This window comes from Leptidea sinapis, chromosome 37, assembly GCF_905404315.1.
Source record: "Leptidea sinapis chromosome 37, ilLepSina1.1, whole genome shotgun sequence".
Classification (NCBI taxonomy): domain Eukaryota; kingdom Metazoa; phylum Arthropoda; class Insecta; order Lepidoptera; family Pieridae; genus Leptidea; species Leptidea sinapis.
The window spans coordinates 3,552,189-3,696,367 of NC_066301.1; positions in this window are offsets into that span (position 1 = coordinate 3,552,189).

Here is a 144,179-nt window from a genome sequence, read left to right on the forward strand (position 1 = left end):
AGGGCTGTATATTACTATTAGAGTCACGCATCTTTCATCATTGTAAAGTGCTGTTCATCTTTAGTTACTAAGCAAATATGGTAATGGTAAAAATGGCCACTTTGAATCTTGTTTCAGTAAAATAATACATATCCCTACTAATATTATAACGGTGACTGTAAGTTTCTTTGCTACGCTTTTACGCTAGAGCTACTGAACCGATTTAGGTGAAATTTGGTACAGCGATTTATCCCGGAAAATTAATGTTTCCCGCGGGATTTTTGAAAAACTTAATTTCACGTCGATGAGCAATAACTATTCCAATAGTAGGTTTAGTTTGCCATAGCAATCTTCCTCGAAATAAGTTTCATATAAAATGTTGGGAACGGGAGCGAAAACGGAAACCGGAACTCGAATAGATCATGAGATAGTTTCCAATTCCAAACTTAATAATAATAATTTAAAAAGTATTTTACAGATATTGGAGTGGTCTTTAATAAAATATCCTATGATATGGGATAAGGTTTAATGCAGAGGTATGAATAATATGGTTTGATTTTTGTCGGCACTAATATCAACTTTTTAAATGTAAGAAAGTTGTAAGTCGCATAATTACAATAGTTGGACATATGGGTATCGGGGATTTTATTGTAGATATTGATACGATCTATAACACTGCGTTCTATAACATTTTTTTTGTTCTATCATGAATAGTTTCCGCCGCACACGTGATAACAGATATTTATGACAATTTTTTTCACACCTTGGGTTATATTATTAAATTTAATTTTGGATACCATTTTTTTTTAAATGTAAGATAGCCTATGTCATTCAATGAAGATGCAGCTTTCTAATGGAAATATAATTTTTGAAATTGGTCCAGTAGTTTTTGTGTGAAAACACTACAAACATACATACAAAAACACAAATGTTTCCTCTTTATATTATTAGTTTAAGTTTATACTGAGGTATGTGGTGAACTTGGTAATATAGAAATACCTAGCAACAACACTGCGAAGGAGGTTTATTAGTCGCATTGATCAAATTCAAATACTTTTATTAAAAATAGGATGTGACATCACTTCTTGAAAGTCAGAAACTACTTACTACCCATTCTAAAGAGAATGCCTCAGACCTGAGAAGAATGGGCGCAATAAACTGAGCGGGCTTTTTTTTTCATCAAAAAATATGTTTACAAAGTAATATTGTACAATCAAACTTATTATATAATATCCTGAGGGTGGTCGCTCCATTCCCAATCTGTGGAATCATTAAGAAGGTCATTTATGCTATTACCTTACCTTACCACACAAACGTCTTTTAACAATTCTTTTGAATATCGTAATACTTTTGTTTTGAATATTTTCTGGGATCTTGTTGTAATAGCATATACATCGCCCTACAAAAGTATTAAAATTATCAACACATAGAACATTATCAATAATATGTTGAGAAGCAACAGTCAAAATGTTTATTTCTTTGAATCAATCACGCCACAAGATCAACGCCATATATCGAGACGGTGACGATATTATTGGAGTAAGTATCGTTTGATATATGGCATAGATCTGGAAAAATATGTCATGAAAACATTCCCATAATAAATGCGATAAAAGACGCACAATAAAGCAACGTGAAGAAGCCGCAATTAAAATACACGAAAGTACAGCAACAGTAATTAATGCACAAAATCTCCGACCACATCAAATTAAATCTCCATTTACGGTGCTATTTGTCTTTGAAAATTCACGAGCATTTACTCGAGGGCTTTCAAAATCATGAACAGACTTGCCAGCTCTTTCACCGGTAAACCATTTTTCAAGCTCGCCCTCAAAGCGATGCGTCAAAATCAGTGTTCGCGTAAATTTTGCCTGCCACCGCACACTATTTGTCAGAGGTCTAAAACATAAGAGCAGAGCGATAATACTTTTTTATGATTCCCTCTTACATACACAAACACACCCACTCTCCCTATCATGCATACACACACACACATTTACCTCTATCCTTTGATTTTTAGAGCTTTTTAGTCACTGTGTAAAAGTGGAATCCTGGTGACTAGGAATACAGGTATTTTATTACCTACCACAGGCATCAGCGATCCACGAACAAAACTTTTGTACCTGTACTTTTTAAGCTTTCGTTGCATTGCAATTTTGGTTGTTGATGAGAAATAAAATTATAATGAATGAATGAATGAATATGCCAATACGGGACAAAACGAGCTGGATGTTCAATTGATGGTAATTGATACATCCTGTCCATTACAATGCAGTACCGCTCAGGATTCTTGAAAAATTCAAAAACTCTGAGTGGTACTACAATTGCGCTCGTCACCCTGAGACAAATAAAATGAAATTTTGAATAAAATTTATTTATTGCGTCGAATACAGTGTACATTATAGATCTTAAGTTTATTAAAGTGTCTTCTATTCAGCTAATTTAAATAAATAAGAAAAGGTGTCAAGTCTCATTTGCCCAGTCATTTTACTAGCTGTAGCGCCCTTCAGACCGATACACAGTAATGCCTACACATTATTGCTTCACGGCAGAAATAGACGCTGTTTTAGTACTCATAATCTAACCGGTATCCTGTGTACAGGAGCCTGCCACTGGTAATCTGGTACTGTAATATTTATTAGCAAATATTTCGACGGCGTTCAAATTTAATGGTATCCCAGCTAATAGTTTCAGTTGAACATCATTACTTACGGTGTTACAGTTAAGTGCAATTAATAGTCAGCGAGAAAAAACTGAATTTTTAGTATGACTTGCAATCATTAAAGTCTTTTATGGGCTAGCAGCCTAGTAGATGGTTAATGAAAACTGATTTCCATGACAATAACACAAATTGAGATTTCCATCAGAGACGCGTTGACGGTCTGTATACTATATATTTATATATTAATTAAATAAGTTATTTACTTTTTCACGGAAATGGACGACAAGCGAGCATACGGGTCACCTGATATTAAGTGATCAAAGCCGCCCACATTCTCTTACAATACCAGAGGAGTCACAGGAGCGTAGCTGGTCTTGAAGGAAGGTGTACGCGTAAGTTATCGCTGCATTCATAATTTAAAATAACGTTTTAACATACTTTCAAAGTCTTACTAATGAAAAACTAAATTCTTATTCTTTTTAATAAGTACCCTGAGAATAGGTGCGTTTTAATTATCAGATTATACATAAAAAAGCCGCCAAGTGCGGGTCGGACTCGCTCTTGAAGGGTTCCGTAGCAGCAAGTAACAGAATATAATAGTTCTCACAGTTCGTTGTAAAGTTTGCGGTACGAGTGATGACGTTTTAAAAAAACTACTTACTAGATCTCGTTTAAACCAATATTTGGTGAAAGTTTGCATAGTAATGTACATCATATTTTTTTTAGTTTTATCATTCTCTTATTTTAGAAGTTACAGGAGGGGGGAGAAGTGTGTGTGCAAGAGAGAAAAAAATGTATTAGAAAACCTCAATATCATTTTGAAGACCTATCCATATATATTTCACACGTATGGGTTTCTAGAAAAAAATATTATGAGTTTCAGTTCTAAGTTTATTGTGTTTTTCTGATTTTGTATGAAAATCTTAATGCGGTTCAGAGAATACATCTACTTACCAAGTTTCAACAGTACCTATAGTTTCGGAAAAAGGTGTCAGACATGACGAATCCAGAAGGGTTCCGTTTTTTGCCTTTTGGCTACAGAACCCAAAAAACGATAGCTGACTAAAGTTTTGCTTAGCGTAATTATTACTTTAAAACGCTTTTCCTATGAACTTTGGACTCGCTGTTAATTTTCACAGCGGTACAGTAAGCTTGATAAATGAGTGTCGGAATTTCAAAGCGCCACAATAGAGACCTGACCCGGAGAATAGATCGTTAATCAAAAACGTCTATGATTCAACATAATTGTGAACCTACAAGATTATTGTTGCATTGAGATGTTTGAACAATATTGTCGTACGTCTAGTAGACGATTATAAATAACGATCATTGCCATGTCTATCACAAAAAGTCATATAATAAAATACTTCAACTTAAATTAAGATCTTAATTATTATTATCTGATTAGGTGAAGGTTCACTTCAATCCAAGTCTTAAAAATAACCTTTGGTTCAAAAATGATGATTAAGTTGCTAGAAATTAAAAATATTGCCTATGGACGATTTATGAATCATTCAAGCAACTGAAGATACCCGGTAACAATGAAACTGGTTTGGAATGTAAGTGTTTATCGTCTTCTATAGAACCTGATTACAAAATAATAGCAAAGAAAAGTGATATTGCGATGACGATAAAAGTAGAATTGCAAGTTTTATCTTAGGTACAAGTAATAAACCTTTTGAAAGAGTGATAAGACAATTAGCCCATGCCTCTTTCTTATGTTCATAGCCTAGGATTTGTTTTTTCTTAGTATAATTAGGGTTCTTTCAGAGTTTTTGGCCAATACAGTACCATTTATGGCATCTAATAGTGGACACGTTTTAGTGGCATTGATAAATTATTTTTCTGTAAGCCTGAAACAGTAATAGGAAAATTTGTGAAATCACAATTAAATTAACTGCTCCTATATCAGACAAATAAAAAGAGCTATTTCTAAGAGCGTTAAGGAACACATCAGCGCAGTCAAAATTAACGAGCCTAAAAAACTCGAATTAGCCGAACACTTGCTTTAAAGCCGGTACCAACCACTTGATCTGCATAACACACGAGTGATTTCTGCTGAACTCCAATACATCCCACTGTTTATAAGAGAAGCTATCAAAATTAAATCTTTACAATTTTAATTGGGAGGATCGTTTTAGACTAGCTCAAACATTGAATCACGTGGTTTCTCTATGCAGTACAATTGTATATACAACAAAAAGATCCGAAAGTATTGACGTTGTCAGTAGTTTGAGAATCAAAGACCAAAACTAATTTGGCGCTACGTGGACAGATAAAACTCTGAGAGAGAAGAAGCGGAGCAAGAAACTCTCCCAGCATTCTTTTTTTGCGCGCTTTTCAATAAAAATATAGGTACAATATTGTACAGTCATTTCTATCGGTATAAAATAATCATAATCTAGTCAGAGGCTGTCCGATCACTTAGATATTCAGCTGTGGAGTAATAGGATTTACGACAGAGCCATTTTTCTATAAAACATTTAAATTTATTTATAGATTATGCCTGAACAGTGGCTGGGACTTTATTACAAAAGTGAATACATTTACCCTTAAAGCTATTATGTATCTTATGAAGCCTACTAGAATAAGTTATAAGATTGATGTACTATTAATGTCAAGTGTCAATGTGTCAAGAGTTTGTCGCCGCCTCCGCAGTTCCGCCGCGACTTTTCATGCAATTTGATTGAAATATCGGCATCAAAACAGAAATTACTACATAATATATTAATAGTTAATAAGCATCTATGTTAATTATAGTTATATATACAATAATATCTTTAATCCTATTCATGCTCTGTTGGGTACAGAGCAAAATCATGATTGCTTTAAATGTGACATCTGGTTTTTTATCAACTGACAAAGCCCTGATACCATTCAAGTGTTTATTACTATAAGGGTCCGTGCACTGCTAATAGATAAAATCCCCGGGCATTACAACGTATGGTCCGTCAATATTATTACCTAATAGGATTATCTCCCTATGACCGTGACGAGGCTAGTTCGGGTTTGAGAACTTACAATAATTGTCAAGTCATGACAAATGGCTATAATTCGATAAAATATTATGTAATATTGTACATTAATGGTTCTTAGCGGGAAGTTAAAAAGGCATAGTTTTCCTTGAAACAATTATTGAACGTGATTGTGATTCTAGTTGTTAATTGTACGTCAATGAAGATAAATAAATATGCTTGCACCATTCCCTAAAAATTTAAAAAAATATTTTATATTTTAGCTAAATAGTTGGCTTTATTATAAATCTACAATGACTTCAGTCTATTTTCAATATTACATGTTTCTGCCGTGAAGCAGTAATGTGTAAGCATTACTGAGTTTCGGTCTGGAGGACGCCGTAGTCAGTGAAATTACTGGGCAAATGAGACTTATAATCTTATGTCTCACGGTGACGAGCGCAGTTGTAGTACCACTTAGAATTTTTAGGTTTTTCAAGAATCCTGAGTGGCACTGCATTGTGATGGGCATGGCGTATCAATTACAATCAGCTGAACGTCCTGCTCGTCTCGTCCCTTATCTTATTTAAAAAAATATTTATTTTACAATACCTCACTCTTGGGAGGTAATCACTTGCCTTCCTTAAACCCAAACTAGAGGAAGTACTTTTACATCTTTGGGCATCTTTGAAATATAATACATTTACCTAAAATTTACATGTAAAATAACATCAAAGGAGCTCCCGTCGACCATAAAACCTGCATCGTAAATCTGGTGCAATGAGTGAGGCGGTGACATCAAACGGTTCATTTACGGAGTAATTTACAGCGTGATTTGACTTATCGTTAAAATTGATATTTCCTTTATAAAATTCTAATTTTGATTAATGATGGGATGTCATAATAATGATGAAGAATTAAGCATATTATTATGATGTCAGAATAATGATTTATTTTAAGCTTATCTTTAAGCATACGGCCATGATATTTGCCAAATATATCGAGGATTAAGTTTAGTACAAGTATTAATGTGATTTATTATTATCTCCCTAACTAACAATTTATTAATGATAAGTTACTACATCGTGCAATTTAATACAATTTTAATTTAAATAATTTTATTTACTATTTATTCTATTGATTATTTCAATTTAAAAATGATAGAATGATCGAAAGTTGTAACATATTTAATACGTTCTTTCCTGCCGCCGAATTACAACTTAGCACGACACGCCACAAACTAGGATATCATCCCCACTATCTGGATTTGTGGTGGTCCTCCACAGTGTGGTTTTCAAGGAAATTTCTTCCATTTACAAAGCTGTGGAATGAGCTTCCTTGTGCGGGTGGATCCGGGATGATACGACATGGGTACCTCCTAAAAAATAGTACACTACATACCATCGTACAACGTCATTAATGCCCAGCAACGATCCTTTGATTCCTCTGGTGTTGCAAGAGACTGTGGGCGGCAGTAATTACTTAACACCTACTCATTAAAAAACTTTCCTAATTCAAATTAGAAAATCAGCAATTTTCGTATGTTGTACCTAATATAAGAAATATTATATCATCGGCTTTTTTAAATAAATATCTCTTGTGTCTATATGATTGCTGTTTTTATTGATGTGTATTATTAGATTTTTTTTTATTTAAATTCTCCAGTTTTTGTTATAAATTTATAACGCCAGAGGTCGTGGGTTCGAGTCCCGCATCGTACATTAAATTTTGTTTTTCAAATTTGTGCAATGTAGAAGAATTTATTTGCCTGCACAGCACTTTCACAACCTTAATGTAGCAATTATTTATAAATGAATTAAAATAATATATAAAACAAACTACATTTAAATCTTGTTAAATTTAAGTAACCTTGTCTGCCGTATAAGGCTTGACATCCCAAAACGGAAATGTCAATTACAAAAAAATTTAAACAGCCGGAAACTTGTTGTTTCTTAAAATATTGATATCTTTTAAATTATTAATTGACAACATTAAAACATACAAACAATACTACAATTTGAGGTGTGGTGCTATTGCCAGCGACAGCTGAAATATAATTAACAGCTTCGTATAAAAAATTAGGAATTACTCTCTTGTTTTAATAATATTGAATATAATTATTATTAATATATTAAAGATGAATAAACAATTATGAACGGTCATGCTGACACGTCTTGGTTTCCTCCTTGATAGTTATTTGTACGCTATAACTGTGTCTGAACGCTATCTCACAATATAGGTATTGCATCTTTGTAGATATACATTCAGTTACCCGCGAAATTGCTCCAAAGTGTCATGGTGACCGCTCATGATGTCAAATCTATAAAATTAATGCGTATTATACAATAACAATCAAAACTTAAAGCGATATGGCGATGCTAACTGCAGTGCATCATTCTATCTGATTGGTGTTATTGTTATTTGAAACTTTTACATTACTGTCCTATAAATCTTATTGATAATGTTTATATCAAAACTTGGTCATTTTTATGACTACTTTCATCATATTGTATTTTAATTATTTGTCTTTTAACACAAACGCATTATTGGACTTACATAGTTAAATATATGTGTGTATTGATTTACATAAGATTTATTTAAGCTATCAATATTTATAAAAATACTTAATTGAAAGATTTATACTTTAAGTAAGCTGTATACTTTTAAGTATAGATTGCTCGAAGCACCCTTGCTAAAAAAATTTTTGCAGAGAATATGAGGCAGTCACTACAAACAACCAAGGAATAAACCGCTTGTGCAAGGAATAGATCGCTAATAGTAACACCATACTGTAATTGGTCAATACAGAGTAAATACATTAATACAATCCACCTCAATATACTCGTACCACTCAATTATCATACTCTTTAATTAATGTTGCCATTTTTATATAAAATAACAGTTAATTGCAGCTATATTTCACTGTGAAATGGAGTAATATTCTTTTTATATTTACTTTCGAGACCTCGTTTGTTGAGTAGATAATATATATAATTTATAATATTTAATTACATGTACGTTTTTTGTTTAAAGAGACAAGTATATTAGTCGAAATACCTGACTATATGTCAGATAGGTTTCCGAGTTAATGTCCTCCGAGATCTAATTCTAACGATAGATTACGATATCTATCTAGAATTTTAATCACAATATAAGCATACAATTTTTAACACAAATATTATAAACATTAATAAGTAACTGTAAAAGCCATGATGCTGTAAGTAGCATAACGCACAATTAAAAAAGGTATGTGATATTTACTTTCGCTCTTCACGCCTCATGTGTTTAACTTTGACATTCAGTCTATGACATTACTCAAAACTTTATTGTGCTTAAGTGGTGATTTAATGTTGTAAATATCTGCAATGATTTACGTAACAATAACCGGCACAAAAGCCAGCTGTTGTGGTAATCTTTACTTACTCTCACAATTGCCTATAAGAGTATCATAAATGACGTAAAATTCATGGTATTTTTATCATCAGTTCTCGTTAGTTATACAGTCAATTAACAACTATTGCTATTCTCGCTAAAAGTAGTAAAATAATAAAACTACATAGGTTTTTATTGGTCAAACAATAAAGTTTTATGAGTATATTTAATTAGTGGGCATGTGGTCACTCTACATACAGTATACATAGTAACATAATAACAGCATATGCAAATGGTGGATAGAAATTATTTCTATAGCATTTATCGTACTAAATATCATTGTTTTCTATCTATCTTTCACACTGCAACCAGCAACGAAGCCTTCCAACACCAAAGGGGTGATTTAATTGTTCACTTTCCATACGGACTCTTTGAATATCAGTAATATATTTAAATAGAAGTTTTCTATGTCAATTTTACACACATATATTTTCTACTAGTTGACCCGACAGACGTTGTTCTGTTTATCTATACTAATATTATAAAGAGAAAAGATTTGATTGTTTGTTTGTTTGCATTGAATAGGCTCCGCAACTACTGAACCGATTTGAATAATTTTTTCACTGTTGGGAAGCGACATTATCCCCGAGTGTCATAGGCTATATAAAACTTTCAAAAAAATTAGGAACCTCTACTAAAAGTCCAGTAATGTAACCCAAGGTGTAAAAATACGTACGCGAACGACGTCGGGGGGTATCAGCTAGTAATAAATAAAATAATGTTTTTTTATGAATTTGTCAATATTATATCATAATATCAAGAATTATTTCGTAAAATATGCTCCCTGTTGTTGTAATGAAATTGTTTTGCAGCAGTTCTGTCAAACCATTCGTCAATAAATTCTCTCATAGAAAATATGCCCATACAAAACAAATATCGGACGACGGGGGACACATCAAAGGAAAACAAAATTGTTGTTTTTATTTAATTCCGAACACTTCACCTTTTAAACCTTCCCTGGACTTCCACTAATAATTCAAGACCAAAATTAGCCAAATCGGTCCAGCCGTTCTCGAGTTTTAGCGAGACTAACGAACAGCAATTCATTTTTATATATATATAGATATATATTGGTTTGGGCATGGGGAAGGGCGCTTACGCGAGACGCGACTTGCGTCAACACTCTGGCTACTTCTCATGTCCAAGTTACTTCAAATGGTGCTGGGGCTGCTGCTTGGACTGCCAAAGACAGCTAGCTTCGCAATTAAGTCGGTCTCAGTGAGTCTTAAATCTTGTGCCGTACAAAGCACTCTGTACGCCTCAAGGCTACTGGAAACCCAAGCACTGGCAGCTATTTCGGTCAACGGATCAAATTCAAATTTAAATATTTTTATTCAAAATAGGATGCGACATCACTTATTGAAAGTCAAAAACTACCACCAATTCCAAAACGAATGCTTCATACCTGAGAAGAATGGGCGCAACAAACTCAGCGGGCTAAAAAAATATGTTTACAAAGTAATATTGTACAATTAAACTTATTATTTAATAGCCTGATGGCGGTCGCTCCTTTCCCAATCTGTGGTATCATTAGGAAAGTTATCAATGTTATAGTAACCTTTACCACACAAACGTTTTTTAACAATTCTTTCGAATAACGTAATACTTTTATTTTGAACATTTTCTGGGATCTTTTTGTAAAAGCATATAACATCGCCCCACAAACGACTTACTAACTTGACTTAGCCGAGTGGTCTTCAACCTGGGTATTCAAGGCGAAATGCTGCCAGTGATCTTGATACACTTCCCCGAAATAATATTAATTCGTATTTAATGCTAGAGAGTTGAGTTATGATAACCTTTTTTTTTGAAGTTAGTCTACTTAACAGTCAATACGCTCATGACAAAGTGGACGTGGCTGTCATGATTTTTTGTTCTTTCTTCTCTTGGGAAATATAAATGAAGCGGTTTCCTGTTATGGTTATGGCTTGTAAAGTGGCTTTAGTACAGTTCAGTGCAGCCCTGTTTCACTGCGACCAATGTAATCTATTGTGATAGCCACTGCTAACGATATCTTATTATATATTTTGCAGTGAGCTGACGTACTTCAAGTGGTTTCCCGTTGCATTGTACTACAATGTTCTGGCGACACTTAAGTCCAGAAGTTGCGCATCAGGACTGTGTGTGTTTTTTATGACATTAAGGGACGAGACGAGAAGGATGTTGAGCTGATGGTAATTGATACCCAAAAATTCTGACTGACACTTCAACTACGCTTGTCACCTTGAAACATAAGATGTTAAGTATCATTTGCCCAGTAATTTCACTAGCTACGGCGCCCTTTAGACCGAAATACAGTAATGCTTCCACATTACTGCTTCATGGCACAAATAGGCCCCGTTGTGGTATCCATTATCCAGCAGGCATCCTGTGTAAAGGAGCCTCCCACTGGTGAAGTACTTTTGTGGTTTGGTAGTTTACCGCCACTACTTGGTCGTCATTACCTCGTTTTTATCTAGCTGGGGGGTTGTGCTATACTATTTCTCTTACGTCTTTTAAAAACTTTAAGAATAAAACTCTCCATTTTTCATCTCAATTTATATTCGCATGTCGAAATTTAATGTCAATCACAATAAAATTTTAAGGCGTTCTTGAATATTAGCCCCAGAGACATAGCATTAAAGTTAATTTTCGATTAAAACATAAACGATCTTTCGTAATTAAGGTTAAGCCACCTATTCTCGAGAGATAACTTAATTACAGTTACGCCACAACTTGTGAAGCCAATCTTTAATTGTCATTCAACATGAGTTATCTGACAAAAGCGTAAATTTGTTTTGTTTTATGTTCTTTTAAATAAATTTTGTGTTGACGAGCTTGTTAGTAATTTACAGTTAGTTATTTGACTGGTGACGTTTAGAATCGAATATAATATCGTATCCATTTCCATTTTGTTCCATCGTTGGATAATCGATGAAATATTATAAAATCATAAAATAAACTGCGAAATAGTCACACAAATGAATGGTTGATTTTTTTATGAAAACAAGGGATGAGACGAGCAGGACGTTCAGCTGATGGTAATTGATACTTGCCCATTAAAATGCGGTGCAAAAATTTTATGCATATCTCAGTTGAAAGTTCTGAGTTAACAAATATAAAAAAATAACGACGAACTGACAACCTCCTCCTTTTTTGAAGTCGGTTTTAAAGTGTACTTACGCGAAAAAAATTCAAGAGTCAAATTGTTATTTTCTATAACATAACGATCATAAATATTATTTTCGCGTGCTTTCAATAAGAACCTTGCAACATCGTCTGTTTTTGTTTAATAAATTTTTTTTATAAGCATATCTATTATACCCGATCAGAATTTCAATAAAACATTAAAAATGATTGTAGCAATATATTTTATGGCCGTGCCATTTAAGTTTGATTGCAATTTTCGATTCTAATTTGGCGTTTATTTCGTTATTTATTGTTATTTAAAGCTCATTTAAATTTACGATCGTAGTGCAGACACCTGATTTTACGACTCTCGATTTAGCATCCCGCAATCAATCTCAGTCATGGTAACAGCTGTAAATGTCTATTAAATCATTCTTTTCTATTAACTTTTGAAACGGTTGCGTAAATCATTAGAGGAATAATTGGAGTCGAAAAAAAAACAATTACTCGTGTCGGTTTACAGTCTTCGTAGGTAGTGGTAAACTTTCATTTGATTCAAGATGACGATCTATTAAAAAAGATATTTGTTTAGCACGTTTGATGTTGCATATTACATAAACAAACTCCTCCGCCGACTCAGTCTGTTCTCGGTAAACTCAAAAACTGCTGCACCGATTTTCATGCTGTTCTCACCAATGGATAGCGTAGTTCTTGAGAAAGGTTTAAGTACATATATATATATATATATATTCGTTGGAAAAGTCGGAAAAAATAAGCCTTTTGGGACCTTTCAATGAAAACAGTCTAAACCCTATCAGATGTAACAAAATAATGTATGATGGAACTTTGTATCTTATATAGGTCTACAGAAAAGTTAACAGTAGCATATGTCTATCTCTTAAAAATAATATAGTATATCCATTTAATTACTTTGAAAAATTGGCAATCGTAAAGCGATTATGAGAGAGCTGTTACAAATAAACATACTACAAATACGATATTAATCCTTATCACTTTATAACTAGATATCATAAAATCATTCGAAATACGTTTTTGTTTCATTTTATATCTTAACTTTGATTACACATTTCCGATGGCTTTGGACTACATTATCCCCGAATTCTTACATCTTTTTTTTCTATTGACAGAACAGCGTCTGTCAATTGGATCAATTGGAATATTTATAATATTAACTATCTGACATATGCAATGCATGCTTTTTTAAATCTTAATTTTTTTGTCGATATCGATAGTTCAATATAATCATGTCACAGCACAACTGTCAAAATGCGCGTTAAAAATTTATCTCATAGAATTATTCATTCGGAAATAAAAGTTGAAAATATAAATAATATAGGTCACTAATCGAAATAAAAACTATACTCTCTCACAAGTTGGAAGAAACTGCATACAGTGTGCAAAATTTGATTTAAATCGGTTCAGTATTTTAGGAGTTCATTGCGGAAACTCAACGTCACACGAAATTCTAATAATATATAAAGATGATTAAGCAAAACTTTAGTTTTTCTAACTCAATTTAAGTTTTTTTTATAATAAGTCTCATATGATACAGCCCCCTGTCATACACATGTATGGACAGCGGAGGCCTAGAACTAGGTTGATCTGAAAATACCTCAGCTCGCAAATCGCTCAACCAACGGACTCGTAAAAGTATCGAATCGAATTCCGCTTTATTCAGTATCGTTAGCAGATCTGAGTCCGGTTTAAAAAGTGATTTGTGGTCAGTGAAGGTAAAAAATCTTTTAAAGTGTGTACGTGACGAGTGACGAAACACAGTGAGAAGTAAAAACAGGCGGCTCCGGCGCCCGAGTCCCGGCAGCCGAGCATACTCCTGATTATTGAGATGATTCGATGCTGACGACTGAATCAATTTATTAGCTTTTATTTGCGAGGCTTTTTATGACAAAAAGGGACGAGACGAGCAGGACGTTCAGCTGATGGTAATGATATGCCCATTACAATGTAGTGCCGCTCAGGATTCTCGAAAAATCCAAACATTCTGAGCACCACTACTTGCGCTCGACACCTTGAGACATAAGATGTTTAGTCTCATTTGTTCCCAGTAATTTCACTAGCTTCGGCACTCCTTAGACCGAAACACAATAATGCTTACATATAACTGCTTCATGGCAGAAATAGGTGCCGTTGTGGTACCCATAACCTAGCCGGTATCCTGTGCAAAGGAGCCTCCCACTGGTAATTAAGGTAATAAATATTATATACAGTATCGTCTTAGTCTTACATTGTCTAGTATTGTGAAATCTGCATTCTTGCTCAATCTTAACCAACACGCATGACGTATAAATTTTCCACGGGCTTTTGTTACTTTTTACCCGAGGAAAAATTGGATTTCTTTCATTCCAGGCTGGAAGATCACAAACAAAAAAGTTATATTGATTGATTTAATACATCGGAAACTCTAGCCGGCGCCCAAACCTTATTCATTAGTAAAAAAAAGTCTTCTTTGGGCACAACCTGGAAAAAACTCAACAGCTCCCGGATTCATTAATCAAATCCAAAAACAGCTGATTAAATGGGTTCATCAAACATTAACCTAGATAAAGAAATGAATAATTTGATTTATCTTAGAGCTGTAGACCAAACTCAGAAGATCTATATATATAATCTTATGACTAAGCCAAAACTAAAACTATCGAGATCAAAGTGTAGGTCGTCACTCGATATCTGTCAGTGGCACCTGTAGTGAAGCCCGCGCGACTGATGCGGAATGTTTTCATATGAGTACATCACTCCTCAAGTAATTTATGACTCTGTCTAGTGATGGGAAGTAGTTACTATCGATGTTATTATATTATTATAATATTTCTTGCAGCTTACAGTTTTAATGTACGCTTTTAGTTTTGTATTACTTAATAGCCTGAGATCTGGGTAGCACAATTGACATAGAACAAAAACCACACGTGGAGATAGTTTCGATTCCCGCTTTTGACTTTTATATTATCACCTTATTTCAGCTAATAAATGCTGAAAAATATAATAATATTTATTTAGACGCATAAGTTTCACTTACAATATATTGTTATGTCTACCTAATCTGTCTCTCTGTCTTAAAGTGACGAGCATAATAATTGTGATGCCGTTTAGAATTTTAGGGTTCAATCAAACATTCTCAGTGGCATTCCATTGAGGGAGTCAGTCAGGGAGTACTAAATACCATCAGGTCGTCACTTTGTCTCAAAAATTAAATCTATAACGGGGCTTGGTGTGTTTAGTGTCATTTAATTATATAGTTTAATACTATATTCAAAACCCTATGTAGATTTTATTTTTGTCAACTGTCATACCTACTCAAAGTACTCAAGTTCCTAATTTAAAAAATCTTTTAAGTGTTTAAATCGCATCACCTTATAAAGAATATGTTTACTAAAATAATAAAGCTGTTGATTTGGCAAATTAAAAGGGACCGGAATTAAATATTAACAGCTATACTATAGATATATTATGGTGATAGAAATGTAGTCTCGTTTAGTTCCTAGATGAAAAATAAGATTATTGACTTTGACGTGACGTTTGACGAAGATTATCTTCATATGTCAGATTATCTTAACTTAATCTTCCAAGTAACCAAATATCCAATAAAAGCCAATAAATCAGACAACATGTACATCAACTGTAAAGCATTCCTCCGTTATTTTCGTCATTGATCAATACGTTAAATATAATTAAATAAACATGCATCTTTAATGTCAGTGCTAAAATTCTTCCAATTAATTATTTGAGATGATTATATAAGAAGGAAATGAAAGTTTTGTCTCACCACAGCAACAACCAGAGAGTCTTTAGAGAATGATTGTACATATTTCCGAAAGCCATCTCTCGTCGTTCTTGAATAAGTTAGCGTGTTACACAATTAAAGATTAAATAATATTATTTATTAATTTAATTAGAAGCCTTTAGCGTATGTAAATCTTCAATGATATAACAATAATAATAATAATCATAATAATATTGACACACTTTTTACACAAATTATCGTGCCCCAAGTTAAGCATAAATAGCCTGTGTTATGGGTTACAAGACAACGATATATTTAATACAATATACTTACTTAAACATACATAAATTCATATAAACATACATAAATACATTTAAACATCCATGACTCGGAAACAAACATCCATATTCATCATATAAATGCTTACACCTACCGGGATTCGATCCCGGGACCTCTAGCTTAGTAGGTAGGATCGCTAACCACTCGGCTATACAATATTAATCCATGAATATAATAAATTAGCAGAATGCTAAAAACAGACGAAATTGATTATTATGGTGAGTGTCGACATAATTTATAAAATCTATCGCCATTTTGTAGCTTAAGCCCCATCCCTGCTATTTGACCGTACATCAAGCTCTGCACGACACGTCCTGCGTCCACAAAAACAGTCACAAATCGTCAGGAGTGACTGTGGGGTAATCAGCCACTATTTATCATAGAGCGTCACGTTGACAGCGGCCTGACAACTGACCGCTTTTATGTGTCGTGTGGGGCGCTAATGAGGGAATCAAACAAAGACCTATTTAACATAGATAGACCGGCGAAAAAATTATGATGAATTATTTGATAGTAACTAATGTTTTGTAACCCTAAATTTCTTCGCAATGAGCTATTAACTTACTTTGGAGATTTTACGTTTTACGGCGAAACGCGTAGGAGGTGAGCTAATATAAAATCCAAAACTATTTTCGGTGATGATTAAAAATAATTCTTAACTTGGTTTAATGTAATGTTTAAAAGTTATGGTTGCATAAATTAAAAATTCTTTTATATCACAAAACTAAGCAGTTAAATTTTACTGTATTTTGTTCATCTACGGATCCACTTCTTTTACTGGCTGCTTGTAGACTCTGTTTATTGTAATATTTAAGTCTATGGGATCAAAAGAGCCGCAATGGTCGCGTCATGACGTCACAACGGAACAGACATTGACGAGTGATGTGCCGTTCAAATTATTTTGACATTTGCAGCTGAGTTGCGTTAAGCGGAACTTAAGTGTCACTTTGGATTCTGCCTGATGATTAGGTAATACTGACAATAAAAATAAAAAGGATTGTGTGGTTTCATGAAACCACGGTAAAAGTGAAACTAACTAATTAAACATTATTGTTTGCTTTTTCCTCGTTGATCAGTTTTTTGCAAATAAAAGTTTCACTTTAATAAATAACAACATTTACACTAAACACTGACAAAAACAAATAAAATAGCGTGGATCACTGGCACAAATGAGTAATAGTCTATACACTACACGGTCAGCTGCTGCGAACTATAGGCGCCGCCCGACCGTCACGCGACATGCAACTGACGAAAAAGTTTGAGACGATGAAATAAAAGTTTCACTTTTAAATTCGATAGTGTTGGTTATTTCGATACCAAGGTAGAAAATTTCATCATATTTTCATGATTTTTGTGTACCATTCTATATATACGCAGTGTAAATATTATAAGTAATAAAATGAAAAAAAAAATTTAAAAGATTATTTTTCTGCAAGATACCATTGTAATAAGATATTTTGCATGCAGTGAGGTAAATATTTGAATAAATCACACTTATCATGATAATCAACTGACATGGGAAGTGAAAATATAATTTTCTGGGAATACAAACCAAAAAGAAATCAACCAGTCATTGACGTCTGGTTGATTTGATTTTTTTTTACATTCTTTTTGGTTGAGGTCCTGGGGCATGGCTTTTCATTGTCGCTTGAATGGAGTGCCGTGCCATGAGGAGTGGATCGTGGTGGCTTCGAGGGCGGGTTGATTCCATCAAACGGATGATGATGATGAACGGGTGTTGCTTGTGGTACCAGATTAATCACTTCTTTTTCTTTTTTTTAACTCACACAAATCAAATCTTTTGAGTAAATTTGGTGCATCACTATACATTTTATAAAATATAATGTACAATGAAATAAAATGTAATATAAAAGAGTGGCAATGAGTTTCTTGGCACTTCTTCTCATTTAGGCTCAACTTGTCCAAAGTGGTGGTAAAAAATTAACATTTTTAAGTGTCCTTTTGACCTAAGTGAAAAAATGTTTTATATTTCTACTACTCTACTTCTACTTACCTACTTTTAGTTATTGGAAAACTATTTACACAAATTTGATTGAATTTCCATCAAAATCGTGGTTACTTATTTATATATGTTGTAAACAATTAGATTTCAAACGTAATAATAACATCAAATATCTGCTGGTTAGTAAGTATTCAACAAATTACTCAATTTTATTAAAATGTAATGGTTAACCTAATTAAACCTGAAAAATACAGACCTAATAATATAAAGATATTTAAGCTATTTAGATTATGTAAAGAAAATCATGAGCAACTAAATTACCTGATCTCGAAAATAATTAGAGAATTAAAAATAGAAGCTGTTCAAACCCAGTTGAATGGAAACAATTTCAGCAAACACATCAAATTTATGACCCTCAGCAAATCTGTATTCTTTGCGCGCAATAAAATTAAAATGCGCATGCGTTGGACCGCGAAGCCCATATGCAGTAAAGCGGACGAAACGCGATGATTCTATTATTGTTTCACTTTTAGGGTTGCGTAGCTTATCGACAATATTAATATTTTATTTTACTCTATCTGCAGAGAAGTTTTTTCATCTCAAAGGAATCGCGTCTTACATAAAACAATCTCTTCTTCAACTATGGTCGCCTGGTACCAAAACTCTATATTTTTTATTAATTTTAATTTAAAGTGTTATGTATTTCTATCTCATTCTATCGCCAGCTGAATCCTATATACCTATTTGTGTCTCCATCGTCTCGCTTTTTCGTTTCATCGAGTTTCAAATAACTACTATTCTAAAGAAGTTTCACTTCAATAGTAAATAACATATTAATTTATTTTATCATCTTTATATTATTATGAAAAATCCGAAAATATTAGTAGTAACTTTTTGCAAAATTATTACGACTTAGCGTCTTTTATGTCCTTAAGTTACTATTTGTATGTTCTGACACTTAAATAGCTTGTCAAAGTGTTTGTCCCATGTAATGTTTTTCTTGTCGAACAGAAATTCTGTACTTTACTTTTTTTGTGATGTTAATTTGTATATTAATGTCTTAAGTTAAAATTTTCTTATTACAATCATATTATGTTATATCAACTTATTTTCTTTCGTTTAAAAAGTGATATTAGTTATTTAAATGAAAAGTAGTGCACTTAGGAAAAGATTTAGGTGGTAATTAAGATTAATAAATTTATTTATATAGAAGTTACACTAGTCTTTTACAATTATTGTTAAATTATTAATTCTGATATCATCTGATTAATTTTTTAAATCATTACATAGAGCTAGATACATTAATTTATTGAGGCAAAAATGTACGGAACCAACATAGGAAAGGGTGAGCCGTTCTTGTATATTTTTTTGGTTATTGTGTGTTTGATTTATGCACCGTCACGTAAATATCGAATGGTCTGCGTCTGAGCGGCTTGTGAAAAACATGTTCAATAGGGTGACCATTATTTTACGTTTACTCTGAATAATTTTATAGAAGGAAAAAAGTTGGCCTTGGAGAGAATTTTCTCATTGTCTGAACGTCTTTTATCGTTTCAGTTCGGATATACTGCGGGATAAATAGCTATGATGTATAAAGAAGCTTATTTTCATTTGCGAGACACATGCAGATGCTTAAAATATAACTCATCAAAGAGTAAAGCTATGATATTTCAAGCTCCAAAACAGCAGTCACAAAATTATTCTTTCTTATTTCTAGCAAATAAAAAGCTGAAGGTCGTTGATAAGTTCAAACATTTAGGTCACTTCCTTTTGAATGACTTAAGATCACTATGAAATAGAGCAGAAGCGTATGACGCTGTCAGTGAGGAGTAATATGCTGTCCCGCAGGTTTGCACGAAGCACAAATAATGTTAAAATGCTATTATTCAAAGCATTCTGTCGGTCTTTTTACTCGAGAGGCTTTTGGGTTCGCGCTGGGCTTATAGTGTTCTATGTGTCACATATAATAATGCATTTAGGAGGCTGACAGTTGGGACTACCATGGCGTCGTATTGCTTCTGGATTGTTTGCGGCATGCATTTGTGGATGGTTTCCATGCTATAATGTATAAAAAAGCGATCTCCATATTGCAGCATCTTCTTGTTAGCAACATCAGCATCCTAAACATGATTGCTGCTAAAGCTGACTGCTTCTTCCACAGAAACACTGGATACAGTTAGTTCTATATTTATTATTAAATATATTTGGTTTATCATACTAATATAGTTTATAAGAATTATTGTTACTGATACATTTACTGATATATATGGGGATCTATTTGAATTCAATACAAGTAATAAACAATGAATAGCTTCAGCGAAGTAGTTGCTTCAATAATAAACAAACCTCTAGAATAGATTAATTGTGCTAAGTGGGCGATGAACATTAGAATTAAATGAAATAGGGCCTTTTGAAATAAAGTAAAACCAGATAGAGTTGATACATCTGTTTTTATTTAAAAAAAATTGTAATTATGTGTTTAGTTTTAATTAATCACATGTGATAATTTTTATTGTTACATCTTATACTATTATTATAATATTCCTTATAAAGTAATATTTCCTCCACTTTTTTTTTCAATAAATATTGAACCATAGTTTACCGAAACCTGTCTTAAACTTACATTTGAGTAACGTCAAAATATTAGCAGGAAGAAACAAGAATAAATTAGTTACTATCTTTGCAGGTTATATATATATATATGTATATATATATATAAGAGATTTCGCCGTATATAGTCACTCATCACGATATCTCTGGAACCATTAGAGATAAAGACTTGAAATTTGGTAGGAATATTTTTTTCACCGAGTAGAGGTCCAAGATTTCCAAAATTCCACCCGCAATAGTTTTTTTTTTTATAATGAATAGAACAACGTCTGTCGGTTCAGCTAGTATTGAAATACAACACTTGTTAAAGGATTAAAACGCGTGTAATTGTAACTTTGTTGCTGCATTAGATTTTTGCGTAAAAAAACTCATGTTAATCAAAGAAAATACTAAATTATTAATAATATTCCAAAATATAATTGAAATATGGAGTTCATAGTTTATTATCAATACATGGCCATTACATATTACACACGATGGCAGTTAAGATATCCTTCCAGTGAAATTGACTTCTTATTATATCTGTGTATGGCTAAAGTGTTCCATTACAACACTCTTAGAAAAAGTGTTTTACAATCAATGATATATTAATGTTTTGAAGTGGCATTTGAAATGATAATGTACAAGTAATGTTTATGTATATAGATGGAGATGATAATATGTAAAGACGAATATTTATCATGATAGTAGATAAGTTTTACTAGTTTTTATTTTATTATATACAATGAAAGCATTGTATAAATTATTATAGTTTTTGTTACTGCTCACGGTTATATTTTTCAAACAATGGAGAATTTCTTAAATTCGTAGGACATAACTTAGAATATAGAGAACTTCAACAATTTGGCCAAGAAAAATTGGTGGAGATAAGAAAATGAGTGCCTCATAGGACTTTTTTTTAAATTCTTAATATCTTTATCTAACACGCAAGCTGTATTACCGAGTTCCTGTACGTCATCTCTCTAGGGCTACACGCGCTCATCAACTTTTTGCCTTAAAAAGTGTCGTACAAATGCTGGCATGCGCTCTCCAATTCATAGGATGGTCTCATCTTATAACCAAAACTTCCTTGACATTGACAAACTAGAAACAAGAGTGGGTACCTTTAAGAAACTGATATTTAACAAGTTGCATAAAATAACTTCGTAATCTTTGTGACTAATATTGTTATATAATGTGGATAAGTTTTAATATATATATTTGTATGATTCTATGTATGTGTATATGTATTTTAAAACCTTTGGGATAAGGTGAGTTTAGTGAATTTGTTTCTCCAACACAAATAAGTAATCTGTGGATAACGTAGTTGATTATACATGTATTTATATTGTAAGAATTGTAATTATTAAGTAAGATGTCATGTATAGTTGTTTGTTGTTCCCAATAAATAAAAAAAAAAAATCTTAAAACTTGGTTGTTTTCTAAAATTTCAGTTGATAATCAATATTGATATAATATTGCTTGATTATAATAATAAATATATTTAGCAATATAATAGCATTCTACTTTTCTTTAACATAATCATATTAAAGATGATATATAAGGAAAACAATATTACTAAAACTAAAAGTGGCTTAACTCGTAGTTCTGTTTTTTTCAGTTAATGAGTTCTTGTAGTACAAATTATTATGTTAATCGATGTAAAAGAATTAATATTGGTATGTTTATAATATATTTATTGGTGTTGAAGAAATATTCATAATATGTATTTATCTTATATACTATTTATATGTTTATTGCGTCTATAACCGTAGAAGAAAAGTACTAAAAGATTTTAATGATATGTATCAAGGTAGCGTGTACATTGTATTTGCTAAGGAGTCCTCGAAACGGTATGAATTCGCACAAGGTTTGAATATTTTATGATATTTATCGAAGTGAAAACTTCTGTGATCGCACTGAGCCTTTTATTTTGTGGGTACACTTTAAACTGATTCAAATGGTACTCTGAGGTGTTACGCTCAGGTCTGTTACGCTCGTTCGTGTAAGCCATCTCGAGTCGACTAAAGGAGTGTAATCAGTCAGATCTATTTAAAGTTGCTTTTCTTTGCTAAAATATAACTTTTCTTATATATATTCATACAATGCTCAATGAAATTAATTACAAGTAAGAAGGAACGACATAGTCCAAATGATTGCGAAACTGAAGTTGGCAGGGCACATAGGTCAACGGACAGATGGCCGTTGGGGGGAAAGTCCTCGAATGGCGACCACGTACCTGAAGATGCAGTGTTGGTAGGCCCCCCACAAGATGGACCGACGATCTGGTCAAGATTGCCGGAATACATTGGATGAGCGCAGCGCAGGACCGATCGTCGTGGAATGCTTTTGGGGAGGCCTTTGTCCAGCAGTGGACGTCTTCCGGCTGATGATGATGATGATGACGAAGAAGGAAAAACTATCACTAGGAGGAAGTGTACCAAGAACACTGGCTGATATTCCGAGATGAACACTGGATAGCTAGGGCGTAAAAAATAATATAAGCTCACCCAAACAGAATCGCCATGATCCTCTTTATATTCCGTATTTTTTAAAGGCTACAAACTGTGTATTATTTAGATTTAACGGTAAGAAGTCTTCGAATGACCTTCTGACTAAAGACGGAGACCAGTGGAAGGCTCCAATCATTGGGAGGCTTTGCACAGGATGCCGGCTAGATTATGGTTGTGGAACCCATTTTTCTGCATTTAAGCAGTAATGTGTAAACATTATTGTGTTACGGTTAAAAGGGCGCCGCAGCTAGGGAAATTACTGGGCAGACGAGACTTAACATCTTATGACTCAAGGAGACGAGAGCAATTCAAAGTCCTTCTCATCTTGCCTCTTAAGTTTTAAGTTATTTTATCCCTGCGGTATAAGCTTTAGTACCTACATCCAAACATAGTACCAAACAGTTCTCTTAAAAGTATAAACAAAATAATTAATAGACTCTTAATTATAAATTGAATGTTGACTTAAATCAGCGGATGCAATATTTCTCATTAACAAATTACAAAAACTTAATAACGCTTCGCCCTCGGTCATTCATCATGTTAAATAATAGTTTATTACGAGATATTGTAATTAATTTCTGTAGCGGACAGTGGCTGAACATTGTGTAATGGAGATTAAAATACACAGATCTTAGCAAGGTTAGTCATCTAATTTCAATATAATGGAGTGTTAATTTATGGAAAATGCCTTTCAGTAAACTATTAGTCTAATTCGTTAAGATAACTCACGGTATATTTTGACCGGATTAAAAAATTCAGAGGGCCAGGAAGCTATATAGTATACAAAGCACAAAGATGTCGTTGGAAATTTTATTCCTCAGTAACCACAAGAGGTATAGACTCCCATAATATATCGTTGGAAAAGTCTTGATGAGAAAAGAAGGAAGGTGTACGCGCTTTTTTTGAAGGTACCCATGTCGTATCGTCCCGGAAACTCCGCACAGGGAAGTTCATTCCACAGCTTTGTAGTACGTGGAAGAAAGCTCCTTGAATACCGCACTGTGGAGAGCCGCCACACATCTATATGGTGAGGATGATAACGTAACTTGTGGCGTGTCGTGCGAAGGTGAAATTCGGCGGCAGTCTGATACACCAAAACCGAAAGTGCCATACGGCACCCTACTCCTTCACCAATTTCTGACCCTTATATTGTTTATAATATGGTTTATTTTGCATGGTCTTATAGCTTGTTTCAATATCTTTCTGATAAATTCACTCAAATCATCCTAATTATAAGCAATCTATTGCTATACGTAAAATAATACGCAGTATCAAAACGCTGCGTGAACGCCAAAATCAGAGCTTCCTGGAACGTAAAGGTTAACTTTGCATATGCTTAACCAGGCATGCATACACGGGTAGGAGACCCGAGAGACGAGGGGCTTGTCACTAGTTAAGTATACACCTAATTCTAAATTGGTTAGATAGACTGATGAAGGTAATAAATATTTTACAGATTAACATTCGTCTGGGAACGTGCAAAGGACATTTTGAGAAGACTGATTTCAAACTTTCGATGAAGATCTGTAAGAAAATATACGTCTAGCTGTTTTCTGGCTTCTTTACACAGGATGCCGGCTAAGTGAAGACCACATCGGCTCCATTTTCTGCCAAGTAATATCCAAGCATTATTGTAATTCGTTTTGATGGACGCCGTAGGTGGTGAAATTACTGGCCTTAATAAATGAGACAAAAGATATTCTGCGTGATCAGATACATATTTTTTAAACATGTGTTGAATACTTGTTTTAAAAAAGTTCTATTACCAATCGGTGTAATTCTGTTGTTTAGCGTTCAATATTCATTAGACAGTGCTTACACTGCGTCTTCCGGTAAGTGTTCGCCATTCGAGGAATTTTCTGCCCCACCGGCCATCTGTCCGTTGAACTATGTGCCCTGCCCACTGCCACTTAAGTTTCGCAATCATTATGGGCTATATCCGTAACTTTGGTTCTCCTACGGGTCTCCACATTTCTGATTCGATCTCGCTATACTCGACGACCTGTATAGCCGAGTGGTTAGCGATCCTACTTACTAAGCTAGAGGTCCCGGGTTCGAATCCTGGTAGGTGCAAGCATTTATATGATGAATATGGATGTTTGTTTTCGAGTCATAGATGTTTAAATGTATTTATGTATGTTTAGGTATGTATATTGTATTAAATAAATCATTGTCTTGTAACCCATAACATAGGCTATATATGCTTAACTTGGGGCAAGATAATTTGTGTAAAAAGTGTGTCAATATTATTATTATATAATTATACTATATCTAGATATACACTAGTATATGTATTTGAAGTTTAAGGCTAAGACTATGAACTTATATGAGTTTCTATAATATAATATACCTACGCCTTTATTAAAATTAATGATTTTAATGAGGCGCTGTGTGTTTGACAGTCATTGCGCCCGCTTGTCAATTTACAAACGTTCCCATGTCTAACTAAATAGATTTATGACTACGAATTAAGTAAGTAGCAACACATCAATTATTTTAATTACAACATCCAATTAAAAACCTCCATCATGACTAATGACGTCATAAATTACACGGAGTCCCGAAACTTAGGGTCTGATGTCCGATAACGGTCTCTTAATAATTTTATTATATTCGACCATTTGAATTCTCAATTATGTCGACTGCGATATCTTGATTGATGTTATAATTGATAGTATCTATAAGGAGTATCTTTTCATAAAATTTATTAGATTATGTATGCGTTAGTTCGTAGTTATGTTAGTCCAAAACGTGATTAAACTTTTTTTGTTGCGAAATAATTTTTATTAAGTGAATTGAAAAGATTACTTTTTTATGAAAATAAGGGACGAGTCGAGCAGGACGTTCAACTGATGGTAATTGATATGCCCTGCTTATAACAATGCAGTGCCGCTCAGGATTCTTGAGAAATTCAAAACTTCTGAGGAGCACTACGATTGCGCTCGTCACCTTGAGACATACGATGTTAAGTCTAATTTGACAGGTAATTTCACTAGCTACAGCACCCTTCAGACCGAAAGACAATAATGCTTACACATTACTGCTTCACGGCAGAAATAGGCGCCGTTGTAGTACCCATACGCTAGCTGCCATCTGTGCAAAGGAGCAGTCCTGGTAGATTAACATTCAATAACTGCAATTTGGCTATTTTAGACCTAATAAGGCAGTATTTAAGTTTTCAGATAGAGCTAATCTCTAAGATAATTTTTTAAATGTAACTTTTAACCACCATAATACATAATATATTATGTTACACACACAAAATATATCACACCATTTGATCAACATCTAGGTATCTGACTAAAGTTCCCAAATAGTTTAATTTATAATTTAATTTTTATTCAACTACACCCCTTGCGGTAATAATTATGTTATATGTAATACCTACTTTATGTTTAAGACCAATAGCATTGCAGTTAGGATTTATAACAATAAATTCCTTGGCAGTGACCCTATACCCTATTAATATTATTATAACTTATAACATACAATTATTTAACAATTCCTCAAAATTTTCGATGATGTATTTTTAAATGTTCTACGATCCTGTTGTAATGACCTTGTGGGAACCTAATATCTTCTCTAAGATCAAATCATTTTGTTATGAGATCATTAGGTATCTTATATTACAAGCATTATTGAACTTTATCAGCAATGCTAAAAAATAATATTACACCCTTAGATTAAGGATTGGTCAACGCTGCGGTCCAACTAAATACTGCAATACCTAAGAACAATAGCTTTTTTATTACGGCAACTATTATATGCTTGCGTGTGTGCATCTTTGCATGCATCTTTCAACATTGAAATTAATAAAATACAAAATTCTTACTGATGATAATATGTGATCCTAATGTCTTTCTTATTTCTTTGAGATTTTTAAATTTTTTTATCACGCAACACGTCATTTTAGTGTCAATTATAAGCAAAGTTTAACAGAACATGTGGCACGTCAACGTCACACATTGCTCTAGACTGGCTAGAGTACGCCCGGGGCCTGCGGTATCTAGTTGGAGCGCAGCAGAGACCAATCTAAGATTACGCCCAGTTTCTTTACTTATGGCATATGATTACATAGCTTTATTATCAATATAAAATCATGTTACGTAACCGGCATTCACAGAATAATAAAAATTATAACACAATAAATAGTGTAATTACGAACAATAAAAAGTGATGTACTCGTATCCTACAAACGATAATTAAGCAGTAAATTGTTTATGTTCGTGATCGCGCAACGTGAAGGTTTTATGTTAAAGTAATAGCAGTGATTCATGTCATGATTTATACGTTAATACTGTATTCACTAATAGTCTCCTCTAATAGATAGATCGATAGATAGATCTCTAGATAGGGCAGGGTGTATCAATTACTATCATCTGAACGTCCTGCTCGTCTCGTCCCTAATTGCCATAAAAAAGTGTGCATTATTGATTTAAGTTTTTTAAATTTTACTTACCAGCCGTTTTCGACCGCTTTTTTTCAAATTTTAATAGGAAATAAATTAATGAAGGAACGTTAGAATTCTAAAGATATATTAGCCTCTAGGATAAATTTCGCATCGAATGGTGGTAGTTTCATGTCGATACGATCAGTGGTTTAGGCTTGAAAGAGCCTCAAACAAAGACCATTTTCATTATAAATAATAAATATATTATAATTATTCCTGAAATGCATCCGTTACCAGATAAATATCTTTGAATTGTCCGAAGTGAAAATAATTTAATGTTTTCATTTAATTATGAGCATAAACTAAGATAATTTATACGTCTAGATAGTCTCCTGCTGTAAGACAACCGATGAAAACAGGCGAAGTTAATTATTTTAGTGTGCGTGACAAGCTACGCCTTACACTCGCGATTTGTATGTCACTTTGTGTTAGTGTGTGTGCATTGCCCAAAATAGAGGTTAACTGTTAATTTCAATTTTTTTCTACATTTCCACAGCTGTCACATCAGCTGTCTATCTAAACGTATAAGCAATCTAAGAGGATAAATATTACAAAATCATAAATTTTCCTATTGTTGTTTTTGTTTCATAATATAGCTTCAAATATATAGTGACGTGTCTGACAGATGTCACAGCCACGACATGACGGGCGAATTGAGTTGTCGCTCTATAGCTGTGATCTGTCACTTTCGAGGGGGCTTGAAATAGTGTTCTATTTTCGAATGTTGTTCATTTATTCAAGCCAACAGTTTTTTTAAACACAATATTGTAACGGTCTTTTTAAAGATATTACATTGAAATAGTAATTTACAAACATAATATTAATTCTACCGTCATTTAAAGTTGCTTGAATAATAAAAAAACAATAAAAATCTTATAAATGCAGTAAACTTATAAATACGCAGAATTTGCTAAGAGTTATGAATAAGATAGATGGATGGCTAAATTCAGTGAGTTTAATAACTACCACGGCCAGCCTAGCGAATCTCTCTAAGAAAAAGCGATTGTATGAAACGTGCAGTGATTGGTAGATTGACAGATGACAGACGGCTATGATCTTGTAAATAACGGAGATAACCGAAATTGGCTACGTTTTAAGGAAATGTTCGATTTCAAACTTAAGGCTACTATCCCAAGATATCGTCAAAATAGCGCATAGATGAAACCATTTCTTGACGGTTAATATAAAGCTTATATTCTTACAAAAATAAATTTTATATCTACAGAATATGTAAAGAAAATTCATTTATTCATTACATTTCTATTTTTTATAGACAGTGCGAACACCAAAATACCCCACCCCCTAACTTTAACAGTTGGAGCCATACTTCAATCTAGTTATAAATTGTACATAAATTTATTAATTGTACACCAATACTAATCATAATGCCATAGTTTTGTTAGTTTTGTAAAGAAAACTGTATTATGTTTGTAATCAATGAATAAAACTTCTAATTCCGAATAAAAACTAACCGCTCGATTCTTCAAGGCCGTTGGCTCGGTCCCCAGCCTTAACCGGATTATACTTCGTCGCATTACAGTATGTGTAATTACTATTTAAAACTCATGTCAAATCTAACTGCACGTTTCATACTAAGCTAAATTTCAACTTTTTACTTAGTTTTTACTTAGGCAGCCTCTTCTTACGTAGTATTAACATCCCCTTTGACGGCATAATAAAACTTCTTTAACAATTTACCCATCACTTGTAACATTCATTACTTGATATCAAATTACGTACATAGATTAAAAATATCGATATGAATTTTTCTTTTAATCAATTCAAATACATAAATGAGGATCTAAGATTAAATTCTAAAACTGCAAAAAGCGATATCCTCATTATATCCAAAAAATATGACTCCACGTCATTCCTGTGCTGTGTTATGACATTTCAAACAAACTTATTGTGCAAAAAAGTATCTAGGTTCTAATAAAAAATGAACACAACATATTCATGCATGCTTTCGCCAAATTTAAATCGTCATCAGCCTGAAGACGTCCACTGCTGGTTAAAGGCCTCCTCCAAAGATCTCCACGACGATCGGTCCTGCGCTGCCCTCATCTTAAGTATTCTGGCGATCTTGACTAGATCGTCGGTCCATCTTGTTGGGGGCCTACCAAGACTGCGTCTTCTGGTACGTGGTCGCCATTCGAGTACTTTTCTGCCAAACTGGCCATCTGTCCATCAAACTATGTGCTTCCATTGGGCCTCTCAGTCGAATAACTTAAATCTTAAAGATCGGTGTGGAAAGGTACTATAACATAATAGAAGCATCCTTCCCCAAAAATTTACATTCACGCCACCACAGACGGAGCATGAGCGACGGTGGTAAATGTGCCTGTTTCTAAATGTCTTTTTATACTATTTTCTTTGACTAACGCGAGTGTTATACATATAAATAAAACAATATTTTAAGGGATTAAAAGGCGTGTAATTGAAAAACGTAAAATTGTAAAGGAAAACGTGATCTGGAAAGACTTGGAGACGTCAAACGTCAAAATAATAATAAAAATGTAACTTACGCAAAAATCTTATGTAAAACATATAATTAAATACCAGTCAATCCTTCAAAAACTCTGTCTACTCACTAACATTCCCAACTCTTCACAATATCAACATTGTATTTCAATCGTAATACCCACACTTTATTCTCGCAATGAATAGCTAATAATAAAATGATATTGCAGGAGCTAACAGGTTTATTTCGTATAATAATACATTTATCACGGCTACATCGATATGAATGTCGCTAATTACCATTACTTGAACTGGTTATTATGAGCCGATACTGGATTACCGACAGTTATCGATACATTATTTACTATCCGTTGTACTGCATTTCCATTAGCGTATTTTGATGTTAATTGAAGTTATTGGAGACACTTACTATACGTTACTGTTAACAAAATGTTATAATTCAGTTTAATGGTAAGTGATTCCATAGCAATGCAGCGCCGCTCATGTTTCTAGGAAAATCCATAATTCTAAGCGACTCTACAATTTTAAGACCAAATAGAATCTTACATCTTACATACAGTATTGCTCAGTGATTTGGTATCCAATTTATAATCTTCACCGTAATAGAATAGAGTCTATTCAGCGGCACGCGGTTTTAAAATTCCCGAATACTCTGAGCGCTTACGTAAATTTAACTTGCATCTATTGTTGCATCATTTACATTTTACATATTATATTGTAATTAAAATGATTTGTAAATCGATGTAAATGTAAATCTTGATATAAAAGAGTGGCAATGAGTTTCTTGCTACTTTTTCTCATTAGCCCTTTACGGAGTAGCGGTAGATTCAATAAGAAAAATTTTTTTTGTCATTCATAAGTGTCATTTCCGTGACCTACGTGAAGAAACTGATTTTGATTTGATTTGAATAGTCTTGATAAGCGAAGATGGGTATTTGATATGTGTGTCTTAAATATTCAAATTCAAATTCAAATATTTTTTTATTCAAAATAGGATTTAAAATCACTTATTGAACGTCAAAAACTACCACTCAACTACACTCAAAAGAGACTGCCTCAGACCTGAGAACAATGGGCGCAAGAAACTCAGCGGGCTTTTTTTTTTAAATATAAAATATGGATTACAATGTAATATCGTACAATAAACATTTATAATTAAAGATCCTGAGGGTGTTCGCATTATTCCCAGTCCGTGGTGTCATTAAGAAAATCGTTTATGCTATAATAACCTTTCCCACACAAACGTTTTTTAACAATTCTTTTAAATTTCGTAACATATTTGTTTTGTACATTTTCTGGGATCATATTGTAGAAGCATATACATCGCCCAACAAAAGACTTACTAACTCGACCCAACCGAGTAGTAGGCATAACAAGTTTATGTTTGTTCCTCGTGTTAACATTATGAATGTCACAGTTTCTAGAAAATTCCTCAATGTGCTTATGAACATACAGAACATTATCAAAAACGTATTAAGAAGCAACAGTCAAAATGTTTATTTCTTTAAATTTTTCTCTTAATGATTCTTTAGGACCTAGGTTATATTATATAATATACATTTGTTTAAAAACAACTCTATATAAAACAAGCTAGTCTACATTAAATAATTTCATGTTAAACCTAAATTTCATTATTAATGTAATTTCTGTTGTGTCCATTTTTTTTTACTGTATTTGGTGAATGATGTGTACAATTATAATTGTAATAAGGTATCCTGTACTTGTTATTAGATGATAGTTTTATCCTGTTATCTTAAATAAATCTCATTAACCCAAAATTTCAAACTGAAACACTTTATAGTGCTTGCACATAACTACATAGTATCAGATAATACGCCACTGTTGACCATCTAGCCGGCTTCGGCCGCCTCCTCCTATGGGAGGTGGCGAGTGGAAATGGCGAGGAGGAATAAGATATCAGCTCTGTATAATTACTTTAAAGATTTCACATGTTGCATCAGTTGAATGAATAAATATAATATTGAAAAAATAAAATATTGATAACAAACAATTTATCTGAAACAGGCGGTAGAAAATAAAATGTTATGCTGACAATTTTGGATTACTCGTTAAAGTGTACTTAAATGAATATTAAAAGAGCATACTTCATCCACTTTATAGGGCAATTCGCGTCGGACGGAGAGATAAAATTTTAGCGTTTTAATCTCACGTATAAAAAGGTTTACGAATCCTAAGTGTCTTAAGACGTATAAGATGAGACACACACAGGCGACGCTACGTTTTTAAAACGCACATTAATATTACAATATTTATAACTATTAAATAAATAACAATAATATAATAATTTTCTTTAATTAACGCGAGTGTTATCAGGAGGTGCGATCTGGAAAAGTCTCGAAACGATGGGTTAATTACTAATAACTAATAATAATAATAATAAAGGCACTTTTATCTAAAAATCTATTGTAAACACACAGTTACAATTACACGCGTTTTAATCCTGTAATAAAAGTTTTATTTAAATAATATAATTAACATTATTATAATAAAGCAGGCAGCTGTTTATGTTATTCCTCGTATTCTGTGATTCCTCGTATGTTACAACAAGCCCATAGCTTAGGTGATTACTTACAATCAGGTTCAATTCAATCGTTTGCCCTCCTATTGTATAAACAATCATTATTCATATAAATACAACACAAGTAATTCGAAATGCAAATACAATTTACGTAGGCAATGTAAAAGAAATTTAGGTAGAAATTTGAGACTTTCGAAGGCTATGTCCAATATTTTTGCAGTAATAATAACATGGAAATTAAAAAAATATCTCATTGATTTAATAGCCATCAGGCAACTTTTTTATTATTCATCAGATTTATTAATATAATATACATGATAATAATTACATAGCATACAAATACATGGTTCAAAACGAAATTTTAGAGAACATTCCAATCTTTTAAGTAACTAAATAACAAAATATTTTCCAAAGTAAAATCTCAATTAATGAGAATAATCGATAAAATTGTTTTATTATGACCAACAATCCTTTAAAACGCATATTTTTATGAGATAGTTATATCGCGTTCTGTGTGGAGTTAGCTTTATATCGCTTTATTGTAAAAAGCAGACGGTAGCCGTTTATCGCGCCGATCGCGACTTCGCGGTGACGTCGGCGTTCCTGTGTAACATTATCATTGAGTTAACAAACATTAACTTTAGATGTGGCATAAATTATATTCACTTAATTTTGGAAAAGCCAGCGAATTGATACAACAATCAAGTTGTTGTGTAAATGTTGAGTTGTGGTCCTTGGAATTATTGACACTGAAATATTTGGATGATGACAATGAAAATTTTAGATACATACATTTAATGTAAGCTATACGTAAAATCATAATAATATAGTTTTGATGTATTTCAACCAGATATTTAGCCACGCCTGGAACCCAACATAGATTATCTCCGAAATCACCTCAGTTACACAAGTAGATTAATATAATATTTTAATGAGTGAATGAATTGATATATTATCTTGTTAATTTTTAATTAGACTTCTGCTAAAAGGTAAAACTGCAATTTCGTAATAAATAAAGTACCACATCCAACGATATTATTTCGTACATCAACGACAAGTCACATAAATCAAGATGGTCGCGATAGTGGCGAACACTCATAAAGGCAACAAGGAGAACGGTTTACGACTCGTAATTGTACTTTATTTAATAACTGGTAACGTTTTGATACCTTGGAACATTGGCCGGAAGTTACTGTCAGGTCAGAACTGTAAATATTTTTGTATACTTGGTTAATTTTATCTTGGCACCAACATTTATGATAATAATCATTATAAATAATTATTTTGGTACAAAATATGAATGTTATTTTAATTAATTTTAATCGCTAAATTTTATAGTAGGTAAGATACTAACTGCGCACAGGTTTTCATATATTACGTCATGCTGCCTTGTCAATCTATAGGTATAGATAGGAATCTATCTTACTGTAGTGATAGTTTTTTTATGACAGTAAGGGACGAGGTGAGCAGGATGTTCAGCTGATGGTAATTGATACGCCTTGCCGATTTCAATGCAGTGCCGCTCAGGATTATTGAAAAACCCAAAAATTCTGAGCCGCACTACGATTGCACTTGTCACAAAAGATATTTAGTCTCGTTTGCCCAAACTTCCTAGCTACGTCACCCTTCGGACCGAAACGCAATAATGCTTACACATTACTGCTTCACGGCAGAAATAGGCGCCGTTGTAGTACCCATAATCTAGCCGGCATCCTGTGCAAAGGAACCTACCACTGGTGAAGTACTAGTAAAGTTTCTAAGAAATTCATTATTCTAATGTAATATGTTCAATCAACTATAGTGTATCATGAAGTTCGTATTAAACTGCTTTAGAATGAATTCAAAATGGGTTCCAGATTTGAAATATATTTCGACACATCAACTATTTAAAGTTCATTCAAAGAATGAAAAGTCCCTGTGAGTCCATCTTCCATTGCGTTTCACGTGGTGTGTACTCCCAGAATATCTGTTGTTATATTTAAATATTAAATTATATTTTATTGTTGACAGTGACAGGTGGACAGGGTGAAGATGTCTATAAAATGCAATGTCTCCCTGCCGTTGACGAGTCAGGGCGTTACTCGGCACAATTTTTGTTCATGTTATTCCTCTGGTGCTGCCAAAGATATCTTACCATCATTGATGTCTTCTTCTGCTGTGAAGAAGTGATCCGCAAGCATTATTGTGTAAAGGGTACCGTAGATAGAACAGTAACTGGCCTAATGTAACTTAAAATCTTATGTGTCAAAGTGATGAGCTGCAATTGCGAAGTTGCTCACAATTTTGGGTTCAATCAAGGACCCTAAGCGGCACTCGATAGGCACTAACAGTTACTGCTAGGTAACCGTCTTGCTCGCTATGTCACTTTTTCTCTCTCACTCATAAAAAAATGATGACACCAATCTTTTAGCATATTAGTCATATTATATACTTTTTTCTAGTTGCATACCATGGTTTCACGCATCCATTGTAAAAGAAGAGGCCAAACAAGCGAATGTGCGAGCCAATTCATTGACAAAAATATTTATACTATACAGAGCTACTGGATCTGATGGAGGGCCTGATAAGAAAGCTCATGCTCTCGCAATGAAACATCGAATCCAACTCGAACGGGCAACGTTCGGGAATCACCGTAAAATCTTGCCGTCCCAAATACCGTAGTGTCTGAAGACGAAGATTTCCAACCAACACTGATTGGAAACACACAGACACGTGTTGCCAGTGATGACTTACGATACCCAGACGTGGTCGCTAACTATGGGCCTTATGAGAAAGGTCATGGTCGCTCAGAGGGTAATGCTCGCAGTTTCGAGATCGAATCAGAAATGAGGAGATCTAGAGACATAGCCCAAAAGATTACGAGACTGAAGTATATGTGGGCAGGGCACGGATACGAAGAATAGTTCGACGGACAGATGGCCGGTGGGGCAGAAAATTCTTCGAGTGGCGGCCACGTACCGGAAGACGCAGTGTTGGTACGTTCACAAGATGGACCGGTGATCTGGTCAAGACCGCCGGAATACGTTGGATGAGGGCAACCGGTCGTCATGGAGATCTTTGGAAGAAGCCCTTGTCCAGCAGTCCAGCTTCTTCCGTCTAATGATGATGACAGAAATACTAGCCATAATATTACAAACAAAATTATTAACTGTATCCAACTTTAAATGAAGTTGCGCATAATATGCAAAGTTGGCAATTATAAAATCACAAATACACGTTAATATCTACAATGAAACCGTGAGCTGCTTATTTTAATCGCATACTTTACATACATGCATATTAACGTTTCCGCCATTCCGAATATCAAATTGTTATTGCTACATTTTATTCACAATTTATAAAATAAACATTTTGAAAGTTTCCGATGGTAATAAATGCTAATTGCACGTTCGCGAATTTTAATCATTTATACGGATTTCTTTCTTTTAAAATTGTGTTTTAATTACGATTCTTAATTTTATGCAGTTACGTTATTATGAATGTTGTTGTAATGCGAATGCATTCTATATATAGCATATATACTGATATTCTTAGCTCCCTACAGTTAATTCAGGAATCATCAACATATTATGAATTATTGTAAGGGCTAATTCCACTAAGAGTTGTTATAATAGTTGTCTTTATACAGAATGCACTTAAAGCCCAACCCCAAAGTTTAGGCTGGGATCTATAGAGCATGCTTATCCAATGTTCAGACTTTACTAACTTAAAACTAAGCTGAGTATGTTCACATTGTCTTTGATATCGTTTTTATAGTATATGACAGTTGAAATTAAGCTAAGATAGCCGAATGCATAACGGCCGTTCCCAATATTCAGTCTATCTCGTACTTGAGATAAAAATCGTAACTATCGTTGACTTTTCTGTCCCAATAATCTTATCGACGGCAACTCACCTTATCCGTGCACGCTCTGTCAATGGTACGACGTATAGCTTACCAGCGATAGAAGTTCGTATGGAAATTGCAATTCACGCGTCCCAATATAAGGCAATAAGAATGACTTATCGGGTATTTTGGGACAGCTTCAGATTATTGAGAGAAAACTGACAGTAGAAGGTAGTAATTTATCTCTATGTGTAGATAGTTTATTGGGAACGGCCGTAAGTCAAGTTTGCGTTTTATCACAGTCAGATAAGGCACACATCTGAAAGTCTGAGATAGATCTCAGCATAAGAGTTATGTAACGTGTTCTCCAAGGAAAAATAGGACCACACTGAGACCTACAATCGGGTTAATCGGCAACGTAAGACTATGCAACCAAATTGACACGCGTTGAATCAAAAAGGAATCAAATCAAGAGTAACTGAAATGAAAGAGCATGAATGAAAGGTTTGATGCTATTGGAACAAGACTTAGATCATAGACTTAGCATATACTAGCGAATAGACAGTCTGATAACTCGATAATACGTGACCAATTATATTTATTGCTTACGTTATTAATGTATGAATGCTGAATAAAAAATATTTTCGTATTACTAACCTGCATTGATGACATTATCACTTTTGTTGTGTTTTTTTTTTTATGGAATAGGAGGACAAACGAGCGTACGGGTCACCTGGTGTTAAGTGATCACCGCCGCCCACATTCTCTTGCAACACCAGAGGAATCACAAGAGCGTTGCCGGCCTTTAAGGAAGGTGTACGCGCTTTTTTTGAAGGTACCCATGTCGTATCGTCCCGGAAACACCGCACAAGGAAGCTCATTCCACAGCTTTGTAGTACGTTGAAGAAAGCTCCTTGAAAACCGCACTGTGGAGGACCGCCACGCATCCAGATGGTGGGGATGATATCCTAATTTGTGGCGTGTCGTGGAAGGTGTGTGGGCTAAAGGACTCAATGTTTTTTATTTGCATAAAGGTCGTTTTCGAATACGTAATCGTAAAGAGAACTTTATGTTGTTCGTAATGGCAATCGTAAACGCTCTGTTTAAATGTCAGCTGCCCAGCTGTTGAGGTTTATGATATGCTGTATATCACTCTTGCTGACAGAAATATGTATAGAATTAAAAGAGTTCCCCTGAGTTACAGTTTGGGTACGAGGAGATGAAAATAAAATTCTTACTCATTCTAAAGAAGTGGCTATTTATTTTATTGTTATAACTATTGACCTAGATTTGAACTTTTAACGAGAAGGTATTAAGATAACAAGGTAAAGATAAAAAAAAAATCGTGAACTGATACTTTTTTCTTTGAAAATTCATGAAACTTTGTTATGCAGCTTTTCGCACTATTGTAAATGTTGTTTACACCTGTAAAGATATGTCGTATTGTACTATCCCTTGTGTATAATGATTTTGTTGTTGTTGGTGTAACTACCTAAATAAATAAACTGTTATACATATTATAATTATAGGAATTCAACCCAAACCCTAAAGAATTGCTTACTTTGCTTAACTACATCTTGTGTAAAATGTTCTTTTTATTTAAGTTATTCTTCTTATTTATACAGTCCTGCCACTAAATTCAACCTTCGCTTGACACACCTAAATAAGGATATCATCCGCACCATCTGGATGTGTGGCGTTCCTCCACAGTGCGGTTTTCAAGGATCTTTTTTCCACGTACCTACTACATAGCTGTGGAATTAGCTTCCTTGTGCGCGGTGTTTCGGACGATACGATATGGATACCTTCCACAAAACCGCAAATACCTACCTTAAAGGCAGGAAACGCTCCTGTGATGCCTCTGGTGTTGCAAGAGAATTTGACTCGTACGCTCGTTTGTCCTCCTTTTCCATAAAAAGAAGTCCTTAATACGTGAATCATACTCGCACTAATTGTACAAATATAAAAATACAGCACATTCCAAAATATAACAACATTATTTATCAAGTTATAGTATCTAAAGTATCTGACTTAATTAACAAAATCCGCATATATTCGCTATAAATGCTTAAAATAATAAAAAGTAAAAACATATTTTATCGGCACTATAATGACTGTCCCAAATTCGTGTTATGTGGATATTTTAAACGACTACAATATTTATAGCCGATATAAAAACAACGTTTTATGCATTCCATTCGCAATAATAGTAAATTATATTGAATGATGATTTGAAGAAAATAAATTTAACATTCATACATTTGTATGTACCACAGATAATCTAAACTATATCTCTATGGTATGTACGTTGAAAAAGATCTTTTAACTAAATAGATACAAAATCGTATCTGCTTTAATAATTAAAAGAATTTCTAGAGAAATAATTTTGTTTCAACCTTTTTACTCTTAGCAGTGATTTTCATTATTATATAACACTAGAAATAAGGGATTGCTTGTAACTAATTCTAGTACGCTTCATAAGATACACAATAGCTTTAAAGGTAATTGTATAATACTTTTAGAATAAAGTCCCAGCCGCTGTTCAGGCATTATCTATAATATATATATATATAAGAGATTTCCACGTATATAGTCACTCATCACGATATCTCTGGAACCATAAGGCGTAGAGACTTGAAATTTGCTAGGAATACTCCTTTCGTCGAGTAGAGGTAAGCTATAGATTTTACGATAATCTACCCACAAGATTTTTTTTTATTATGAACAGAACAACGTCTGTCGGGTCAGCTACTCTATAAATAAAATATTTAATTTCTTTATTAAAAACGTCTCAAGTCTTACTACTCCACAGCTGAATATCTAAGTGATCCGACAGCCAACTAAATAATCATAATATAGTCCATATTATGATTATTTTATAGCAATAGCAGTAAAATATTGTATCCTTCATTAAAAAGAGCGCGAAAAAAGAATGCTGGGAGAGTTTCTTGCGTCGCTTCTTCTCTCTCAGAGCGCCATTTGTTTCCGAAGCGGTAGTAGTGTCTAGTATATTAGAAATGATATCAAAAATAATTCTAAAGAAATCAATTTTGAGAAAATAAATGCCCTAATAAATACCAGAACTTATTTTGATAAAAGAAGTATTTCCATACCCCACAAAATCGTCTTAGTTATTCCTGGAATAAAAACATAAAATTAAACATGATTTTTGAAATTTTAATGAACAAACACATCGTTGCCTGTTTTAGCTTCAGTTTGAAGAATTATTTATTCGACGTGTGAAGTATAAAATTGGCAAATGGCGTTATTGGTAGTGGTGACTATACTGACAAGAAAGGCTTAATACGTTCTACTGTTTTCTCCTTTTTTTTTCTTTTTTTATGGAATAGGAGGACAAACGAGCGTATGAGTCACTTGGTGTTAAACGATCACCGCCGCCCACAATCCGCCCACAACACCAGAGGAATCACAGGAGCGTTGCCGGCCTTTAAGGAAGGAGTATGCGCTTTTTTTGAAGGTACCCATGTCGTATTGTCGCGGAAACACCGCAGTAGGAAGCTTATTCCACAGCTTTGTAGTACTTGGAAGAAAGCTCCTTGAAAACCGCACTGTGGAGGACCGCCACACATCCAGATGGTGGGGATGATATTCTTACTTGTGGGCTTGCGTGTCGTGCGAAGGTGGAATTCGGCGGCAGGAATCAGGTTAAAAAGCTCTTACAAAAGCTCTTCAGGAATATAAGGCCCAATGAATTTTAAATTATTTAATTACCATGGATTGCAAAACTGAAGTGGCAGTGGGCAAGGCGCATAGTTCGACGAACAGATGGCTGGTGGGGCAGAAAAGTCCTCGAACGGCAACCACGTACCGGAAGACGCAGTGTTGGTAGGCCCCCGACAAGATGGAGCAACGATCTGGTTAATATCAACGGAATACGTTGGATGAGCGCTGCGCAGGACCGATCACCGTGGAGATCTTTGGGGGAGGCCTTTGTCCAGAAGTAGACGTCTTCCGGTTGATGATGATGATGATGAATTTGGCTTGCCTCATATTTTCTTACAGCACCAGAGGATCACAAAAACGTTGTTGGTCGTTAAAATGGGAGTAGGAACACCCACCTCCTATGCTTCCCCGGGATGTAAATATAGTTAGGAAGTCTAAGGGCTTGCTACTTAGAACTTTGTCATTGCGAGGGGGTAAGCTGCAAATTAAGACAATTGCAGACTTGCCAGACTCGATCGTTTAAGTACCTCACCCCCATAGAAAATCGATATGAAGTATCGTCATGTTTATATTTTAGACGAGACGAGCAGGCCGTTCAACTGATGGTTATTGATACGTCCTGCCCATTACAAATGACAAATGTTAAATCTCATTTACCCAGTGATTTAACTAGCTACGGCGCTATTGAGAACTGGTGCTCATCCCACCATCCTTTCATCACAATACAACAGAGCTTCCTAAAAGAAATTTTCCCTGGAGGGTACTCTGCATCAGTTGAAAAATACCTCCTCCAGCATTCTCAATCGGGCTCTCCGTCGTAGAAATTTTGTCACTATCTCGGTATTTTTTAAAGTTACAACTTGTCTAGTAGTAGTGGTGACGCTGAAAAAGAATTTCTCCAGAGCTGTCGACGACGTACTTGCTCACTCTCCTCCGCTGAAATTATAATCTTTGGATAACTTCAAAGAACATAATGACGAATGATTTGAGCCGCGCACCACTGCAAACCTCGCAGGGTGAATTGTGCATAATTTTGCATGCTTATTGGAAGGCTTTAGAAGGCTGCCGACTTTAGATCTCCATAGTTACTAGTTATATGCCCCTCTACGGATGTCCAACCATTACTTGGCCAGTTACTTCTAGGTACTATACTTAGTACGTATCGGACACCAGCTGGCGGCGACCCACCGTGTTTGGCACGATAAGTCAGCAGATTGGGATACGATGCGTTCCTTTTTTTATTTTCATGGTGGGAATAAGTTCAAATAATTTGCAATAATTAGTTCATAAAGCGTAGGCGGTTTGTTTACTACATTTACTGTGGTAGGTATAAAAATATTTTTTAATTCTTTCAGTCATATAGAATGTTACAATTTGCATGTGACTGTACTTCTCCAGAGGCGCATAACTCGGGTACATTCGCGTGACACGGGATATTATTTTTTAAATTATTAAACGTGTAATGAAATAATTCCCATATGCTAATACCGAAACGAATGGCGGACGGTCACGACATGTTTAATTACTCGCTCCAAAGGTCAACTCGGTTAACAATGTTGCTGGAAAACTAACGATAAATATGATTTATGATGCTTTGTGTGAATGTTTCATTCCATAGGTTTTGAGGTTCCGTATCAATGTTGATGTTTCAAGAACCATAATAGTATATATATATATGTATATAGTATATATATTGTGGTTTGTGTTTTTTTATGGAAATGTAACCTGGTGTCAAGTCATCACTGCCGCCCACATTCTCTTGCAACACCAGAGGAAGCACAGGAGCGTTGCCGGCCTTCAAGGAACGTACGCACTTTTTTTGAAGGTACCATACAAGGAATCTCAATCCGCACTGTGGAGGAGGTATCGTGAGGTAATGTAAGGGAAGGTTTCAACAAATTCCTGTTCCTTATATTAAATTTGTGGGTTTAACAGTCACCGAAGTTTCAGTAGAGTAAGAAAATCTATAATATTTTTGCTTAGAGTTATGTGATATCCAATGAATCTGACGCCCTAATCGCAAGTCGTCACCCAAGATTTACGTATCACGCACGCTATCAGAAACAAAATGGCATACAAATAGCAACACTTCATCATCAGTATCGCAATCGCATGGCCCCAAGACGGCACATAATCACTGCTTCGGCTCATAAATCCGTGTAAGTGGGTGGTTGAATACATTACGGCTTGTTATCGCCTGTATATATCACGTTCATAGCACAAGATAAACATTTTTAATTTCTACATTAAGTGTCATAATAAATAATGTTGAGTCGACCGTGCCCACGCAACGCGTATGTATAGACCGTGCCATGTTTTTGTGGATTTTTTTAAAATATAATTTTATTATTTGATATTAAGTTAATAATAATAATACTAATTTATTTCCAATCTCCTATTAAATTATATCCTTACAGTTATATCATAATTATCATCTATTACATCCATAATAATACATAAATAAATATTAAGTTACTCCTGGATATTTCTTGTTTATCATCCGTGATTTAGTTTAAATATATTGTGTGAGGTTGAAAGTTGTTTTTGTTACGATAAAAAATTTATATAGCAATGTGAATGAATTTAATAAATTAATATAATAATAACTTTTGTCTTATTAAGAACCAAACTTGATAAATTTTGATAAATCAATGCTGTTGATGCACAGATATTATATAATAAACTAATTTTATTACAATCACAGCAACGAGCAATTCGAACGTGAACGATAACAAAAATTCATATATAATATTCTATAAGGACCTTGAAGACCAGAGATAAAATTCATACAGAACATATTATATTATTATGTTAACAATTCAATAAATATTTAAAATTTCGTTTTTCTTAAACTAAATAATTTACAAATGTATTATGATAATTAAAATAACATAATGTAGACCTTGCACCATGCAAGGTTGCTCTTGGCAAATCATTGACGATAACAATTAGCATCGACATGATCTTGTCTCATACTTAAAGGTGTCACTTGAGTTTATCACTGTATGGGGTAAAATGAGTTATGTTTAGGTTAACGTACGACTTAGCCTGTGTGGCTGAGTCGTACGTGAACCACCAAACACCACATTAATCTTTCACTGCATTTAGTAATACTCTGTAAATTTGTAAGCAAATTATGTGATTACTAGGACTCGAAATTTTCAGTACTGCAGTCATCTGGAAGGAAACACAAAATTAGTTTGTAAATAAGGTAGGTATCATTTAGTCTAGCTCCATGAAGTATTCCTGTCATCTCTGGTCTGGTGGTGATATTGTTCGTAAAATACTGAATGTATAGTGATATCGAACTTAAGATTAACTGATTTAGAACTAGGAGAATCAACTGCAAATAAAAAATGAGATGATGAGGAGCATAAAATTTTAGAGTTGCTGGTAATGTTCATATAATAACATGCATTAATTTTATAAAATTTAAGTATCCCTTATGGGTAAGAGCCTCCTTTATATCCTTCCATATTTCCTCTTTTTTTTAATATCATCAGCCTAACTTTTTTTTGATCATCCAAGATTTATTTTTCCATTTGGTCCATCTCTGATGTGTATGTTTTGCCACATGACCTGCCATCAGTTTTAATGCTTTTATCAGGGCCTTTCATTTGTCAGTTTTGTTCAGTATATTTGTCAGAATAATTTCATTTTTTGAATTTAGAATTTTCCTTACGTTACGCGAAGATTTATTGGAAAACTTTTTATTTGATAGTTTGCCAAATTGAGTAGACTGAGTTGAGCCAAAAACATGCATAATTGCAATGATTATATTATTTATTAATATTTTTATGTTCAAGGAAAATATTTATGGATGTCATTTTAATGCTCTCGATTCATTTGATTTAATCAAACACTGTTTGAAGACTTTAAAAAAAGAAAAGCAAATACTATACGTACACCTACCCAGAAGTCCTCCAACTCTCCTGTGTTTTCTTTCGTGTTGCCGGAGTGTGGGCAGCGGTGATCACTTAACATCAGATGATCATTGCGGAACTTTAACATTGTGAATTAGGTAATCAAAGACCAAAATCAGACGCCATTAGACGCCATAGACAGATTGATTGTCTATAAGTGTCAAGTGTTTCTCGCCGCCTCCGCAGTTGACCCGACTAACTAGCTGACCCGGCAAACATTGTTTTGACATATAAAGTATTTTTGTGTTAGACCGTTTAACTTATGATTATTAACTTACGATTTAATGTTAGAGTAAAATTATTAATATTTTTAATTTCATTTTTATAATATGTGTGTTGTAGTATTTGAGCCGATATACATTATATGTATTTTTGTAACTCCTGCGGGCTTTGCGGAGCAAACTTGATCAGCTCGCAAGTTGCAGCTTTTTTTTCCTACTTCTTGATACTTATCGTTATATTTTGGATAATACACAGTATACCTTTATAAATTGTAACCTATGTGTTATTCTAATGTGTAAGCTATATTACTGTAAAGTTTCATTAAAATCCATTCTGTGGTTTTTCGTGAAGACGTATCAAACATACACACGCACTCACAAATTTTCGCATTTATAATATTAGTAGGATAGGATATATCGTTAGCAACCGTGACAATAATTAAAATAAAGATATGTTATCTTTCATCATGAATTCAGAGTGTATGTTTTCTCCAAAAAAATTAAAGCGATAAAAGCACAGAGCGGCTATAAATACATGCCCCATCTAGCAGTGAGTCGCATCCAGCTTGCTCACGTCTATTTAAATATTTGTTTTGACTCCTAATGTGGGCTTCACAAACAATTATTATCATTTCTAATAAGAGAACTTTCGAAATGTTTGTCATTACATTCAGTAGGCTAAATATCTACATAACCAGCTATACTATAGTTATGTACCGTGTCGCGTGCTTTTAAAAGTATTGAATATTGTTTAATACACTATTATTCAAAACCCTTTAGAGTGTATCAAATAATTACAAAGTGAAAGGAACATACCGAGAAATAATTTAAAAATTATAATTTTTTTAAATAAAAAAAATTTATTTTAATCGTAAGTGGTATTTTTAAGGTGTTCTTTAATAATCCACAGGGTTCACTAAGCAAACTGTGGAAGGCAGTCTTGCAATAACACAAGTATAATTAAAATAGCAGATAAAAGTGAACACAACTCGAGTACTTTGAGCTGACCCAAAGGTGGGTTAGGTAGTCGTTATATTTGTTGTTAGAGATGAGATGGAGAGTTAATAATTAATTAATTAATACAAGTAACAAACTTGTTATGTAGCAACTAAAATATGGACGAGACGTTTACTATTAACCTTAGTAGTCTTAGGTGGAATTGAAGCAGTAAATTACGAATTAAACATACGCGCAATTTTTATCCGACAAAACATATTAAACGAAGCAAGTGCAGCGCCTTATAAGAACACATACTCACAAAAGGCGATAGATTAATATTTACAACTTTATTTTCATTACATTACATACAAGATATGGGTTATTAATTTTAGAAAATAGCAGTTAAATTTTATGACAGCGATGCTGGTCTTTATAACACACTTTATGCTTTAATAATGTTCTTGAAACGACTTTGGTCTGATTCTCTTAATGTGTTTGTGTCTTAATGTGTTACATTAGGTTGAATGTGCACATATATTTTCATTATATTAACATTTTAATGAATTGAATTAATTGTTTCGACTGTTGTTTGTAGACTGATATAATTGTACCTAGAGATATACAATGATTGATATAGTCACTATCGCTGTTTTGTGAATTATATCTTGACGACATGGCACAACTTATTAGCAGTCAGTCTATTTATTATAAGTCGTATTTCCGACTTCATGTTGATGATAAACATAGTTCACTGTTCATTTCATCTGAACATATTGAGCCATAACTTTGACACCAATGGTACGTAAGCCTTTATCGTAAGGCAATTTTATTGTAAAACTATTGCCAAAAAGTTGAAAAAATAATAATTTGTAATTTCAAAAAAATATTACACGAAAAAGAAAGTATCGATGGAGACTTGAATTGAGGTTGAACAATTATCCCACAGTCTATTATTAAACATAATAAATGAATATATAGTATAAATGTTGTATTGTAAATATAGTTACGTGCATAATATATTATGTGATCCATAATAGTAGTTAAATAAATTCTGAGAAGAAAGAAGATTTATGTTTCATTTTACGATCCTATCTGTGGTAATGATTAAAAATAATGATAATCAAAAATCCACGGCTTGCACGTAACAGTACTACATATTAGTTTTCATGATCGGATTGTTTTTAAACCTTGTTCGTAGGTATATTTATTTGATACAAAAGTGACAACTGCAACGCAAAAGTCGTAGCTAACTATGGGTCTTATGACGAAGCTATGTTCGGAGTTTCCCTGCGAGATCAAATCAGAAATGAGGAGATCCGTAGGAGAACCAAAGTTACCGACAGATGACAGTTGGGGCAGTAAATTCCTCGAATGGCGACCACGTACCGGAAGACGCAGTGTTGGTCGGCCTCCTACAAGATGGACCGACGATCTGGTCAAGATCACCAGAACAGGTTGGATGAAGGTAGCGCAGGACCGATCGTCATGGCGATCTTTGGGGGAGGCCTTTATCGAGAAGTGGACGTCTTCCGTCTGAAATGATGATGATGATGACAAAAGTGACACTTAATCTCTCATCAATCAAATAATATTTTTTTTACAATTGCCATCTATCATTACTTCGGAGATATTTGCTTCGGCGACTGCGGTACTGTAGTGTTTAAGCAATGTAGAGGAATGGGCATTGAGCAAGAGAGACTCACCGCCAAAGGAGATAGCTGCAAGTACGATCTAGCCTTCCACAATCGGCAAGTGCCCTCGCGATGCGGGATGGCAAAGATCGGCGTCTATTTTAGCGCATTTATTTTACGTGCATTAATAGATTGCTTATAGTTAAGATAATTTGAGAGAATGTATAAGAAAACTATTGGAACAAGCTATAAGATAATGCAAAATAAACTATCTTTTAAACAATATGAGAGTGAGAACTTGTTCAGTGCGAAGTATGTCAAAAGGTACTTCCGATTTTGGTGTATATGAAAGATCCAGTGCCAAATGGCACTGGTCAATTTTGACTAGCTAGTGCTAGAGATGGGTTGCCAGTTTTTACAATATGTTAAAAAATATCATAAAGAATAAAAATAGATACTTTACAAATTAATGATTTATTAGTACCTATGTGTGAAAATAAAATTTATGGTACGCACACGGTGGACGTTTCGCAACCGTAAAAATAATAATGACAGCCTGTAAGTCTGCGAACGTAGGTTGTTCACCTCAAGGTGACTATAAAACGCAAATGTCTCCATATAAAATATTAATAATATACCCACTCAGCTGCGCAATTTAAATAAACAATTATGATAGGATATGGTTATGTCCACTCATTAATATCAAACAACATTATATTATCATTCGTACACTTATAGACAGAGCGTGTCGAATTGTTTGCACATGCTGCATGTTTAGTAACCCTGGTCATTCAAATTGTGATGATGGGTAATTAAACTGTTTGAAAAGAATAATTGAGAGAAGGAAATGAGGGCAGTTATGACATTATGTAAAAAAGCGGCCAAATGCTAGTCGGACTCACCAATGAAAGGTTCCGCAGCAGCAAGTAACATAATATTAAAGTTGTATATAGAAAGGAAAATGATATTAAATTATGTAAATGGAAAAGGCAAAAAATCTTTGCTCAAAATCTTACAGCGCAATTGAGCTCTCATCATTTATACGTATTAAAAAACTACTTACTACATCTTGTTCAAACCAATTTTCGGTGGAAGTTTGCATGGTAATATACATTTAAGAAAAAAAATAATATTAGAAACCTCAATATTATTTTTGAGACCTATCCATACATATCCCACAGTTTGATGAAAAAAAATTTTTGAGCTTCAGTTCTAAGTATGGGGAACCACAAAAATTTATAGTTTTTCTTTTATCTTTGTGTGAAAATGTAAATGCGGTTCGCAGAATACATCTACTTACCAAGTTTCAACAGTATAATACTTATAGTATACAGACATGACGAATCTATAAGGGTTCCGTTTATTGCCATTTGGCTACGAAACCCTAAAAAGTGGACGTAATAAACGATAATTTCAAGGCAACTATTAAGTTACTTGCCGGTAATCTCTACAGCAAATTTAAAAGCACTTAGTTTTACTAGTTATTTAAACAAAATATGTATTTTTTTGTGTTTAATCGCATTTACGTGAACCACGTAACTATGGGTTGCTAATTATAAATTTCCATATTTAATGGTTTGTAATTACTTTCTTTAGTTACTAGTCCTATTGACTGTTTGTGTCACGCTTGGCTTCAAATAGTTTTTGCTGTAGATATTTACAATGTAAGGCAGCGCTCTATCTGCATGTTATAGGATCAAGGTGTTGTACTATTGGCAAGAAACTGAGGTTGCGCAACAAATTTGCAAACATTTTAGCTGCAATGCTTTATGGATCAGCGTTAATTGCGAATGAATTATGATTATTTACTGATGTCGTTTATGACTATGGTATGAAGTATAGGAAATAGCGTTTTAAAAAAATATATTGCTATACATTTACATCAACTTTTATGAAATTTTACCAAGTGCAAACTTCTTATAGCGCAATAAATGAATATTGTATTTAACCGCATAAATGCTAGTACTTTTATAGCGATAAATAAAGCAATTGATGTGAAATTATTCGGAAACCATTGCAAAATATTCAAAAATACACCACATTGATGTTTGAGTTTTCACTTTTGTCGGTACTAGCGTTATTTTTTTTTTGACAATGCTGTTGTTAATAATATGGTTGTCTATGGAAAAACATAACGTGAAAAATGAAATTTGTTCAAAACCCACACGACAATATGGTGAAAGGTATTTGAGTAGGTATGTGACATGTTATTTGTAGATAGAGTTCAGCAGAAGAAATAAGATTAAATTAAAGAGAAGATAGACAGTGAACCGTTGTCCATAAGTTTAAACAATGAATTGAGCAATTTACAGAATAGTTGAGTCAAATGGTTCAAGGGGATCCTATTGTCTGTGGTGCTTCATACTCCTTGTATAGCTGGCGATTCATAAGTATATATATATGATGACCTGTATAGCCGAGTGTTTAGCGATCCTACCTACTAAGCTAGAGGTCCCGGGTTCGAATCCTGGTAGGTGCAAGCATTTATATAATGAATATGGATGGTTACAGATAAATTACATATTGCCGCGCCGGCTCCAGTGGTTATCGGTTAAGGGGACTGTACACTCAACAGCAACTTATCTATCTTTAAATATTTTTTTATTTGCTGTATTAAATTTAATGTGATACATATACTTGCATTGCAATACTAATCAAGATATAAAATAGAGAAGTTACAAATAAACGTAACACCAACCTTAACAACCGGCATCACTAATTTCAATTCCCACGAAAGGAACTTTTAGATAATATTACCTAAGAGACCGGTATGTTTGTTTGTCATTGTATTTAATAAAATGGCACGATTCCTGCAGATGGAGCCCAATTTCCGGTTCATGGACGTTTATTAGTATTTATGTATGTTTAAGTATGTATATTGTATTAAATATATCATTGTCTTGTAACCCATAACACAGGCTATATATGCTTAACTTCGGGCTAGATAATTTGTGTAAAAAGTGTGTCAATATTATTATTATTATATTATAAGTCGTAGAAACACAGTAATGTTTACACAGTACTGCTTCACGGCACAAATAGGCGCCGTTCTGGTACCCATAATCTAGCCGGCATCTTGTGCAAAGAAGCCTCCTACTGGTATAATTATAGTCCACATCAAAAGCTATAGTAAAGACTAGTATAGAAAGTAGTATAGTATAGAAAAATAAAATACATCCACTTGATCTCGTTTATGTTAAGTATCAACAAATAGGAGAAAATCTGTTTAAATCGTGTTCAAATATTATATTTATATAATAATTCGTAATATCGCTTCATCGTCTAGATTGTACCTTGCCAATAAATTTTGCGTTCACCTCGATCTGTCGCAGTCATAAAACGTTCAAATTTATAGAATCAACAGCCAACGTACAGCCGTCAATTACAACCCGCTACTTATAAATTTATTTTGACATATTTATAGCGTACGAATCGCGTCATATAATAAGTATCCCATAATAACTTCCTGAAGTGTTAATTACTCATGTTTATTATGGTCTTCGAAATGTAGAACTTTTAGCCAAGAAACACCATAAAACAACTATAAATAGTTACAATAGGTCACAATTCAATTGATGGTCGCCCGTATACCGCTGTCAACAATAAGAACATCGATGATGTGCGCGGTATCACTGTAGCAGACAGGCATGTGAACTTCCAAGTAATTCTTTAAGTTAAAAGTTAAATCCTACACAAATACTTCGATGGTTCCCTCACAATATGACAACAGCCCAAAAACTGGACTTGCTGACCAGATTCAACCATGACGCTTAAAATTTTCATGTGAGAAATATTAACAGGTGACGTAATATAGATTTATAGCATAAAATACCCAAAAAAGCAGCAGTCAAGCGCATAGGTCTTTCAAAATTAACTTAACCGACGTACTGACACGTGCAAGGTGCCTCTAAGCAGAAGACTGCTTTATTTTTTATAGAACTGGACACTGATAAGTCTGTCATATAGACGAAGATCACAATATTGATATACGAGCACTGCCGGAAGCTATTGACGAACTTCAAGATGGTACTAGTCCTCGAGCCACAATAATGCCAATCCTCGCACTGCTAATCATTAGATCATGAATAAATATTTGTACGTGATAAATAAAGACCCTATCAGTCAACCTGCATACAGTTCCAACCTGGCAGCTAACGAATTTCTTTGTTCCAAGATACGCGGTCAATAATTTTCATCACTACAAAAGGCTGTCTAAGACTATAGAAAACATTTCCGAGGTCACTGCGACAGAGTGGTATAACCATTTTCAAAATTATTTTATTAGCATGAAAAAGTGTAGTATTGCTAGAATTATTTTATTCAGGAAATTAAGTGCGTTTTACATTACGAACTCCATTTTCTTTTTAATAATTATTAACGATTATAATTAGAGTCATATTAAGTAATGATATAATCTTCGTCATCTGTCATCTGTTTTGACAATATTTCTTTAAGAGAGTTGGGAAATCTTCTTTCATGAATATTATGTTATTGACTTCATTATCCTATAGGTCTTGAACCAAGATTCGATGCAAATATCATAAATTATTTATGGTTTTGTCGCTTGCAACAACCTAGTGTTTCACCTGGTATGCTATTAATATAAGCTTACTCTAACAATATATTGAAAGAAAAAAGAAAGAAAAAAAATGATAAATAAAACTCATTAAGGTAAGAAATACATGCCTACTCTAAACAACCAATAGTAAAGGAAAGTCTTAAATTATAAGCCAAACTACCCGTTTCCAACTAAATTAGGGATTTATTAGAGGTATAATGCAAATCCTACTTACTTGAACAATAGGTATTATTCCATTTTTTGTACGCAAATCAAGGTCTATTATCAATGAAGTAAGAAGAGGAGGTAGACTTCAAATGATTTATGTATATACAATACGTAATTTGTATTCCAAGAAAAGTTAAATATTTCCCGTAATAAATAGCATTCAACATAATTATAGCTATCTGCTTGATTTATAGCGCAACGCAACGGTGTAATTGCAAATTAATTATATTTAATGGTAAAGAACGTGTACCGCGAATGTTAGCTCAATATTACTATGATTAATATTATACGCTTGTATATTTTGTTGTGTAATCTAGACAGACAGGTTAATCATAATTGACAAAGATTATAACTGCTATTCAAACTCAAACATGACCCTTTTTAGTTTGAGAAGAGGACAGGCAATGACGCATTCAATTAATTCTTCCAAATTTCATTTTGACTACGACGTTTTTATCATAAACAGAAGATCTATAATAGTGATGTTAGTTTTTTTACTTAAATTGCGTTACATGTGACTTAGTTACTAAACAAAATTGAAATACTAAATTATCTATAAATAAATTTAAATGTTTTATTAAAAAATGGCTCTGTCATAAATCCTACTAATCAATAGCTGAATATCTAAGTGATCCGACAGCCTGGGCTAGTCCTATTATGATTATTTTATAGCAATTGTAATGACAATAAAATATTGCATTAAAAAGAGCGCAAAAAAAGAATGCTGGGATAGTACCTTGCGTGTTTCTTCTCTCTTAGATCTTCATTTGTTTCTGAAGCAGTAGTAGAATCTAGTTTATAAGAAATGTCACCAAAAAGAATTCTAAAGGAATAAATTTGGAGTAAATAAATGCCTTTTATGCCTTTATTATACGCACCTCGTAAGGCATAGCGATGAACAACACAGCATCAGCTCGATCCATTTGACCGCGTGCAACGCAGAGCAGCGCGAATTGTCGGGGACCCAGTACTCTGTGAACGGCTGGATCACTTGGCGTTGCGTAGAGACGTCGCTTCATTGTGTGTCTTCTACCGCATTTATCACGGGGAGTGTTCCGAAGAGCTGTTTTACCTAATTCCTGCCGCCGAATTCCACCTTCGCACGACACGCCACAAGTTAGGATATCATCCTCACCATCTGGATGTGTGGCGGTCCTCCACAGTGCGGTTTACAAGGAGCTTTCTTCGACGTACTACAAAGCTGTGGAATGAACTTCCTTGTGCGGTGTTTCCGGGACGATACGACATGGGTACCTTCAAAAAAAGCGCGTACACCTTCCTTAAAGGCCGGCAACGCTCCTGTGATTCCTCTGGTGTTGCAAGAGAGTATGGGCGGCGGTGATCACTTAACAACAGGTGACCCGTACGCTCGTTTGTCCTCCTATTCCATAAAAAAAAAAAGGGACAGACGTTCAAAAATATTTTTCCTTTATGTATTCATTAATTAATAGAAACTTGTTTCCAAAAGTAACTTTTTCAAAGAGCTTATGAATTTTTTGATATTCGTTGCAGTTTTTTAGTGTTCTGGTAACTTATTATTAATTTTGATTGACATTGGTATTTTGCAGAAGATTATTTTCATAGCGAGGTGTGTTGTGGGGCGCGTTTATGATATTAGTGGAAAGATTTACCCCCTTATTCATAAGGGTCCGTTAACTTTCAAAAGCCGCTAAGGAGTGTTTTTTCTCATTCTGATTTAGGTCAATAGAAGAAGACAGAGTGAGAATTAGCAATGCTATAAGTTAGCAGACTATTATGAATAAGGGGGTTAGGTGTTATCTTACAAACTTGTGCACGGTAATATTAGGATATTTAGTTTTTGAAAATGAGGTTTGCAGCGGGAGGCTCCTTTGCACCGGATGCTGGCTAGATTATGGGAACCACAACGGCGCCTATTTCTGCCGTGAAGCAGTAATGTGTAAGCATTACTGTGTTTCGGTCTGAAGGGCGCCGTAGCTAGTGAAATTACTGGGCAAATGAGACTTAACATCTTAGTCTCAAGGTGACGAGCGCAAATGTGGTGCTGCTCAGAATTTTTGAGTTTTTCAAGAATCCTGAGTGGCACTGCTTTGTAATGGGCAGGGCGTATCAATTACCATCAGCTGAAAGCCCTGCTCGTCTCGTCCCTTATTATCATAAAAAAAGCTAATTCTTTGTTTAATATTTGCAAGCACACGTATACAAAACTGTAAAATTAAGAGTTCGTGTCCATCTACGATATTGAACAACAACAGAACTCGTTGAAGAACATACAATCCATTTATTGCTTTTTTAATATTTAATGTCAACATTACAGCAATTACAATTAAATGCGTGTATGCCATACTATGGACCGACGATCTAGTCAAAATCGCCGGAATTTATTGGTTGAGGGCAGCGCAGGACCAATCGTCATGGAGATCTTTGGAAGAGGCCTTTGACGAGCTGTGGTCGTCTTCCAGGTGATGATGATGAAGATGTCATCGTGGTAAGAGTGCGATACAAAAAATATCAGTAAATATATGAAATAATAAATATTTAATAAAAATTATGATACAAGGAAAAATAGCATCAAAAAATGGACATAATTTAAGTAACATTATTCTTATATAGTACGTAAAAAAATATTTTATATTACCTCTACAACTGTTCTCTTGAAAACAGTACATACATCGCATCAGATAAACTTAATTAACAAACTACATAAAATTAAATTATGTAATCCGATTTGAATAAAATAATAATTAATTAATAAATTTTTGTACGACCGCAATTTTTCTACATTAAAAGTAATTTATTATACAAAGATACAAGATGTGTGTGGCATTAAATTAATATGGAGGTTATATTCGTTGTGGAAAATAACCCGCAATTTTGTATAATTTTCCGATTTTATTTACTAATCCTTTACCTAGGTGCGCCAAAATACTTACATAATTAGTCGCGTGGGGTCCATAAGAACCCCAAAAAAATTTTTTAATATTTATTTTATTACTTGAACTGGAGAACAACATCTTCATCACCATCATCATCAGCCGAAAGACGTCCACTGCTAGACAAAGACTTCCTGCAAAGATCTCCACGATGATCTGTCTTGACAAGATCATCGGTACATTTTGAGTGGCGCCTACCGAATAACATCTTATTTTAACAGATAATATAGTCAAAAAAGTTAACTTCTGGAAGATAACAAAATTCTGTGTTAAAACAGTCTGAACGACAATTAGTATTTACTTACAGTACAGGAATCACAAACTTTGTTTTGGTGTACATAAGAAAATCAAAAGGGAGCGGACTCATTAAAAGATTGGCGATTTGCGTAAGACAGGAGGGATCACATTTTGAGAAATTAATTAATTAATTTACAAAAAAATACCCACTTAATTAACTTCTTTCTCACAACTACACTTAATAAAAGTAGGGGTGTTTTTTTTTACATTTATTCGGTTCGAGGCAAGTAATTTTTAGAAAATCTTTGAATGCAGAATTACTAACTTTTAAAAATAATATATTAAGACTTTAATTACTTAATTACTTCTTTCAGTAAAATACCCTATTTACGATATTTAAGGTATTTTCCCTTCATAACTTTGGAACATCCTGTATATTATGCCTATTCCTGTTCTTTTCAAACAGTACACAAATCGCATAAAACAAACTTTTTTAAAACACCACAAAAAATTAATCTTGTTATCCGACTCGAATAAGATAGGTAATACTATTTAATTCATAAATAAATTTTGTAGTACCACTATTTTACTTCATTAAAAATAATTTATTATGCCAAGAGACAAGTTACAACATTAAATTATAACGGAGGTTATATTCAGTGTTAATGTATCGCTACTGTAAATTTTTCGTGATAAATATCGGAGAACTGTTACGGAAGAAAAAATAGCCGTTACAATAAAGTGTAAGAACAGAACTTTATACTTTGAAGCAGCTTGACATAAGAAATATTTTGAATATTGCGACTGAACCTACAACATATTTCTAATGAAATCTAAATAATTACTAATCAAGTTATTGACTATTTGGTATTAAGTTAATGCTGCCTTTAATATTTATTTTTTTTAATATTAATTATATGAATACCTAATTAGAAATTTGGAAATACTTTAAAAATTTGTAACTGGAAACCCAAACGCTGACGTCAAACGGATCAGCCTAGCTATTCAATGCGGAAATGCTACCAGTAAAATTGGTATATTTCCTCACAGTGAAAGTTTTTACATCATGTAATCAATCATTATTACAGTCTATGTTTTTTTGTAAATAGTTAATGTACTCGTATAAGCATGTCTTTTTATGGATTCAATAAAAAAGTTAGCTGACGTAAGCATTTAAATATCGTGATGGAAAAATCATGAAATAAACAGCGAATCATCAATTAAATTAACAATTTACGATTGTTAATTAAAACGGACACGTCGGTTGCAATGGCCAGCAAACAAATCAATGATTTATTAACATAAAAACGCGCAATCGCGTGCACACCGCGTGTTAACGTATTCGATATAATTGTTAACGTAGAGACGCACGCATCTCTCATACACACGACTTACTTCTAATTGGACCCAATCGAATTAGAACATTAAACCGCTTGTAGGAGCTATTGAAATTATGGTACTCTACCTTTCACGTTGACTCTACTGAAAAATTTAAATTCATAATTGATTATTTAGATTATAGTTTTAATTTAAAGTATTCAACATATTATCAATTAAGTTAATTAAATTTTAAGTCACTTTTTTTTGTCACTAAGCAAGAGATGCGGAATACACGAGACTGATCCATTCGATAAATCATAATTTAAACAAATTAAATTTGTAACCAACATTTATTAACGACGATATATAACGAGACTCGAACCCGTGCCTCTTGGGTTCTATCCGAGCGCTCTTACCACAGAGTCAACCGTTCGAGTGACGCATGGATCGTAAATCTTGGTAGGTCTTTTTCACGTTCCTTGGCGCTTGTCACTTGGCGCGGGTTCAAGTCCCGCATCGTTCATAAGTTTTGGTTACAAATAAATATTGCTACATAACAGACTGCTTCGAGAATGGCTCAGATAATCTGACACAAGAAATGAAAAAAGAGCATGATTTGGTATAGCGATAAGAAATTTAAAAGGACAAAGCATTTCACATCAATTTAATAATTTATGGACACAGTATCTAATTCTAAATGTTATTTCAAAAGAGGCAACAAATATACATATATTTGCAGAGAGAATTATGAGTGTGCCAGCCATTTGTAATTCGATACATCTATAAAACATACGAGCTAGCATCGAAATTTATCGATAAGTAAATCACTTTAATTGGCGCCTGAGGACATTTTAGTGCACGTAATTGGCAGGACGCAATTTTTCATTTGCCAATGTTGCCTCAAATTTATTTCAGTGGAATAAAAACTGATGAAGCGGTAGATCAAATTAATTGTACATTTATGGTTGCTACGACACCTTTCTCAATAAGCTCTCAAGACTTATTAAATAATCCATTGTGTGACCAGAAGACTATTGAATTGATTGCTAACATCACATCAAATATCATAAACTAATATTTATTGAAGTAGGCGTTCATCACCATAATCAGCCGGAAGACTGCTGGTCCACTGCTGGAGAAAGACCTCCCCCAAATATTTCCACGACGATCGGTCCTGCGCTGCCCTCATCCAACGTATTCCAGCGATCTTGACCAGATCGTCGGTCCATATTGTGGCCTACCAACACTGCGTCTTCCGGCACGTGGTCGCCATTCGAGGACTTTACTGCCCCAACGGCCATCAGTCCGTCGAACTATGTGCCCCGCCCACTGCCACTTCAGTTTTGCAATCGTTTGGACTATGTCGGTTACTTTGGTACTCCTGCGGATCTTCTCAAGCCTGATTCGATCTCGCAGGGAAACTCCGAGCATAGCCCTCTCCATTGCCCTCTGAGCGACCATGAGCTTTCTCAAAATACGCGTTATTTTGCGGAAATCCATAATCATCCAAATGTTTTGAGTTTTCTATAGCGTTAATTCCGCGAAAATTTGTCTTCAAACAATTCGACACGTGTTTCTCTTCTACACGAGGCATGCTCAGGTGATATTGACTCGCCAAACTACAAACATTTGGACAAATGAATATTATTATTAACCGTATTTAAATTTATAAATCGCCAAAATATTTCAGTAAAAATACGTTTATTCTATTCACGCTTTGCCAATCTCTGAATTATAAATGAAAGCTGCAACAATTTTATCCAATTAGGTTCCAGATATATGGCTGGCAATTCTTACAAGTAGGTCTCAGTGATTTATATGGCTTTTACGACTATATTGCGTGTTAAGCGAACATAAAATTCTTTAAAAAATGTTTTATTTGACATTCCTCCGCAGTATGTCTAATTGCTGTTATGTTGGTTATGTATGAGCTTGATTTGTTGGGTATAAAATGCAACGCTGGGCCTATTACGGTTTGATGGAATTAGTGATTGCTGAAACTTACGAGTGAGATATTTTAATGTATGCAGTTCTAAATGCTATATCAATAATGTATGTAGCTATTTCTCGAATACAGAAATTGGTATAGCAGAAGATTCCTATTATTTGAGGTTATACTAATTTAGGCGCGTTTTGGAAAAATGATGAGAGTAAAATTTTAAGATGCGCGCGCATCACTGTAACACAAAAGTAACAGGGTGAAGTTGTTCCTAAAATTTTCTGATGTTTGTGACATTTGTTATTTTTTTTTTGGTTTCTTCGTCCATTGTTAGGACAGGCAAAGGGTTCAAGCCCGTACAGCCGTATTCGTTATTTAATAATTGATTGTCAAGCCATCTTTGCAAGATTTTTACAATATTGTTCATTATACAAACGTACAATAGCAGGAGGAATAAATAATTTAAAGGATTTTTGCTTTGTTACGCCAAAAAAGTATAACTTCTAACACACACACTTTTTTCTTTTGTCAAAGAAATGCTTCCTTTAATACCTTCCTGATTCTAGACAATGGAAGGGGAGAGGCGTTGTTGTTGATGAAGAGAGAAAATGACAAGAGGAAAATTAGCTCATAAAGTTTCACTTATATAATATTAATAAATAAATATGACGCAACCACTAGCTAATTATTCAATATACGAGCTGTATAATAAAATTCCGATCAATATCTAATAATGCATAGGACTTCTAGAACATTGCATGTTAGTAACTCTTTTGTGGGGCGATGTATATGCTAATACAACATGATCCCAGAAAATATACAAAACAAGTGTGTTACGAAATTTAGAAGAATTGTTAAAAAACGCTTCTGTGGGAAAGGTTACTATAACATAAATAATTTTCTTAGTGATGCCACAAACTAGGAATGAAGCGGACACCCTCAGGCTTTTTAATTATAAATATTTACTGTACGATATTACATTGTAAAAGATTTAATTATTTTTCATCAAAAACGATCCAAAAAATTATAAACATATGACTTAATTATTAATAACGCTATTTATATAAATAATAATAAAATAAAACTTAAGTAATCTAACAAAATTAATTAATTACGAACAGAAAATATCATTAAGATCGCTATCGGCAGGTAAGGTGCCCATGAAGCTGGCAACGTTACCTCTTTGTATAGCCAAACTTATCCTTTGACAGAGGTACCAGATCTTGGGTCACGTGTTAAATCGGTTAGACGCCTGGATAGCTCTTTTACGAGTTTTTGTGCCGATGAACCCCAAGGACTCATTGTCTCCACCCCAAAGGGAACAAATATGTATCCATCACCGAGTGATGCATATTTCCTCCGCTTTAGGTTTTCGGCAGATTCCGCCGCTGCACCTTCCGCTCTCGATGAATGTTCAATATGAGAGGGGGCTAACGTGTCCACACAAGTCGCATCCCACACCAGAGGCTTTCCACGACTCCAAGGAATCAACGTCATGCCATCAGGCCTATTACCATCATCACGTGAAATTCCATTCGGCTCTAGGATAGCCGGCACGTTGACGGTAGTAAAGGCCCGACGCAAGACGTCGTTTAAGGCGGCATGGCGTGAGAGACGGCCCGCACTGCGGCGGCAAGATAAGCCATTGTGACCAAGGCTGTCTACATTGCCTCCGCAGCGGCACATATGGGGAACTGTTCTAGGGATACCCAGGCGTAAACCAACTGCGATTGAGAAGCTGGAATTATCAAGAAGTGTCCCTATGTTACTCAAAGGAGTGGCCTGAAGCCAGTACCCTGAATCTCGTGCGCTAACAGCAATAAAACGAGACTGATCCGAAAAATTGTGATTTGATAATAATATCCTTTTGTGAATGATTTTGCACTGTGGCTCATCCCAATGCTTTTGTGATCGCATGTTTAAAGGGATATTTTCACTTGAACAGGCAACTTTCCAAACATTTTTAGCAGTTTCCGCATACAGTGGCAGGGACCCTAACATTGTAATATATATTTTTATTTTAAAAGAAGCCCGCTGAGTTTCTTGCGGCCGTTCTTTTCAGGTCTGAGGCAGTCTATTTTGAATGGGTGGTAGTTTGTGACGTGCAATAAGTGAATTTAAATAAAAATATTTGAATTGCATAATTATTGTAATATACACATTTCATTCACAGGCATGCTCGCTTAAATAGCATTGTGGGCAAAACTAGTTTTTACTCTCTCTGTGATTGTAAATAATTTATTAGATATGCGACTTAAAATTTCTTACTCAAATTTGACTGACTCAAATTTTTATAAACTTGTATTATATAATAATTTATTAATCATAATTATATTAAAATAAAATATAAAAATTTGTTGTTTGTAATAATTAACACAGTAAGGTTTTGATAGGCAATTATATGATATATTTATAACGTTAAAGATATTATTATTGCCTTATTATTAGGCTTAGTAATTCCAGATTACTTTTACACTAATTATTTTGTAGCAAACACATAGCCTGTACTATGGGTGCAAGACAATAAAACCAATACGCTTGTGGCGGCGACATAGCACAGGTCGTTCCCGTAAATATGGTTAAGGGAGGCGATGGCTGGCTCATGCGTCAAGCTCGTGAACGGGCGCTGCTTGAGGTGGAAGGATGATCCTGATGCCAGTGGCTCGGCTTCAGATATTTTTTTTTATTATCTGTGATAAAATGTTCACAAGATAAGTTTATTTATTTAAGGTGTGAGTGGATGATGCAGCTACTGTACTCAATAACTTTTGTTTTGTGTTAATTTTCATTTAATTTTTTGACTTACACGTGTAAGGCATTGACTATTTGACGTTTGAACATTTTTGTTGCATCACTTTATATATTAAATTGTAATTAAAATGATTTGTAAAACGATGAAAATGGAAATCTTGATTTAAAAGTGTTACAATGAGTTTTTGCCAACTCTTCTTATTAGCTCAACAGTTTACGAAGTAGCAGTAGATTCAATAAGAAAAAAAAAATTAACATTCATAAGTGTTATTTCCGTGACCTACATGAATAAAATGATTTTGATTTGATTTGATATATTTAATAAAATAATCATACAGAAACATGTACAACAAGTAAATCCATGACTTGGAACCACAAATTCATCATATAAATGTTTGCACCTAGCAGGTGTTGAACCCGGGACCTCTATCTCAGTAAGCAGGGTCGCTAACAACAACCACTGGGTTATACAATGGGTTATATGTAACAAATTGTTTGTTTTCATTAACACCAAAATTTATGTATTGGTGTACTTTTAAAACATTAACTTAACCTTTACATTAGGTTAACCTTGACTAACCTTTTCAAAATTTATTACACGATCATAAAACAATCATGCTTTATCCCTAATAAAGATCATATCGGATTAAAACATCTAAATAAAATTTAAAGCATAAAGTATTTGTGTGGCACACGAGTTTCTTGGCTTGGCTTTCATTAATCATCTTTATCTCTTCAATCGGTAACCGCCACTTAAATAATCGACGCGAACGAATTTAACATAAATTAAGTTTTCCACGACACCTTTGATACCTCCTGTGTTGAAGCATGACAGCCTGCAGTTAATTTAAGGAACTTTCAACTTTATTTCTATATATATAAGGGATTAAGGTTTGTATATTTGTTTTATTATCAAAGTAATAATGAGGTGTATTCGAGAGATGTATATCTCGAAGAGAAAGGTTAAGTGTGAACATTTGTTTCTTAATGCTTTACTGTAATGGATTTCTGTTTTTTGTCGGAACAATGATAAATTGTTGCTGGACTGAGCGAGATGCATGGTATGTTTATTTTACATTATAATTAAAGAGTTTTTAGGTCATGGCAATCGATCAGAGATAGCTGAGTGACTTGCTTTTAATAATATAAAATTGACATTGCAAGAAGTAAATATCGTGATTGACTCACGGCTATTAACTGTCATTTATAAATTTCAATATTTTACCTAAAATCATGTTAAAATATTCTATACCTATACTGCCGTTTGATTACTCCCTTGGATTATTTATACCTCTTTGCAGTCTCTTGCTGTGAGACAACCAATAAAAACAGGCCAGTAATATTAGTTAAGTTATGAAAATAAGGGATGAGACGACCATGACGTTCAGTTGATGATAATTGATACGCCCTACAAATTACAATGCAGTGCCGCTCAGGATTCTTGAAAAACCCAAACATTCTGAGCGGCACTACAATTGCGCTCGTCACCTTGAGACATAAGATGTTAAGTCTCATTTACCAGTAATTTCACTAGCTAGTGCACCCTTCAGACCGAAACACAGTAATATATACACATTACTGCCTCACGGCAGAAAAAGGCGCCATGGTGGTACCCATAATCTAGCCGGCTTCCTGTGCAAACGAGACTCCCATTGGTGTGCGTGAAAAGCTACGTCTTACAGACGCGATTTGTATGACACTTTGTGTGCGTGAATTGCTCAAAATAGAGGTTAGTTCTAAACTAATTTTTTTTTGACGTTTTCACAGCTGTCATAGTCTATCTAGACGCATAAGTGATCTAAGATCTAACCTAAATAAATCAATGAGTTCATTACGCTATGATATAAATATCTATAACCGTAACCTTCAAAATATAACTTAGATAGTACACCAATAGCGGTTATTGGCGTACTATTTATTTATTGTTCTAAAACAATATGTTAATAATAAGGCCTGATGATGTAAATAGCTGAAGTATTATTATTGTATGCTAAGCCTGCGGTTACGTCGGAGGTCAGCAAAGCGCTCTTTGAACTGCTAATCTTAAAGTCAACTTAAACGCCGCATAAATCTTCACAAAGACTAACAAAGCGATGGAGCTATATATTTGTTTTTTTTTTTAAAAAAAAGGCATAAAAAGGCATTTATTTTCTCAAAATTGATTCCTTTAGTATTCTTTTGATGTCATTTCTTATACTACTAGATACTACTACCGCTTTGGAGAAAATGGAGCTCTGAGAGAGAAGAAGCGGTGCAAGAAACTCTCCTAGCATTCTTTTTTTTTGCGCTCTTTTCAATAAAAATATACAATATTGTACAGCCATTTCTATCGCTATAAAATAATCACAATCTAGTCCCAGGCTGTCCGATCATTTAGATATTCAGCAGTGGAGTAATATGATTTACGACAGAACCATTTTTTTATAAAACATTTAAATTTATTTATAGATAATGCCTGAACAGTGGCTGGATCTTTATTGTAGAAGTGTATACATTTACCCTTAAAGCTATTATGTATCTTATGAAGCCTACTAGAATTAGTTACAAGCAATCGCTTATTTCTAGTGTTATAATAATGAAAATCACTATTAAGAGCAAAAAGGTGACGATTTTTGTTAACATTATTAAATTTTCATAAATGTACTGACAATGAACAGTCATAATGTTTAATTCTTTAAATTTTTCTTTGAGAGACTGCCTATAACCAAGCTGATATATAGCACGAACAGCTCTCTTTTGCAGTGCAAACACTATATCAAATCAAATCAAATCCCCTTAGTAATATACCGTACGTCATGATGCTGTGAAAATAACTAAAGTACACTAATCTAGCGCTCGCAACATTCGTATACTCTCTAATCTTTCTAACTGCATATGCCGCAGAGCTGATTCTATCTGCTAGATGGGTAATATGTGGACCCCATTGAAGCTTTTTATCTAACGTGATACCCAAGAAGACCATAGTGTCCACAAGTTCCAATCTCTGGTCATTTATAAGTACGTTGGTTTGTACCTCCGATGTGTTTGGTGTAATGAATCGTAAACACTTTGTTTTTTTACTGCTTAAGTGCAGATTATTCGTCTCAAACCAACGCACCATCTTTGAGAGTGCATTGTTTACCTCGTCATCAATATCCGCACGTCGCTTTACTTTAAAAGTAAGTGAAGTATCATCAGCAAACAATACAATCTCATGGCTATCATCTACCACAAACGGTAGATCGTTAATATATATAAGAAACAAGAAAGGACCCAAAAAAAAAACCCTGTGGAACACCTATTCCCACAGGTTTACCCGAAGACCGTTTATATTAGGTATTTGACTTATTTTTATTTGATATATGTTTAAGTTTGGAGACGATAATATTATGTAATACAGTTATATGTTCTAAATTCCTATATATAAAATATAAAGAGGAAATGAATTTATGTGTATTCAAAGAAGCTATACTTCATTATCTTTATTATATAGTATAAAAATTACTGTAACGTACACGTTAATGTGTGTTTAGATAACTACAAGTATTATTGGTACAGATAGTATTTGGTAATTCAAAACATGATTAATTTGAACTCATTTAAATTGTTAACAAATTATTAAAATTAATCTTCTCCACGCATGTCGTCGTTTCATTTCATTAAGTTTTCGTTCACAGGTCGAGTGAAAGCAAAACGCCACAGGCGATGTAAAATACCTTACATCTGGCTATTAAAACACCGCTCAATAAATTATTTAATATTAATTATAACTTTACAACTCTCTCTGGGTACTTGCATATGGATTGCATAAATAGTAAGATGTATCTTACTATTTGTGCAATCTCTATGCAAAATAAATGACGTACTTTGTAAAGCTTATCTTAGATCTTGTGGCCTTTAACCTTAAAATTGTTTTATTTGAAAGATAACATTTATTATGACATTTATATAGTAAATATACTCAATTTAGTTGTGGTCTTGTGAATTAAATATATATATAAAAATTAATTGCTGTTCGTTAGTCTCGCTAAAACTCGGGAACGGCTGGACCGATTTGGCTAATTTTGGTCTTGAATTATTTGTGGAAGTCGGAAGTTGAATAAATATGAAAATACCCGGAATTAAATAAAAACAACAATTTTGATTTTCCTTTGATGTGTCCCCAGTCGTTCAGAAATCAAATTAAAATAATAGTAAACTATTATTATTTTTAAAAGAATAACTAATTAGAATTATTATATTTTTCTGACTTTCTCAGGAGGTAAAAATTAAACTTCACGGGTAAATAACACTTAAAAAGGGTTCCTTTTGTTTGTTTTAAGATTATTTTGTATAAAAGTTTACTTCTTTTATATATCGATTGAGGCAATACGAATGCTGCCGGGTCAGCTAGTTATTAAAAATTATGTTTGCATAATTTAAGTATAGTAAAGGATCACTACATGTTTTACGCAGACAAAATGTAAGTTATTTTTTTTTAAGAAAATTATTTATAGATAATAATAATTCTACTGTATTTTGGGGACATTTACATATCAGCCTCGTAGAGCGTAAAAATTACACACAGAGGCTACAGATTTATATAGTTGTATAAGATACACATGTTGTAAATAAAATCAATCATTGCTTCAGATACAAACAATTGAAGATATTATACTATATTACCAGTGGGATGCTCCTTTGTACAGGATGCCGGCTAGATTATGGGTACCACAACGGCACCTATTTCTGCCAAGAAGCAGTTATGTGTTCGCATTACTGTGTATTGATCTGAAGGGCACCGTACCTAGTGAAATAACTGGGAAAATGAGACTCAAAATCTTACGTCTCAAGGTGACGAGCGCAATTGTAGAGGTGCTCAGAATTTTTGGGCATTTGAATCCTGACCGGCACTGCATTGTATTATATGCAGGGCGTACCAATTACCATGAGGTTTTTCAGCTTTTTGTCATAAAAAAAAATAAGATTTAGACTTAATATGTGAATTTAATACATAACAAATTGAATTATGAAAACAAAGCAGACATCTTTTCTCCTTTAAATGCGTTTAACATCCTGCTTTCACTTAACACAAGAATCGGATGTTAAATGATATTAACACCTAATCAAACGTTCTTGAAACGGACCACACGGGCTATAAAGTGAAAATATAATTTCAAAACCCGACACAACCGTTCATGTTTAACAAACATCACATTGCTATGCTAATGCGGTTGTATTGAAACTGCTATTCACTTGTATCTCAAACAATTTGCCATCAATAATGATTTGGGACGTACTATATTTTATGGTTACTTAGAGGCCCCAATATAGCAGGCAAGCCCTACACTATTGAGATTTTTTTGATGAAGAAATTCTTCTTCTGTAACACAAATCTCTCTTGAACTCAGGAGAAATTTGTCGCCCTCTGGTCATTCATTTTTTGGAGTTTACTCTTTAAGAATCGATTATCATATAAGGCGCCCGGTATGAAAAAAATATGGAGAGTAAAACCTACTCATCAAATGGGATAGTAACGTTTTTGGTGCGCATCATTTCTCGCTCACCTTTCACTTTTCAGTTGGCGTGACAGTCTAGACGGTGATATGGATAGTAAACACCATTTTTCTTTTCTAGTACTTTAAAGCTTTATTATATTATTGAAATTGATTTATTATTATACTTTCATAAATTTAAGTGTAAATTCTATAAATTATGGAAGAAAGTGGTGTAAATAATAGTGCCGAAAAATCTGATAAGCATGTGGGTACTAAGTAAGTTACAATTCATAAATAAATATGACATGTATTGTATATATAAACATGTGTGCTTTGTATTTATTAAATATTGAATTATCAATATAGTTCATACAAATTATGCACATAATTAAATGTTTAATTTAATATGGAAAGTATATGTAGCGCATTTCACGCCAAATATACAATTTTAACTTAACCTATTTTTTTTTTTAATATTTATATATTTTTTTAATTAATACGCTTTTATTGCTGTATGTCTGTTTGTAACCGACTCCATTGGACTTGATTTTGTTTAGTAATAGTTCAAAGACAATCGCTATTGAGGAGTAAACTCCAGTCGTGCGCCGGAGCTGACACACATTCTTTTTTTTATCTTTGACTTTTTGTTAATGTTTCTTTCAAAACTTTACGAATAAAAGTAAAAATTTTATTTTTTTATACAACAGACATACAAAGCTGTGGATTGAGCTTTGTGTGGTGTTTCCGGGACGATACGACATGGGCACAATTATAGGCCGGGGTGGTTTGGTGCATAAATCCATCTCCTTCGCCATTTTCCAAAATATTTAGTTCTGTAAAAACAAAAAAGTTTAGAAGGTTTTGGGATGAAATGAAAACCATTAAATTGAGAGTAGTACTAGGTTTGTGTCTAGACTAGACACGAAGGGTTCCGTACCAGTATAAAACTTCTTTAAATAATTCGTTATTTTTAAATACTTCTGTAAAATAGACAAGAGACGGTGCAGAAGCAATGTGTTATATTTTTTAATTTGAAATTCACCAACGATTTTATTTACTATAAAAGTTTTGAACTTTTCAATCTACTGCGACTACACGAACATAATAATGATATCTAAATCCGTCCCTGGCATATCAACGAATACATGGGTGGTTAACCATACTAATTATTTAGTCAAATTTTCATAACAGTTTCTTCATACTAACGTAACTATGTGGTCACGCTCACTAACACATACAATTAATATCAATTCAACTGATATTAATTAAATACTCTTTAACGTGAAGCTGAAGTTAGATTTTATAATATCATTTATCATTTTATTTAAATTTGAATGTTACATAGAACCGAAATAGTTTTGACTCATTAAATAGCAGCTATTTTTTTATTGTTCTATTTAATGTGAGTAATTGAAATGCTGACGTTAAAAGTAAATTTTGCATTAATTTCTTAGCACTTACAACTAATTACTGGTTTTTTTCTTATATAAAAGAAAAAAACAGAAAAAAGGTGTCAAGAGATGCTTTGCCGGCCTTTAAGGTGTATGATCTTTTTTGTGAACTCAGGCTCTCCTCGCGATTGTCTTCCGAATGTCTGCTTTCGTGGACGTAGTCCGACCAGATCCGCTCCGCCCTCGACTCTACGGTTCACAATGCCATTCACACCGCCAGAGTCAGGAATAGATGGAGAGTGATCATACGAGAGAAAGTGATACAGAAGGGTGGTCACGACCCTCAGTACTGAGGATTACGACGCAGGGAGGAGGATGCTCTTTTCATGCAGGTCCCTAAGTCATATCGGGAAAACAGTAGCCGATGATTGATTCCAAATATTGGCTATGCGTAGCAAGAAATATATATATAAATTTATTAAAATATGGGTCTCCCTACTACGGTCTGCTGTTCAGACCAAATTGCGACACCCAAACTGGGTATCCATAATATACTGCCTTGTATAATATATATAGTATTAACTTCGAATGTTATATTTAAGGACTATTATTATGGAATTGCAATAAATTGAAATTGAATTTTCTTGCAAAACACTCGGTTGTGGATTACGCGACGTCAACGTGATGCGGGTGGTATTTTGCATATTGACGTAAAGTCCGGTGGTGGAATTCGGCTGCTGGAATCTCTCAGCTCCTCTGAGCACTTCCCGTGATAAATGCGGTAGAAGATGCAGAAAGAGCCATCTAGGGATGACTTGATCGTCGATTGTTCAAGCCGCTCTTCGTTGTATGCGGTCAAGTGGAAGAAGCTGGGGGAGAGTAAGGAAGCACGATGTAGCAGGCGGTGGCTTATGGTGAAGTACTGTCTCACCTTACTGAGTACACCAAGTTTATTAGAGAGCAGTTTGGCCTTCTCTTTCAATAGACCACAGAACTGAACGTCACTCGATTTATGACGCCAAGTTTGCTGATACAGGCTGTGGCATTTAGAAGAGTGATCTCGAATCGAGGGAATACGACAAAAGGAGTCTTTTTTTAATGAAAATAAGGAACGAGACCAGCAAGACGTTCAGCTGTTCGTAATTGGTACGCCTTGCCCTTTACAATGCAGTACCGCAGTAATAGGCACCGTTGTGGTACCCATAATCTATACGGCATCCGGTGCAAAGGAGCCTGCCACTGGTATTAAGCAGTAAACGCACAAACTTGTGTCTTATTGTGGTTGAATTAGACTAAATTTTGTCGGCCCCATTCCGAGACTTCGCTAAGTCACTGTTACTACTGCACTATTCCACTGACCATAATGGTAAAATAAAATCAAATCAAATTTGCTCTCTTAATTGATATACTATAAATGCTTAAGAATGCAGTTAATTCTTTCTATATTTCTTATTATCTGGTTCACTGAAAATTTGTTTTTTTAACATAAATTCCTTCATGGTTTGTTACAAATTCTTCACAAAATATTATTTCGCGTTGCGGCAACGTGAATTAGTGTGCACATACGAACAAACGTGACGGGCCGACACAAAACCTTCGTTTACAAACAACAAAAATATCGGACAAATATAGAATATCTATATTGACTATGAGTCCTTCTGGGAATGTGTGTAAAGGTTTTAGTATTCAGGCCACTGAATAATTAGATGGAGCGAGGTGTTGACGACGCCTAGGTACATTAAAAAAATTTAACAAAAAAACAACCGACGTCAAAAACACTATTCCAAAACAATAGATATAATGTGCACTAAAAAGTATAAAAATAATTATGTATTTTTATATAATTTTTATATAATTTAATTAATTTATCTAATTCTACTTACGATTATTGTTATTTTTGGAATCGGTGCTCTTCCGCCGCGACCCGCTCTCGCCTCACGCCCCCGCACGACTCAAGCACATCTCACCTACAGTTGTATGTAGTTACAAACCTATCTTGGATGACACCGACTCCAAAAATTACAAAAATCGTATCTAGAATTTTAATACTTTTTAGTGCATATTATATCTTTTATTTTGGAATAGAGTTTTTGAAGTCGGTTGTTTTTTTGTTAATATTTTTTTTAATTTTTAATTTTTAGTGAATTTGAAGTACACTTACTAACAATTTGTCTAAATATGTGTAGATTAACTAAATTTTCAAGGCAGCAATGAACGTAAGCGCTTTGAAATTTGATTACAGACTGTTAGAAATTCTGCCACAGATCGCACCGTTACTGTAAGTCGTTTAGGAGCCCCGCCCCATTGATCATCATATTCGACTACGACAATTACTTGACCATAACTATGTTATGGTAGATGATTTAAATATCCGGATAGCATAAAAAAGATTCGGCCGAGTATCGTTAATTTGCTCCTAAGAGTTGAAGAGTTCCGTTACTTTGTCATGGATCTCGTTATCAGAACCTAACCAAACTCTCACCAAACTATCTTTGAAGTATATCCTTTCCAATAAAAAAAGAATAATCGAAATCGGTTGGCGTGCTATTGAGTTATTCGTTAATTTATCGTCCACAAATTTAAGACTTTAATGGTTTTCTCATGGAAACCACTGTCAGATCTGGACCAAATTACAATGGGACCACATGGGAAGCACCAGCTTTCAAAAAAAAAAATCGAATTCGGTTCACCCAGTCAAAAGTTTTGAGGTAACAAATATAAAAAAAAGAACATACCGACGAATTGGGAAAGTCGTTTAAAAATTAAACGACTTCAGAAAAGGAGGAGGTTCTATTTAAGTGTTAATTTGTGTAATAATTTGTAAAATCAAGCAACAGAGATATTATTATACAGATAAAATTTATTAACGATGTGGGAATCGAACCCGCGACATTTCGTATTTCTTGCGAGTGCTCTTCCAACTGAGCCAACCGTTCGAGTAACGTATTATTGATAAATCTTATATGCTTTGTTCAACACTCAGGTTGCGGCCTCATCTACAGGATCTAGTTAACAGTTGTAAATAATAATATTACAATAAACTTTGACATTATACAGGAGTTAATTAATTTAAACTTTAAGCATTCTAAGCAGTGCTTAAAGAAATAGTTTTACGAGTGATTTCGTTACAAATGTTTATTTTGATTTCTACGACAATAATTTTTCTTTTAAATTCCATGTAATAGAAATATGATGTAACGTAATAAGCTATTAAGGAAAGTCAAAGTCAATATTTTTTTCAAATTGGTTCATTATTAATTGCTTACATCTTTTTTAAAACAACCATCGATTTTTAAAGCTGCTTATGTTAAGAAGAATTGGTACGAAACAAAACAATTGCTCTTTTTTAAGTACCATTATATTTATTTATTTATTTATAGGACAACCAGTAGTTGTTACATTCTAACACGCTTAAAATATATCAAATATTAACAAATAATGAGTTGAATGTACAACAAATTAAGGTGTCACAACATGCACAGAAAACAATTATATAAAATAAAGCAAAAATTATAAAATCAAGATATGAATTTGAAAAGAAGGAAAAAAAAGAAGAAGAAGAATATTAATCATATTTTGGCGCCTAACAATCTCGTAATATTTTTTTTAAAAGCAGGTAAAGAATCTTTAAAAATATCTACTTCACCACAGATGGAGTTATAAGTTCTTGATAGACGTGGTATGGGAGAAAATTGCTTAAGGTTAGTTTTGGCAAATGGCTGATGGAACAGGCCAGCTCCGACCTGCGCACGCCTTGGTACTCGGCGGGGAACTCGTAAGCTGATGGAGTGCACGAGTGATGGACTGTCGAACTGATTTCTAATTATTTTGTATAAAAATATTAGATCTAGCATTTATCGTCGAACAGAAAGACTTTTCAAGTTAAAGTGTCTCAACTTATCGCAGTACGATGGCAATTGCTTATGTACCCCACAAGAAAAAGCAAGGTGCCATAAGAACCGTTTTTGAATGCGTTCAACTCTTAATTGGTGAATGTTGTATTGAGGAGACCAAACGATGCTACAGTATTCTAGATTACTGCGCACATAAGCATTATACAGGGTTATTTTAGTTGTTGGATTGCGGAATTTTTTACAGTTACGGATGATGAAGCCTAGCATTTTGGAAGATTTATTAATAACATTATCAATATGAGGCAGAAACGTTAATTTGTTATCAAAAAAAACCCCTGTCTCTAATATCAGTTTTATCCTCTAGAATTAAACCATTAATGCTATATTGAGTTCTGAGTATATCGCGGTTGCGAGTGAATGTGATAGAGTAACATTTACTTGTGTTCAATATCATTTTATTACTAGTACACCATTTGTATATTGCATTAAGATCTTCTTGTAATAAATCGCAATCTAAAGGGCTTGTTATAGTTCTGCATAACTTCAGGTCATCTGCAAAGAGATAAGTGCTACTGTGTTGGATGTGAGATACAATATCGTTAATAAATAAATTGAACAGCCATGGCCCCAAATGAGAACCCTGAGGTACTCCTGAGATCACTGCGTAATTGTCGGATTTGAAGCCCTTCACCGCTACGTATTGAGTTCTGTTCGATAAGTAGGAATTAAACCATTCCAAAAGCGTCCCGCCTATTCCATATAACTTTATTTTTTGCAATAAAATAATATGGCTAACTCTATCGAAGGCTTTTGCAAAGTCCATGTAAATAGCGCTTACTTGTACACCAGCATCAACTGCATTTACTATTTCATTATGGTATACAACCAAGTTAGTGCTCGTTGAACGGGATTGAGTTGCTCATGTACGAGAAGTTGTTTTGTATGGCTCTTTAAATACGGATAGAGCAATACTTCGAATAACTTCGCAAATACGGACAGAATTGAGATGGCCTATAATTCGAAATAATGTCTTTATCTCCGTTTTTATGGATAGGAGCTACTTTGGCAGTTTTCCATATATCAGGGAATATACCAGTAGAAAGAGACCTATTTATTATAAGAAAAAGTGGAAAACTTAAAGCTAGGCTGCACCTAGACACGAAATACGGTGGAATGCCATCTGGTCCAGCCCCTTTGTGAACATCAAGTTCATTTAACTGTTTTAGGATGCTTTTTCGACCAATATTAATTTTGCCAATAAAGTTAGTATTATGAACAGTTGTACTAATTTGTGTGGTTGGTTGAGCTGAAGTATTATCAAACGTTGAAGAAAAGTAGTTGGCAAACAAGTTACATATGCTCTGCCCATCGGATGCAGTTGTATCATTGAGAGTCATATTTTGAGGTATCTGAACTAAATTACTGCGTTTATTTTTTAGATACGAATAAAAATATTTGGGATTAATTCTAATACTATCTTCAGCCCTTTGTATATAATTATTATAGCATGATGTAGCTAGTTGCTTACATCTCTTATTTAAGATTTGAAGCGAAATTTTATCTAACGGGTTTAGATATACCCTGTATTTATGTAAAAGTTTATTTTTCTCTTTTGTTAACTTAGTTAATTGCTTATTGAACCACGGTGGATACTTGTCTTTAGCGACTCTAGTTTTAGGTACAAATTTTTCTATTAGACTGTGTAATGAAGTGTAAAAATGCAATGACATTTCATTTACACTTTCACACTGAGAAAATTTCTTAGTCCATTCTATTTTATTTAGTTCTATATTAATATTATCATAGTCAGCTCTGTAAAAGTTGTAGCGCAAAATATTATTGGTTTTTAGACAAGTACCATTGAAATAATGTATTGTTATTTCTAAAGGAGGGTGGTGTGTGTCAATGTTGATTAGGGCGTCATCACAAGCTCTGATAACTGTACCAGATGTATTGCTCAGAACCAAATCTAATACCTTCTGTGTGTTGTTAGTAACATTGTTAAACTGTACGAGATTATTAAGCGCCAAGAAATCCACAAACATTTGACCTAATAAGGAACCTAATAAGGACTAAATATTCACAATGATAATCGTGTCATTCGTATTATTAATTAGGTTAGGTAAAAAAAAAAACAAACACGAAAATTACATAAATGAAAAAAAAAAGCGCAAATATAGATAGATGATAGATAAATGAAGGAGTGGTTGACTTGAATGTTTATTGTTTTTTTAATGTGCTAATGCAAAACCAAAGCAATAATAAAATTATGTAAGTGTATGGCGGGTCATTTTATTCTGTGCGTTCCGTCTATTTCCACGTAGTCTATGATGTTAACGTGTTATCGCTAAAGATGTGGCTCGTCAAAGGAGCTTCAATATTGAATCACGATGACTCTAATGATATTAGTAATTCTATGGAAATATCTTTTGGCGGCTCGTAGCTACCCGTATTAGCAAAATTTTTGTTGAAACTGAATATTATACTTTGATAAAAAATATACTGTTGAAGTTTTACTTAGTGTTAACAATTTTATTAGGTTCTTGTTTGAAGTAAATCCATCGAACAGAATTATATTACAAATATTGCTTAGTAGATAAAATTAATTGTAATAAAACCATGTGTTGCCTTTAGTAAGGCAGTACGCGGGTGACCATTGATCGGGCCGGTCCTGGTTACCATTGACCATTACAGGACCGGCCCGAGTAACCATTTTAACCATTATTACCAATGCATAGTAGAGATGCAGTACGCGAGTAACCATTGATCGGTCCGGTCCTAGTTACCATTTGTCTATAACCATTACAGGACTGGTCCGAGTAACCATTTTAACCAATTAATAGTAGAAATCCGCGTACTCACAAATAGAACCATCAATTATAGTTATTTACCAAGTGTCATAGATTAATTTAGTATCTTAAGTAAGTAAATACATTTACCACTAAACCAATATACATATATCTACCCTTAAGTGCACCCCTTTACATGAAGTTGAAGTTATTATATTAAGGTATTATTAAGTTTTTTTTAACATTGTCCAATGCCACTTATTTTTAATTTCACAACCTTACAATGTAATTGAATTCAGTAATCGAAGCATTAATCTAGGAAAATTATTTTAAGTAGAAACAAAAAAATCTTTAGCATTGAAAATATGATAAATTACACTATAACATAAACGAGAAGATTAATCAAAAATTTAATATTTTGTAAGTTATATAATATTTCTAATATAATTCTTTAGAAGATCTCAAACAATATAAGGTGTTCAATATTTAAGAGTTATTTCCAAAGTACTATGTACCTGTCATAACATTTTTTGATAAGTGGGCACATTTATTTAGGACACAACTATTGGTTGTACAAACACCTGAGTAGGTCTTGTTTGCCAACTACTTACCGCCGCGTTACCGGCAAGTCCCACTTCTGGTTAGCACACGGACACTAAAACATACGAACAAATATTATTTGTATGTTAATTTATTAACATTGAGTGTTTGTACTGTATATTATCTACCCAACTATATAATCACTTTGGCATGTTATGTATTATACAAACTACGTCACCAGTGGGAGATTTTTCAGAGTCCTTTGCACAGGATCCCGGAGGAGGACCGGCTAGATTATGGGTACCACGACGGCGTCTATTTCTGCCGTGAAGCATTGTGTAAGCATTATTGCGGTCAGAAGTTCACCGTAGCTAGTGAAATTACTGGCCAAATGAGACTTAACATCTTATGTCTCAAGGTGACGAGCGCAATTGTAGTGCCGCTCAGAATTGTGTGTATGTATGTAATATATTTAATAATGAAAGTTACAATTTATTTTTTACCATGCCCCGCAAAACTGCTTACGCAGTTTGACTGCAGGTAATTCGCTTTACATAAACATAGCTTATAAATTATTAAGTAAGTTATTGATACAATTAATTTACATAATTAATGATTATAACGTATTTAACAAATATTTTTTTAGTAAACTTTTAAATTTAACAAGTGTAGGCTCAAGTCTTATGTCCTCGGGTAAACTGTTGAGTAAGTATGGAACTCGTTTTTTTATTGTTCTATCTCCCTAGTAATTTTGTACCATGGGTATTTCAAATTTATCTTTGGACAATGACCTTGTGCCAGTCTTATGTTGCACCAAATTAGTGAAACGATCCTGTTTACTATAATTGTTTACAAGTAGAAGATATTTATGTTTCAGGCTAGCCGGTAAAATTTTACATATTTTATATAGTTTAGAGTAATCTCCTTTACATTGATTCTTTGTCTTTTTATTTACGAGTAGTTTTAAAAATCTTGTTTGCAATGATTCTATTATTGGGTTTTTCACGAATTCTGAGCGGCACTGCATTGTAGACGAGACAAGCAGGGTGTATCAAGTACCATCAGCTGAACGTCCAGCTCGTCTCGTCCCTTATTGTCATAAAAAATATTACTACTGCCATGATATGAGTAAAGAACTCTTTTATCGTTACTTTTTACGTTATTTTTAACGTAAGCGCTTTTGAAGTACCTACTTGTCTACATTAAGATATACTTTAGTATCTTGACAGTTTCCTAACTGAGTCAGGAAATTGTCGTTGATCATCGTCATCATTCATCGTCACTTCAACATGACTGTACAATAAGTGATGTACACATTAGAATTTTGATAATATTGAAGAAGATCGTTGATAAATATAGATATAATTTACTCAAACAAAACAAATCTAATAATTATATTTACAATACCATGATTACGTTAAATTAAAACTATCATTACAGGGAAGCGTACCAAGAATACTGATAGCATTTCCACGTTGGATAGCTAGGCTGATCCGTTGACCGAAATAGCTGCCAGCCACTGTTAGCCGTATTGAGGCGAGACGATAGTACTTTATACTTTTGCTCTTAATAGTGATTTTCATTATAATAACACTAGAAATAAGGGATTGCTTGTAACTAGTTCTAGTAGGCTTCATAAGATACATAATAGCTTTAAGAGTAAATGTATACAGTTCTATAATAGTCCCAGCCACTGTTCAGATATTATCTATAAATAAATTTATTTTTTTTATAAAAAAATGGCTCTGTCGTAAATCCTATTACTCCACTGCTGAATATCTAAATGATCGGACAGACTGGGACTAGATTGTGATTATTTTATAGCGATAGAAATGACTGTACAATATTGTATATTTTCATTGAAAAGAGCGCAAAAAAAGAATGCTGGGAGAATTTCTTGCGCCGCTTCTTCTCTCTCAGAGCGCCATTTGTTTCCGAAGCAGTAGTAGTATCTAGTAGTTATTGGAAATGACATCAAAAAGAATTCAAAAAGAATCAAATTTGAGAATATAAATGCCTTTTATACATTCTCCACGCTTCAGGGGCCCCACCGTCCAAGTGACCCTTCCCCAATAATCGGTGTCATTCCATCAGGACGCTTGCCATCGCGGCGGGTAATAAAATAATTTTAATATAATATAGATATTAAATATTTGTTATATGGTCTGATTAGCATATTATCACTGCCCACTATTTTGCATGAATAATATTTTTTTTTGAAACAAACTAAATCTTTTTGTTTTCATACTTACTGGTCTTTATTTACTAAGGTGAAAGGTAGAAATGGGTCTTATGTTTCAAGGACACTTTACAGATTGGTTTTCATCTAATCACATCCCATATTTCAACAACCGCGTCAGCTATGGACAACGTGACTTAAAGGACTGGGTACAATAAAAAGTCCACATACGTAAAGTGTACTCTGGAGACCTATACAGCCTTCGGAAACAGCTTTAGTTTTATTACACAGTGAGGATTTTCCTCATTTTATTTCGGTTCATGCGGAATTGTACTTTTTATGGGTTTTATTTAGTGTTTCGTTTATAATGTCAAAGTTTAGTGATTATCCAAATGTTTTGAGTTTTCCTCTACACGAGGCATCCTCTGGCACAAACCTGGCACGAGACCTGTCTCGTGCCAGATTTTGGCGCGTCAACATCTCCTAAGGATGCCTCGTGTAGAGGCGAAACACGTGTCTAATTATTTAAAAGACAAATATTGTCGGAATTAACACTAAAGAAAACTCAAAACAATTAGATAATTATAGATTTTCGCAATGTGTGACAAAGAACAAATACGATGTAATTATAGAAATTTAAATAAGTAGGAAATATAATATTTGCATACATTGAGTGATGGTGTGCAAAATAACGGCAATAGGAATAAATTACTAATATATAGTTATACTTTTTTCATCTAGTGTTTTCACCGTTTCACCAGAGGAATCACAGGAGCGTTGCCGGTATTTAAGGAAGATGTACGCGCTTTTTTTAAGGTACCCATGTCGTATCGTCCCCGAAACACTGCACAAGAAAGCTCATTCCACAGCTTTGTAGTACATGGGAAAACCGCACTGTTGAAAACCGCCACACATGCAGATGGTGGGGATGATATCCTAATTTGTGGCGTGTTGCGCGAAGGTGAATTCCGGCGGCAGGTATCAGATGAAACAGCTCTTCGGAACACTCCCCGTGATAAATGCTGCAGAAGACACAACGTGAAGCGTCTCTACGCAACGCCAAGTGATCCTGCCGGTCACAGAGCCATGTGAATTACGTATATATACTGTTATGATTATACAATATTTCCGCCTCCGATATCAATTCTTACCAGTGTTGGTGGTGGTGTCACATGTGAGACTATGTTACCGACGTATCTAGGAAACTACTTCTTTTTGAAGGCTGATTATGAGGGCGCGTTGGTGTGTTGAATCAGCAGACCGCGGAGCCATGTACTTGATCGCTTGTTGCTCACAGCAAACCTCTTCTTAATTGAACTGAGATACCTGGGACTAGATTATGATTATTTTATAGCAACAGCAATGCCAGTATGTACAATATAGTATATTTTATTAAAAAAAGCGCAAAATGAGAGAGAATGCTGGGAGAGTTTCTTGCGCCGCTTCTTCCCTCTCAGAGTGCCATTTGTTTCCGAAGCGGTGATACCTAGTGTTAGATATTACATCAATCAAGAATTCTAAAGCATTCAATAATGAGAAAATAAATGATTTTTATGCCTTTTTTATAGGACGATGTCATGCCAGACTTAAACTTACTTCAGAGTGTCAAATTCTGCAGCGCACAGAGTAAACCTGTCCTCTTTACACGAAAATGCTCATCTAGAATCTGAAGTATAAGCTCATTTTTATAATTATAAAAATAAATAATAAATATTGACACACTTTTATACAAATTAACATGCCCCAAACTAGGCATAGCCTGTACTATGGCTACAAGACCAAGATCCATTTAATACCATATACTTAAACAATACTTATAAAATTCCATGACTCGGAAACAAACAACCATATTCATCATAGAAATGATTGCACCTGCCGGGATTCGAAGTCGGGACCTCTAGCTTAGTAGTCAGGGTCACTAACCATTCGGTAATATGAGTCGTCAAAATAATAAGTAAGTTAACAAAATTTTTCATTGCGATGGCGTTTGCATCCGTAAAAGCCGTCAAAGGGTTACCACTTGATTCTTCATCCATCAAAGTAAGTCAACCGCTGCTTCAAGTGACCTTTGAAATCATAAATAACTTATCGTGCTTAAAAGTTACAAATACACTAGATAATTTAAAAAAGGTCGTTAAAATTTAGGAGGTGCATTTATTTCCCTAATTGTTTGAGTATCTCTACGTTGCACGAATGATTCTAGAAGATATTGGATTGCACCAGACCGGCAATGAGAACTTTCACTCTCAGTCTTATTAATAAACGTAATGTTAAGTTACTCCGAGTTTAAAATTACTTCTTCCTGTCATGTAATTCTGTAGTGACAAAGGTAAGAAAAAGACAAAAAGTTTTAAATCTGGAATAACTTTAACACACTAGTGTTGTGACCGCGGAATCGGCAATTGAAACTAGACGAGTCATTAAGAAATCTGCTGTTCCACCTTAGCACGACACGCCACAATTTAGGATATCATCCTCACCATCTGGATGTGTGGCGGTCCTCCACAGTTCGGTTTTCAAGGAGCTTTCTTCCACGTACTACAAAGCTGTGGAATGAGCTTCCTTGTGCGGTGTTTCCGGGACGATACGACATGGTACCTTCAAAAAAAGCACGTACACCTTCCTTAAAGGCCGGCAACGCTCCTGTTATTCCTCTTGTGTTGCAAGAGATTGTGGGCGGCGGTGATCACTTAACAACAGGTGACCCGTACGCTCGTTTGTCCTCCTATTCCACAAAAAAAAAGAAGCACTGCTGTCAATATGACAAATAATGTTCAGTCATGTTAATGTCAGCAACTATTATAAGAAAAAAGTTGAACGGAAAAAGCCGTGTACGTCGAGCTGAGCTGCAACAAAATGCCTCAACCACAACATAACAGTGGCATGTTACAAAGCGCCCATACACACAGAAAGGGCTTGCAATTTGGTGAAACGCCGCAGGTGTCAGTTTTTAATAAAACCCCAATCACTTGGTCGCCGGACGCGATGCAATGCTCCCTTCCGAACAGGAAATGGAACTCGGTGAGTGTTGGCAGCACAAAAATATATCGATAAATTTAATTCATAGTTAATTAAAAATTATGATTGATTGTTGTTGAAAATTTTGAGTAATAAAAGTAAGTCAAAGTTATTTTTATAACTAATGTTACATTATTACTTGTGTTAATATTTAATCACAAAAAATGAAGAAAAGTGACCCGTATCAAGAACTTTTTGTGTTTCGGCTTAGATGGCGCTACAGCTAGTGAAATCATATCGCTACAGAGACAACATTTTATGTCTTATGGTAACGAGCGTGATCAAACCGCCATCGCTAATAAAGAAATATCTAAACATAATTTCTATCTTTATAGTTTCAATCTTTAAAATAGTTTATTATTTATTTTAACAACAGTTATAATAATCAACTGTTACGCATTTGTTTTACTGTTGTAATTTATTTTGATATAAAATGGTTGTATAGGTATTGCCTTAAATGAGATTTATATTTTTATGTAGTTAAAATTCAATAGAGTTTTTTTCTACCCTCAAAACTTTTTTGAATGTTTACTATTTTAAGAAAAACACTGCATATTTCTGTTGCATATAATAAATTTAGGAAGAATTTTTATAACTAAATTATTAACACAATTTTCATGTTTCATGTACTGATAATAATCATTATTTTGCCTTAACTTTAATTACAAGAATAGTTATTTATTTATTAATTTTACTGGTATACCAACTATCTTCGAAGCTAATTAAAATAAATCAACAACTGCATAACATCTTGGAATTGATGTAACAGCAACTACGCCCATTGACAATAAAAATAACAGGGACCAGTGGTCTTTACTTATATCGCATCATAATATATCTCATAATAATTTATCACATCGTATTAATTATTAAGTATTAAGTAAAAATTATTAAGTAAAAATATATTAATACATCACTTACGACTTTTATATTTTTAATAAAACATTGTGCGTTTTATCGATATTCACACAAATACTTAGTACATCCCTAACCGTGTCGGAAACGACTACGCCTCGGGCCGCAAGGAGGCCTGCAAATGAACTTTCCTGTGTTTTTCTCTTTACAGCTCAATCGCAAGCAATGAATACAACTCAATTGTTCTTTGTAAAGGCCACAGTATTCTGCGACCAGATTGAAAGTGATTCAAATTTCCGCTTCATTACACAGCTTAGTACCAAGTTAAAATAAAAATATCTATATTTCACACTTTATACAATCTAATAAAAAGCAAGACTTTTTAATCAGTTCGTATTTCTAAAATTGTGATATTCAGCAAACAGAAAAAAAATTGTTTTTAATTCATACTTTGTACAATTACTTCATTATGTAGTTCTCGTTAATGTAAAAGACAATAATATTGATAAAATTAACATTATTTAGGCTTTAAACATTTAAATTGAAATAGTAGAAGTAGCCAACTGCACATAGATAGTATGTGATAATGAGATCACGACACATTGACATAAAATTATACGAAATAATAAAAATTCAAATGAGCCCATAAAAACGTACAGCCTTTATCAACATAATTGCACGCTTTATAATTTATATCGCAAACATATCCACAACGTCTCGCCATAATTGCTTTTTTTCTGAATAACTTAATAAATTATCGATAAAATTAGTCGAGAACGTTAACAGTAAACGATGTATCGAGATATAAAATATCAATTTGAGAATCGATTCTTTCACGACACGATCGTAATGTTTATGGCACATTAAATGCAAATAGACGAGAAACGATAATTATTATTCGTATGTAATCGAATACTTATATTCGTTATGAGTTGAAAGCCTGCATTATTATAATATGCACATGTTGCATGAATATTTATTATTCATGCAACTCAAAAAATCATTTGAAAATGTTATATATATATATATGTTAGTGGGGAAGTAAATATCTCTACACACATAATTTTAGTGTAGAATTATAAAATAAAGTACGTAATAAAGGAAATATCGCAATTAGCATCTTGCCGATGTAAAAAAGGTGTGTCAATATATAGAAATATAGATATATTATATATAGATAGATAGATTATGATAGCTGTGAATACGTCGAAATTTACTTTAGAGTTAAACTCTATTTTGAGCAAATCACCCACACTAACACAGTGTTACAAAAATCGCGAGTGTAAGACGTAGCTTGTCAAACACACTAAAGTATTATTCCTGGCCTGTTTTTATCGGTTATCTTTATTTTTATTTATCGAAATACATTTATTTTACGAAATGTGAACAAATAAGATACATTGTAAAAACCACAGAGTTTTGACCTCAATGCATTATCTTAGTTTACGCCTTATTTCAGTTTTTTACAAAACAAATATAATCTTTACATTAAATTCTATACCTACATACAATTATTAATATCTATAGAAAGTACCAATTGGCAACCAGTACATTAATTACATACTAATACCTACAAGAAATCAACTACAGATAATATGTACCTTACAAATATTTAGTTCAATACGAAGCAACCAAAAAACAGATATTTCAAACATTTCCCGGGCATCCCATGACCATCTTATTAATTACAAATGCGATCAAAGATTACCTAGGAAATATTCCTTTAGTTTTTGTTTAATATTTTTGTGGGTCATTGGATTGGGCATTGATCTCACAGCAAGAGATTCTATTTAAACGTATAAATTATCTAAGGATATCCTTAAATATATTTCTTCTGTGCGTGTGTTTGTCACTGAACTCCTCTCCTTTTTGTGTGTTTCAGTGAATTTGCGAATGGCTTAGATTCTCAATTCAGTCTATCCTGCCCATGTGTATGTAAGTGAACCTACGCCTATGTAAGTGAACGACTCCTAACGTCTGTCGGGTCCGCAAGTATTATATAAGTCTTTCATAAGTTAATTTTTTTACGTAATTATATTTGTAGATTTAAAATATTTTCATCAAATGTAATAACAAAAATAAATAAAATGATATTATCTTTTATGTTTTCTATTACAATTTGTAACAATTTCGATATTATAGTTCTTAAGATATTAAACCTTAATATATTATCATATTGTATAGATCTATATTATGCCATGGCCACTAAACTAAATTGGAGATAAATATAAGACATCTGTCAAAACTAACATTTTTACATCCAATTAATAAAGTAAGCATTTTAAATAGATTTTCATTTGTATTATCTATGATAATATAGTGGTTGGCATAAATAACCTCTTTCTTACAACAAATTCGATTCATGTATTATAAAGTTGTTACACACACATTGGTTGCGATCTGGAACTTCACAGATTATGTATAGCTTATTTATTTGTAAAATTATTTGATTATTTTAATAAGTAGGCGTTACTTTGCGGAAATCCATAATTATATAAATGATTGAGTTTTCCTTAGTGTTAATGCCGCCAATATTAGATTTTAATTTTAAGACATCGACAACGAGTCTTGTGCCAGATTTTGGCGAGACAACACGTCCTGAGGATCCCACGTGTAGAGGTGAAATACGTGTTTAGAGACAAATATTGGCGGAATTAGCAGTAAAGAAAACTCAATCATTTATATATTTTAATAAAATAAGTCAATAAGCCATAAGATATAATAATCAATAGATAATAATCAAATAAAGACTAGTAAAACCAAATGCATGCCCTAAGCGCTAATATTATATTATAGGGGAAAATGAAATTGCCGATTTGTACTAAAAAATTGAAATTCGTTTTATTGCAAATAGCAATTAATCGATTTTTTTTTTATAAGTTAATAATTATTTATTTTTCTTCTTAAAATTGTTATATTGATTTTATATGATTTTTTGCGACAAGACGTGGGAGTTTTGATTTTTAGGGCCTAGTAGAACATATCTATGCAATAAATATTACAATATATTTTTATAACAATACTAGCTGACCCAGCAAACTTTTAATTGCCGATATTAAAATTGCGATACAAAAGTAACTGTTGATCGTAGATGGGTGAAAATTTGAAGTTGTATGTATTTTTTAATGTTGACTCGTAATCAAATTTAAAAAAAAATGTCAGAAAAATTTAAAAAAAAATCGTGTGGACCAACCTTAACATTTAGGGAGATGAAAAATAGATGTTGTCCGATTCTCAGACCTACCCAATACGCATTCAAAATTTCATGAGAATCGGTCAAGCCGTTTCGGAGGAGTTCAAAGTTTAACACCATGACACGAGAATTTTATATATTAGATTATTACATAAAGTTAAAACTATCACTAAGACGAACAGTACCAAGGATAATGGCAACATTTCGTTTGTTCGTTTTTGAGTATCCAGTAGCTCTATTGATACTTTGTACATTTTCCACGCTATTGGGGTGTCACTGGTGGGGGTGCTCACAGGCCATGTATCTCGACATCCAACGGCGCATAGATCAAAACATTTTGTAAGATATATTCTTTTGTAAGCTTTTATACTGTAAGCCATGCAAAGATAGCCTTTTTTGTCTTATGGCCTTTGCTTTACTGAAATGCTAGTGCCTAATCATACGTTGTATCGAGAGTACCTGCAAAATAGGGCTTAAAAATGTTCTCAAAAGGTATAAAAGGCATTTATTTTCTCAAAATTGATACCTTTAGAATTCTTTTTGATGTCATTTCTAATAACTACTATCTACTACTAGTATCTACTACTACCGCTTCGGAAACAAATGGAGAGAAGAAGCGGCGCAAGAAACTCTCCCAGCATTCATTTTTTGCGCTCTTTTCAATGAAAATATACAATATTGTACAGTCATTTCTATCGCTAACAAATAATCACAATCTAGTCCCAGGCTGTTCGATCATTAAGATATTCAGCAGTGGAGTAGTAGGATTTACGACAGAGCCATTTTTTTTATAAAACATTTAAATTTATTTATAGGTAATGCCTGAACAGTGGCTGGGACTTTATTATAGAAGTGTATACATTTACCCTTAAAGCTATTAAGAATTAGTTACAAGCAATCCCTTATTTCTAGTGTTAAAATATGATTTATAACAAATACTCTAATTTTCCACTCTGCAACAAATTACAATAAAGATGAAAATATTATCCACTTACATTTTGGGTACTTGCTTATGATAATTGACGTCTCAATAAATTATATTTTTCATATAACATTTAAAACTTGCATAGTTATTTTATTCTAACTAAAAATACAAACATTTTAAAACTGTACTTGTGGTTAAAATATCATTTGTCTTGGTTTATAAATATAAAAAAAATAAAATAAAAAACGCAACGTTTATCGCATCTCCTGTATGGAAATACCTTTGACTGTATAATATTAAGGCCTTATAATTTATAGGTATGTATTTAATTTGCATAAGGCTTCAATAACATATAACTAAATAATTTATCTCTGTCACTTGTAAATATTAATAAAAATTTATGGCAAGATTATTTGAATTAATGATGTTTTAATGTTATATTTAATGAAAATTTTAATAATGTGTCTATTTTTATGAACAGTAAGTTGTAAGCTTATTAAGTAGTGGTAATTAATTGATAAAATACGTTTGATTTAATATTACGCAAGTGGCATCGATAATTTTTGTTTAAATCTTTTATTGGTGATAAAGTGAGATATTTAAAGGTAGTTAATGAAATAATATTCAATTAATAGTAAGTAATCAACGTGGTATTAACGCTTTCATTAAATTATCTCTTAATCTTATATTAATAATCTCATATAAATGCATCTATGAATTATAATGTTCTTTTAGTACCTAACTCTCAATGTTTTAAGCGCTGCTTTGATCTCTTATGAAATAGATAGATGTTAATTATTTAAAATAATACATTTTGCATAGAATCGTGTATTTAGTTTATCTTATTACTATAATTTAATAACATTACATTTATAACAAAATCCGCTTTGATTGATTGAACGCCTTTAGCAGGCTTAAATAAATTTTGTTTAATTACAATGTACAGACCGCATCATTATTATTTTTGTATATAGCATCAGCATTCTGATTAAGTTCACAATTATATATAGTTAACAATTAGCAGCATAACAGTTTACGTACTTTTTAGCAGAATTCTCTGGGCTTACGAACAGTATAAATATACTTTATCTTCATAATCAGTAAAATAGAAAAAAATAAAACTTGAAAGGATTGCAACAGCGCTTTAATATCGGTAGGTCATCATAAGTGTGTGGGTAAGTTCCTTAGAGCTGTTTAACCTGATTCCTGCCGCCGAATTCCACCTTCGCATGACACGCCACAAGTTAGGATATCATCCCCACCTTCTGGATGTGTGGCGGTCCTCTACAGTGCGGTTTTTAAGGAGCTTTCTTCCACGTACTACAAAGCTGTTGAATGAGCTTCCTTTTACGGTGTTTCCGGGACGATACGACATCGGTATCTTCAAAAAAAGCGCGTACACCTTCCTTAAAGGCCTGCAACGCTCCTGTGATTCCTCTGGTGTTGCAAGAGATTGTGGGCGGCGGTGATCACTTAACACCAGGTGACCCGTACGCTCGTTTGTCCTCCTATTCCATAAAAAAAAAGTAATTGTAACATAGTATATTCTATAGGTGTAGTAGAGTTAGAAAAGCTACTCCAAAGTTTCTGCTAATCATTTTGTTGAAAAAACACTACTATCTCCAGAGTCTTAACCCTACGATGGTAAAATGATTTAAATGGTCACGAATAGTAACTGGGGTGCCACGTCACCCCATGATAATGAAATGAATAAAAACTTTTGTTTATTGAAAAATAAAACACAAACATTTTAAATCAAATAATACTCAAAATCCTAGAGAGAGACAGCAATTAATTTTCAATAAATCGGCGCTTGATTACCCGCGTGGGGTGTTGGGGTACCCCTGTTAGCATCCTAAGGTTAATTTTAATATTTTACACTATTTAGAGTTAGTCATGCTATACCTTAGTAATAGCTGGTCTATTAGCTATTTATACATGTATTAATATTTTTTTATTAATAATAATTTTAAAAATTAATAAATTTAGTTGGAGAGACAACTTAAATTTTGTGATACCTTCATGACAGAAAGACTGAAGGACGGACGAGTCTTAGCAGCGGAGTCTTATAAGCTTCCCGTTCCCTTTGGAACCCTTAAAATTACCCCTATTTTCAGTAGTACGTATAAATATCGAATTAAAAATAATATCACACCACCACCACGAAAAAGCTACATAAAAATCAGCTAAAACTAAATAAATTCAATTCAAACTAACGACCGTATAAGCAACTTATTTGATTTGTGTCATAAAAATTTGATTTAGCGAATAATGTGGCAATTTTCCCGCATTACATGTCAATCTACTTATCGAGTTTTTTCTATGATGTGTTGTTTATAGTTTGAAGTCTGGATGCGCTGCAATTATTGTTTTTAATGTTATTTGGTTGTGGCTAATGTATGGTCGACGATTCCTGTAGACAAAGAAATACCATAGACAACCGACGCATTGTAATCTGTGATGTTAACATAATGACAGTTGTCTATTTCCTTCAGAAGACTTAAACACTGGTCAAATATATAATCAAGAAGTTCTCTGTGTAACGCATCGCAAAAACCCGTTTTCTACGCACCTCGAAGAAAGTCGCACGCACATTACCACCAGGAGTTCCTATAGGACTAGCGGGGGCCACCAGCTGCAGAAAGTCGCGTCTAGGAATACCAGGAACATCGGCATATTGTTTTAGCTATAAATGATTTCATAATATATATACACACAACACATATAATACATATATTCATATATTAACCACGCACATGGGCATACAAAGTCTTTGTTATCGGTAATTTATCCCAAAAACAGTATCTATGCTAGCCAGTGTGTCTACTACAACAGACATTCGGCGTTGGAAGTCAATATCATTTGTCAGTGATAAGTGGTCGACTGGTCGCGTATTATATTCACTCAGACATGCTGATCGGCTTCTGCATGACACATTTGAATTAAACATTGACATTTTCGTTATTCTATTTGGGACACTGGTTAAATAAATTTTTATGGGTTTGTAAGTTTTAGGTGCGTCATAATCAAATCAATAATCATTACATATTTTATTTAGGCTAAGGTGCATCATATTAGATGTAATATTTACGATTTAAGTCAAATTTAACGTTAACATTAACGCTGACCTTAACATAGACTGCGGAATGTGTTGCACCATAATATTACTTGGCATAGTTATAATTAACGTTGAAATATCAAGTCAATATCGAATATTTTTTTGAAACTTTTGACAGGTAACTGTTTAGCTGTTTAACGTTAACAATGCCTTTAACTGGCGAAGATTGGACGGTTTTTTAAATGGCAATAAGGGTCGAGACGAGCTGGACGTTCAGCTCATGATAATTGATACAACCTGCCCATAACAGCGCAGTGACGCTCAGAATTCTTAAAAAACCCAAATATTCTGAGAGGCACTACTATTGCACTCGTCCTGAGACGTCTCATTTGCCCCGTAATTTCACTAGTTACGGCGCTCTTCAGATCAAAACAAAGTAATACTTACACATTACTGATTCACGGCAGAAATAGGGCCGTTGTGGTACCCATACTCTAGCCGGCATCCTGTGCATATAATTTTAATCTGACAGTTCGGCATCGGCATCTGAAGAGCCGTCAAGCCTGCCAACTTTTTCATGAAGCTTACTGCAATAATTTAGTTCATTGTCAAAGTCGAATGAACTTTATTTGAATAGGTTTAAAGTAGGCGCTTTTGAATCGTCACTATAAATAATTCATTTAAAATTACTGAATTTACCATATGTTTTGGATCTCGCGCCGGGAGACGTGTCCGAAGAACTTAAGTATGCGACTCTGTACTAACAACGAAAGGCGTTGTTTTATGCCAAGTTCTTGAAGAATGGAGACGTTGGTGCGATACTCGGTCCATGAAACTCCTAGTATTCTCCTCCAGCACCACATCTCCAGAGCATCAGTTATATTTTTCTCGACGTCTCTAGATATCTTAATATACATAAATTACGTGTCACGTTGTTTGTCCGCGATGGACTCCTAAACTAATGAACGGATTTGAATGGGGATTACTTCAATGAGTGCAGTTTGAATTTGAATTTACGAAATAATTCTTGATGTTTTGAAATATTATTGGCAAATTCCTATAAATCAGTTTTTTTTATTATCTATAGAACAACGTATGTCAGGTCAGCTAGTATAATATATATTATTATGTAATAGTACTTACGTTAGTTACAAGCATTATCTAATCATATAAGCATTATATATATATTATATATATCTTCGAAACCATCATAAACGGACTCCTTTTAATAATATATTTTAGTTATTTAAGATTTTTTGTTTTAGTTTCATTGTTCTAATATATATTTTTTTATTTCTGTATACATAAATGCATTAGTAAAGATGTTATATTTAAAGCACGTTTTTATAGTTATTTATGCAACTGTTGTGTAATAACCCCTTATTAAAACACGAATGTGGGTTTGTTGATGGTGAGTGATAATAGTATCACATGAGTGTTTTCATACCTAATTATCAACTGTTGCATACAAGACTTTATTTACACCCATAATATGAATCCTTTATAAAAGATTCTGAAACAGTTAGCTTACTGCTAACATTAAAAAAGCCAGTCCTAGTAACCATAATATCATGTACCATAATATGATGTAATGTTGTACTGAATTTCATTACAACAGTCGTTTGGATGATGTAATGGTTATTAGTACAATGGTGGCGATAAGCTAACTTGTTTAGAATCATTAATAGAGGATTTAAAGCATAGATGTTGATGAAATAATATATTCAATGTTATTACAACCATATCAAGTCGCATAGCGATAATATGACTAAACTTTATTAAGGTATCTCTTTGCAAGTAAAATCAGCATAAAATGACACGTTAGCAACAGATCAAGGTCAAAAAATTCAAGAACATTATATTTAAGTTTGGCCCGGACAGCCAAATGTTAGAATTATACCGAATCGTGCTGCAAACAACTGCATATAATGTCAGTGATATATCAAACTTGTCCTCGCAAAGTTTTCGGCAGACTTATGAATCATTGAACTGTTTTTTATGTGTCTCCTCTGTTATGCTTATTTCATAGTGATGTACTGCAGCGATGTGTGCACGAGTTTTTTATCGGTATTGTGTAAGTCCCGGGACAGATAAAAAATTAATTTCTGATTTAAAATAGTTTATGCTTCTTTAAAATGCTTTCAAGAATCATACAATGCAAATGTTCATAAATATTTTTATCCCGGGGAAGGCTCCTTTGTACAGGATGCCGGCTAGATTTTGGGTACCACAACGGCGCCTATTTCTGCCGTGAAGCAGTAATGTGTAAGCATTACTGAGTTTCGGTCTGAAGGGCGCCGTAGTACGTGAAATTACTGGGCAAATGAGACTTAACATCTTATGTCTCAAGGAGACGAGCGCAACTGTAGTGCCGATCGGGATTTTTGGGAGTTTCAATAATCCTGAGCGGCACTACATCGTAATGGGCAGTGCTTATCAATTATTATCTGCTGAAACGTTCTGCTCGTCTCATCCCTTACTGTCATAAAGAAATATATGTCAAGTTTTGAAGTGAAACCAGACCATGTAAGACAAGATTTAAAACTTCCGGTTAAACTGTTAATGTAAATGCGAATATATAACTTGAACGAAGTTTGCGAAGCTTGACTTTTAAGTCTTAAGCATTTTTTTCAATGCTTTGTTTACCATAAAATATTATGCAGTCATTATATTATTATAATTTTAAACTAAATATAAACATATTCATATCATTTTTACTTGCAATGATGAGAGATGTAAAAACCTATGATTTATATAAATAACTCGTTCGGAAACTTCAACATTTCATACTACTATTCGTTTGAATAAAGATTGCGCTTTCGTTACATTCTGTACATAATTAAATAAATATATAAGGAGTAAGTTATTTCAATGTATTTCAATAAAGTATTTAAACATTGCCCTTATTTTTCCCATAGTAAAGAGTTTACCACTTTACTGAAAATTAAAAAGTCATTTTATTAAAAAAAAGTAACCTTAAAGTAGTAGGTAATAAATCAATTATTATATTATGAGAGAAATTACTTGGGTATTCAGGCCCATTACGAAATATTGAAATATAAATTTTAATTGGACAAATATTTGGTACAAACTTAACTCAGTTATCAGTTATGTTGCATATTTTTAATTAACCATATATTATTTTTTTTCTGTTAGAACGTAAGAGAATGTACTCTAAAAAGTATTAAAACGCGTAAATTGTAGTATATAGTAATACATATCGGATAACAGTAATATATTAGAGTTTTCCGCGGTATATCACCAAATATTATGCATAGGTAATATATATAATTATCCTGCCCGTAACACTATCCCCACCTTCGTGGAGCGAGTCAAAGTTTTACGAAACTCTTCATAAAAAAAACACATAAAATTGAACAAAATTTTAACAACACTATCATTGCATCGTGTGAATAATTCATCAGTCTCGCCTTCCATAAATCTATTACCATTTCGACGTTTTTGTCAAATATTTTAATAAAATTAACACATATTCTACGTTTATTGATGCGATTGCTCCGAGACAGTTCTCGCTGATTTAAATAACAATTTTGGTGTTTAATAATTTTAGCTGTAAGTGATTCTTATAATTCATTATAACGGTCGGTCGGTGACGTTATACAGAAATAGATTTGATTGAGTATTATAAGTATAAGCTGCCTTGCATATTATTCATTCTACTTTTTTTTTTTTATGGAATAGGAGGACAAAGGTGTACGCGCTTTTTTTGAAGGTACCCATGTCGTATTGTCCCGGAAGCACCGGACAAGGAAGCTCATTCCACAGCTTTGTAGTAAGTGGAAGAAAGCTTCTTGAAAACCGCACTATGGAGAACAGCCACACATCCAGATGGTGGGGATGATATCCTAACTTGTGGCGTGTCGTGTGAAGGTGGAATTCGGCGGCAGGAATCAGGAACTTAAGCTTCCAATCGCTTTGGAAAAATGAAGGCTAAAAATATTTCTATAATAGATTTGCCTATCAGCTGTAACTAATATTATGACTTTTAAATGTTCTATTATGTCGCTTCATTTAAAGAGTTCTGTATATTTTGATGAATATGAGCATTTAAAATTACTTCACTATTTTTATTCTTGATCAAGTAAGTAAAACACATTAGGCTCAGACGAGGCTAGTTTATATTCATAATAATTTTTTCCCGCAGTAAGTTCAATATAGTATGATAATTTTCATTACATCGATAATATAATAGAATATAATAAATCAAATCAAAATCACTTTATTCATGTAGGTCGCGGAAATGACACTTATGAATCAGTGGTTTAGAGCACCGGCACGGAACGCCGGAGGTCGTGGGTGCGAATCCCGCATCGTTCATAAAATTTTGTTTTTCAAATTTTATTTGTGTATTTATCCTAGAAGTGAGGGTTATCACTTTAAAAACATAACAAATTGTTTACACTTATGAATGTCAAAAAATTTTTTTTCTTATTGAATCTACCGCTACTTCGTAAAGGGTTGAGCTAATGAGAAGAAGTAGCAAGAAACTCATTGCAACGCTTTTAATCAATATTTACATTTTAATCATTTTACAAATGATTTCAATTACAATATAATATGTAAAGTGATGCAACAAAGATACTCATACTCATAATACACTACAAAATACTATTTTGTGAAAATTTAGATTGTCATAGAAATACAAGTAAATTCTAAACGAAATTTGCAAAATTTTGTTTCAATTTTATTACTCAAAGCAATGACCGGAATGCATTACAAAAATATTCTGGCAAGGCGATTTCCTGTAAAGATCAGACGAAGACAAGAGTAATATACAATCTACATTTATATAAACTTTACCAGGCTATTAAACAACTAGTGGATAACCGACAGTGGATTTCAGTGATCTGTGACCGGCATTACGTAGAGGCGTTGTTTCATTGTGGGCCTTCTATTGCCTTTACCCCGGGGTTCAGAATCTCTTTTTGATCTGATTCATGCCGCTGAATTTTAACTTCGCACGACTCTCACTTCAATATCACCCTCAGCATCTGGATGTGTTTGGTGTCCCAGAACTCTGACACTTAACCTGGAAAGTCTCATGTCACAGTAATTTTACTAACACTTTCACATTAAGACAGTAACACTTACCTACATAACTACTCATAATTTTTGAAGTAAAACTACTTTAGCGGCGTTGAGCACTTATCTTGGGATGGGTATAAAATGTTAAACTCGCGTCAGGCCAGGTCGCGTCGTGACCTGATCGAAAATTCGTAAGACAGTCGTTGAAATTAACGATGAATGATTTTTCTGAGTGATAAATTTTTCAATGTAAAATAATTTTAAAAGTTCTGAAGTGTTAAATTTTTTTGTACTATCAATTGTCATTTTTGTGTACGATAGCGCAATAAATGAATATTGTATTTAACCACGTAAATGCTAGTACTTTTATACTGATAAATATAGCAATTCGTGCGAAATGATACCCTAACCATTCCAAAATATTCAAAGATCGTTACAACGTTAATGTTTAAGCTTTCACTTCTGCCGGCACTCCCGGAGTGCAACCCGTATTTTTCTAGCATTAACTCTACATCTTCACATAAAAACAGAGAACTATACATTCCCAATCAAAATAATAATTATTTAGACGATCCTTTAAAACGATGTAAATAATTTTTATTATGCAAAGAAAAGGGTCGAGACCAGCAGGACGTTCAGCTGATGGTAATCAATACGCCCTGTCCAATGCAGTGCCGCTCAGGATTATTGAAAAACCCAAAAATTCTGAGTGGAACTACAATTGCGCTCGTCACCTTGAGACACAAGATGTTAAGTCTCATTTGACCAGTAATTTCACTAGCTACGCCCTTCAGACCGAAACACAATAATGCTTACACAATACTGCTTCACAGCAGAAATAGGCACCGTTGTGATACCCATAATCTAGCCGGCATCCTGTGCAAAGGAGCCTCCCACTCGAAAAAAGAAAGTAATGTATTAACGGTGCAATAATTCTGCAACCCTTGTCAATCGATTTGTCATTTTTCAAAATAAATTATTGTACTGTCGTACATATATAAGGTCGCCACAACAATTACAATTAAACATTATTATATAAAAATGCAACAGGTTCGAGGAGAACGTGTATGGTTTTCTTATTATCAGACATTCAGACCGAAACACAATAATGCTTACACAATACTGCTTCACAGCAGAAATAGGCACCGTTGTGATACCCATAATCTAGCCGGCATCCTGTGCAAAGGAGCCTCCCACTCGAAAAAAGAAAGTAATGTATTAACGGTGCAATAATTCTGCAACCCTTGTCAATCGATTTGTCATTTTTCAAAATAAATTATTGTACTGTCGTACATATATAAGGTCGCCACAACAATTACAATTAAACATTATTATATAAAAATGCAACAGGTTCGAGGAGAACGTGTATGGTTTACTTATTATCAGACAAATTAATGAACACATTGCCTTCGTCGATGAAATTCTTCGGACGTAAAAACGTCGAAACAACTCAAATATATTGTTGTTATAGTTTGATATTATGTTTTATAACGGCAAATACTAGTTACAATCATACGAAGCAATTTAAAAAAAATCCACCTTACTTAAAATGTTTATAATAATTATGTTATTAGTTAATCTTAATATATATATAAATTACGTGACACGTTGTTTGTCCGCGATAGACTCCTTAACTAATGAACGGATTTTAATGGGGATTACTTCGTGGAGTGCAGTTTAGTCCAACTTGAGAGATAGGATTGTTTTTATATCGACTTGGGACCCATGATTATTTTTATTTTGAATATTTGTTTTGTATGGACATACTTTCTATGAGCGAATTTCGTGACGCACGGTTTGACAGTTTCAATGTCAAAACAATTTGATTATAACAACAGGGAGTTTTTTTATGATATAATTCTTGATGTTTTGAAATATTATTGGCAAATTCCTGTAAAACAGTATTTTTTTTATTATCTACAGAACAAAGTCTGTCGGGTCAGCTAGTAGTTAATAATAATAAGTTTGTAAGTAGTAAGTAGTTAATTGTCACAGCAGCAACTATGAATGTTGTGTACATCTGTTATTTGTACTCACATCAGTAATTTAATTTCTAGTAATAATATATTATTTAATAGTAATATGTGTGTACTGTTGATGTATCATTAAGAATAACTTAAATAAATTGTTAAAACCGTTCTCACTCCAGTTTTATTCCAGGAATCAATCACTTAAATAGATCCAAATAATAATAGTTGTTCAGGCATTTAAATGTTAAGGATTGGTCTCCGCTGTGCTTTGATTAGATACCGCACTATCTAAGAACAATAGCTTTTTTATTATGGCAACTATTAGATGCCTGTGTGCGTGGCATCTTGACACTCAATGGCATCTTTCAAATTTTGTAACATAGTTTGATATTATGTTTTATATCGGCAAATACTAGGTACGACCATACAAATCAATTTAATAAATTCCATCTTACTTAACATTTTATAACTGTTATAACCGTCTCCTAGTCAGTAGGCTCAATCTCACCACAGCTCTTTGGCTTAAGACCCAAGAAGTCGAGGGTAGCGAAGCAAGGGGCACAATAGATCCTAGGATTTAAGTTCAGATTATTCACTACTCATAATAATCAATACAATAAGCGTTATAACTTCAGTTTTATTCCAGAAATATATAATGTAAAGAGTTGCAATCATATATTATTAAGAATATACAAAAGATAATAAATGCCTAAGTCTTAAATTAAGGATTGGTCTCCAACTAGGAAACGCAGGCGTAGTCACAAAGTGCGGCAACTGGTACTACGCCCAAGTGGGTGTACTCGAGCCAGTCTCGATCAACGTTGACGTGCCACAAGTTCTGATAAAAACTTTGACAATTGACACTAAAATGCCGGGTTGCGTAGTTTAACTTTGTAATAATAATAATAGAGCTAACTGGGATTACATAACATCAGTAAGTATTTTGTATTTTATTAATTTCAATGTAAAATAACACGAAGCGCATACATAACATACAAACATAACATATTACAAAATTTGAAAGATGTCATTGAGTGTCAAGATGTCACGCACAGAAGTATCTAATAGTTGCCGTAATTAAAAAGCTACTGTTCTTAGGTAGTGCGATATCTAGTTGGAGCACAGCGGAGACCAAGCCGTAATCGAAAGGGCACAACAATGTTTAATATAAAATAAAAAAGATAATACAAATATTGTTATTAATATATCTATTTATTTCTTTATAACATTCGGGTAAATTATAAGACCATTGTGTAACTAAACATTTTTAAGGTCTCTTTGAAATAAAGAAGGCTTCTCGATGTCACTAGTGTCATAGTGGATTTGAGGGTATAGACAAAGAATTATTAAAATCAAATAAATTATTAAAAAAAAAATCATTACATATTATAAAACAAAGTCTGTCTATCTCTCTGTTCGCGATAACCTCTAAAACTACTGCACCGAACTCATACTGTATTCACCAATGGATAGCGTAGTTCTCGAGGAAGGTTTTATTTTATAATTATGTGTTAAGTTTTGTATACATTTTTATATACATTAAAGATATTTGTTGGAGGTGTTAAAAAATAAGCCGACTGGGAGCTTTCAACAAAGACGATGTCTAAACCCTGTGAGATATGACAAAATAATGTATGGTGGAAATGTGTATCTTATATAGATCTAAAAAGTCCCCAAGAACACACGTCTACCTCTTAAGTACAAGATACTATATCCATTTTAATACTTTAAAAATTGGCAATTATAATGCGCTAATTTAAAAGCTGTTTACACAAAATAAAAATATTAATTTTAAATAAGTTACAAAATACATCTCTCCCCCCCCCGCACCGTCTTGCCTACCAAAAACAGGGAACGGAAATGAAAGAAGGGTATGATCATTCAAAAGTACGTTTATGTTTCATTTTTAACTAATAACATTTAGTCAAACAAACCAAATCTTATAACTATATTTACAATACTATGACTACATAAAATCAAAACTATCATAACTAATTAAATTAAGATTACTTATGTAAATCATATTGTTTTTCTATTGACAGAACAGGGTCTGTTGGGTTGTAACTATAAAATAAAAAAAGCAATTGTGTGGTTTTATGAAACCTCTATGCAAGTGAAACTTTTTTTCATAAAATAACATAGCATATAAAAAAAAACAATTTTATGTATTATGCTTTATATTTTCATAAAATAAAACCTTTATCAAGTGTGTGGGGTTCGAAGCTACTCTTCCACCCGAACGCAATTGCATCCAATATGAGAATTTAGGCGCCGCCCGACCGTCACGCGACATGCAACACACAGACGAAAAAGTTTGAGACGATGTAATAACAGTTTAAAAAGAACTAACTACTTTGCACTTGCGATAAGTAAAACAGATCCGTACTAGTTAATTAATAGATTAATCACCATCTTGTTCCAACAAGTTAAGTAACAGATTTGTACATCACAGTAGCGATTGCGATGCAATTATGTAGCGATCCAGAAGTAAGTAGATAAAAAGTCGACGCTGAGTTGTGCGCTGATTAGCATTTCATTTAAGCCTGTCTTAGATGTGGAGTGAGTTAGACAGTCGGACATTTTAATTGGCACGCTAGCGATACTTGTCGGGTGGGGTTTAGTTAAAAGGTAATAAATTTTATGCTACATTCATGTTATTGAAGAACAATTTTTTTTGTGCCCAGACAAAGGATTACCCTCTGGGATAGCGACGGGAGGGAGTTGGTGAATAACATAATTGCGTTGGTTATGTGGGACTCATGTAAAAAACCTAAGTGCCTACCCACTAAATACCACCTGAGGTTGGCTTTGGGCAAGTGCCGTCTAAGCATTCACCTAACAGCCGTTTTCAATAACGTATCTCTAGTTACGGATACATTGCTATCAACGTATAGTAATAAGATCTATCTATCCATAGTTATGTCGAATATAGTTATAGTCTAACCCCCCTATTTATAATAGTCTACAAACTTAAAACATTGCTAATTCTCACTCTGTCTTCTATTGACCTAAGTCAGAATGAGAAAAAACACTCCTTAGCGGCTGTTTTAAGTTACGGACCATTATGAATAAGGGGGTAATGCTTTAAGTCGATAGGTTATTGAAATGTAAGTAAGCGTAAATGGAAAGATTTGTCTACCTCTAGTAAGTTAAACTAAGGACAGATAGGTTTTTAAAAACCGCCGTTAACTGGCACGCTAGCGATACTTATCGGGTGGGGTTTAGTTAAAAGGTAATAAATTTTATGCTACATTCATGTTATTGAAAAACATTTATTTAGATAAAGGGAAAGGGCTACCCTTCAGTATAACGACGGGAAGGAGGTGGTGAATAACATAACCAACACAACCTATGTCTGCGGTGGCTATGTGGGACTCAAGTAAAAACAACCTGAGGTTGGCTTTGGGTAAGTGCCCTCTAAGCCTTCATCTTAGACGACCTTCTCTTGGGGAGAGGGAGGCGCAAGTGGCACTCCCTTGGGAGTATCCGCTAGGATATAGAAGAACAGAAGAAGCCACTGTTCTCGAGAAAAGAGTATTCTACATTTTAAGCATTTTGAAAGATTATCACAGATGTAATTGTATATGTAGGTACTTTGCAGAATATCTTAAGAACTCCTTTAAAATTATAATTTTATCAATACTAACTCTTATCGAGACTACAAGAAACATGTGAGTATAATAAATTTAATAGTTTTAGTTTGTAGTTATTAGTGAATTATTTTAACAAACTAAAAGAATGAAACACCAAATGTTATGAAGAGCTGCGCCGACACTTGGAGATGAGCATACAGAAACCGACAAAGTTTCTAAAATCTATTTTATACGGCATCGGTATCTCGAGTCAACGCATATTCAATTTTTTTACTAGAATAAATGTACGAACACGGCACGCATGTGTTTTTTATTATATTTAAATAATTTTTGTGTTGCATGTATATTGTTACAGATAAGCTGACAGTTACAAATTTTTCTTTACTTAAGTTGAAATTTTTGTATTAGATTTTTCGTTCGTGCGAACTTGTCCTTCAAATATCGTTAAAAAATAAGGGACGAGACGAGCAGGACGTTCAGCTGATGTTAATTTATACGGCCTGCACATTACAATGCAGTGCCGCTCAGGATTCTTGAAAAACCCAAAAATTCTGTGCGGCACTAGAATCGCGCTCGTCACCTTGAGACGTAAGATGTTAAGTCAAATTTGCCCAGTAATTTCACTAGCTACGGCGCCCTCAGACTGACACAGTAGTGTTAAACATTATAGCTTCACGGCAGAAAACGGCGCCGTTGTGGTACCCATAATCTAGCCGGCATCCTGCGCAAAGTAGCCTCCCACTGGTAAAGGTAACGTTCTAGGGAAATGATAGGAGAATACGAACCTAGAACAAAACGTGGATAAGATTAGAATGTAACCGTAACCTATTTTGAAATATTGGAAACATATTTAAAATTCCTTATAGTAAACATATTTATCTAAACCCATGCTTTAAATCCTCTATTAAATATTCTAAAACAGTGAGCTTATTGCCAATATTAAAACTCCCAATGTCCCAATAACCATTACATCAACCAAACGAGTGTTGTAATGAAATTCAGTACAACATTACATCATATTTTTCCATTACAACACTCTTTTTGATAATATTATGGTTACTAGGACTGGCTTTTTTAATGTTAGCAGTGAGCTCACTATTTCAGAATCTTTTATAGATGATTCATATTATGGGTGTAGATAAAGTCTTGTATGCAACTGTTGATAATTAGGTATTAAACCACTCGTGTGATACTATTACTCTTATTACATAATAGTTGCTTAAATAACTTTTCAAATTCGCTACGTCTTAAAACGTTGATCCGCATCACGTAGACGTCTGGCATTCCACAACCGCGCGTTTTGTTCGAAATTTCTTGCCTCGCACAGCCACTTTGTGGAATCAACTACCGGCAGCGGTCTTCCCGAACAGATACGACTTAGGGACCTTCAAGAAAATAAAAAAGCATACAGGCCACCCACCTTAAAGGCCGGCAACGCATTTCTTGACACACCTGTTGTTGCGGATGTCCATGGGCGGTTGCCTCACCTCTCCCCATCCCGTGAGCCTCTTGCCCGTTTGTTCCCTCTCATATAAAAAAAAATGATGTACCGAGTGTGTATAGCCTTAACATATGAAGACTTACACTTCCAGCTCAGTTTAAAACTCATCACGTTTTGTTTGTGTCTTGTTTCAGCGTAATCGATAACAGACGTCGTGTTTCGATTAAATTGTCGCGTTCGTGATATTGTAAATTATCTCGAGACACTGCAATGAGCGCATGAATAATGCAAGTACATGAGCTCGATGCAATAAATAACGATTATTATACGAGTCGATAATAAATCGATGTTTAGCTGAGGTGAGCGAGGCTTAGTGTCAGTGTGTTATGCAGTAATGCCTGTGATTTTCCCTGATGAGACATACTGCTGATGGGGATGTCAAGCTTTGAATAATCTGTTGACAACTCCGTGCGCTACCGTCCCGGTGAAAATGCTTGCCGGTGCACGAAACGGAAACACACGAGTTATCACTTGTCTTGGAACTTTATTAACGTCAGTTCAACCAAACGTATCTTCGAATGGAGGAAAAAATTGAGGATCAATAGATAATTAATAGATAAAGCAATCTAGGAGACCAAAAAACAATTTCTAGTAAACAATTTCCCCTGATATTAATAATTATTAAGATAACTATTAGATGCTTGTGTGCGTGGCATCTTGACACTCAATGGCATCTTTCAAATTTTGTAACATACGCTTCGTGCTATTTCACATTGAAATTTAATAAAATATAAAATACTGATGATATGTGATCCCAGTGTCTTTCTTATTTCTTGTAGTACTATTTTTACAAAGTATTATTACGCAACCCGGAATTTTAGTTTCAATTATGAGCAAGATATAACAGAAAATGTGGCACGCCAACTTCACACATTGTTCGAGACTGGCTCGAGTCCGTGACTTGGGCTTAGTATTAGTTGCCGCACTTTGCATCTACGCCTGCGGTATCTAATTGGAGCACTGCAGAGACCCATCCTTAATCTAAGCTGACAAATTTCCTTTATGACAAGTAAGGAATTTTCATACCACATATTATTTCCATCTTACACATTATTGTTCGTGTTTGTTTAGAACTGTGTGTCCCATAAGAGTTATATCAGAAATCAGTAGTTTTTGCACAATTCTCTATAGGATTTATGGCGTCAAGTAATAGATTTATGAGTGACAGTTCTGACAACATAAGTTAATGGCTCCGATATCGTAATAATACCTTCATATTTATACATAATGTATTTAGTTTGCGTTTCCATTTAAATCAATTGATTTGAAAATTACTCTCAAGAAAAATCGTATAAATTTGTAATTATTTACACCATATTCAGTCATGAGTTACAGTCTTATTTAGTTAGTAAGTCGTATCATAAATATGTGTTAAAAGGGATTAATTTATGAAATTGTCACACTTGACATGGCATTTCCGTAGAGATTTCTAATTAACACGTTGGGTGAGTATTTGTTCAATGTAGTAATATGTCAAGTAGAATGTGGAAACATTTATTTAGAATAATAATAAAATATGGAATCATGGTAAGCAATAATAATTATCTCAAATTATGTTTAAAAACAGTGGGAGGCGTCTTTGCACAGCATGCCGGATGGTTCTCAGAATTTTTGGTTCCAAAAGGTTCCTGCATTGCATTTTGGTGGCCACGGCTTATCACTTACAGACAGGTGCACGTTTTGCTCGTTTCGACTCTTTTTTTGGAAGAGGACGACAGACGAGCATGCAAGCATGGTGCAAGGTCAAAGCTATACACGGCGGATGCATTAACAGCCTATTTCAGTGCTGCCTATTTTTAGTAAAATTTTTGAAAAACTTTTGCTTCAACAGCACAAATGCATTTTTGTAAATTAATGAACAAAAATCAGTTTGGTTTTACTAGGGGCTTATCAACAATTAATGTGGGTACTAGACTCATTGAGCACATCTTTGACGCCTGGTAAGAGTCACAGGATGCATTGGGCATTTTTTGGAGATTTGTCCAAAGCATTTGACTGCGTCCACCATGAACTCCTAAAACTAAAACATTATGGAGTGAAAAATATAGCCCTAAATCTGTTTAAATCATATTTAAGCGAAAGAGTTCAGATAGTCGATGTAAATGGCAAACGGTCTTCGGGTAAACCTGTGGGAATAGGTGTTCCACAGGGTTTTTTTTGGGTCCTTTCTTGTTTCTTATATATATTAACGATCTACCGTTTGTGGTAGATGATAGCCATGAGATTGTATTGTTTGCTGATGATACTTCACTTAATTTTAAAGTGAAGCGACGTCCGGATATTGATGACGAGGTAAACAATGCACTCTCAAAGATAGTGCGTTGGTTTGAGACGAATAATCTGCACTTAAACAGTAAAAAAACAAAGTGTTTACGATTCATTACACGAAACACATCGGAGGTACAAACCAACGTACTAAAAAAGTATAAATGACCAGAGATTGGAACTTGTGGACACTACGGTCTTCTTGGGTATCACGTTTAATAAAAAGCTTCAGTGGTTTCCACATATTGCCCATCTAGTAGATAGACTCAGCTTTGCGGCATATGCAGTAAGAAAGATTAGAGAGTACACGAATGTTGCGATCGCTAGATTAGTGTACTTCAGTTATTTTCACAGCATCATGACGTACGGTATATTACTATGGGGTCATGCTGCTGACATTGATATAGTGTTTGCTCTGCAAAAGAGAGCTGTTCGTGCTATATATCAGCTTGGTTATAGACAGTCTCTCAAAGAAAAATTTAAAGAAATAAATATTATGACTATTCATTGTCAGTACATTTATGAAAATTTTATATATGTTCACAAAAATCGTCAGCTTTTTGCTCTTAATATCGTTTTTGATTATTATAACACTAGAAATAAGGGATTGCTTGTAACTAATTCTAGTAGGCTTCATAAGATACATAATAGCTTTAAGGGTAAATGTATGCACTTCTATAATAAAGTCCCAGCCACTGTTCAGGCATTATCTATAAATAAATTTAAATATTTTATAAAAAAAATGGCTCTGTCGTAAATTCTATTACTCCACTGCTCAGTATCTAAATGATCGGACAGCTTGGAACTAGATTGTGATTATTTTATAGCGATAGAAATGACTATACAATATTGTATATTTTTATTGAAAAGAGCGAAAAAAAAGAATGCTGGGAGAGTTTCTTGCGCCGCTTCTTTTCTCTCAGAGCGCCATTTGTTTCCGAAGCGGTAGTAGTATCTAGTAGTATAAGAAATGACATCAAAAAGAATTCTAAAGGAATCAATTTTGAGAAAATAAATGCCTTTTAACACCTCCCAGCAAAAATCTTTTAATTTTTTATAGGCTAAAGTTGTGTGTGGTCTAGCGTGATGAAAGACTAGACCCAACGTTTTGCTTTCAACTCATTTGTTGTTAGCAGTAGGGAACCGCATTAATGGTTCTGCCCGGAAGTAAAAGCTCATAATGAACAATGCCCTTCCAATTCCATCAAATGCACAGCATCAAATTCAAATTCAAATATTTTTATTCAAAATAGGATGTGAAATCACTTATTGAAAGTCAAAAAACTACCACCCATTCCAAAATGAATGCCTCAGGCCTGAGAAGAATGGGCGCAACAAACTCAGCGGGCCTTTTTTTTCATCAAAAATATGTTTTACAATTAAAGTAACATTTACAAAGTAACAAAGTAACATTGTACAATTAAACTTATTATTTAATAGCCTGAGGGCGGTCGCTCCATTCCCAATCTATGGTATCATTAAGAAAGTCATTTATGTTATAGTAACATTTACCACACAAACATTTCTTAACAATTCTTTTGAATAACTTAATACTTTTGTTTTGAACATTTTCTGGGATCCTGTTGTAAAAGCATATACATCGCCCCACAAAAGACTTGTTAACTCGACTTAGTCGAGTAGTAGGCATTATAAGCTTATGTCTGTTCCTGGTGTTAACATTATAGTTATGACAGTTTCTGGCAAATTCACTTATGTGCCTTTGAACATACATTACATTATCAAGAATATATTGAGAAGCAACAGTCAAGATGTTAATTTCTTTGATTCTTGCTCTCAATGATTCCTTTGGGCCTAGGTTATAAATAGCGCGAATAGCCCTCTTCTGCAGCACAAATATTGTATTAATCATCATCATCACCTTATTGCTAGTTTTACCTTGTTGTTGCCATAGTTTGTCAAGCCTGACTAACCTTTGACTATGATTTTTAAAGTGAAAATTTCTTCATCATCGTTGTTATTTTAGTCGAACGAAAAAACGACAATAAAAGAAAGGTCAGAGACATAAATTCGTAAAATTTAAAGTGGGAGAAAATGAGATAGGAAGCATTATACAGTGTTGTCGTACCAGGCGATCATAGTTGAAGAAGAGATTGTCTTATGTATGACGCGGGTATAACTAAATATATTCTGATGTGCGTTATTCATTGTGCGCATGACTGTAATGTCTTTCATAGCGGTTGAAATCATGTGTCATCCTAGTTTCCTGTGTAATCCTGATTCTCTTTGTGCTCTGCTTCATACCCCCTCCACTTGTGTAGTTTGCTTGGGCCTCAACGTGTGTTCATACGTGCTTGTGCGGGCATGCGTAGTACAAAGCTTGAGAAAAGGCATCACAACAACCGTGGTGTTTAGTTTACGTGTACGTTTTATACGTATATAGAGATATTTTCATCATTTTTATAATATATCTAAAATCTTCATTATTTTTTAAGGTTTCAGGTATGCACTGCAACCACGTGTGAATGTTTTTTTGTTTGAAAACACATGATTTATGTTACGGGCATCAATCTCTTCAAAAACTTTCTCTATGATATCAGAATCTTCTTCTTCTTCTTCTTTAGCCGTTCTTAACCTCTAAGGTGTAGGCCTCCTTCAGTTTATGCTATCTTTTCCGGTCTTCAGCAGTTTCCAACCACTTTGTTCCCGCCAGTCTTTTGTTATCGTCGTACCAACGCATGTCCGGTCTTCCTCTCGGGTGTTTCTCACCCCACGGTCTCCATTCAATCACTGCCTTGCACCACGAGCCATGGTTGCGGGCGACATGGCCAGCCCACTCCCATTAAAATTTCGCAACACGTTTGGTTACATCGCTCACATTGATACAGAATCTACTACGTCTCAATACAGAATCGCAAATAAGTACGCGGTTCCTTAAGTGTCCCTCAGCACATGTTGCACCCATCTATCGAGCTTTTATGTGTACTTTGCATTTTTCAGATGAGTTAAATCTGTTTTGTGGTCAGTTCCCTGTTTATCAGATGTGTCGTAACTACTGATATGCCAATCTTGCTTACTGATATGTAACAGGACGACAAGAGCGAGGCAAATCTTTGGCATTAAAATTCCCGGATTGAAACCGCTGAAACCAACTTTGTTCTACTATTATTGACGCTTCTTTAGATAAACGTCACAATTTTTTGAGGCATATTCTTTTTCTCTTCTTTGTAAATAAAAATAAATGCGGATTTCCTGTTTAGACTACACATTTTACAGAGAGAAAAACAAATGAAATATTGCTGGAAACAACATTACACTTACTTTGAAATATCACCTTTTTAATGTCATCCAAACCAGCCAGATACATACAACAGCCAAAGATATTTTATAACTAGTTAAATTACAGAATTCACTACATTAAATCTCTCGAACGGCTCGACCAATTCGGCTAATTTCTATATTGGAAGTTCCTTAGGGTACATGGAAGGTATAAGTAAAAAAATATCTACATAAATAAAAATACAACCACACCGCTCACGTTTCTTGGCCCTTCTTATGTTACATAAAATCCATTTTCATACAGAAACACATGGAGATACGGAACTCTAGAACTCAAGAACGCAATTGATTATAAGTACTCAATAAGAATTCTCCACGCAAACGTTTCTATCGCGTCAAGCATTTATAAATGCACATTAAATAAGCCGATATGGCGTTGAATGTAATTTAACTTAATTGCTACTTACCCTTTCCACATATAAGAGCAGTAAAAACAATACAATTATTTTAATAACGATTGTATTCGCATCGACTTCTTGTTTTTAATGTAATATAAAATACAGGACTGTTAAATTATTTAAATTCCGAACCGATACTTCTTGCGAACCGATATTTGCTTCGAGAGTAAACAATATAAAAATACTAGCTGACCCAGCAAACGTTGTATTGCCGATATTAAAATCGCGAAAGTAACTGTTGATCGTAGATGGGTGAAAATTTGAAGTTGTATGTATTTTTAATGCTGACTCATAATCAAACAAATTTAAAATAATTTAAAAAAAAATTTAAAAAAAAATCCTGTGGACCACCCTTAACATTTAGGGGGATGAAAAATAGATGTTGTCCGATTCTTAGACCTACCCAATATGCACTCAAAATTTCATGAGAATCGGTCAAGCCGTTTCGGAGGAGTTCGGTCCCGCAAACCGTGACACGAGAATTGTATATATTAGATACCTATAATAAATAATTTTGTACAAATGAAGAGTAATATAATTTATCTATAATCGACAAGGCAATAAATAATATAATTTTATCAAGCCGTTTCTTTGGAAAAGAAGTAGAGGAAATTGAAGAAGAGTCACGTAATGGTTAGCTACTATTCTCAAGTAATGCGATAACTATTGAATAATGGAGAAAAAAGTAGTTGTGGTTTACGCTTTAAGTTCGCATTTACCGCAGATTACAATCCTAGTATGCAATTGCATTCAAAGTGATAGTGATATGCAATATAAAACGAACAAACACATAAACACCTTTATTTACCTATAGATTTATTTATTTACCACACATAGCAACTATCATTACAGGTATTACGTACCTAATGCGACAGTCACAAACAAACACAGCAAACAACAAACAAATCAATCTAAAAACTAATCATACAATCAAACATTACATTACAAATAATATATCACACCAAAAAATACAAAAAACTTGAACATACAACTATTTGCCATAACATATACCAATACCCTTGCGAGTTCACTCCACGTACACTCAAAAATGTCCACTTTGTTGTGGAGTTCATTTTTATCGCGAAGGGCTCTATAGGCCGACCGTTTATCTGAGTCCTCAGAGAGTCCTGAGAGCGCTTAGCGAAATGAGCGATTTCAAAAATTCCCCCGCCGCCCGCACCTGTCCCAGTCCCCTTTGTCGTCATACCCCCGCGCCCCTGTACCCCGCAGGCGAGGACTCAGATAAACGGTCGGTCTATAGTTAAACATGCAAACTTATAAACACAATAAGTGATGATAACATAACATAATATTACATTTGTATTCATACGCATAATATGGTTCTTTGTTTTTAAGCTACATATATTATTATGTTCATGTATGTTAAGTTGAATATTTATTAGTTGATTTTTGTTTATATAGAGAGACCTGTAAGTTTATGTTACATCTACACTAATTTTTATGACTTTTTTGAAACATTTATGATGTTAGTATTTTTAATAAATAAATAAACATATTAAGAAATGCTAATTTTAAATGGTTGTTTTTTTTTTGGAGAGGATGAAAATACGTTTACGTATTTAGGCCCCGAAACGGGGCCCATAAGTAGGACTCGACACCCCCTGCCGACTAAAAACCTACTCTATGCTGTTAGCCTTGAAGGCTTTTACAACGACATAGGACCTGGGCCGTGGAGGCCGCAAAGACTAAGCAACAACAGTCGCAGGACGTCTCCTAAGGAGACTCGAACCTCGAACCGGCTGTGTGCTTGTGGGAAGGAGAGAGAATGAAAATGAAGATAATTTTAAATGAAGCGGTCCCTGAGAACTATTATTTTTCCATAAGAATTTATACTAAAGACTTATTCTTTATACCAGTACCTACCAGCAACAACACAAAATCAGTTAATTTACGGTTTATTTTATTAACAGATCAAAATAATTGTAAAAATGTACTTATTGTTTGATTTAATCTGAGATTTTTTTACTATGCGGTTTTCAAGGAGCTTTCTTCCACGTACTACAAAGCTGTGCAATGAGCTTCCTCGTGCGGTGTTTCCGGGATGTGTTTGCGGTGTTTCACCTTCCTTAAAGGCCGGCAACGCTCCTGTGATTCCTCTGGTGTTGTCCTCCTATTCCATAAAAAATTTTTTTTTTTATCCGCGTACTTATTATCCACGTACGTAATTATCCACGTACAGCCAAGCTGTGTAATGAGCTTCCTTGTGCGATGGTTGTAGGTACAATACAATAAATTATTGAAATACCGTATTGACATTTCGTAAATATCATATTAAAATGATTTTTATTTTTCTTGTTGATAACAGTCATATCAATGACGTCATGATGCCACACAAGCAACCGTTTCGGAGCAATTTTATGTGACATCATATAAAAATAAAACAGAACCTTTATTTTCTACATTATTTGGGTTATTTTTTGTAATCCATCCGAATATTAATGAATAGTTTTTCAAAATTATCATCAATTATACAGACACTGTAACTCGAATTAAAATGCCATATTTTGTAATAATTAAATGTGTTTATAGAATGAGTGTAAACTTAGATAATTTATGCGTCTAGATAGAGTCTCTTGCTGTTAGACAACCGAACAAAATAGGCCAGGATTAATACTTTAGTGTGCGTGACAAGCTACGTCTTACACTCGCGATTTGTATGACACTTAGTTTTATTGTGCGTGCATTACTTAAAATACAGTTAACTCTAAACTCATTTTTCTTCGTCGTTTTTACAGCTGTCATAGTCTATCTAGACGTATTTAAATGAGCTAAGAGTGTTAATTTGAAGCTAGGGGAGATTTACAAATAAGTAGCATGTTTGAGAGTTTCTTGTGCCGCCTCTTCTCTCTCAGAGCGCCATTTGTTTCCGAAGCGGTAGTAGTATCTAGTATATTAGAAATGACTTCAAAAAGAATTCTAAGCGAATCAATTTTGAGAAAATATATGCCTTTTATGACTTTTTAATTTATTTAATAAACATTCAATAAATTCGTTGGACGCAATTCGCGCTTTCAGAGTTCAAAAAAAATGTATCCGTGCAATATGCAATGCACACTGTACGGATAGCTGCAAGCTGTCTTTGTATATTCAGGATATCGGAGGATATAGGAGGGCGATGTATATGCTTCTACAATATGATCCCAGAAAATGTACAAAACAAATGTGTTACGAAATTTAAAAGAATTGTTAAAAAACGTTTGTGTGGGAAAGGTTACTATAGCATTAACGATTTTCTTAATGACACCACGGACTGGAAATAAAGCGAACACCCTCAGGCTCTTTAAATATAAATGTTTATTGTACGATATCACATTGTAATCTATATTTTATATTGAAAAAAAAAAAGCCCGTTGAGTTTCTTGCGCCCATTCTTCTCAGGTCTGAGGCAGTCGCTTTTGAATGGGTGGTAGTTTTTGACGTTCAATAAGTGATTTGAAATCCTATTTTGAATAAAAATATTTGAATTTGAATTTATGTGTGTAAGATCACTCTTCTAGGAACACTCGATACCCAAACAAATTACTTGTACCCAAATGTCAATGGCGATAAAAATATATGATAAGTTACCCGACCATTTAAAGACATGCCATGTAATCAACTTAAGAATAGATTAACAACATGGCTAATAAAAAATTGTTTTTATTCAATAAATGACTATTTAAATTTAAGGAAAATTGACATATATTTTTTTTTAAATCTTAATGGTTAGGTTCAATTTTGTGTAAAATACAATTTTATACTACATATATTTGCATGCTTTGTAGGTAGAATAAGAGAAACGAAATTCAAATAAAATAAGACCGATTGTAAAACTGATCTTATACAAATGCAATTAAAGATTATCATTATACGGTCTATGACATGTTAGCTAGTCTAATACCATTACAAAATGCCGCTGTTTTTCTGATATCAGACCGATCGACCAGCAGGTTGATTACGAACAAAAAAATAGCAATTGTATGCAAACTATTGACATTAAACGAATGTTAACCTTGATGGCTGTAATTCCTCAGCAAACAACCCGGCAGTCCCACTAATTACCTCAATTATATTGACATAAAAATGACAAATTAAACACTGTTGGCATTTCTGCAATTTGAATGATAGCTACGTAAACATTTCAACGATTTACGAGCTTGTTCTGATAGGAATTCATCCAATTATGAATGTATTTCGTTTTAATACTGATCATTAATTAATGTACCAATAAAACTTTATTTGACTACCTTTTTTCGTGTTTAAATGGCTTATATTTTTTTTATACACTATGTTAATTACGTTTACAAAACAAATAAGAATTGTAACAATAAAATATTTAAATAGAATACATTTTAAAGGAATAGAAAGCGAGTACAAGTACCACAGTTGTATTTTTTTAATAAGTTTTTTCGTTAAAGTAACATTTTTGTTTTTATTTTATTTGCCCAATATTTCGTGACTTTTGCAGTCTCACATTTTTAAGGGGAGTAAAATGCAGCAATAATTACACGCGTATTAATCTTTTAAAAAATAACTTCATTTCAATAAACAATAAAATTAAACAAGAAAAAGGTAGTATATCTACTTAATTATTTCCTGTTTCGGATATTTCCGTGCTTTGTAAATCACAATAGCATACAAGTCAATGATTGAAAAGTTTTCCAGTAAATTCTGTCAATACAATTCGGCACATACGGTCAAATGTATGTGCAGTACAAATGCAACAAAAAGACGCGAAAGTATGGATGTCGTTAGTAGTGTGTGTCGTGAATTAGGGAATCAAAGACCAAAACTAATAAGACGCCACGCGAACAGATTGATGTACTATTAGTGTCAAGTGTCAATGTGCCAAGAGTTTCTCGCCGCCTCCGCAGTTCCGTCGTACCACGATTTATGCAATTGGATTGAAATATCGGCATCAAATTAATAAAATATATATCGTGAGTACCCGTCATAATAATAACTACATACTCAATACAATTCGATACTTACCGTTACTTCTCCCTATACTGTGTTGTAATGCGACAGCGGTATACGTGCCCAGAGGTGTGTATTTATGGATCAATTAGAACATCATATAATCATTAATTACTCATCTAATGCTCAACGGCCTCAATACAGATAGGTTTCAAAATGAACGCATGAACAAGACAAAGATCGTGTCAAATGTGCATGTAGCACCTACATCAGTAACAGTTGGGAACTGAGGGCCTACCATCAACTTTTAATAAGCGATGCGATTCTAATGCAGTTTAGTTTAGGTACCTAAACTGAATCGCTAAAATTCGTACCATGAATGGTGTTTGGATCGCTTATGAAGAATGAATGCAATAAATTTGTCTGTGGTCCGCGGTGTGAGAAAGAGAAGACGCTTTACAGTCGTTGCATAAGTTTGTCTCTCTTACTCGAACCATATGCGTTGCGTTTCGAAACCCAAAATGGTATGATTTTAGCGGTTTCTTTGCGTAGAAAATACTAAAAACACATATTGAAATTGCGCTAAATAGCATCAAATTATAAACTATTAGGCCCTTTTTGTACTTATTAAATAATATACCCAATAGTACCCAAGAGATGGCAAAAGAACAAGAGGAAGACAACACACGAGGTTGGAAGATGTAATAAAATTGACAGCAGGACCTAAATGGATAAGAGTTGCCCAAAACAGAAAAGAGTGGAAATCGTTGAAGGAGGCCTTTGCCAGAGAAGCTAGCCTAAGAGACATTTTATAGTTTATTCTTGGTTTTTCAAATTGTAAGTGTTTTTTAGTACGGAATAAATGGCTATATTATTATAATAATTATTACCATATTATTACCTTATGCAATTATTGTGGTTGTGCAGGTTATCCACTACAAAGTTTATCCTGTAGATGAAACCACAGACTGAGAGTTGAACACGACATACCAAAATTTACAAACCATGTGGCACTCGAACGGTTGACTCAGTGGTAGAACCCGAGGGGTTGCGGGTCCAGTCCCGCATTGTTAATAAATTTTGGCTACAAATTTAATATAATTGATCCCAGAAGTGAGGGAGACTTTAAACATAACAAATTGTTTGGATTTGCGTGGTTCATCATCATCAGCCGGAAGACGTTCACTGCTGGGCAAAGGCCGCCCCCAAAGATTTCCACGACGATCGGTCGTGTGCTGCCCTCATCCAACGTATTCCGGCGATCTTAACCAGATCGTCGGTCCATCGGTTGTGGGGGATCTACCAACACTGCGTCTTCCGGTAGGTACGTCGATGACTTTGGTTCTCCTACGGATCTCCTCATATCTGATTTAATTTTTAATTCCTTATTCATAAAAATATCAATCTATAAAATTATAATTGTGTATAAATTACACTTGTAAGTTTTGCTCTGATTAATCAAGCACCTTTCATCAATTCCAGCTGACTTAACCCAAACTAGCATTTCAACGCCGAGCATGATAGCTCAGTCTCATCAAATACCCACAAGATAATTTTAGCATATATTTCCGACCATCTTTGGAGAACTGCAATAATGCTTGAAATTATATGTCTTCGAAAAATAAAATATAATGTATACTTTACTCCTTTGAAAAAATAAAAAACTACATTTAAAAAAACCGAATTCAAAAACTCAAAAGTATGAAATAACTTAATAGAGATTTAATTTATAATACACCTCTTATGGAAATCTTATTCCTTTAATTTTTATAAAATACTAGCTGACCCGACAGACGTTGTTCTGTAGATAATAAAAAAATACTGTTTTATAGGAATTTGCCAATAATATTTCAAAACATCAAGGATTATAAATCTCTGCTTAATCGATGTACATACATAAAAAAATACCAATCGAATTGAGAACCGAAGTTTTCGAAGTCGATTAAAAATTCAAATGATTTGGCGTAATACCGTTAATGTAGTCGGTTAAGGTAATGAAAAACAGTATAGTTATTCGAAATCTTACCCAAAAAAGATTCCGAGACCCTCAACCATGTCGTTTTTATCACATAAATGCCCCAAGTATAGCATACTTAGACCACAAACGGAGTTAATGATGAAGCATTCTGCGTAATTAACTTCTTCCATCATTGTCGTGGACGGAATACTTCTCGTCGCGCTCGGCCACAGATAATAAATGCCATTATTTTTCATTGCGATTTTTGTTTTTATTTGGGTTCAGCAATAAATATTTTGTGAGTGGATCAAAATAATTAACGCTTGTCATATTCATTGGTGCAAATCATTAAGTTACATTTTTAATGGAAGATATTGACAACCTTTGGTTAGGGGTAAACTTGACAGGACCTTAATAAAATCATATGTGTTTAAATAATCGTCGTACTGTAGGTACTAGCAGCCTAGCGAAACACTCTAAGAAAAAAAGCGATTCACTCGATTGTATGAAACGTGTAGTCACTGATAGATTGACAGATGACGGCTATAATATGGTAAAAAAAAGGAGACAGCCGAAATCCACTACGTTTCAAGCAACTGTTCGCTTTCAAACTTAGTTTTCGGATATCCAGTCCGAATATTCGTCGCAAATAATTTTTTTTATGAAAATAAGGGACGAGACGAGCCAGACGTTCAGCTGATGGTAATTGATACGCCCTGCCCATTACAATGCAGTGCCGCTCAGGATTCTTCAAAGACTCAAAAATTCTGAGCGGCACTACAACTGCGCTCGTCACCTTGAGACATAACATGTTAAGTCTCATTTGCCCAGTAATTTCACTAGCTACGGCGCCCTTCAGACCAAAATAATGCTTACACATTACTGCTTCACGGCAGAAATAAGCGCCGTTCCCATAATCTAGGCGGCATCCTGTGCAAAGAAGCCCCACTGGTAAAATATCCATAAAAACAATTTATCTACGCGCACGAAGTCGCGGGCATCAGCTAGTCTATAATAAAACTATAGTACTATTTTACTTTCGGGTCTAATCTATTTTATTGTCAGTACACAGTTAACTATACCATGTATAAAGGATAGTTGAAAGTCAAGCTGATAATTAGATTGTCAGGAGCGAAGTGTCGGCGTCTTTACAAATTAGTTCACTTCACGCCAAGTGACAAGTTGCGGTCAGGGCTGTCGCGATCATTTATTAGCTAAGATTTTATTCACCAACATGAGCTACATACTGGTCTAAATGATGATACCGTCCATTTTTTTCATTCTGAAATGTTACTTGTAGCAAATATGCAGCTCATAATTAAACAATTTGTTATGTTTTTATTAGGAAATTGACTGGTGATATTGCTCATGCAAATCAAAGCAACTTGTTATGTTTTTAAAGTGATAACCCTCACTTCTAGGATTAATACACAAATAAAATTCGAAAACAAAATTTTATGAAGATGCGGGACTCGAACCCACGACCTCTCGCATTCCGTGCGAGTGCTCTTCCAGCTCAGCTAACCGTTCGTTAAGTTTAATGATTGCATGCCTATTTAATTAATCTAAGTATTGTGTGAGCATAGTTAACGCAAATAATTAAATTTCATATCATTTCATTATTAAAGCTAAATCTTCGTAATATTTTTGATCCTATAATATTATTATATATATTCGTAGGTCACAAATTACTTACCTAAGTTTAAAACTGTATGAAAGACTTCATTTTAAAACTAATGAATGAACACACACTTTGCGAAGTAAGTACTTCATTAAAATTGTTAAGTACCTTTCAAAGATGCACGAAGCGGGTGATAAGTTACAGAGCAAATATAAAAGTAATAAAACAAACCTATTCTTAAGCAAGTTAAATAATGGGACATTGTAAAGGCGACTATAAACGCCGCGGGTGGCAACCGACAGCCGACAACCGACGCGGGGACCGGTGGCGTGTGGTCATCACAAACAAATCACATCATCACTAAAAGGGTTTGACGGTACATACATAGAGCTGTGAACATTTAGAGCTCTGTTTTCTGGTCTTATCATCTGTAAAAATATCACAGGATCAAACATTTGTTGCCTAAAAAAAACTGTGTTCGTTGTATATGTGGAGTTGATCCGACCTATTCATGTAGAGGCTTTGACATTACCCAATATGTATATTATATTTGAAGCAAAATAATCATTTATTTAAAAGGGCGATTGAATTGAATCCTCGTTCCACTAGATTACCGGATAGATAGTTTATGGCCACTGTTCCAGAACAACATTATACCTAACTAGTAGCTACGCAATGTGTATAAAATTATTTAATCATATACCTCTAGAAATAAAAATCTTACTACAGAAACGATTTACTGGACTCCTGTAAAAAAAAAACTTAAGGATTTATTGAATTTTAAGAAAACTTTGTATGCTAATAATTTTAAATTAGCCGTATAGAAGACACAACAATAAATTGAAGATCTGTAATGTATACTGTATTGACTATCGACACGAACCAAAAACTTATTTAAATGTGACGCTCCATCTATACATAATTAATACAATCGCAGGGTAGACGTTACAGAAAGAAATCTGTTAAGACGGCATGGGTACTTTGAACGTGTCTCAGGTTACCACCTAATTGCACTAACTTTGATCTCGGCCCGATATTTTTGTTTTTATTGCGTTCGACGCTTGATGTGTAGCAGTTGGTTAGGGCACTGCTCCACTGCAAGGTTGAAACTATGATATCATATTATTATGCTTTACGTTTCAAAATATATTGATCCTGGCTTCAGTGTGTCTTTAAGAGATTTTTACTGGATGTAATAGGGAATAAGTATGGCCATTACTAATATTTCCTAAACAATATCGAGTGCAATAAAAGCTTATTAAAGTGAAAAAGGGATATCTATAATATAATATTTTTTATGTGCTATTTAGTAGTTAAAACAAAATTTATTTATTCATATAACACGCTTAGATAGGTATACAAAAATACAATTATAACTTACATTTTACATTTCTTATAATGTGTTTTTCCGGAAAGGTGCGTGAAAGGTGTTTCCGGGACGATACGACATGGGTACCTTCAAGAAAAGCGCGTACACCTTCCTTAAAGGCCGGCAACGCTCCTGTGATTCCTCTGGTGTTGCAAGAGAGTGTGGGCGGTGGTACATCTGTTGGATGGTGTGAATCGTGAAATAGTGAGTTAATTTTATTGTTCTTTTTTTTTTACTAATATTATTAAAATTACTGCAAACATGCATGATTGGTTGACATTCTTTACAACATAATGTAGCAACTGATTGACGCACTGATGATGATGCATGGAGCATGCATGTCTCGTGTTTATTAAACAATTTTTGTAGAAATTAGTATTTTAATAATAATATTATATAATAACTGGTTGATAATGAACATGTATAAGAATACTTGGGCTATATATCCGGTATTTACGTGAACATATCATATAAGATAACGGCAGCTGTTTTTACATGGTCTACAATTTAAAACATTCCATTATGCTAGCGAGGCAGCTAGCTATTATTATTATTATATATTTTTTTACGACCATGCGTTTCACCTGGTGATAAATCAATTATCAGCTCCACATTATGCTCTGTTTCAATAGCTGAGAAAAGTCAGGAGGTCAGGAGGAATCTTAGCTTGGGTGGTGTACGCAGCCCTAACCATTAGCCATTAGCCGCTGTCACGGCTCGGTTCTGTTTGAGTGATTCGTTAAATAATTGCGTCTGGCTTCAATTTAACTTGAGTTTTACCAATAACATTCAATTCTTGTTTATGACAACGCGCGAGCGACTTCAAACGTTTCACAGTGTAAGGTTTGATCTGTGAGTTTTTTACAATTTGAGTGATTTTGGGTGATATAATATAACAGCTTGCGTAAAGTTTATAATAATGAAGTGATAGTGCAGATTTTACTATAGGTAAGCAGAACCTATATAAGAAAAATCATGAAAAACTGGCAGGACACTAAGGAAACTAGCTCCTCAATAACACTAAGCTGCCCAGGTGTTCATGAAAATAGTGTTATTTTTCTAAGGAGCGAAAGCAAAATGTAAGAATTTAAATTCTTAGTTTTCAGTCTGCCTACACCTAGTAGGGTTTGCAATTTGCGTGATGATAAGTAAAGTTTGAATGATGATGATATGATTTCATTCGTATTTTAGCTTTTCCATAAAACCAGCAATAGTAGATGTAGTACAATTAAACTTATTCCAAATGTTAACTAAAGTTGAACTAAAATAAATGCCATTAATGACGAACCAATAATGTAATTTCCATAGGTATCTCAATAATCTGTGAACCTCACGTTTATCATAGAAGAGCGCCGCCAGCAGCGGAAAGAGTAGTTTATATGTGTATTATTTGCTAAGTATCCCAAAAAATAATAAAATCTGCGCAAAGTAACTATTCCACCCGGACAAAGTCGCGGGGACAAAATGTTATAATTCTCGTCATTTTCATCAGGTTACGGAAGACACCCAAATGAACACAAGTATAATTGTACATAATATTAGCTACATATGGGCCAATCACTTCAATAACAGATGACAAGGTTATTCAAGAACCAGAATATTTTATAAGTTTTGACTAGGAATGAGGAAATCACATGTTCAAAGAAGAACGGATACAAATCCTGATGCCTGTAGCAATATGAAAAGGTTGCTAACCTTCTGGAACGGTCTTGGATAGTTGGGCTCATCAGGAGGCTTAGTACGAAAACATTCCAGTCCAAAATCCACCACTGGACATTACGTCTAAATGAACAATATCAACCGCATCAAGTTGATGTATGATTCATAGTATTCCACAGCTCGCACAGCCACTTTGTGGAATCAAGTACCGGCTGTTGTTTTCCCGAACCGATACGACTTAAGACCTTAAAGAAAAGAGCATACCTTCCCACCGGCATCCCCATTCAGTAAGCCTCTTGCCCGTTTGCCTCCTCTTATATAAAAAAAGTCAAACTAACTAACTAACTAATTATATGCGGGTTAATCTTCATTTACCTAAGCTACAACAGACCACAGACAACCCGCCGGCGAGCGAATATAATTTAAGATTCGCCGTAGTAACACAAAACCAACACCGTATCATTAACGTTACTATCACAGCACAAAGCGGTGATAATCGATCATTTTTAATTTTATACCAACAAAACCCGCCAAGACCGCTTTAAGATTTGGTGGTTCCGTATGTATTCGGGTTTTCTTTAAAAGTCGAAATAAAACTTACAATATCTACACAATAAAATTTATTTCATTTACATAGGGTAGGTATCTTGCAACTCATATCAAAAACAAACATTACCAAAAAATATTTGATAATTCAATTGATATAGAAGTATATTTCTATCTTAGCAATATATTATGTAGTAATATTCCTTCCTTAAAAGCAGGCAACGATCCTATGATTCCTCTAGTGTTAAAAAAGAATGTGGGTGGCGGTGATCACTTAACACCAGGTGACCCGTACGCTCGTTTGCCCTCCTTTTTAAAAAAAGGCATTATTTTGCGGAAATCCAAAATCATTCCAATTTGTGACTAGAGAAAAAAGAGACTGAGTGAGACGGAGTCTAAAGCCAGAATTCAGCGAGTCAACATCTCCTGAGAATGCCTCGTATAGAGGCGAAACGCGTGTCGTATTAACTTACAATTAAAAAAAACTCGCAAAAATTTAGATAATATTATATTTTATAGTTATATTGTTAATTTATCTTTAGTTGCAATAAATCTCATTAGTAACAAAACAATTAATTATGTTTCACGAATTTAATTTATAGAACCCTTTTTTATACTACCTTAAAAAAAGATTTTTATACTACCTTAATATCTGCTGAATTAGCGTTAAATGACTTAGCATTGTCCGAACCTGTTCATAAAAAGACGAGGCAACATAGGCGAGGTACCAGGCGCCGCCTAATTGATAGGTTTGTCTCTCATTAAAATAACCGCAATTATCGACGGACAAATTATCGAAAGAAATCGCTCATAAATAAATTTCGATAAATGTATGTTCTTTGCCAAATTAAGTATTGATTGATAGGCAACAATATACTCATAATAATATACTATACATTACCTATTATATTATATTGTATATTTCATTAAAAAGAGAGCAAAAAAAGCAATGCTGGGAGAGTTTCTTGCGCTGCATCTTCTCTCTCAGAGCGCCATTTGTTTCCGAAGCGGTAGTAGTATCTAGTATATTAGAAATGACATCATAAAGAATTGTAGAGGAATCAATTTTGAGAAAGTAAAAGCCTTTCTGCCTTTTTACAAAACACTTAAAAGTGTTGGTTGAAATATAAACTAATGACAAAAAAGTAATTAATACAATTTAGTATCAATAAAAAGCTTTAATCTAAAAGCACTGCGAATTAAACTAAAACAAACGAATAATTTATTATAAGCATAGTTCTTCTATTTACTTAGGTTCACATTTGAAGCGTTCGCATTTTTGTATATGTATACTTAAAAAATTGGGCTACGCTTTGCGCTTACTATTTTAAACAAATCCAAAACTCTAACATAGGAATGTCTAATCAAATAACACAAGTCTTTGTCTATTTTCAAATGCAATATCAGCCTACTTTTAATAATAACAGAAATATATACTGATAATCATAGATTGTTGGTTTTAAAAATAAACAATATTATGTCGATCGACAAATGTCGCGGAACAACACAATAGCACCCCGCCGGTGCCGTTTGATGTAGTGGTCTGTTTACACTAAGCTAACTGGGAAACGAGTCGTTTCAGCAGGGCGTCTGTCGGCGTCTTTGATCTCGCCGCCCGCGCCTGCCGCTCGCCGACATCTTAAATTATTGCCGACAAGTCGGTGACGCGACGCATTCTGCCGCCGTGCTACGCCGAATTTCTATCCCCATTGACCGTATACTGAAACTAATTACGACCATAAGGTAAATAAAACAATTTCCTGTGCCTCGGTAATATATTGTATTATTTATTTCAAATTCATTTCTTTTCATTCATTCGCCTTCATACTCATCACAATTATAATAGTATGTATAGTATAATAAAATAGCAATAGAATTATTGATTTGTTTTCACCAATACGTAAAAAAAATAAAATAGTTTAATTCAGTATGACGATACAACTATGGCAAATCAAATCAAATATGTAGGTATGCAATATGCAAATGCAAAATGTATGCAGCATATTATCTAGGTTTTGTCTATAAGTTGTCTATATAATGGCCCCATCAGAATTTAGCCATTTACTTTTCTCTTAGTTTCTCGCTCTCAATCATCATTTCATCGCTTGTCACATGCATTTTTTTTTAATGAAAATAGGGGACGAGACGAACAGGAAGTTCAGCTGATGGTAATTGATACGCCCTGCCCATAACAATGCAGTGCCGCTCAGGATTCTAGAAAAACACTAAAATTATGAGCGGTACTACAATTGCACTCGTCGCCTTGAGACATAAGATGTCAAGACTCATTTGCCCAGTAATTTCACTAGCTACGGCGCCCTTCAGATTGAAACACATATTACTACTTAACGGCAGAAATAGACGCCGTTGTTGTACCCATAATCCAGTATTTGGCAAGTTTAAAGTAAGTTTGATGCATTTCTTTTGTTACCAATATGTCATGCCATTTATGCAATTGAGGAAAAGAAAAGGTTCTAAAATTTAACCCTGTGCAACCCTTGTTTTAACGATTTATAGAAAATACTGCATTCTAATCACGTCTCAGTTTAAGTTGGATCATCATGTCCAATCTATGCTATTTCTTGCTTTCAATGGTATTTTTCTGATACCATTATTGTAAAGTTATCTCACCAACTTTTAATATGTTTACATAATCGAAAGCCTTGAAAATCGGTTCGCTTATAGCCAAACTACCTTACAAAATGTGAAATGACAGTTTTGTTTGCTGATAATATACCTAATTATGTAAATATTATCTGCTATCTAAAGTATTATCTGTTTTATACACAGAAAAATGATTTCACAAGGTTATATCGACTTTATTGAAATGAAATAAAATTATTTTTTTATTTACGTAAACTCATACAAGTACATATTTGTAAATATGTATTAAGCATATGTTTTCATTACAAAAAGTACGGAAAAGTGTCAAAAAGTAAATTATTACTTCAAAAACATTATATATTTTTCTGACTTGTAGGTAAAGTTAATAATAGCATATTATACAAGTGTTCTAAGTTGCTAAGTAGTTTATACTAATAAGCGGCTAAGTAATTTTTGCTATATTTTGGAGGATTTAGGACTTCGTTTGTATTTTGTGTTGCATTTAGTATTTCTTTCGGGGTTTATTCTAACAATTATTCATCTTCTGTACTAAAACTTGAAATTTTTATGATTATTTACCACACAGCAACAAATGCGATACAAAATTAAAATTATTGGAAATGGCCTGCCATTTTTGTGACTTCCACCAAAAGCAAGGTGATTGATTACATATAGCTATACAAAATTATAATTTTAGTGATAAAAGGCATAATGATAAGTATAATTAAAAAAAAAGTTAATTATAACTGTGAATCATAAATAATTTGATGATAATATTTTTTTTATCTCTCAATTAGGGATACATTTATTTATCCCAAAAATGTAAATGGATTTTCAGCGGCATAAAACCTCTCTTTTGAAACAAAAAACTATTTTACCAGCTTTAATTGAAAATGCTCTGTTTACTCTCATATAATTTGCAGTTAGGTACTAACTTAACCTTGTAGGGCTATTTCTATGTAATATTACTATGCACGTGTGTGTTATAGTTCGGTTTATGACCCTAACAACGATGCAACAAGGCTCACTTTACGAGCAAATGTGCTGAAAAATAAATTTCCAAACCTGATCACATTTTAACTGTATAATATTATAAATTTAACGTTACTAGTTAGGTATTACCGTCTAACGGCCGTTTTCAATAACCTATCTATCCTTAGTTTAACTTACTAGATGTAGACAAATCTATCCTTTTACGCTTACTTACATTTCAATAACCTATCGACATAAATCATTGGAGTATAACTATATTGGACATATGTATGGATAGATAAGATCTTGTCATTAAACGGTGACAGCAATGTTCCGCTAATGACTTATACCTCAATGTTGACAAATGCTGTATGATAACATTTTCGAGGAAAAAAATGCCAATTTTCTTCAAATATAAAATAAACAATAAACCCCTTAAAAGGGTGTCAGAAATAAAAGACCTTGGGGTAACGCTAGATTCGGCTCTCTTATTTGAAAATCATATAGACAATATGACAGCAAAAGCTTATAAAATGCTTGGTTTTATATTCAGACAGGGAAATGACTTCAAAAATGTTCATACTTTTAATCTTTTATATAATGCTTATGTCAGACCATATTTAGAATATGCCTCGACTGCTTGGAACCCACGTTATACAAAATATATAGATGCTATAGAAAGTGTACAAAATAAATTTATTAAAAGATTAAATTATAAGTTTCAAAATTGTAATACTCCTAAATTTAATTACCTATCTTTACAACAGCGTAGAGAATACAGAGATCAAGTTTTCCTTTTCAAAATATTACATGACTTAATTGATTCCAATCGTATTTTAAGTAACATTAAACTTAACTGTCCAAAACATTATACACGTTCTATAGATACATTCTTTATCCCTGTTCGTAGAACTAATTATACTAGCAATTGTTTTATTATAAGAGCATGCAACACTTATAATAATAATTATAGTCACTTAGACATTTTTCATAGCAGCTATCCAACTTTTACTAAAAAAATTAAAGAATATCTTAAACATTCTTAAAATATGTCCAACCGATAAATTTGATAAATTTTGTTTCATTTGTATTTTTGTTTACTTTTTTCGCCTTATGTTTAATTGTATATAAAATCGTTATATTTTGTATTATATTCACTCCTACTTTGTTTATATTTAAGTGGAAACTTTATTGGCTTGTGTAATATAAATTATGTGTTACAATGTGTATATAACTTAAGCTGTTTGTTTTCCAATAAATAAATAAATAAATAAATAAATAAATCCGTAACTAGATACGTTATTGAAAACGGCCGTAAATGTTCAATAAATACTCAAATTATATATTTCATGTTACAATTGTTTACCATTACTGTATAAAAATATAATTAATTTCCTTTGTTTATCTTTTTACTATCATTCCTTCCGCTGTATATTTTTACAATTAAACTGAAATAAAAATAATTGTCCCAATTACTAACCACTTAAGTCGGTGTAATTGACATTCTCTATTTAAATCATTAATTACACAAAAGGTCTATCAATAAAAAACTCAAATAATTAAGAACTTCCTACGTTCATTATGTAATTACCATCAATAAGTCACACGTCAGAAAAGCACGTAGGTGGGCGGCGCGACTCTGGCCCCGCCCCCTCGCTTCATTCAACATGGCCGACTGCATTTCAATTGAATTCAAGATGTATTTATATCCGATTGTCAATAGCAAGCATCGTATTATTTGATTATACTTTTGTTGGAAGATGTTTAGACTTGCAGAGTTATAATACAAAGTCACAACTCTGATATGTATTGTAAGACTTAATTTTAATCCGTGATGATAAATAAATAATAATTCACTTTTAAAAGAACTTAGAAACTTCGTACCAATAAAATTATTAACGGATTTCAAAAAGGAGGAGGTTCTTAATTTGTCGGTTTTTTTTTATAATTGTTACCTCAGAACTTTCGACTAGGTGAACATATTTCGGTGATTCTTTTTTATTGGAAAGTTAGTTTGGTGAGAGTTTGGTTGGGTTCTGATTATGGGATCCAGGATAAAGTAACGGAACTCTTCAATTCTTAGGAGCAAAAAAAAGATACTCGGCCGAATCTTTCTAATTCTATCCGGATATTTAAATCACCTACCGCAACGTCGTGGATCAATGGAACTCCTTAATGACTTACAGTAATCTGTGGCAGAATTTCTGTGTGTAATCAAATGCATTGCTGTATTCCAAAATATTGTAGCTAAATTAGATTGTATAAAAAGATGCAATTTTTTTTTACTATTTAGTGCATATTAAATCTAATGTTTTGGAATTATTTATTTATTTTTCCTATATTTAAAGCAGTAGTAGCGAGGTAAACCACTGCACAAAATAATAAAAACAATGTGGTTGGAAGTATTTGAACGGTCGACCTAGATGTATTCCTGGTAAAGGCCCTAAAAGAATTTATTCTACGTAGGTAAGTATCAACTACAGAAAACATGTATGAAAGTGTCCAACTGAAAGAAATTAGTTAACTATGCTATTTTGTGGCTTTTGGATATCCGTAATCTTTTCTTACTCACCTGGGTGAAGTTTATAACGAATAAACAAACTCACCAGTGGGACGCTCCTTTTCACAGGTAGCCGGCTAGAATATGGGTACTACAACGGCGGCTATTTCTGCCATGAAGCAGTAATGTGTAAACATTACTGTGTTTCGGTCTGAAGGGCACCGTAGCTAGTGAAATTACTGGGCAAATGAGACTTAACATCTTATGTCTCAAGGTAACGAGCACAATTGTGGTGCCGCTCAGAATTTTTGGGTTTTTGTAGAATCCTGAGCAGCTGAACGTCCTGTTCGTTTTTCTTCTTGTCTTGTACAACGTAAGAAAGCAATAAAAGGAATTTTGAAAGTTACAGGTCTTTTAAAATTCGTCCTATTGCGGGCACTTAACTTGGAGTTGCGTGTTTGTGTAGTTTATGTTTATATTTGTAGAAAGTGGGGCAGGAAAGTCCTCGAATGGCGACCACGTACCGGAAGAATTAGTATTAGAAGGAAGATGATGGACCGACGATCTGGTCAAGATCGCCGAAATATGTTGGATGAGCGCAGCGCAAGATCGATCGTCGTGGAGATCTTTGGGGGAGGCCTTTGTCCAGCAGTGGACATCTTCCAGCTATGATGATGATGAAGTATAAATATGAATACACACATACAACTGAATAATAATATATCCTCGAAATGCTTCTTTCACTATTTGTTAATTAATATTAACAGGCTAGAATACTACTAGAATATACTATACTAATAGATAAGCATAACCACACAAGAAGAGCTTTTAAACTTGGAAGCCACACTTTAAAATATTATAGTACAATAGGAAACAGTGGCAATGTGGTAATGTCTCTGTCGGTTGTAATAATGCCAAACCAAAAGACAGCTATCAGAAAAGATAATTTGACTTCAATTTACGAAGTTCTTAATAACAACTGGAGGGCTCAATGCCGAGGGCAGATAGATGCACTGCTTGTCGTAAAAGCACTTACACAAGCTTCGGTTTCTTTCGGTTTTGGCAACTGTGATGAGATCCTAAATATTTGCGTTAGCTTGGACACACAGGTGGCCATTTCGAGATGAAGTTTTTGGCATTAACAAATGTGCAAGGATCAGTGTTGCCAGAGATTCAACATCATCAGCCGGAAGACGTCCATTTCTGGACAAAGGCCTCACCCAAAGATCTCCATGACGATCAGTCCTACGCTGCACTCATCCAACGTATTCCGGCGATCTTGACCATATCGTCAGTCCATCTTGTGGGGAGCCTTCCAACACTGCGTCTTAGGTACGTATTCGCCATTCGAGGACCTTTCTGCCCCAACGGCCATCTATCCGTCGAACTATGTGCTCTGCCCACTGCCACTTCAGTTTCGCAATCATTTGGGCTATGTCAGTGACTATGGTTCTTCTACGGATCTCCTCATTTCTGATTCGATCTCACTGTAAAACTCCGAGCATGAACTTCTCCATTCCCCTCTGAGTGACCATTAGCTTTCATCAGACAGACATTACCATAACTCATATCAGCTGTCAGAGTTGATTCAAGTGAGAGCTGCAAAAGTATATGTAAAGCTGATCATAAAAAGTCTGGTGGAGAGCATACTAAATAATAGAATAGTGTCAAAAGCTAAAGTAGAAATGGACTGGACACATTCTGAGGGAATAGAAATAGAAATGGACAAAGACTGTGACAGAATGGTATCCATGAGACAGGAAACAAAGGAAAGGTGGACAGATAAGAATGTGGGAAGACAATTTTAAAAGGATAGCAGGACCAGACTAGATAAGAGTAGCTAGAGACCGAATGAAGTGGAAGTCCGTAGAAAAGGCTTTTGTCGAAAGAAAAATTACTAGTTAAATTAATTTAAGTTTAATTTATAAGAAAAAAAAAAGAGTAAGTAGTAATAATAAAGGCTTATTATATTTTATTACTAGCTAACCCGGCAAACTTTGTTTTGCCATATAAAGTATAATTCACGCGATAGTTTTATAAGTAATAAAATATTGCCTATATTATAGCCTGTACATCATTTTGTTCTATTGTCAGTAGTTTTTGCAGATTTAACCTTGTGTTACAAAATAGCAATTTTATTACGGATCCCTAATTTTGAAAAAAAAACATAGCCTATAGCCTTCCTCGATAAATGGACTACCCAACACTGAAAGAATCATTCAAATCGGACCAGTAGTACCAGAGATTAGCGCGTTCAAACAAACAAACAAACAAACAAACAAATAAACAAACACTACAGCTTTATAATATTAGTATAGATATTCTATAAATTTAGACAGATCATTGAAAGAACTTCGAAAACGTATAGTTAATACTAAATGTATTTAAAAACAGTATTCTTATGCTATTCAGATTGCACCTTCAACTTCCTTCCTATTTTTTATTTATTTTATGACTCTTAGATTAATAGCCATTGCAAAACGGACTAAAAAAATAATTATAGCCAGTATTGAAGTGTCTGCCTTCAAATTAGTCCCTTGGGTGTATCTGAAAGTTCGGGCTCCAATCACGATTTCTTACCCTCTAATAACGTAATGACCAGTCTCCGACGAGGCGCCAACATTCGGCTCTTGGTAAAGGTAAATAATATGTAATTTGCCGAAACCACAGAGCGGCCGACAACCACGTCGACAATTAGAGTTGTTAATAGTCCGGTTCAAGATGGACGTAGACTTATATAATATTATGTTTGCGCATCTTCGAATCTGTGTCCATTTTCGTCGGCGAGATACATTGCTATTTTCTGTATTAAATTTATATTTCATAAGGTGTAAGCATTATTGTGTTTTGGTCTGAAGCGCGCCTTAGCAAGTGAAATTACTGGGCAAATGAGACTTGTCTCAAGGTGACGAGCGGAATTGTATTTCCCATACAATATGAACTAGTTATTAGTCGAGAGATGTATTTTGTTAGACATGGACAGTTAGATCAATGATCGTGGAGTTTTTTTTTATTTTTTTTTTAAACGTGTAGTTAGATTTGAACGAAGTTAGAAAGAGTTTAATTAATTGGGTGACGAAGTATAATCCGGATAAGTTTGAAAGCGAACAGTTGCTTAGAACGTAGTGGATTTTGGGTATCTCCGTTTTTTCATCGCCAATTTTTCCATCTGGCAATCTATCAATGACTACAAGTTTCATACAATCGAGTGAATCGCTTTTTTCTTAATGAGTTTCTCTAGGCTGTCAGGTAGTTTTATAAGATTTCTAAAAGACCGATATAGAAATAAAGTTGTCAACAAGCTTATCGTGACGTCGTCCGCGTGCTATAAGTAGCAGAAATATTATGTCTGTATCTAGCTTGAAAATATGTAACCTATATACTTAGACGTTGTCTTTGAGCCAAATAGACAAAGAGACGTCTGTCCAATACCTTTTTAGGGTTCCGTAGCCAAATGGCAAAAAACGGAATCCTTATAGATTCGTCATGTCTGTCTGTCCGTATGTCACAGCCATATTTTTCCGAAATTATATGGACTATACTGTTGAAACTTGGTAAGTAGATGTATTCTGTGAACCGTGTTAGGATTTTTGCTAAAAAGGCTTCGCCATACTTAAAACTGAAGCTCATAAAATTTTTTCATCAAACCCATACGTTTGAATCTATGTATAGGTCTTTAAAAATGATATTGAGGTTTCTAATATCAATTTTTTCTAAACTAAATAGTTTGCGCGAGAGACACTTTCAAAGTGGTAAAATGTGCCCCTCCTGTAACTAAGATAAGAGAATGATAAAACTAAAAAAATATATGATGTACATTACTATGCAAACTTAAACCACAAAATTGATTTGAACGAGATCTAGTAAGTAGTTTTTTTTAATACGTCATAAGTCATAAACCGCAATTTACCTTACTTTCAATATTACCTATAACTACTATATATTATTATAACACTAGAAATAAGGGATTGCTTGTAACTAATTCTAGTAGGCTTCATAAGATACATAATAGCTTTAAGGGTAAATGTGTACACTTCTATAATAAAGTCCCAGCCACTGTTCAGGCATTATCTATAAATAAATTTAAATGTTTTATAAAAAAATGGCTCTGTCGTAAATCCAATTACTCCACTGCTGAATATCTAAATGATCGGACAGCCTGGGACTAGATTGTGATTATTTTATAGCGATAGAAATGACTGTACAATATTGTATATTTTTATTGAAAAGAGCGCAAAAAAAGAATGCTGGGAGAGTTTCTTGCGCCGCTTCTACTCCCTCATTTGTTTCCGAAGCGGTAGTAGTATCTAGTAGTATAAGAAATGACATCAAAAAGGATTTTAAAGGAATCAATTTTGAGAAAATAAATGCCTTTTATGCCTTTACCTGTTATTATTATTATTATTATTATTATTATTATTATTATTATTTTTATTATTATTATTATTATTATTATTATTATTATTATTATTATTATTATTATTATTATTATTATTATTATTATTATTATTATTATTATTATTATTATTATTATTATTATTATTATTATTATTATTATTATTATTATTATTATTATTATTATTATTATTATTATTATTATTATTATTATTATTATTATTATTATTATTATTATTATTATTATTATTATTATTATTATTATTATTATTATTATTATTATTATTATTATTATTATTATTATTATTATTATTATTATTATTATTATTATTATTATTATTATTATTATTATTATTATTATTATTATTATTATTATTATTATTATTATTATTATTATTATTATTATTATTATTATTATTATTATTATTATTATTATTATTATTATTATTATTATTATTATTATTATTATTATTATTATTATTATTATTATTATTATTATTATTATTATTATTATTATTATTATTATTATTATTATTATTATTATTATTATTATTATTATTATTATTATTATTATTATTATTATTATTATTATTATTATTATTATTATTATTATTATTATTATTATTATTATTATTATTATTATTATTATTATTATTATTATTATTATTATTATTATTATTATTATTATTATTATTATTATTATTATTATTATTATTATTATTATTATTATTATTATTATTATTATTATTATTATTATATAGTAGTACTAGTTTAAATTTCCCACCTTTTTTTCTGTTTCTTTCCGTCTTGCTTCTACGTCTCGTATCTGTGATGTAGGTCGAACGTGTACGTCCTCCCGTTGAAACATAAAAATAACGACTGGAGCTAAGACTAATAAAAAATTACGTTGTTGACAATTATATCTATCTGTGAGTGTGGTGAAAGAATCCAGGATAGCCAAATCTCCGAAATACATAATTAAACGACGGCGGTCCTCCACTTGGTACCTCCTTCCATTTTCCTTCTCATTCCACGTATTTGCTAGTCAAGAGTTTTCCCTTTCCTTTTAGGGTTCGAGTAGTTTTAGCAAAGGCTTGAATTATGATTTCAATTAAAATTCAATTAATCCTCGCGAAAGCGTGGTCAGATTTTTATGTAAGGTGGATAATGATAAATTGTAGCCGTCACTTTTTGGCGTGAAAGAAAGCGGCTGAAGTCTTTAATCAGGATTAGCGTGACGTTCAAATCAAACCTCTAATTAACCACGTCATTAGCGCCAGTTTCAACAAATCATCTGTCAAATTTTTGACGAAGAGCTAATGAAAAGTCGGCGCCAGGATATTGGCGCCAATTAGATTTACCTGGCGTTTGTTATTGTTTAAAGGGTACTTCCTGGGCGGGCGTTGTGAATGATATACCATTAGTTTATTATTGTTCATATTTTAATTGTTTACGAACAGTACTATTTTACAGTGTGTTAACTTTTGCCGCTATTTGTTTGATTTTTATTTCTAACTAGCTGACCCAGCGAAGGTTCTTTTACCATATAAATTATTTTTAGAGTTCAACCGTTTCTTGGACATTGCAACATTACTTTATTTTTCTAAAATAAAATACTTTTTCCAAAATAAACGTATAAGCCTAAGTAACTCCTTATTACATCAGCTACCTGCCAATAAAAGTCCCGTCAAAATCGGTCTAGCCATTTCAGAGATGAAACAAACACACAGACAAAAACTGTAAAAAAATGTTATTTTGGTGTATGTACCATAATATAATATATATTCATATACGTGTAGTAAAAAACGGTTATTTCAATATTACAATCAGTCACTCCAATTTTATTTATATGTATAGAAGATTTACTTTCATAAGGTGATAAGTTAATTGTATAATGTGTTTATTTTTGCCAAAAAACGGGAGACCTGCACTTAAAAGAACTTCTATTTGTCATCTTATCTGACTCTCTCATACACAAAATAATGGTCATGAGGTTTTGAAAGTCGAAACTACAAAGGTGGGCGATTAGCCTAGAATGAAATCATTATAACAGATTAGAATAAGTAGATAGAGAATAGAATAGAATAAAATCGAATAATTATTTATCATAGTGAGAGACAATAGCATAACATATTGCAACAACACTAATTCGTAAACGTCATGAAGGTACATTAGTTCGTAAAGGGGCTTCATCCCATCTTTTTAATGATATAACAACTTAGCCTATTATAATATAATATTCACAATTAAAATTTAAGAAACAAATATTTATGAACGATGCGGGACTCGAACCCACGACCTCCGGCGTTCCGTACCGGTGCTCTAACCAACTGAGCTAACCGTTCGAGTGTCGTATCATCATAAAATCTTGTATGCTTTGTTCAACTCTCAGGTTGTGGCTTCATCTACATTCTACAGGATCTACTTTACAGTTGATAACCTGCTCAACCCCAATATTTGGATATTAGGAAATTGTCTTGAGGGGTCGCTCTTGTAAATCTAAACAAATTGCTATGTTTTTATAGTGATATCCCTCACTTCCAGGATTAATACACAATTTAAACTTTAAAAACAAAACGTATTAATCCTAGAAGTGAGGGTTATCATTTTAAAAACATAACAAATTGTTAATATTATATAATTTTAGGAGACCTGCGCAGAACGATGCATCATTATCACTATATAATCTACTATTGTATAGTAATCCTTGTTTGTCAAAGAAGTTTTGATATATTTCTTGCATTTGTGCTCAGTGAGTCCCAGTAGGTATGCTGTCTGGTATTTTATTGTGAAATTGAATACCATAAGCTATGAGAGAGCTTTTAACTCGTTTTAACTTCTCATCTCTGCCTGATGCATCCTGAGATCAACATGCAACGCAGATCCTGCTCGTATTCGAATTTCTTTCGTATCATTCGATACTCATGGACGAGTAAAAAAAGAAGGACTTCGCGCCGTGATATTAGCAAGTGAAGCACCGTTATGCTAGTGTATGTGCGGTTACGGGGGATACTAGTTACACAATTTTATCTCCCTTAAATAATCTTATATGGCCACAAATACTTAAATTGTATCGTTTTTTCAACTTTTTCACAACGCATTTTTAAAATATTTTACTGAGACGCAAACTGATTTTTCACAGACGATGACATGTGTAAGTGTGTGCGTGGGGCTATGTATTTACACGTTAATCGGCGTGTTTTGGTGCTTCACTGTTATGTAAGATGACACAGAGTCCTTATTTTTTTACTAGTCCGTGCTAATACTCTGACAATTGCCCGAACCTACTATAAAAAGTGGCGCAATTGTCAGAATAGTTGACTTTCACCACTCCCGCCAAGTATTAGGCTCCATTGGTCCTTTTAAATTCGAATTCATTCCCTTACTGCTTTGTCCAAGTTTTTCGTACGAAATGTCTTATTCTGTCATAAATAGAAGAGGTCTCATTGTACCTATTAATAGCTCGGTATACAAACATTTTACTAATACCAACCGTATGGAGAGTTTTAAAATTGCATTTGGCTCCATACCTACTTTGTGTAATGCAATCACAGCGATTCGGTTCTCTTTATCACCCCACTCCATTTTGATATCGCAACATGTTTTGATATGACAACAAAAATTAGAGATTCCAACTTTAAATGTAATATTTTGTTTATTTTTTATTGTATTTATGGCCAGACAAAATAGATATTAATATAGACGCGAACAAACAATTATTTGAAGGATTTATTGTGTCATTTTGTACTGCTCTAACAAAACAGCTATAAATTTTGCGCTCTTAGAAATGTTGGCTTCTGTGGTATGTTTCCATAGACTTCTATAATCTTTAGACAGCACACAGGGAAACTTTTATATGATTCATAGATGAAATAATAGAAATAAGGACTCTATTGTAAATGAACCATTTGTTATTGTAGATTTTATAATTTAATTTACAAATAAATATGAGCTTAAGTGTAAAATTCAAAATCCTTATGGCATATTTTTAACTGTGTGTAAAATGTTCGAGCATAAAATAAATAATTTATCTAATAATTAGATTCGATAAGTCATGTAACTAATAAATAATGTGTAACTAATATCTAATAAACATGTAACTGTATCTAATAATCTGTACTTCGAGTATATTTTTAATTGATTGATTTGTAATTGAAACGCCTTGCCCATCACAATGCAGGGGGCCGCTCAAGATTATTGAAAAACCAAAAAATTCTTAGCGGTAGTACAATAATTGCGCTCGTCACCTTGAGATATAAGATGTCAAGTATCATATGCCCAGTTATTTCACTACCTACGGCGCCCTTCAAACCGAAAAACAGTAATGCTTAAACATTAATGCTTCACGACAGAAATAGGCACCGTTGTGGTACCCATAATCTAACCAGCATCTGGTACAACGGAGCCTCCCACTGGTGGGACTCCCACACTTATTTTTTTCCAAAAAACCGTAAGAAAACAAAGACAAATAAAAGTAATAAGGAGAATAGGTCTCCGCTCTGTCTATTATATTAATATATCAAAGATTGAATGCATTTAAGATCGACTTCTCGTCTTAACCACCCGTGAACTTTGATGTGGTGATATCGGCATTTTTTGACGTGCTGGCTGTCAACTGTCGAGTGAATTCCAGTGTATTTGAAGTATGTTTTTCCCGATTTACGACTCCTATGAATTTGGAGCGAGTTCTTTTTGCCGCCGACTCACTTAGCGGAATCAGGACGAGATTCCAAACGAAACATTCTTATAATTCTAGCTTGACCATTCTTCAGTTTTTAGGAGTTCAAAACTACAGGAGTCACTTCGCCATATTTTTGTGCATGACATGAAAATTGTATCAGTTATAGTGGCATGGCATGATGATGCAAATATTAATAAAATCATTAACATTGCCTTTTATTTGATGTACTCGAGTGTTACAAATTAATTTAAATAAAATACATTTTATCTATCATATATATGCGTGTATGTCATTTTTAAGTTAAGTTTTTCCGTAAAAGTTAGTATAGGAGTGCAGTCCCCTAAAAACATGATTTGGCAAACCACTTTTGGCGGTTTGTATAATTGCGGGAGTAACCACAGTTATAAATAAATAAATCCTTTATTTTGCTAGAAAACATGAAACTTTATTTTGCTAGAAAACATGTAAATAGTTTTAATGTATAAATGTCATCGGCCATTTCTGGCACGTTAAATTATAATTGGCTATTAATTCATTTTTCGTTCGATTACAAAATTCTAGTTATTATTATAATCGATTTAACATTAATAAACTGTATATTTTAAGCACTTAGGTCAATTACATTTAATCTAATGTGTCAACATTTCATTTATGGAATAAAACATTTATCTATAAGCCATGTAAAAAGATCATTTTTAAATCGTTGGACGGGTAATACGGGTAAGCTTGGAGGGAGTTTATTATATAATATTTTTATACACATGACATAGCAACATTTTCCGTAGGATGCATTATGAAATTTGTGTAATCACCAGTCTATCACTGTTTCTTGTATTTCTCGGATAAATATCTCTTGCTTTTGTAAATAAATGGTCATGTTGTTTGACAAAGATACATATTTCGTATATTTACGTGTACAGGGAAATGGAAGAATACGTAATTCTTTAAACAGAGGTTCACACGAATCTAAGTAAAAAGCTCCTGTCATAGCTCTTAAGCATCTCTTTTGGGCTATGAAAGCCCTATTAGCCTCGATAGATATTCCCCACAAGATGAGTCCATATCGAAGTACTGATGCGACATAACCATGATAAGCTGCCAGGACTGTACTTGGTAAAGCCGTTTTACGCAATCTATATAACACATAAACATATCAATGAATTTTTTGGCATATCATGTCTACATGCTCTTTCCATTTTAGATTTTTATCTAGAAGTACTCCTTAAAATTTAACATGCAGAGCTTCTTCTATTTGGGTATTTGTATAATTTATATTAAGGTTATAGAGCGGTTACTTAAACTTAAATGCACAAATGAGGTTTTTTTAATATTAACTTGAAGACTATTATCCTCTAGCCAATTTACCACTGTATTAATTTCATTGTTAATTTTACTTTCATAAATATTAATCTCATTTTTATTATTACATGTCATAATTATTGATATGTCATCGGCGAATAAATATCAGTAATGTTTTGTCACACGCAGGTCATTAACATAAATTAAAAATAATAATGATCCAAGGACGCTTCCTTGCGGAACACCGAGTTGTCTGAGTCATTGCTTTGATCAGATGTCCTCTCGCTCTTTTCCCCTCCACCTGGCCCTGCACTACTAACCACTCAATCAATCCTACATTTCTGGAGATATTATGGCCAAAACACTTCATTAGTTAATGCACAGTCGACGATAGCCTTTATTTTATCTTCGGTTTTTCAAGAAAGAATTGTTGGTTCGAAAAGTTGTCCAAGCGATCTTCAGGAATCGCCTCCAAAACCACGTCAATTTTGCGGCGAACTTGCAGTCTAGGGACCAGATTCCAGTCCCGTAGCGGAAGATTGGAAACACAAGGCACCTCATAAGTCGAACCTTAGTGGTTTTGGTGATTCTTCTGTCCTTCCAGATCTTATCGAGATCCTACTGCAGCCTGGTTATAGCACCAACGCCTTCGGATTTCTAGCTGACGACAGCAGAACCAAGTAGGATAACAACTTACACCTCACAGTTGGTAATGCGTTGAATTTCTATTCTGTTGTTATTTACGCGTTTCAGTAATTCATAATTTATATTAGTTCTCTTTTTAAGAGCGGAATCGACCAACCACGATGTAATACGAGGATAGAGTATACGGCGATAATTTTTCTCGTTTAATTTATCCCTTTGATATTTCTTTTCCGTTATTCCAACATACTTGCGGAGTACCCTATCTTGGTATTGTTATCGTATGGTTATATATATACAGAAACATAGACAAAGATTCTATTTTAAATGCTTTTTTCTTAACAACTACAAAATGTGGTACGTGTCTTGCGTCGACACTCTGGCTAATTCTCATGTCCAAGTTACGGCAGTTGGTGCTGGGGCTGCTGCTCTGACTGCCGAAGACAACAAGCGTCGCAAATATGTCAGTCTCAAGGAGTCACATTTTTGTGCCGTTTGTTGTCGAGACACTTGGCCCGTGGGGATCAGAGGCGAGATGAGATGCACAAATATCTTCTCGCCTTAATAGGTAACCCAAGCGCTGTCAGCTATTTCGGTCAACGGATCAGCCTATCTATCCAACGTGAAAACGCTGCTAGTATTCTTGGTACACTTCCCCGTAATGATAGTTTTAATTCAATGAAATCATAGTATTGTAATAAATTCATAAGATTTGTTTTGTTTGAATAAACATAATTGCTTTTACTACAAAAAATATAAGAATCACGAGTTTTACAGAATGAAATTTATTTAATTTTAATGAAAACAGTTTGCAATTGTCATTCAGAGTGTCAACTCGAAACAATAGAATAGTGAACGCAATCGCTCATAATAAATGCAGATGTATACAGTTTGATGGGAATGCCATTCGGTTGGCGCGAGCGGCTGGCATGCATATTTCATAGCTGGGGCGCTGCGTCGCAAGACTAATTACTATAGACCCCCCACAACGCTAACATGTCTGTCAAAAAATGACAGTTTGCTGCTTTTCTTATTAGCAAAGGTGAAATATTCATATATTATTTGGTTGATATTTGATTGCCACCTTGTAGGCGAGGACAGATACCCTCCAGTTAATTTTACTACAACATCTAAAAGATAAAAAAAAATAAAAACAAGAGACTTGATACTTACAAAGATCTTAAAAGCATTTTATGACAGTGAGGAACGAGCTGGACGTTCAGCTGATGGTAATTCTTGAAAAACCTAAAAGTTCTGTGCGGCACTACAATTGCGCTCGTCAAATTGAGAGTAACATATTAAGCTTCATTTGACCAGTAATTGCACTAGCTACGGCGCTCCTCAGACTATAACACAATAATGCTTACACATTACTGATTCACGACAGAAATAGGAGCCGTTGTAGTACCCATAATCTAGCCGACATCCTGTGCAAAGAAGCCTCCCACTGGTGCAAAGGAGCTTCCCACTGGTGTGATTATTGTGTATGTATATACTATGAATTCCAAAGGTGTGTGGATATTTTAAATTGGAACGGCGAGGCAGAGAACGAGTTTCTACCATGAAATATTACATATGGTATTATTTATCAGAATTATCAGAATAATCGCTCGTAAGGAGCAAACTCCAGTCGCGCGGCAGTCCTAACGTGCACATCACTACATAATATTATAAAAAAAGTCCTCCGCCGCGTCTGTCTGTTCGCGATGAACTCAATAATTCCTGCGCCGATTTTCATGCTGTTTTCACCAATGTATAGCGTAGTTCTCAAGGAAGGTTTTAGAATAATAATAATGTTTTCGTATAATATAATTTGATAAGTTTTTGTGTGCATTAACGATATTTTTGGAGGTGTCGGAAAAAAAATCCGCCTTGGATTTCAATGAAAATGCTGTTTAAACTCTTTGATATATAACCAAATAATGTATCGTGGAATTGTGTATCTTATATAGGTCTACAGAAAAGTCAGCGAGGGCATATGTCTCTCTCTTGAGGATTACATATAATTGGCAATTTTATAGCGATAATGTGAAAGCGAATGTTTGCACAAATGCGATATTAATCCTAATCATTTCATTACCACATAATATAAATTGTTGGAAACTTCACTGGTGAAAGTGTAAGTTTTAAGATTTGTTAATATTTAAGTATCGTAATACTGTTTGTTTCCTATACATGAATCAATAAATAAATATTATAAAATCATTCCGATACGTTTTGTTTCATTTTATATCATAAACTTTGCTTACACTTTACACATTTATATTATTGACTAGGTGACCCGACAGACGTTGTTCTGTATATAATAAATAAAATAATGTTTTTATATGAATTTGTCAAAAATATATCATAACATCAAAAATTACTTCGTAAAATATGTACCCTGCTGTCGTAATGAAATTGTTTCACAGCACAACTGTCAAACCGTGCGTCAATAAATTCTCTCATAGAAATTAGGTACGTATGGACACATCAAAGGAAAAAAGGATGTTTTTATTTAATTTAGCAGCATTTTCCTATTTATTTACCTTTTAAACCTTTTCTGGACTTCCACAAATAATTCAAGACCTAAATTTGCCAAATCGGTCCAGCCGTTCTCGAGTTTTAGCGAGACTAACGAACAGCAATTCATTTTTATATGTATAGTTAGTTTTTACACCAATTTGATTGATTGTGAAGACTTGAATTTAAATTTCCTTATTGGCCCATATGTAAATATGTTCGATGTCGGGCTCAGGTGTAAACACTCCCTACCGACTAAGAACCTCCTCTGTGCTGATAGCCCTAAAGGCTCTTACAGCGGAGCCGGGCGGGGGCCTTGGAGGCCGAAAATGTAGCTCACAGGCGCGGGGCGTCTCGGAAGGAGACTCGAACCTCGGCCGCCTGCTCACTAGGCTGGATGGAGAGTAGATCACTAACGATCTAATATAGTTTGTATTATCTGTTAGTCCAGTGGACTCTAGGTTTGAAGAGACTTCGCACTCGCCGGCGAGTGCAGTGATATAATATGTATGTGTGTTTGTAAATATGTGTGAGTAGTAAGTATGTGACTATTTGTGTGTTGTGTTATTGAAGGTGTGTGATTTGTGATGTAAGTGTGAGTGGTGTTAAACGATTACAGGACGAGGACTATCTCGTCGGGCTTCTATCAAAGTGTGTGAGTCGTATTATAGTAGGTTGTGGCCGCTGGAAATCGTCAAAGTGACAAGTGGCAGCGGTTTGTTGTACATGGCCGCGCCTACGTCTACGAGGGCGGTGTGGTTGGTGATCCATTAAATAAATACAAATTTCCGATGGCTTTAGACTACATTATTTCCGAATAGATCTTTTTTTTTCTATTGCCAGAACTGAGTCCGCGGGATCAGCTAGTTTTTGAATACATATTTTCAATATATATTTATATAGTCGCCTCTCCAAACGCAACGCAATATTGATAATGCAAGATGTTACTGCCGCGTTAGTTCTGCGTCGGAACTTGAATTCGATTTAATTTATTATTTATTAGCTATCCAACGTGGAAATGCTGCCAGTATTCTTGGTACGCTTCCCCGTAATGAAAGTACTAATTTTATCTACACATAGTATTGTAAATATAGTTAAAATATTTATATTTAATATATTTATATCTTATTTTTATATGAATTTTCTCTAAAGATATACAATTTATGTGTATATTTATACGTCATTTGTAGATATCTCCCAATACAATAACCATAAATATATTTTAAAGTAATTTAAACAGAGTGCCGCCGAAGTGTCGACATGAACATAAAATTTAAAACCTCGAGGCTTGAGATAAGTGGAGTGTGGCAACTGGCGGTTATATGAAAGAAGAATTTTGGGTTCTGCAGTTGTCGTGTTGAGAACATTTATGTCAATATGAACATATACGTGTATTATTTACGGCGAATAAGTTTATTGTTGTTGATGAGTTGTTGAGTTGGTATGTTGTAAAACAGCTTTTTGCAGATTTCTTTATTTCAACGGAAAAGTATGCAAACAAAATACATATAACTTATATATTTATATATGTATTTAAAAATGTTTTATATTGAATAAAATTTGCTAGAATTGCTGAGATGGGGGACAGGGGCCTTATAAATATAGGAGAAGTGAAATTGCACCGCCATATCGAAACCGCGTGTGACAATGTGATCACCTTACAACCTCGAGATGTATCTCATAGAGGGAAAATTAATTTGTAAACTATATATTATGTATATTTTATGAGATAATAAGGAGACGGTGAATCGGGAATGAGGTATCTATGTTCTCGAACATTCGATCGGAAACGAAATAAATATCGGGCCATTGCGCAAAGTGGAGCATTCAAATTCTGGGCTCACTAGAAGAAACAAGAAGGGTAGAAAACGAATAAGGCTTCGAAAGGAAGAAATCTACTGTGGAAGAGTTGAGTCAGCGCATATTTTCCTCTCTGCTGGTACCTCGTCGTCCTAGTTCAGTACAAGTCCGTTTTCACTATCCTGGTTCCGTACGGATTTAGCTAACTTCGCGACTCCCTTCATAACATCCCGTTCTATATATATAACGTCCGTTCGTCAGTAACAGCAGTACCCAATATTCAATCTATCTCTTACTTGAGATAAAAATCGTAACTATCGTTGAATTTTCTGTCCCAATAAACTTATCGACGGTAACTCATCTTATCCGCACACGCTGTCTGTCAATGGGGCGACGTATAGCTTACCAGCGATAGAAGCTTGTATGGAAATTGCAATTCACGCGTCCCAATATAAGGCGATAAGAATGACTTCTCGGGTATATTGGGACAGCATCAGATTATTGACAGCTAATTACTGACAGTAGAAGGTAGTAATTTATCTCTATCTGTGGATAGTATATTGGGAATGGCCGATAGAAAATAACCATTACTAACAACATTCAAAATTATTAAATACTTAGAAAAGTAAAATATTTTTCCAATTAAATAAAATTTGATTTGAAACCAAATGAGTACTTATTACATATCGTTGACACATGTTTAATGATTTTTTGATTTAATCATCAACCAATTCCACTCATCAAGCATCTCCCAAGCCTGCCAAACTGCTCATGTAGGAGAACCTATCTTACCCTGGCTCGACCTAATATATAGATAAATGCTATGCTATGGAAGGCTCGTTATGTTGTTTGTAAAATTAAAAGCTATTATTAAACAATAAGACCATACATACAGTATACATCTGTAAAAGAGAGCGCAAACTCGTCATTCACAATCATCATTTCAGATGAAAGACATCCACTGCTGGATAGAGGCCTCCCCCAAGGATCGCTTAATTTGCACAAGATGCTGGCTAGATTGTGAGTACCACAACGGCGCCTATATGCCGTGAAGCAGTAATGTGAAAGCATTACTGTGTGTCGGTCTGAATACTGGGCAAATGAGACTTGACATCTTATGTCTCAAGGTGACGACTTTTTGAAGAATTTTTGGTTTTTTCAATAATCTTGAGCGGCACTGCATTGTAATGGGCAGGGCGTATCAATTACCATCAGTTATACGTCGTGCTCATCTCGTCCCTTATTTTTATAAAAAAAAATCGCCAGTACGATCCGTCCTGCGCTGCTCTCATCCAACGTATTCTGGCAATCATGAACAGATCGTCGGTCCATCTTGTAGGGGGCCTACCAACATTACGTCTTCTGGTAATAAACTCGTCTGATTTCTTGTTAAAATCTTCAGCTTTATTGTCTCATTATAATGGCAGTGATGTGAAATTTTTCAAAATAATCTCAGTTTTTTATAACAGTAAGGGACTAGCCGCCCATTACAATGCAGTTCAGGATTCTTGAGAAACCCAAAAATTCTAAGCGACACTACAATTTCCCTCGTCACTTTGAGACATAAGATGTTAAGTCTCGTTTGCCCAGTAATTTCACTAGCTATCAAATGTTAACAAAATATATCAAAATAATCCTTATTCAACGGAACTAATTCAGATATTTTTGTTTCTGGCTTGGCAATGTTTTTAATTATCCCTGACTGTGTGAAGTGACATTAATTTCGAGTTATCTCCACATTGGGAGCCCAGAAGTGGTTATCTTTTACTTTGAGATTTTAATTGATCCCGAAAACCAAGACATATGGCTCTGAGTAGGGTAACCATGATACACAAAAATGCAAATAATTTATTATCAATAAATACTCCTTGAATACAATACGTGTAAGTCACTGAGTCGATAATGCAGAAAAAATACTTAAATATTATACATTAAAAATAATGATTAATTTAATTCATTTCCAATTCAAACGTTTGGATTTATTTGGGTAAGTATGAGAGCGTAAATGAGTTTTTATGTGAGGAAGTATTATAAAAATCGTAAGATTTTAGCTTTAATTTCACTTTACAGTACGTTGTAATTAATATTGCATATAATTAATTATTATTATTCTAATTCTTATTTCGAAAAAAAATTGTTATGTGAATAACTAATAAGCGCATAAACTAGGAATAACAATTTATGTGTTAGTTAATATTCGCGTTATCGAATAAAACTACTAATTTTTTGTACCAGCATTCCTATAAAGGCTTCCCCTTAATTCCTCATCAAGTACTGTAATACCGGCTCTTGAAGTTTCGTGCGATTTTCTGACCGCAAGATTGTAAATCTTAAAGATGGAAGGCAATGTCAAATCAGCTTTATAGAAACTGGAGGTCATTATTAGAGCGATGCACTACTTTATTCCGACCCAAATTTAAGTAATAAATATTAATAAGCTATGGAAGAGCGGAGTCTTCTAACACAGGCGCTATAGTGCCTAAAAGGAGGCTCCAATCATGAATATTGATTAATGTACATACTTGCTAAAGGAAATAAACATTTTGTATTTTTTATTTGTATTTGTATTTAAGTCCAGGCACATGATATCGCGCTTTGTTCTCATCTCTGGTCTTGTGCACTCCAGTATCACCTTGACCATTTGACCGCATGTACCACAAACCTGCTCATATTGTCGAAGAAGTTGCCTTCGTGATTGTGTGATTCCTGCCACCAAATTAGTCCTAAATGTATGACGTGCTACCTGATGCGGTATATCCAGGACGATATAACATACCTTACAGATAGTAACACTACACACAAATAGTTACATACTTACTACTCACACATATTTACAAACACACATACATATATCACCGCACTCGCCGGCGAGTGCGAAGTCTCTTCAAACCTAGAGTCGACTGGACTAACAGATAATACAAACTATATTAGATCATTAGTGATCTTCTCTCCATCCAGCCTAATGAGCAGGCGCTCCGAGGTTCGAGTCTCCTTCCGAGACGCCCCGCGCCTGTGAGCTACATTTTCGGCCTCCAAGGCCCCCGCCCGGCTCCGCTGTAAAAGCCTTTAGGGCTGTCAGCACAGAGGAGGTTTTTAGTCGGTAGGGGTGTTTACACCCGAGCCTGACATATGGGCCCCATTTCAGGGTCTTCAATACGTAAATGTATTTTCCTCCTATCAAAAAAAAAATAGAAATAGTAGTTACAGCGTTAATAATTACATTGCATTAAATTATAAAATTTAACTTTTCATACAATTAAAGGTAATCACAGCATGTTTTGTGTTACAAAAATTATTAGTAAGGAGAAATCAACAATGTTCTTATTTATTATTTTGGTATTTTACGAGAGTATAAGCCGAAGTAATCACGTACTATTAGGGACCTGATTGTATGCTCTCCTCTTTCATAAATAGTCAACACACGGTGTCTATATTAAATTTAATACTTATCTGTAGGATTTATAACAACTTGCATGCGGACTTAAATGATATTATCTATCTATGACACTAACAGATACAAGGATAACTTATGAAATAATTAAAATTAATGATGGATACTTAAAAGATTCCACATATGTATAAATGATGTAATATTACGCTTTAAAACTAACTTAACTAAAATTATTTAATCTAAAAAATCTTTTTAGTTTACGTACTTTTTAGTTTGGTGCTAAACGTTGAAAATATGTCTAGGTGAACTTTGTTTAAGGCGACACTAAATGCTAGCGACCTTGAGCGATATGATTTCACTCACGGCTGCCGGCTCGCCGTCTATGTAAGAAAGCCAATATTTTCAAAATTCTTGCGTGGAAAACAGTTGATATGCTTACAGTCCTCGTTATTCACTACTTATCTGAATAAATGAACCTACACAAAAAAGTACAAGCTATAAGAATAACTTTTCTGAGAGAAGTACCAAAAAAATGTGTCACGCCTTGTCAAAAAACTTGTTTAACTTCAAAGAAATGTGGTAGTTCAAAAAGGCTCGGCAGTGTTAACTATAACCAACAGCAAGAATTAGCAACCTACAAATAAGACTTAAGGATATGTGTAATAGCTATACTTTCACCACAAAACTTGTCTAAAAACACCATGTTTGCGTGTTTTCTGCTTACTCTTCGCCTTAACAAGACGTTGTAACTACTGCAACGATTGTCTGAATAGATATAATAATCTTCGTTAATATTATTTATAAACAGGTTTAATATGTATCTGGTTAAAAGAGAAGTCTGGTTATAAAAGAGAAAAAGTCTTCTTATTTTCTTAAATTGATTTAACAGGTTTAAATCATGGTGACCCTAGGCGCATTGCTACGGATGTTTTAGTATAATCCACAGAGAGTAAACAATTAAGTCGTTTTGCACTAAACCTCCCGAACTGAGTCACTTAATTTATTGGCTTCCGAAGGCGGCGCTGTGTATATAATATAAGTTATCTCTGTCGTTTATGGAG